Raw genomic sequence first — 144179 nt, 5'->3', positions numbered from 1 at the left:
TGTGGGCAAGCTATTGGAGAGGATTCTTAGGGACAGGATTTATGAGCATTGGAGAAGCATAGTCTTATTAGGGATAGTAAACATGGCTTTGTGAAGGGTAGGTCGTGCCTCACTAGCCTAATAGAGTTTTTCAAGGAAGTGACAAGACAAATTGATGAAGGTAGTGTGGTGGATGTGATGTGGTATATATGGATTTTAGCAAGCATTTGACAAGGTTCTCCACGGTAGGCTCATGCAGAAAGTCATGAGGTATGGGATCCGTGGAAAATTGGCTGTGGTATTGGTATTGGTTTATTATTGTCACTTGTACTGAGGTACAGTGAAAAGCTTGTCTTACAAACCAATCATACAGGTCAATTCATTACACAGTGCAGTTACATTGAGTCAGTACAGAGTGCATTGATGTAGTACAGGTAAAAACAATAACAGTACAGAGTAAAGTGTCACAGCTACAGAGAAAATGCAGTGCAGTAAGGTGCAAGGTCACAACAAGGTAGATCATGAGGTCATAGTCCATCTCATTGTATAAGGGAACTGTTTAATAGTCTTATCACAGTGGGGTAGAAGCTGTCCTTGAGTCTGGTGGTATGTGCCTTCAGGCTCCTGTATTGTTGAAATTGGCTTGCCTACAGAAGGCGGAGGGTGGTTGTAGAAAGGGAGTATTCAACCTAGAAATCGGTGACTAGTGATGTTCCACAGGGATCTGGTCTGGGACCCCTGCTCTTTGTGATTTTTATAAATGACTCAGATGAAGAAGTGGAAAGCTGGGTTAGTAAGTTTGCAGATGACACGAAGGTAGGTGGTGTAGTAGATAGTGCAGAAGGTTGTTGTAGGTTGCAACGGGATTTAGACGGGATGCAGAGCTGGGCAGAGAAGTGGCAGATTGAGTTCAATCCAGAGAAGTGTGAAGTGATACACTTTGGAAGATCAAACTTGAAGGCAGAGTACATGGTTAATGGCAGGATTCTTTGCAGTGTGGAGGTACAGAGATCTTGGGGTCCAAGTACATAGAACCCTCGGAATTGCTGCACAAGTTGATAGGGCAGTTAAGAAGGCATAGGGTGTGCTGGCCTTCATTAGCTGGGGGATTGAGTTCAAGAGCCGTGAGGTAATATTGCATCTCTATAAGACTCTGGTTAGACCATACTTGGAATATTGTGTTCAGTTCTGGTCACCACATTATAGGAAGGATGTGGAAGCTTTGGAGAGGGTGCTGAGGAGAGTTACAAGGATGCTGCATGGATTGGAGCACATGTCTTATGAGGAGAGGTTGAGCAAGTTGGGACTTTTCTCTGGAGTAACAGAGGATGAGAGGAGACTTGATAGAGGTATATAAGATTATGAGAGGTATAGACGGATTGGACAGCCAGCATCTTTTCCCCAGGGCGGTAATGGCCAATACTAGAGGTCACCCGTTTAATGTGCATGGAGGAAATTTCAGGGGAGATGTCGGGGGTAGGTTTTTTTTACGCAGAGAGTTGTGGGTGCCTGGAATGCACTGCCGGGGCTGGTGATAGGGGCCAATATGATAGGGTAATTTAAGAGACTCTTAGATAGGCACATGGATGAAAAAAAAATAGGGTTATGGGAGGTGAAGTAGAGAGGGGGATAGATTGAATGTGGATAAGGTTAATATAGGTCAGCTCAATATCATGGGCTGAAGGTCCTGTACTGTACTGTTCTATGTTCGATGAAACTGGCTCGGATTGAAAGTTGTGAGGAGGATGCAAGGATGTATCAAAGTGATTCAGACAAGTTGAGTGAGTGGGAAAATATATGGCAGCTGTGGTAAAATGTGGATGAATGTTATCCACTTTAGTTTGAAAATCAGAAAGGCGAAGTATTACTTTAATGGTATTAGATTGGGAAATGTTGATGTACAAATGGGATCTAGATATTCTTGAGCATCACTCATTGCACAGGGCTTTGTGAGACCACACCTGCAGTATTGTGTATGGCTGCCCTTAGGGGGATAGTAACAAAGGCACATCAGACTGACTCCAAGGATGGGAGGATTGTTGTAGGAGGAGAGATTGGGTTCCCTTGACCTGTGTTCACTAGAGTTCAGGAAAATGAGTGGAGATCTCATTGTAACACACAAAATCCGGACACAGCTTGACAGACTGCAGGGAAGATGTTTATGCAGGATGGGGAGTCTGGAACTCAGGGTCACTATTCAAGGATGCAGAGCAAGTAATTTAGCAATGAGGTCAGGGGAAAATTCTGCGCTCAATAGGTGGAGAACCTGTAGAATTCTGTTCCAAACCGAGATTTTGGAGACCAGGTCATTGAATATAATTAGGGGGGAGCTGGATTGATTTCTCAATACAAAAGGCATCAAAGGGTATGGGGAGAGTGTGGGGGGAAAAATGTATTGATACAGAGGATCAGCCATGTTCTTGATGAATGAAGGTGCAAGCTCTAAGGACCAAATAGCCTACTTCTGCTCCTATTTTTTTCATGTTTCCATGTACTAGTAATGAGTACCAGGGACATGCTTTGTTATAGTTGTACATAATTGAAAGCATGTGCTAAGCATTGAAATACTTGTATGATATTCAAGTAAACATTACACATTTTGTATTATAAAATTTCAGCATCATTGAGATTAAATGTGCAAAGACTATTTATTGAAAAATGAATGGCCTGACTTTGTGGGAAAATATTGACATTTCTCCAGACAACTGAGTGCATAAAATTGCAGCAATTCACCACCAGTGATAGTGGGGAGTCCATTTGAATATCCTGCGCTGACTTAAACCTTTACTGACTTCACTCAAGGGAATGGTTGTGAATAATCAGTACATTTTATTGTTGATTCATGAGTTTTCACCAGGAGTGTCAAGCTGAAACATTAAGCCTGTTGCTGTTGTTGTCTTGTTGTCTGCCTTACTGAAAACTTGCTGGTTTTATTCCGATCCTCACCTTAAATTATCTGCTGCTGAAACTCTTTGCCTGCCATTGATTCAATCATTCCTGGCTGGTCACCTTTCTTGCACCTTGTGCACCCTCTGCTGCTGTTGTAACTCGCCCCAGATCCTGTTCGCCCATCTCTGCTTGCCAACCCACATTGCCTCTCTGCCTAGCAATGCTCACACTAGTTTTCAGATTCCATCATGACTTTGCTCCACTCTATCTCTGCAAACTCCTAAAACTCTGAGTTCTCTACACTCCTGCATTTCGGGACTCATGCCCCATTTTTAACTGCTCCATTATCAGCAGTCACCTCTAAACTGACTTGGTCCTGATGCAAGGTTTCATCCCAAAACATCAACAGTTCCTTCCCATCCCCTGCCTCACAGATGCTGCTCAACCTGCTGAGATCTTCCAGCAGATTTTTTTGTTGCTCCAGATTCCAACGTCTGCAGTCTCTTGTGTCTCCCAGGTTCTAATTTCCCTCCCTGAAACTCCCCACTCACTGAGCTCCTCCTTAAAGACTCTTCTTAAAACCTACCTGTCTGACCACCTGTCTCCTTCATCTGCTCCTGTGAAGCACAATGAGTGCATTCGTTACATGGTGCAGTAGTTAGTCCTGCTGCCTCATAGCTCCAGGGAGCAGGTTTGTTCCTAATTTTGGGTGCTGTTTCTGTGGTGTTTATGCCTTTTTTCCTGTGACCATCAGGGTTTCCACCAGGTACACCTGTTTCATCCCACATCCCAAAAGTACTAGTAGGTGAATTAGAGTCAGAGAGTTATACTGCATACATAGAAATAGGCCCTTTGGTCCAACTCATCCATACCCACCAAGTTTTCTATCTGAGCTTGTCCCATTTGCCTGAATTTGGTCCATATCCCTCTAAAACTTTCCTGTGCATCTGTCCAAATGTCTTTTTAAACATTGTAATTGTACTTGCCCCTACCACTTCCTCTGGCAGCTCATACAATATACCCACCACCCTCTGTTTGAAAAAGTTGCCTCACAAGTCCCTTTTAAATCTTTCCCTCTCACCTTAAACCTGTGCCCCCTATCCTGGGGAAAAAGTCTGTGACCATTCACCTTATGTATGCCCCTTATGACTTTATCTACCTCTATAAGGTGACCCCTCAGCCTCCTACACTCTAGGGGGGAGAAAAAACCCCAGCCTTTTCAGTCCCTCCTTGTAACTCAAGCCCTTCAGTCCTGGTAACATCCTTGTGAATCTTTTCTGCACCCTTTTCCAGCTTAATGACATCCTTCCTATAGCTGGGTGACCAATACTCCAAGTGTGGTCTAGCCAACCACTTTTTTTTAAAATCTTATTTACAGCGTGGTAACAGACCCTTCCGGCCCACCGAGTCTGCGCCGCCCGTTTTAAACCCAGTTAACCTACCCGTACATCTTTGCAATGTGGGAGGAAACCCGAGCCCCCAGAGGAAACTCACGCAGACATGGGAGAACATACAAACTCCTTACAGACAGCGACGGGAATTGAACCCCAATCGCTGGCGCTGTAATAGCATCGCGCTAACCGCTACTTGTACAGTAGAATTGGTCACAATGAATTATCCCTTAGTGTAGGCAAAAAGAATCAATGGAGAGTTGGTGGCGTGTCAGGGAGAATTGGTTACAGGGACATAAGAAGAGGAATGGGATTGATGGAAGTGCTCTGCCATGAGCTTCGTGGACCCAATAGGCTATCGTGACATGGTAAGTAAATTATAGGTGCTACAACGAAATGCTGGTTGTGATAGATTATAAAAATTATGGTAAAACTGATTGTTTGTGACTCACTTAATGTTCCATCTCCTGCCTTCATGCCTGACTCTGTCTTGCAGGAGGACACACCTCGGAGATCCTCAGGCTGGTGGGCAGCCTCTCTGCCTCGTATGCCCCCAGGCATTACGTCATTGCTGAAACAGACAGGATGAGTGAAGACAAGGTCCGCACGCTTGAGGCTGCCAGAACTGAAGGAGGTTCTGAACCTCAGGTAGGTGTTAGCGTGGGTTGGAACTACAGCCTACAGCAGTGGTCCCTCTTTGTGTATTATATCTGTAGAGGAATTGTCATCACAATTTAAGCCCAGTGGTGATGTTGTCTGATGTGCACTGTATGAGCATACCCAGCAGAGGTCGCTGGTTAGCAATCAGTGGTGACAATCAGTGATTGATTTTTTTTGGAACACTAAGGCAACTGTAGCCAGGATCAGATAACTTCCAGTGAAATGTGGGGCTGGCCTAGATTCCTGCACTTACTTTTGAGGCAGCCACCTTCGCTGAAAAAATATACAGACCGGTAAGAAAATAGAATAGTATAGCGCAGGAACAGGCCTTTCGGCCCACAGTGTCTGCGCCAACCATGATGCCAAATTAAACTGATCCCATCTGCCTGCATGTGTTCCATATCCCTCCATTCCCTGTATGTTCATGTGCCTGTCTAAATGCCTCTTAAATAGAAACAGCCAATCGGGCACTGTTTGAGGAGAGGGACACGCAGAGTTGGTGTTACAGTGTAGGATATGCAGCAGCGAATTTGTGTTTGGTAGGGTCCCTCAGAGAGCATTGTGATAATGAGCAGATCATCACTTTTTAAATTCATATCAATTAGGGGAAAAGGATTAGCTGGGAAATCAAATTGAACATCCCTGTTCTGTTTTGAAATGGGAATCTATTACATCCCATTTGGAAGCAAAATGGAATACGCACGCCCAAAAGACAGTGTCGTTGATAATGCAGCACTCCCTTAGTACTGCATAGGGAATGTTACTCAAGCCTCTGAATGGGACTTGAACCAGCAACATCTGACCTTGATGCAAGAGTTCTGCCCACTGAATCACAGGCACTGAGCCACGGCATTAGAGAAACAAGAAGCAGATAGCCAGAAAAGCTGGATGCCCTGTGAGCGTGGAGCTCGGAAAAGTTTGGTTATGAATGAAGCTGAAGCAGATTCGTAAAAGAAGATATTGCTGAAGGTCAGGTATCTGAGGCTTTAGAAACTGCACTCAAGCCTGTCGTTTATCCAAGCACTAACTGCGTTTCCAGTACTTCCTCTTGTTTTATATTCCCAGCACTTGCAGTTTTACTGGAAAGTGACATTCATTTGCCACAGTGAGAAGCTTGGGGCTGTGCTCAAACACATTGTTGTTCTCCAGTTTGTAGCGTTTCACATGAATACTGCAGGATAATTATCTCTGAAGATAAAGGAAAAAATTGAGTTTGGCTCTACCACCATATGATGTTGAAACACGTTTGAGGCGGATGGGATTGTTATGTGTCAACCTGATGAACTCTGTAACAAATTTCTTGGATAGCTTTGGAATATGGTTGGGCATTGGCTTCCAGTTCGCAAAATAAGAACTGTACCCACGACTTAGTGTCCTGTGCAAGCATTGATATTCTGATAGTTATTTCTTTGCATCTGCTAGGCATTGCTGGCAAGGCTGGTATTTATTGCCCACTTCTATTTGCCCATGAACCAATTGGCTTGCCAGGCCATTGCTATGTAAAAGGATTTTGGTGTGCTGGTTCAGGAGATGCAGAAGGTACACAAAAGTTTGGAAGACACGCAGGTTTTTGACCTTTGTAACCTGAGGGCTGGAGTTCAAAAGTGAGGAAGTCTTGTGTAGTTACCACACCTGTGTGTTGAGACCACACCTGTTTTGGTCCTTAAGAAAGCAAGTGCTGACCTCAGGATCAAACAAGGACTGATACGGTCCCAGTTAGAGAATGGTGTGGGGTGTGACTTGTGTAAGGTATTCTGTGAGATGGTCAGTACTGGATGGTGGAATTGTACTTTATTCATTCAAGGGATGTGGGCTTGGCAGGCTGAGCTAGCATTTAATTACCTGTCCCTAGTTGCCCTTGAGAAGGTGGGGGTGAGCTGCCTTCTTGAGCAGCTGCAGTCCTTGAGGTGTGGGTATACCTCATGAAAAGATCCTTGAGGAATGGCAAATGGAGTTGAATTCAGATAAGTGGAAGGTGTTGCATTTTGGGAAGTCAAATCAGGGTAGGACTTACACAGTGAACAGTAGGGCCCCGGGCAGTGTTGTAGAACAGAGGGACCAAGGAGGGCAAGTACATGGTTCCCTGAAAGTGGCGTCACAGGTAGACAGGGTGGTGAAAAAGGCTTTTGGCACACTGGCCTTCATCAGTCAGTGCACTGAGTATAGGAGTTGGGCTGTTACGTTGCAGTTGTACAAGGTTTAGAGGGATATGGGTCAAATGCAGGCAAATGGGACTAGCTTAGATGGGCATCTTGGTCGGCATGGGCGAGTTGGGCCGAAGGGCCTGTTTCCTTGCAGTATTACTCTATAACATTTCAGGGATGATGGGGTTGTCCAATGAAGAGGGAATGCGTAAAATTGGATTAAACTCACTGGAGTTCAGAAGAATGAGAGGTGATCTCTTTAAGACAGGCAAAGTGAGGCAGATGTCTGAGCATAGATGGTATGCAATTGTTCTTCATGCTGGAAAATCCAAAACTAGGGCATAGTCAGGATAATGCTTGGCCATTTAGGACTAGGATGAGGAAAATGTACATCTTTGTAATTTTCTCTCATTGAGTATATGGAAGATTGATATCAATTGATTCTTGCACAGTGAGGGAAGCAAGGAATGAGCGGATCAGAGATAAGGGAATAAATGACAAGATTAAATGGGGGTAACAGAGGACAAATAAAGAAACAAAGTTCAAAATCACCAAGGATTCCCACCTACACTGTGCCCAAGCAGAAGATGAGGTGCTGTTTCTCAAACTTATATTGGGCACGTTGCAGCCATTAAGACTCAATATCAAATTCAACAATTTCAGCAAATTCACTTTTTCTGTTTGTATCAGAAACTGGTCAGTTCTGCTGTAAGATTATTGAGCAATACTATTAAATCAGTTTTTCTCTCCACAGATGTTCCCTGGGCATTTTTCCTTGGCCCTATCCTCCCCCCCACCCTCTCAGCAACTTGAAACTAATGTTTTTTTCACTCTCCCAGTTCCAACAACAGAGACCAGAATTAGAAGAGTATGGGTATCTTTGGAGGATTATAGGGCTGGAGGAGAGTGCAGAAATGGTGGGGGTGAGGCCGCAGAGGCATTTGGAAATGAGAGTGAATTTTGAAACTTGGGCATTTCTTGAAGTGGAGCCAGGGTGGTTCAGAGGGTCTTGAGTAGGCAGGACTTGGTGTGAGCACCACAGCTTTGGATGATGTCAGGTTTACACAGGGTAGAATGAAGCCCACCTAGTCAGTCAGTAACCTGCAGAAACACAGTCATGTTAGCACATGATTTATGTTGGAAATATATAGAAATACATAGTGAAGTAGATAGGAAATCATCCCTTGGAGATGTGAGGTGGCAGAGTTGTGTTGCAATCAAAATGAGTGTGTGAGCAACCTAGCTGTTTGATGTCAAAGTTACATTAAAGCAAAACGGTAAAAAGAACGAATCAGCACACAAAACGCTGGAGGAACTCAGTGATCACTTTGCACTAAAATGGACTTTTTTTGTTCTAAATGTGTTCTTTCTTGTAAAAATTGTGTTTTATTTATATTTCTCTTGTGAATGCTGCTTATATGATGCTGTGATGCTGCTACAATTAAGTTTTTCATTGCACCTGTGCACACATGTACTTGTGCCTATGATAATAAACTTGACTTTGGGTCAGGCAGCACCTATAGAGTCTATTTATGCTACCAGTCCAGATAAAGGGTCTATCTATACTTCCAGTCCAGATGAAGGGTCTTGACCCAAAACGTCGACTATCCATTTCCCTCCATGGATGCTGCCTGACCTGCTGAGTTCATCCAGCATTTTGTGTGTTGTTCCAGATTCCAGCATCTGCAGTTTCTTGTGTCTCCACTGAACAATAGTGAATGTTGTTCTTGGCTTGAGCGATCAAATTGATTGAATTATTAAGTTGATTGATAGCATAATTGTTTGCCTTCAAAGACAAAGGTTCTTGGCTCTTGTGTTATATAATCTGCTCTAGGTTCCCACTAGACCTGTACAATGGGTGTAAAATTTCCCATATCTCTTGTTTCTTTTTCGGTTTGCCAATTTCCAAATTGAGGTTGTGAGGAAGAGATCTGTGGGAAGCCTTAGCTGGATGTTATCAAATAATTAAAGGGAAACTTTAACATTTTTAAAATTATTTTAGTTTAACTGGTACAAATGTTGCACAGGATGGTTGGTTGCTGTTTTGATTTGTTTCTATTTAATCATTTTACTTGCAAATAAGTTTGATTCTGATTTCGTCTGTCGATGTTGGATAGTTGCCTTAGTGTTTTTCAATGTGAGCAGAATAATTTAAAAAGGAAAAGAAGTCTTCCGTGCAAATGCTTTGCGATAAGATTAAATATGAAGCTTGTTACACTGTATCCTGTTCCTGTCAGACAAGCTCTTCAATTAGAGATGGGCAATTTTGTTAAAAACAATTTGACATTCAAATAGGTAAGCTCGGTGGGGTGTGCTCTTGCCTTAGAGTTGCCTGTTATGAATTCTAGTCCCACTCTAGAAACTTGAGCACAAAGTTCTGGTTGACACTCTTACTCTGTGTCCTGACAGGGTGCTGTACTGTCAAAGCTGCTGCCTTCCTGATGAGGCATTCTCTCAGACCTCGTTTCCTCATGGACGCAAGAGATTCTGTGATACTAATCTGACAAAGAGCATGGGAGTTCTCACCAGTGTCACAATGAATATACATCAGAAAAAAAGCTAGACTCCAGTTATTGTTATATTGCTCTCTATGGATCTTGCTGTGCATAAATTTGCTGTCATGTTTCCAATTTAACAACTGTAATTACATTCTAAATGTGCCTCATTGATTGTAAAATTCCTTGGTCATCCTGAAAGTAATGGGAAAGGTACTCGTGAAATGTATGTCCTTATAAGTCTGTTAGAGAAGGATGCATGGAGAGGATGTAGTTTGTGGAAATTTCACGTAGATGCCACGGCCAAGAAAGCTCACCAGCACCTCTCCTTCCTCAGAAGGTAAAGGAAATCGGTTTGTCCCCTTTGACACTCACCAACTTTTATTGATGCACCATAGAAAGCATCCTATCCGGATGCATCACAGTTTGGCACGGCAACTGCTCTGCTCAGGACCACAAGAAACTGCAAAGAGTTGTGGACATAGCTCAGTGCGTCACGAAAACCAGCCTCCCCTCCTTGGACTCTGTCTTTACCTCTCACTGCCTTGGTGAAGCAGCCAGCATAATCAAAGACCCCACCCACCCGGGTCATTGTCTCTTGTCTTCTCTTCCATCAGGTAGAAGATACAGGAGCCTGAGGGCACGTACCACCAGGCTCAAGGACAGCTTCTATCCCACTGTGATAAGACTATTGAATGGTTCCCTTATACGATGAGATGGACTCTAACCTCACAACCTACCTTGTTGTGACCTTGCACCTTATTGTCTACCTTCAATGCACTTCCTCTGACACTTTACTCTGTACTGTTATTGTTTTTACCAGTACTACCTCAATGCACTCTGTACTAACTCAATGTAACTGCACTGCGTAATGAATTGACCTGTACAATCGGTTTGCAAGACAAGTTTTTCACTGTACCTCTGTACAAGTGACAATAATAAACCAATACCAATTTTCTATTGTGCACTCGGTTGAAGGGTGTTGATAGAGAGTCTGACTGAAGCAAGATACAGGTGACCCCCCCCCCCCCCCACACACATTATGGCCATTCAAGTTATGTAAATTCACCCTCACAAAATTAACAAAACACTACCCAAAAATTTGTTACAGAATAAAATTCACCAGCACGGAATTTATGTGGGGGAAAAATGTTAATAAATAAACACAATTTTTTTTTCAACACTCATTTCTTGATGCATGTCCAAATGGTGTGACTTCACATTACGGAAAACTGCAATACAGACCATCTTCTGGGAGCACGACCCTCCCCCGTAATGTGGGGGTTGCCTGTACTTGGGCCAGACCAGCATGACTGAAATCTTCAGCAAAACAAACAGTATATTAAGAGCTGTTTCTATTTAGAGATTGAAGGCTTCAGGCTTTCCGTGTATTTGGGTTCAGTTGAGGAGATGTCTGCTGGAGGAGAACAATGTGATGACTATACGGCAGCATAGACAAGGCGCCAAATAAGTTGGGTTGAAGGACATGGTCAGGGAAAGTGGAATTGAAAGCATGTTTTTTTGTGTCCTTTGCTCATGGCTGTGGCCGTGATTTTATTCATAAGACACCCAGCAGGAATCAAATCATTGTATTCCTTTTTCCTGTTTGGAGCAGGACAGGACAGAACGTAAACTTTATAACAAGGACTATGTGATCCAAGTCAGTTATCCTTGTGTTCTAATCTTTCTTCATCAAAAAACTGCTCTTGGCTTCAATTTCCTATGTATCAAAGAACAGAAGGTCAACTCTGTGTGTGTGTCTGTATATGTGTGTGTGTTGTTTCTTGGGCCAGTGTGCATTGTGAAGTTTCTTGAGGATGATTGCAATTACTTCAGCTAAAAGTAAAATGGTTTTGCATTTTTCCTATCCTAAACTCTCTTTGGTCAAATGGAATCAAATTGCCTTTCTTTTTCAATAGAGAAAAGAAGAGGAGGTTGAGGAGTTAACAATATTACTCCTGGAGTTCAGCAGTTTTCTTTGAACTGTGCCAAACATGCTTGGCTTCATGAACTTATCAACTGCTATGGAGTGGCTTTAAGTGCATGCGGGCTGCCTTACAGTCTTGTGGGTTTTAGTCTTTTAATATATTATTGGCATATTTATTTTATTGATTTTTCCAAGCCATGACACACAGATGTGCACACACAGTGTCAAGTAAGTATAAGTTTTCGTTGAGGAAGGATTAGAAGCAGGGATAATTGGATCAGAGCATGTGATGACATTACTCAATTTAAAATCGTACATTCTGTCCTTATTTACATTCCCTTAAGAAATTCTTAATTCCATGTTGATAATTGGAACAGTTTATAATCTTTTGCAGTAGTTCCTGATGGTGAAACAGCAATGTGTTTACTGATGGGGAGATTACAATCACTGTGTGAGAGGTTTAATCAGGTCTTATTGTAAATGTGGCTCCGCAGTGATTTTCACAATGGACAGACAGCCAGAATCTAGTAGTCAACATTTCTCCCAGGGTAGAAATGTCGAATACTAGAGGGCATAGGTTTAAGGTGAGAGGGGGAACGGTTTAAAGGGGATGTGCAGGGCAAGATTTTTACACAGAAAGTGGTATGTGCCTGGAACGTGCTGCCAGGGGTGGTAGCAGAAGCAGGTACAATTGCAGCATTCAAGAGGCTTTTAGATAGATACATGGATATGCAGGGAATGGAGGGATATGGATCATGTGAAGGGAGAAGGGATTAGATTAATTCAGCAACATGCTCAGCCCAGACATTGTGGACTGAAGGGCCTGTTCCTGTGCTGTCCTCTTCTGTGTTCTTCAAAAATAAAGTATGCTTTCTTTTTATTCAGGAAGGGGACACGTAATTGTTAAGAGGGATGGATGTAGAAACAGAAGAGTTTAAAGTGAGATCTCTGAAAGGTAGGACACAGGTAGCTGGCGGTGGATGAGGGTCCAAAGGCTGCAAATCCTCACATTACCTGGAGTGCGTTGTACTCTGTGCTCACAATGGAGAAACCAGAGGGAGGTTGGGGACTAATTAGTAGAGCACCTATGTTCAGCCTGAAGTGGTGACCCTGAACTTCCAGTTGCATCTCAATGTAAATGACCCATCAGAAGTGTGGCAGGGGGATAGACGTTTATCAGTAAGTAGAAGCAAAAGTCAGCAGGTAAATCTGCACCACCAGTATTTTGCCTCAGAATTTTAAGAAGTGTATGTGCTCACCGCTGCCAGCAAGTGCATTTTGTAGTGTTTCTGTCTTATTTTAATATTCTCTTCAACCTCCCCATCACACCTGGCACCAGGACTGGCCACTGGTTACCAGAGACTTGAGACATGTGTTTGCAGGAGAATATATTGGAAGCCATGTGCCAGCTCTCCTCTGTTCATTAGAAGGATCCTGTTTGGAGTATTGAAGGACAGAGAAATGGACCATTTGAGAAAGGAGTACGTTTTAGAAGCTGGGCAGAGTGAGGTCTCGTATGGATTTGTAGGTGTTAATGGAGGCTTTAAAGATCCTTTGCTGGTATTTGATATCACTCCATTTGAGAAAGGAGTACGTTTTAGAAGCTGGGCAGAGTGAGGTCTCGTATGGATTTGTAGGTGTTAATGGAGGCTTTAAAGATCCTTTGCTGGTATTTGATATCACTTAAGAAATTACATTCCACTTTCCTCTAATTGTGATCCTGAAGATGAATGAGTGGTGGTTTCTGAACTGAGGTGAAGCTTCTGCTTTCCTCAGCCTGAGACAGGAAGGTCTGTCATTCTTGCTAGGATGACTCTCCCCTACCACTGGCTGCTGTTTCTGAGAGATTAAGTTCAGTGAGCAACTTGTCTTCTGAGTTCAGTGAGCAACTTGTCTTCTGAGTACTTACATCATGTAAAAACTATTCCTTTCCAAAAATGGTGTTCATTTTGTTCATGGAAATATCACTGTCTTCCAGTGCATTGGGTTCATGCTGATCTAACGATGGAACCACTCTCTATTGCTTTACAGAATGAAAAGAACATATTGGAACAAAGTCAATTATTTTAACTGATGTTAGTGTTAGCCACAATGCTGTTGGGTTCATAACTCTTGCAACACTTTTAAAAGCAGAGGCATATGCTTCATTAAGTAGAACTTTAATACATTTGCATGGCTGGCCCCTAATGGGAAGAGGCAGGTTAATGACCTCTCAAGAACGTCAAGTATCTCTAAGTTGGTGCATCTGAAGAGCCCACCATTTCATGTCACTGTGTATGTAACTGTTCTTTGATCGGTCTCGTTTCGGGTCATGCAAATCTTTATTAGCTGTCTTTATTTTAGATAGTGCTGCTATCAGCTCTAGGAGATGTTGTTGGAGGCTGTTATCTGGGTGAGACTGCAATCTGTTGGTTGATACTGAATGGAGATGGGTGTGTGTGTAGGGTCAGTAAGTCCTTTGTGCACATCTTCAACCTTCATCAGATCTGGGTTGTTTGACTAAATAGCTTCAGACTGTGATCTGTTCATGTGTTTAATATTGCAACTGTGATAAGCGCTACGATCATTATCCTTCCTGGCTGCTGTAGGTTTTGAAACAAAGTACTTTTTTGGAATGTCTCACAATTTTTATTAATGGGACCGAGAGATATGGGGTTTGTGCAGGAAAGTGGCACTGAGGTCAAGGATCAGCCATGATCTTTTTGTAGGCCAAATGATCTTCTACTGCTTCTGTTCCATGTGTTTCTGTGTTCCTATTTATTTTATTGTGAATTGTGCAGGGAGTGAGTCACCTGACAGAAATGTATTGAAAAAAAAACATTTATTGTCCATGTGAAGCTTGGAAGAAGAAATAGTGATGGATCTGGAATCAGATACAGCCAGACAGGTGCTGAGCAACGTTCTTGAAGTGCTGGATTCCTTATAGTGAAGCTATTACTACAGTGCCGTCAGGAAGGAGGTTCCAACACTCTGACCCAGCTACACGGAGCACAGTATATTCCCGAGTCAGGATGGGGTGACTTGAATGGGAACCTCTGGACGTCGGTGATCCCATGTGCCTGCTATCTCTGTCCTTCTTGATGAGGTAAAGGGTTCAGGAGCTGCTGTCAGAGTAGCTTAGTTGAGCAACTATAGTGTATTTTGTAATGGTGCACACTGCAGCCTCTGTGTGCCAGTGATGGATGGAATAAATGTTCACGGTGGTGGCTGGGGTGCTGGTCAAGCAGGCTGCTGCGGCATTGATGGTGTTGAGCTCATTGAGAATTGTTGGAGCTGCATTCATCCAGGTAAGTGGATAGTATCCCATCTTGCTCCTGACTTTCACCTTGTGGATGGTGGAAGTGCTTTGGTATACTAGGAAATGAGTCATTTGCCACAGGGTACCCCATTCCTGATCTGCCCTTGCAGCCACGGTATTGTTATGGCTGGCCCAGTTGAGTTTTTCATCAATGGTTAACCCCAAGATATTGATAGTGGGAGATTCATTGATGATAATTCCATTAAGTGTCAAGGGTAAATGATTAGACTGTCTCTTGTTGGAGTTGGTCATTACCTAGTACTTTTGTGTCACAAGTGTTACTTGCCACTCACAGCTCCATGCCTGAATATTGTCTTGTCTGGATAGTCTGTCCTTTGTTGACCAATGACTTCAACTTTATCAGGGCTTCTTGAGCCCACCCTCTGCCAAATGCCACCTCTGGAATTCAGATCTTTGGTCCATGTTTGGACCAAGGCTCCTCATTTCTTGCCCTGCACCGCAGTGCTCAGAAGCAGAACTGTGGATCTTCTACTTGGCACTTCTGGCCGAACATAGTTGTGAATGCTTCAGCTATGTCTTTTGTACTCTTGTGCTGGGCCCATTTGTGGAGTCTCCTCCCATTCACTGTTTAATTGCCCACCAACGAGATGTGGTTGCTCTGCAGATCTTGGATCTGGTTCATTGATTGTGAGGTCACATAGCTCTGTCTTATGCATGCAGTTTTTGCTTTTTAGTACACATATAGTCCTGCGTTGCAGTTTTGCTTGGCTGACACCTCATCATATTTACATATGTCTGGCGGGGATTTTGTGATAATCCAGCAGTTCCAAGGTTCCTTTACCAATGCTTTTTTTTTGTTAATTCTGGAATTAATTGAAATCAAATTAGCAGCTGCCATGCTGGGATTTGAACTCTTGTCACTAAATCATTCGTCTAGTCCTTATGATTACTAGGCCAGTTACATAAACCACTACCCATTCCCGACAACCAAATCCTGCTTCTCTACCCCATTTCCTAGTACTTGCTTGCTTAACCAATGGAAGCATTGTAGAATAGTTTTTCATATTTTGCAAGACTTAAAAATTGTGTCCAGTGCTAGATTTGTAATCCAAAACCTTAATAATGGGGCAAAAAAAAAACAGGATTTGGTTGTCGGGAATGAGTAGTGGTTTATGTAACTGGCCTAGTAATCAAAAGGACTGGACAAATGATCTACTGACAAGAGTTCAAATCCCAACCTGGCAGCTGCTAATTTGAATTCACTGAATTCCAGGATGTTGCAGATGTTGGAATAAAAACACAAAATGCAAGAAATAGTCAGCTGGTCAGACAGCATATGTAGAAAGAGAAAAACATAGTTAGTGGACTGGAGCACACCTTTTCTCTATGGATTACCAGCTTCCACTTTTTTTTATTATTGCTATACTGTTTCTAACGACCTGGTGTCCTCACTACCATGGCCTCTGCCACTTGCATCAGACCACCAGCATTTTGTTGCTTTGTGCTCCAGTACATAGATGTAGAATTAAGGAGCACATGACATGGACTGGAGGTGGAGGGGAGACAGTTGTCTATGAAATCACCAGCTGTGATGGCAATGACGAGCAGTTCAGTCACCTACCCCTGGTAAGGAGGACAGTTGGATGCAATGGAAGGCATTGAATGATGGCCAGAGCCTTGAATGACCAATTATTAAGGCAGTTATATAGTTATGACTGGGCCCCATATCTGAGGAAGGATGTGCTGGCCCAGGAAAGCGCCCAGAGGAGGTTCACAAGAATGATCCTAGGAACGAAAGGTGTTTGATGTCTCTGGGCCTGTAATTGATAGAGTTCTGAAGGATTGCGGGGGGGCGGGGGAATCTCATTGAAACCTACCAGGTACTGAAAGGCCTAGATAGAGTGGATGTGGAGAGGATGTTTCCAGTAGTAGGCAAGTCTAGGATCCGAGGGCACAGCCTTAGAATAAAGGGATGTCCCTTTAAAACTGAGGCGAGGAGGAATTTCTTCAGCCAGAGGGTGGTGAATTGGTGGAATTCGTTGCCACGGAGGGCTGTGGAGGCCAAGTCATTGGGTGTATTTAAGGCAGAGATTGATAGGTTCTTGATCGGCAAAGGGGTTAAGGGTTATAGGGAGAAGGCGGAAGTATGGGGCTGAAAAAAATTCAGGCATGATTGAATGGTGGAGCAGGCTCGATGGGCCGAGTGGCCAAATTCTGCTCCTGTATCTTATGGTATTGTAGGGCAAGGATTTGCTTGCGCGATTGAAATTCAATTGATAGGGTATACTCAGCATTCACATGAATACACCAAAGTCATGTTTAGAGATACTGCTGCCTGAAGATTATATCACAAAGGATGCTGACACAAGAATTCTGCTCCCTAACCAGTTGGCAGCAAAGCAATGATGGTCCCTTATGCCTAGAAGAGCTGAGCAGAAGAAGATCTCGAGCTATTTCAAAGAAATGGAGTATGGTCAACTGCAGTAGTAGTTATGTCCAAGGCAGATTGAGCAGCATGATTGTATCATGATGACAGAGCAACTTTAAATCATTCATTCAATGATAAATGCAAACTTTTACCAACTTTCCAGGATCTGTCTGCACTGTTTGCAGAAATCCATGTATTTTTTATGAAACTAAATTTGGTACATGCTTATGGGCCACTGGATGTGAATGAGGAAGCAGAAGTACCTTGTAATCAATACTTGCAAAGGTTTGTGCTCCTACATTAAGTTTCTGTGTAGAATCAGATAGACCATATAACAGTACAGCACAGGAACAGGCCCTTTGGCTCATAATGTTGCACTGAACCAATTACATTAGTAATAAAATGCCCAACTAAACTAATCCCTTCTGCCTACACAATGTCCATATACTACCATTTCCCTTACATTCATGTGCCTACCTAAGAGCTTCCTGAACGCCCCTATCATATTTGCCTCCACCACCATTCCAGGCACCCACCACTCTCTGTGTAAAAAAAAACTTGCCTCGCACATTTCGTTTGAACTTTCCTCCTCTCACCTTAAATGCATGCCCTCTGCTATTAGACATTTCAACCCTGGGGAAAAGGTGCTGGCTGCCTACTCTGTCTGTGCCTCTCATAATCTTATAAACCTCTATAAGATCTCCCCTCGGCCTCTGCTGCTCCAGAGAAAACAACTCAAGTTTGTCCAACCTATCCTCATAGTACATGCCCTCTAATCCAGGCAGCGTCTTGGTAAACCTCTTCTGCACCCTCTCCAAAGCCTCGACATCCTTCTTATAATGGGGCGACCAGAACGGAATACAATACTCCAGATGCGGCCTAACTAAAGTTTTATAAAGCTGCAACGTAACTTCCTGACTCTTGAACTCAGTGCCTCAACTAATGAAGGCAAGCATGCTACATGCCTTCTTTACCACCCTATCAACCTGTGTAGCCACTTTCAGGGAGCTATGAACTTGGACCCCAAGATCTCTCTGCTCATCAACACTGTTAAGGATCTTGCCATTAACAGTGCAGTGTCTCTTTACATTTGATCTCCCAAGGTGCAACACTTCACATTTGGCCGGGTTGACCTCCATCTGCCATTTCTCCTCCCATATCTGCAACTGATCTATATCGCGCTGCAACCTTTGCAGGTCTTCTACCCTATTCACACCACCACCAATCTTCGTATCATCTGCAGGTTTACTAACCCACCCACGTACATTTTCACCCAGGTCATTTATATACATCACAAACAACAGAGGTCCCAGTACAGATCCCTGAGGAACACCACTAGTCACAAACCTCCAGCTAGAATAAGTCCCATCAACCACTACACTCCTGTCTTCTACAGGCAAGCCAGTTCTGAATCCAAATGGCTAATTCACCTTGGATCCCATGCATCTTAATCTTCTGCATGAGCCTCCCATGAGGCACCTTGTCAAACACCTTACTAAAATCCATGTAGACAACATCCACAGCTCTACCTTCACCAATCACCTTTGTCACCTCGTCAAAAAACTCAATCACGTTAGTAAGGCACAACTTGCCCTGCACAAAGCCATGCTGACTGTCCCGAATGAGGCTATGGTTTTCTAAATGCTCATAAATCCTATCCCTAAGTATCCTCTCCAGTAACTTCCCTACCACTGATATGAGAGTCATCGGCCTATAGTTACCAGGATTATCCCTGTTTCCCTTCTTGAATAATGGAACAACATTAGCTACTCGCCAGTCCTCCGGGACCTCGCCTGTGGCTAGAAAGGACACGAAGTTGTTGGTCAGGGCCCCAGCAATCTCATCTCTTGCCTCTCTCAATAACCTGGGCTATATCCCATCAGGCCCTGGGGACTTATCCACCTTAATGGTCTTTAAGAGACCTGACACTACCTCCTCCTTTGTCTCGAAATGCCCCAGCACATTAGCACGCTCCACACTGATCTCCCTAGTAAATACTGATGCAAAGTACTCATTAAAGATCTCGCCCACCTCCTCCACTTCCAATCACATGTTCCCTCCTTTATCCTTGAGTGGAGGACCACTCTCCCTAGTTTTCCTCATGCTCTTGACGTATGTATAGAATCCCTTGGGATTCTCTTTAGTCCTACTTGCCAAGGATTTTTCATGGCCCCTCCTGGCTTTCCTAATTCCCTTCTTGAGTTCCTTTCTGGCTTCTTTATAATCCTCCAGTTCTCTGTTTGATCCTAGCTTCCTGAGCTTTACATACTTTTCCCTTTCTTCTTGACTAAATTCACCACCTCTCTCGACATCCAAGGTTCTTTTACCTTGCCATCCTTGTCCTTCCTTCCTACTGGAACACACCTGTCCTGTACTCTGTGCAGTTGGTCTTTAAACACCCTCCGCATGTCAGATGTGGACTTGCCCAAAAACAGCTGTTCCCAATTAATTCTCCCTAGTTCCTGCCAAATGCTCCTGTAATTTGCCCTGCTCCAATTTAATACTCTCTCGCAAGATCCATACTTATCCTTAAGTTAAGTTGTGGTCACTGTTCCCTAACTGTTCTCCCACTGAAAGGTCAGTCACCTGGCCAGGCTCGTTACCCAACACCAGGTCCAGTACGGTCCCTCCTCTCATTGGACTATCGATATATTGATTTAAGAATCCCTCCTGGATGCACCTAACAAATTCTGCCCTGCCTAAACCTCATACACTAAGGAGGTCGCAGTTTATATAAGGGAAGTTGAAGTCACCCATGACAACAACCCTATTAGTTTTGCTTTTTGGGGGTGGGGGGGAGGGTGGGGGTTGTAGTATAATCCCATCAGAGTGATTGCATCTTTCTTATTTTTGAGTTCTACCCACATAGACTCTGTGGATGAGCACTCCATTATGTCCCCTCTGATTGCGGCTGTGATATTGTCTCTGATTAGTAGTGCAACTGCCCCCTCCCCCTTTTTACCTCTCTCTCTACCTTTTCTAAATCATCGAAACCCTGGAACATTAAGCATCCATTCCTGTCCCTCTCTCAACCAAGCCTCTGTTATGTACTGATCCATGGTCTGTTCATCACCCTTACCCATAATACTCCTTGCATTCAAATCCACAAACTTCAAGCTGTCCATCCCATCGTGTCTATTACTTTGCTCCTGCCTGTTTTCACTGTCCACCTTCCTCTCAATCCCTCCACTTTCTGACCCGGTGCTCTGATTCCCTACCCCCTGCCAAACTAGGTCCTCACCAAAGATCTTCCAGTCCATCATGGATGAAATTTTCAGGGCACTGACAATTGTCTGAGAAATTAAGATGATTCTCTAATTGTTAATTGTTACAACTAGTGCAATGAATAATCTGCACAGACAAAGAACTGAAGTGACTTCACAATCACAATGTGAAACTGAATTGGCCCAAGAGCAGATTTGCATAGCCAGAGGTAGTGTTTCTTGACAGACTCATTTGTGAGCTGAAACCCAATAAGACTGGTACAGAGCTTCATTCTTTTCTGTGAATCATTCAATATTAATCTAGATTTTTGTCTCCTAAAACAATGATGTTAACACCTTGCGCAAGCTTCTCAAGGACAAAGAGTGAAATTGGACTGGTGACCAACAGAAAATTTGTTCAATGGAAATACAGTTGAAGAAGCAATTTTTTTTTCCCACTGAATTGCTATGATATGTCAAGAACTTTCGCAGTAAATGGTGCTTCATATTATGGCTTAAGCACGATCAATAGCTATGTTATATACGATGAGCAGGAGCAACACGTAGCATTTGCTTAACATGCTCTTAACAAAAGTGAATGTGTGCAAATTGAGAAGGAAATGCTAAATGATTAAATATTATTTATTGAAACAAAATGTTATTGCTAATTGCTCTCAAGTTTAAGACATTGGCAATATTGATAGTGAAAGTTTAATTTTTTTGTGCTCTGCAACTTGTAAACAAGGATCTTACTATTATAGCCACTGAGATTGATAGTGAATTGACAAGATGAATTATGAAAGTGAGTTTACAAACACTCTGTAAGGATGGACCAGCCTGGTATTGTCCAATTGAAGATTTATTGCCATTCTGAGACCGAAGACTTGAATCATCAAGAATACGAGAATGTTTAAAATTAGGGACATCAAGCAATCATTTCAAATATTCTTTCAAATGGCAGTAAATGTACCACTGAATGTTGAGATGAATCTCTGCTACGCATGGAATACTGGATGAATTAGTGTTTGCCAGTGATCCTCAGTTTACTTCATATTTGGTTGAGAGTTTTATGAGATGTAATGGTGCCAATCATTTATTCACTGTTCTGTATCATCCTGCTTCCATAGGGGTAACAGAAAGTTGTGTACATGTGCTAAAAGAAGCCTTGAGGAAACAAATGTTTCATGGTTGCTGTAGCTTAACAATGAATCATCAATTGGCTAACTACTTGTTTAAATCCTTTGAGTGCACATCCTTCTACTGGTTTCACTCCAGCAGAGCTGTTAATACATCATTGTCTTTGTATGCAATTGAATTTGGTACAGCTTTCCTGAGAAGAAAGAGTAGAAGGGCAGTAATTAAAGCGGAAGGCAATGGCTAGAGGCAAAAAAAGGCGATTTTGACTAAGTGAAAGACTTGGAGTCAGCAGATCAGGTAGCAAGAAAAAGTCTCAGCAATGGGGCTTCAGTGAAGTAGTCCATTTTTTTTTGTTTGGAAAGGCATCTAATACTCGTTGGAAAGAACATCAGAAATGTCCATATTTATAAGGTGATAACAGCAAGAGATGTACCTGAAGATAATGAGATGTACATGTGACTAATAAAGGTATCTTGTCTCAAATGAGCATAGAATCAATTACTTTTGAAGTATTACAGAAAACGGAAGAGTCAAGACATTGCAATTCCTTTGGTTCAAGGAACTACTGTAACACATCAGAGAACGAATTAAGAAAGCCACTAATAGGCTGAATCTCTAATGATAATGAACACATGAAGAACTTCTACTTATTTTCAAAGAGAGAAAGCAGTGTGGTGCAAGTACAGTGTGTTATTGGGCCATATGATGACATCATCTTGTATGACATTAGTGCCAGGCATTAGTGTACCTTTCATTTAGATTAAAATAAAGCACACACAATTGTTTTGAAGCTCTTTTGTCCTGTAAACATTATTGTGGTTGGAGCTTATCACCACTACCAGTATAATCCAAAATACATTACTCTAATTTTTTTCTCCTCCCAGAGGATTTCAAGCATCTTTTCTCTTTCAAATTTGCAATATTTGACCATTTTTCATTTAATCAGTAGACTGTTGATAGTGATCCTATCTCTATAGTAGGCTTGTGAGACAAAGTGGGTTAGCATGTGCCTGAATATAATGAGTTTGGTGTAATTGTGATTCAGTGCAAAATTGCCAAGGGTGAGTAACTGAATTAAAGTTAAATATATTTAGCCTGGGTAATGTGTATGGCTCACAAGTGTACAGTCATTTAACACTTCTCACTGTATCTGGTGCCGAAAATTTCCATCAGCAGTCTTCCTTCTTTCCACTTGTTTTGCAGTATACCATTCATCGGATTCCACGTAGTCGTGAAGTTCGTCAGTCCTGGGCATCGTCAGTGGTCTCCACACTATATGCACTGTTGTATTCCATCCCACTGGTATTCCAGCTGAAACCAGACATGGTACGTATAACCATCCAACAGTGGAATCTATTTGCATCTACAAGATCTTTATGTGATTTACAGGCCATACAAGTATCTCTTCTACTTTCATATTTTTTAGGTGTGTGGAAATTTTAGCATCAAACATTTTAGTTGTAAGACCTTGCAGAGTTGGTCGATGGTACAATATATTGAACTAGATGTTGCTGACGTTAGTGTGTGGCTCTGATATTTTACTGATTTTTAGCTTAGTCCCTAGTCGGCAAATTCAGGGCTATAGGTTTCTCTTGTTCTACATGGCAACACTCAAATTTCTACATTCCACAGCATATAAAAATTTCATAATTACCCTGGTTATGGGCGTGAAACGGCTGTTTAATTGTGCAGAAAGCTCAGCAGCCAGTTGTGCAGCCAGTTATGCTTGACTCCTCAGTACTGTCAGCCTTCCTTTTAGAGCTTATTGCTTGAATCCAATGTTATTGTGCTTTCCCCTTGTAATGTATGTTTTCTTTAAATGGCTCTACTTCAATAGCCAGGGCATCCCACTTTTCAATGATCCTTTACTAAAACGTGCAAAGCTTTCCCTCATTTTATTAAATTATTTTGATGAGCTTTTTTTAAAAAAAATACAGAGCAGTTGATACTTTTATTTGTGTATATGAGTTTTACACCCACAAAATGAGCTGTTTCCAATTGCTCAGGCCAGCTTGATCTAATAAAACGATGAAATGCCACTACTTCTGTTTGCATGCACTTCGATTCAGTTCATTGACCAAACAATAAAAATGATGACTGTTGTAACTTGCAGTCAATAAAGTCCTGTGACTTACAATGTTCCAATGTTTATTTTCTCTTGCCTGGATTTCCAGACAAGGAGTTGCATTGATTGTCTGCTGCTGGGAAAAGAAAACTCATACAAAAGCCGCTGCAAAATCTGCAGAGTTGACGATGAAAGTTTGGGACTGACTAGCTCTAACCTCCTTGTTCAAATGATACCATTAGACTCCATTGTGGGTAATATGGTTTGCTTATTTTGATGGGATCACTGCCTTGTTGAAGTTTTACCATTTTTCCATCTGGTCACTACCTTTCCTTGTTTCTTAAAAAGAATGGTAGAAAATTTAACAGATGTTCCACTGGAGCCCCGGCTAGCAGGCCATTCCTGTTCTGTCTACACTTGGATATCCATTTCTGTATTCTTTCATCTGTATCCCATTTATTATGATACATAAAATGTTTAAACCCAGTGCGGTTCAATGGGAACAGCACTCGTTGGTCTCCTGAGAGTAATTTTTATGTCTTGCACTGTACTGCTGCTGCAAAACAACAAATTTCACGATGTATGTCAGTGATAACAAACCTGATTCTGATTCAGAGTTCCTTCTCGAGCCTGTCTTAAGTGGACAACCCCCTGTTCTGAATCTATGCCCTGTAGTTCTAGGTTCCCTAGAGAGGGGAAATATCCTTTCCACATGCACCCTGTCAAGCTCCCTCAAAAATGTATGTTTTGTTGAGATTGGCTCTCATTTTTATAAACTCCAATGTATATATCGGCCCAACCTGCTGAAACTTACCTCCTAAAACACTATAGGAATTATCTTGTTGAGTGTTCTCCGAATTACCTCCACTTCAACTATATCCTGCAACCGAATTGTGGGCATGCTATGTTTGCGCTGGACGAGTGGCGACACTTGTGGGCTGGCCCCAGCACATTCTCAGTAATGCAAAAAAACGCATTTCACTGTGTGTTTCGATGTACATGTGACTAATAAATAAACATCTTATCTTATCCTGACCTTAAATAGAGTATGGTTGAACACGGTCCCCCAGATGCAGTCTCACTAATCCACTGTGCAGCTGTAGCAAGATTTCCCTACTTTTACACTCCACACCCTTTACAATAAAGGCCAACATTCCATTGCTTTCTTAATTACTTTCTGTACCTGCTTTTGAACATTGTGTTTTATGTACAAGGATACTTGGATCCCTCTGTTGAATAGCATTCCATAATCTTTCTTAATTTCAGCAATCTTTGGCTTTTCTCTTCTTACCAACATGGCTAACTTTGCATTTTCCCCACATTATGCTTTTACTTGCAGAATCTTTTCCCTGCTCACTTAACTTTTCCATTTCCCACTGCAGACTCTTTGTGCCCTCCTCACAACGATCTTTCCCACCTATCTTTGTGCCATCAGAAAATTTGATGACAGCACATTCGATCCCTTCATCTTTGTCCTTTCAGAACCTTGAGTGAAAAACAAACTTCTGAGGGAGTGGTTCTGATGAGAGGTCTTGACCCAAAACGTCGACTGTCTATTTCCCTCTGTAGTTGCTGCCCAAACCACTGAGTTCCTCCAGCAGTTTTGTTTTTTGCTCCAGATTCCAGCATCTGTTGTGTTTCCTTCCAGAACCTTCCCAGTTCTGATGAAGGATCTTTGACCTGAAATGTTAATTCTGTTTCTCTTCCCACAGATGTGGCCTGACCTACTGAATATTTCCAATATTTTCTGTTTTTATTCTGTTTTCTGTTAGTTTGTCGATCCACTCACCATGCTAAAGTGTTATCCGCAGTGCCATGAGCTTTTACAATGGGCAGTAACCTTCTATGTGGCATTTTATCACATGCCTTTTGAATATCAACTGGCTCCCTTTCATCCACCTTACTCATTTCAGACTCAAAAAAGATGAACGAATTAGTTTCTCTTTTGTAAGACAATGTTGACTCTGTTTGATTTTTATAATGATTTTGCAAATGTCCTACGACTATTACCTTAATCATAGATTCCTGCAATTCAAAGCTACAGATGTTAGGCTAATTGGCTTATAGTTTCCTACTTTCTGTTTCTCTCTGCTTTCATTACATTTATGGTTTTCCAATCCACTGGGACCTTTCTGGAATCTAGAGAATTTTGGAAAATCGCTCCTAATATTTCTCCTGTCTCTGCAGCCATTTTTCTTCAAGACGCTGGGATGCAGGTCATCAGATCCTGGGGACTTGTCAACCATTTGTCCTATTAATTTGATTGTAACTTTTCTCTACTGATAGCAATTGTTCCAAGCTTGACTTTTCTTTTAACTATTATTGGGATGCTTTTGCTGTCTTCTACCACTAAGGCAAAATATTTGTTCAAAGTTGTTCTTATTTTTCATTATTAATTACCCTGCCTCATCCTCTAAGGGACCAATGCTTACTTTAGATACTGTCTTTTTATACTTACTTGATATATCTTATATATTACCTTTTTATATTTCCTGTTTATATATTTCTGGTCTGTTTACTATCATAATCTATTTTCTTCCCATTAATTATTTTGTTTAGTAATTAAAGGATTTAGAAACAAGTTACCTAACTTTACTTGATTTCCACTGACTTTAGCAAGTTGAAGGTGAACTGACTGAGTGCCTTGAACTGATGATTGCATTCAGTAAATTAGGTAGAAAGTAACTCTGTCTGCTGGTGGAGAATTCAGAAAGAGGCAGTTTAATCTCGAAATAAGAACAAGGCTATTTAACAGTGAAATTAGGAAGCTTTTTTTTTCACAACTGGTGGTGGAAATCTGGAGTTCTGGATACTGTGACAGTTGAAATTTTATTAAGAAAAAGGGCTAATTGCTTTGGTTAAGGAAGATTACCAAGATTCTGTGGATTTCTGTGGGTCTGTGGATTCTATGGATTAAAGTGAGTGAACGATATGGACCAACCACAATCAAATTGATTGGCAGATCAGTCTCAATTGGGCAAATAGCTACCAACTTTTCCAACATGCAGTTGATTTCAATGGAATGAAAATTAGCCATATTCCTACAACAGTGAGGTGATTCTCTCCACTAGATCACCAGTGATGTCTCCACTTTCTCTTCTGCAAACACTGAAGTTGTGACCTACACCCACAAGTACCAGTCATTAATGTAAATCAAAAGCATCATTGGTACTTGTACTGAACCTCGGATACTCCCACTATGTATCTGCCTCCGGTTCAAAAGTTATTCATTCCACCCAAAATTCTCTCCTTTCCATCCATTAGTCAATTTTCTGTCCATGCTGCCAGTGATCCAAATATCCACTTGCCATCTACTTGCTAACAAGCCTGCTATTTTGGACTTTATTAAGTACATATTTACAGAAAACTAACCCCACAGCCCTCATCAAAAAATCTTATTTTAGTTAACATGATTTTCCCTTAACAAGTACATGCTGGATCATCTTTATTATTCAATGCAAATCCAATTTTCTCTCAGATTGTCATTTCTGGAGTTTCCCCACTAAGTTTATAATTCCCAGGATGAACCTTCTTCCCTTTTTTGAACAATGATTACATCATTTGAAATCCTTCAGTTCCCTGACACCACCACAGAGGAAGGGATGGTTTATAGCCAGCACCTCTGTCATATGTAACCTTACTTCCCTCACATCCTTGAATCCATCCTGTCGTGTACATTTAAGTGTGGGTAGTCTTCTTACTACCTTCTCTGTATCTATTTTAATCTCGCCGAACATCCAAGAAACTTCCTTGTTCTGTAGCTTTTGTGAAGCCTGGTTCCTTGGCAAAGTGCACATTTAGTACCTTGGTCGTCTTTTGCCTCCACTAATAGTTCTCTATTTTGGTCAATAAATGGTGCCAGCACTCCCTTCATTGTTAGCTGCACCTATTAATGAGCCTGTACATCCTACACACTATATGAGAGACATAAAAGACATTTTTGGCACCTTTTGAAATGTGTAACTAGAGACCAGGTTTCTGGGACTTTTAATTTTCTTGTCTTGGACAGTATACTTCTTATAAAAATTGTGGGCAGTACATGGGAATTAATATGGAGCTGTAATTTTTTTTATATCATTTATATTTCAATTTTCCAATCTTGAAACAAATTCCAGATGAATGAAACGATACCTAATATAGTTTAGTCAGGATTGAGGAGCGTGTCAAGATATTTATTGTGTTAGAGGTGCTTTGTAAATGGAAGTTGTTAACATTATACATATTAATAATGTGATCCCAGTTCTTGCATGGTTTTAAGTGTACACTTGAGAATCATGTTACTATTAAAGATATGTGAAACTTAGTACTCATTGTAAAATATTAGTCTGGAAAATATCCCTTGAGTGCTTAGGCATTGCCTTCTCAGGAGTACGAATGGAATTGAGGACCACACATGTAACTATGGTCAGTTTAGATTGCAATTGCTGCGTTTCTCTCTTCCACGGATTCTATTGATTCTTGACTGAGGTCTGGATTTTGAGGCCTTACCAAATGGCTGTTATTTACATTGTAGGTCTTGGCAGGGGTATTGGCAAGTTATCTGACCACAGGAAGACCCTGTAGCCAAACATAATCCTTATTCTCATTTAACCTCCACACAGAGATTGAAGTAATTTTTGAAAGGGTGATATTGTAGCAATATTTTTTTCCCTCTCTTTGAGGAAGGCAGCTGATGACCCTTTGATGTTTTGTGAGTCCCACTTGATTAAGTGGCTCATGTTTGGGCTTCTGTGACGTTTTTGCATTTAGATGCAATCTCTTTCTAAGCAGAGGGACGTGTGGAAGATTTCAATACTGGATATGCTTAGTTAGCTCTGAATTTTGTGTTGCTGTATTTGTGAAGATTGAGGCAAAGAATTTGGCCATTGGGTTTAAGAGGAAAAGCTTGCACTTATGCAATGGGTCTAACATGTTGTTGAATGGCACATCCATGTAAGAGAGAGGGTTGTATTTACATGGCACTTCCTAGCTTCCTTTCAACACATCCCAAGGTGCTTCAGCTTTGATGTGTAACCACTGTTGTACTGTAGGAAATGCAATATCCATTTTGTGCAAAGCAGGCTCTCGCAACTTCATGTGATGAACAACCAGTCTGATTTTCTGCTGTTAGAAGAAGGATAAATATTGGGCAGGGCACTGGGAATAACTCAACTGCACCTCTTTTCAGTGGTGCCGGGAGATCTTTTACATCTACCCGTTGAAGCTGAGGTTTAACATTTCATCCAAAAATCAGCACATCTAACTGTGCGGCTCCCTCAGTACCACACCTCAGTGTCAGCCTAGATTTTGCTGCTCAAGTTTCTAGTGGGGGTCTTAAGCTCAAAAGCTTCTGCCTCCAAGGCAATTATACTACCCTCTGAACCAAAGTCAATTCATTGTAAACCTTAACTTTGGGTCTTTTGGTTGATTAATGTGATTTAATTCTTCCTTCACATGCTCATACATTGAACCTTGCAACTTTTATTCATCAGTTTCATACTGAATGTACTGTGGAATGAAACCAGCTGTTCATGACCTGCCAATATGTAAATGATGGTGAACGGAACACAGACCAGATTTTGATCTGTGGTATCCTGAGGGATTTTTTTTCCTCTCTGGCAAGTAATAGTTGTTTGCCACATTTACCTTGGCATGCTATTGGACAAGGAAGGGAATGTTTCCTCCCTCTTGATTGCTATTTCTTGAACCTGCAGGAAAATGTAGATGTTGAGAGGTGGGCAGGATTTGACTTGGGGGTGGTCTAACCTGCTGAAACTCACAAACGTATATATCAGTGTATGAATTAGGAGCAATCCTAGGCCACCCAGCTCCTCAAGTCTGCTCTGCTTATTGATAAGGTCATCGCTGGTCAAATTGTAACCTCAACTCTGCATTTATGTCCACGCATGGTAACCTTTCATCCCCTTGCTTATTAAGTATCTATCTATCTCTTCCTTTAAAAAAATCCTATACTGACCTTTGAGGAAGAGAATTCCAAAGACTTACAAACCATTGAAAGAAAAAAGATTCAATTCCTGTCTTTCTTCAGGGATGTATCCACTTTTTCCAGATTATCCCACAAGAGGAAACATCCTCTCCACATCCATCCTCTTAGGATGCCCCAGAAACATGTACGTTTCAATCAAGTCTCTCTCGCTTCTCCCCTCTCCCATTGGGCAGAAGATACAAAAGCCTGAAAGCACGTACCACTGGGCTCGAGGACAGCTTCTATTTCCACTATAAGACTATTGAATGGTTCCCCTGTACGATAAGATGGACTCTTGACCTCATGGTCTACCTTGTTATGACTTTGCACCTTATTGTCTACCTGCACTGCACTTTCTCTGTAACTGTAACACTTTATTCTGCATTCTGTACTGTTTTACCTTGTACTGCTTCCATGCACTGTCGTAATGAGATGATCTGTGCGAACGGTATGCAAGACAAGTCTTTCACTGTACCTTGGTACACGTGGCAATAATAAACCAATTCTAAGTCCACTCACTCTTCTAAACTCCAGTGAATACAAGCCTAGTGTGTCCAACCATTCCTTGTAAGTTGACCCCCTTATTCTGGATATTAATCTAGTCACCTTTTCTGAACTGTTTCCAAGTTATGAACATTCTGCCTTGCATTGACCTCCCTATACTTAAGATATGGTCTCACCAATACCCTCTATAACTGAAGTGAAACCTCCCTACTTGTGTATACATTTCTCATATAGAGTCATACGGGACAGAAACAGCCTCTTTGGCCTACCCCTTCTATGCCTACCATCAAATACCCATCTATACTAAACCCAGTTACCAGCACTTGGTCCATATCCACCTTTGCCTTGGCAGTTCTAGTGCTTGTTTAGATAAACGTGAGCGTCTCTGGCTCTACACCATCTCGGGCAGTGCGCCACCCAGTCACCCTCTGGGTGAAAAATTCTTCCTTCTATCCCCTCTAAACCTTTGACTCTTTACCTTAAACCTATGCCCTCCAGCTATAGAAACTTCTGCCATAGGAAAAAGTTTCCTGCAGTCTGCTCGATCTGTGTCCCTCAGAATTTTGTACACCTCTATCATGTCCCTCCTCAGCAAACAAACTCTTCTCGCAATAAATAATAATATGCTGTTACAGTTCCCACTTACAGGGCATAGGTGTGGGATCCCTGAAGGCAGCAGCACAGGTGGGTAAAGTGTTTAAGTAGGCATATTGGATACTTTCTTCATTAGCCGGGACTTAGAATAAAAGACCATGGAGGTTATGGTACGGTAATGTGAAACATTAATTAGGCCACAGTGGTGGACCTTGTGCAGCCCTGGTCACCACACTATAGGAAGGATACAGGGCATTGCTTTCCAAGGGCATAGGTTTGTGGTGAGAAGGGGAAAGGAAGGAGATGTGTGAGACAAGCTTTTTGCACAGAGAGTGGAGGGTGCCTGTAACACACTGCCAGGGGAGGTGGTACAAGCAGATACAATTGCAATGTTTAAGAGGCATTCAGACAGATGCATGAACAGGCAGGGAATAGAGGGATATGGATCATTGCAGGCAGATGGGATGAGTTAGATTAGTATCATGGTGGCCTGTTCCTGTACTATACTGTTCTATGTTCTGTGTTCTGCTCTAATTTGCTTGCTGTACCTACATAACAGCCTTTTGCTAATTATCTACCAGGATACCCAGCTCTCTCTGCATCTTGGAGCACACCATTCTCTCACCATTTAGATAATATGATTTTTTTTTTCCCTGCCACAATGGACAATTTCACATTTTCCCACTTTCTCACTTTATACCACATTTTCCAGATCTTTGCTGACTCACTTCACCTATCTGTATCCCTTTTTAGCCTCTTTATGGCCTCCTCACCACCTACTATCCTACCTATCTTTGTGTCATCAGTAAATCTCTGTGCCTTTGTCCGAGGTACAATGGTGATTGGCAGTCGCTGTGGATGCTTGCTCCAGCTGGAGTCTGTATCTGTTGGGAGAAAATGAACAGAAAACAACCATGGATAGTCTGAGGGTTCAAATCGATCATGGAACTGCAATTTTATACAGACGCCTACTCACCTTGGTTATGTTGGAACTTAATTTTTAACACTCCTGTTGTCCTCCAACGTAGCAGTAAAAATTAGTTCTTAAAAAAACAGGTCTTTGCAACACTTGGTTGATAACCCTTTTGAGAATCTAGCAATGGTGAGAGCAAATATTCTGATGTTGAGTATTGATTAAATTTACAAACAGGCCATAACTTCGTCACCTCACTCATAGAGTTACTCAGCAATGAGCTCAGTAGCCCACAGTATCTATGCTGGCCAGTAGGTACCTATGTAGACACAAGGGACTGCAGGTGCTGGAATCTGGAGCAAAAAACATGCTGCTAGAGAAACTCAGCAGGAAATGGATAACCAATGTTTCGCGTTGAGACCATTCATCTGGAGTCCAAGTACTTATGTACACTGTTCCCATTTTTCCAGCACTCAGCCCATAGCCTTCTATGCCATGGTGTTTCAAGTTCTCATTTAAATTTTCATTTTGGATGCAAAAAAAATCCTCAAATCCTCCCACCCCTTAGCTTAAACCCATGCTCTCTGTTTATAGACACCCCTCCTAATCTATCATATTTATGCCTCTCATAATTTGGTATACATCAATGAGGAAAAAGCCCCTCCGCCACCTTCACTGCAAAAAAAACACATCCAGCCGATCCACTCTCCTCATAACTGAAACCTTCCACCCCAGGCCACATCCTGGTGCAGCTCCTCCGCACTATCTCCAGTGCAAGCATATCCTTACTATCATGTGGTGACCAGAACCACACATGGTACACCCACTGTGGCCTAACTAATGTTTTACATAGTTGTACCATAACCTTGGTACTCTTGCTTTCTAAGTCCCGGCTAATGAAGGCAAGTATTCCATATGCCACCTTAACCATCTTCTCTATCTGTGCTGCTGTCTTCAGGGATCCTGCTGTTCTTCAGTGGTTCTTAGAGTCCTACCACGCATTGTGTAAACCCTAGTTTTGATAGTCTTCCCAAAATGCATCACCTCGCATTTAAATTACATTAACTTCCATCTCCTATGTCTCTGACCATCCTACCAACCCTTCAGTATTGTTCTGTAGCTGAAGGCTATCTTTTGCACAGAAACAAGAATCCTTTATTATGTTCTGCCTTGTATTACCAAGCCAATTTAAGATCCAATTTGCCAAATTGTTCTGGATCCCCGGGGCTCTTAAATTTTGATCCAGTGTCCCATGTGGGACTTTGTCAGAGGCCTTACAAAACTACAGATAGATGACATGGAAGTAACCTCATCATCTTCATTCAAAATAAAACCTACATAAGCAAATTTCCCTGGGTATACTCAATGAAGAAACTGCACAGCTTCAGAATTCGGCTCTTGGCAAAATGTCAACATCTCTAGTCGTCTCAGTTTTTTCTGATGGTTCACAGTTCTCGGCGCAGCCCCTCGGATAAAGAAGCAATCAGCATGCAGCAAGGCCTGGGCAGCATCCAGGATTTGACTGATAGAGGCCCAGCTAATCACTATCTAACCATGATGTTCAGTTGTATTAACATAATTGGATCCCACAGTATCAATGTCCTGAAATGTCCAGAAACTTAACCAGGCCAGCCTCATTCATACGGCAAGGGGAGCAGGTTAGTGGCCCTGTATTCCTCAGTGAATGATCAGATAAGATATCTTTATTAGTCACATGTACGTTGAAACACACAGTGAAATGCTTCTTTTTGCATCGAGTGTTCTGGGGGCAGCCCACAAGTGTCACCATGCTTCCGGCGCCAACGTGGCATGCCCACAACTTCCTAACTCGTACATCTTTGGAATGTGGGAGGAAACTGGAGCACCCGGAGGAAACCCACGCAGACATGGGGAGAACATACAAACTCCTTACAGACAGCGGTGGGAATTGAATCCCATGTCACTGGTGCTGTAATAGCGTTACACTAACCGTTACATTTCCACAAGGCTTTTCACAATCCACAGAGCACAAGGTTGGAGTGCGGGGGTGGATGTTCTTGACTTGCCTGAGTCTTATTCCACCTACAGGTCCTCTCCAGGTTACTATCGCCCAACTTGCGTACAGCCTATACATATGATCGAGCGTTTGGGAGACTAGCGGGATGGATTTGCGATCTGCTGCAGGACTGCAGGCATCTTCTGCCGTGTGGGAACTTAGTTTATGGCAGTATCTGGTAAAGTTAAGTGCCCTGATTTAACTAAACATTGCCCCTGGTTGGCTAGTGTTTTATTTAAATATACTGCCAGGTGGCCCCATTTTGACTTGCGACCTGTTCGGGGTCCTGTTGTAACCTGGGGACAACCTGTACACTCGAGAAGCTCCACTAGGACAAGTTGGCACCCCGTATCATGTGGTACACACATGATATGTATGTACCACACATATGATTCATTAGTACAGCTCAACAAATCTTCAGCAGTAGCTTCCAATCTTGCAACTTTCACTGTCTGGTAGAATAAGGGCAGCCTGTGCTTGGGAACGCCACCATCCTTGGGTTTCCTGTGCCATCCTGATTTGGAAATGTATTGCTCCTTCATTTTAGTGGGGTCAATGTCCTGGATATCCCTGCCAAACAGCACTGTGGGAACGCCTTCAACAGTTCACGACTAGCTTGTCACCAGCTTCTCAAATGCAGTCAGGATGGGAAAGAGTCTGTCTTTGTGAGCCAAGCCCAAATCCCATGGGAAAAGAGACATGGCACGCTGCAGTGGGAGCCACACTTGGGTGCAAGATTTCCCATTGGCAGGATTGCTGGTCTACGGTGATGGAATGATCAGAATCTGAACGTACTCCATGGGATCCCAGGATCTTTTACTGTTTTCATTAACATCGAGGTGTCTATTCACTCGTACTTGTGAGTGAACAAAAAAAGTAGAGGTGACCCCTGTGTTATAGTCATTTGTGTAATGGAAATTCGCCCTTACAGAATTCAGAAATCGCTTCCCAGAAATCTGAGAAATAAAATAAAATTCTCTCTCACAGAATTTATATAGGGAAAAATAAATAAATAAACACAGGTTGTTTTTTCAACTCTCATTTCTTGACACATGCACTGATGACATGGCTTTGTGATACGGAAAATCACAATAAGGACCCTCTTCCAGGAACCCAAGGCCCCTCCCCACCCCCCCACCCCCCTTAACACAAGAGTTGTCTGTACAGAAGGAGTTGCATTTATATACCTACCATGGTCCTAAGGTGCTTTGCAGCTAATTGATTGATATATGAAATGCCATACAGTCAAAGCAGGGCAGTCAATTTGCATGCAGCAAAGCCCCTGGAGTAGCGTAATCTGTATATTAACTTAGTGACGTCGGTTGAAGTGTTTAGCCAGGATGTTGGAGAGACACCTTCCCCAACAGAGTGCCAAGGAATCTATTACAGCCAGCTGAGAGAGAAGACAGGGCCTCGGGTTAACATCTCACCTGACATACGGTGCCTTTGATTCATCTGCTGGATTTGGGTCCACGTGAAGGGGAAAACCGTTCACCCACCAACTAATAGAGGTTGCAGCATTGCCTGTGGATCTTTAGAAATGAATGGGATCTGTGTGTGCGTGTGTGTGTGCGCGCGCGCGTGCTTTCATCATGGAATGGCCGCAAGTGAAGTATCTGCAGCCTATTAGAAGGAAGTTGCTAACCTCCACAGCCCTGACAACGAATTCGGGCTGTGGGGCTGGTGACATTCCCCGGTGATTTGCACTATTTAACCAGAACAGAAGTGCTGTGTTCACAGGCTGCTTTCACAGACCTCTTGGCCAGCTGCCAGTCTCAAGAATGTAATGGGACCAGGTTTTCTTCTTCTCAGTGGGAGGACGGTGGGCTGAGTCAAAAGACTGAACACGGAATTCTATTTTTTTCACTCAGCAGAGGTTAATATTTTGTTGAGGTCTTACCCAATTAGTGGGATGTTAGTTACAAGCAAATGGGTAAATTTAGCCGGTTCCTGTAAGATTAAGGGGGAAGCTCACAGTATCTTTATGTGTGACATTAAGACTGCCTATATTTTATTAAAATAAAGAAAGTAGTGAACTTGCAGTAAATTTAAGATTTTTTTTGGTCAATTTTGACTGCTAGCGCCCTGCTTCACACCAGTTTTGTCACTAATGAGTTCTTCTGTAAATAGACTATGGGAGTGTGTGAGGAGCATCCATTTCTGCTGCAGTGGGTTGACTGCAGTTTAAGCTCTTTGTTAGCTGTGAATTTATCAAGTTTTCTAAACCATTAGCAATGACACCTCATTCCCTTCTAGGTTGTTGCACTCCTGAGGCCTGGGGTCTGGGCTCGAGTGATCAGGAGTCTTAATTTAACGGCAGGTTTCTGTTTTCTTTGGTCTGCAGTCCACTGGTTTCCTGTGAGTGAGGTTGTTTATGTTTAAGAGTGGGAGCCAATCGCAGGAGAACCACACGTCTACAGTCGGCTGCATTCCTGTGGAGTAGAAACATCTTAAGTGCATTATAGCTAACTGGGGATGCAAACAATGAATTTATAACACAACAGAGCAAAGAATCCGCAGTGTTACAGTGTAAGCAGACACCGCTTCCTTTGGTGATATATCTGTTGAAGTCTACAAATGAAGATTTATTGGAATGGGGAACTTGTGTCTCGGATTTCTTCATACTTGGTTGACTTCGCTCTTGGGTTCGCTCTTTCTCTCTTTTTTTCTCTCTCTCTTGCTCTCTCTCTCTCTCCCCCTCTTTCTCCCTCTTTCTCTCTCTCATAATGAATCTTCTCAACAATTGACTTGCCACCTGTCTTGCTGTTCCCTTACCCTGTTGATAGTTCCCCCATCCTTTTCCTTCCAAATTCTTACCATTAATTTTTCCAAGTTGCTCTCACGTGTGTGTTGGTTCCAAGTTTGCTTACCATTTTACTTACTGTGCTCTTGGTTGGCACCTGGTCTGCTTTGTTTCCTGACTGCCCTCAAAGAAACTTGAATCAATAAAACACATGTACATAATAGTCCCCTTGTCATCTGCCATCTCATTCTGTGAGCACTGACCCATCATGATCAGTGGCACATTACCTCCTTTGCTACCCTCTACCACTCTGGGATGCTGAAATAAAAAGTCTCGCAGACTGAAGCTCCTGTGCAGCACCATTGCAGCCGTGGCCCTCTGCTCAGGAGTTCCCTTCCCAACTCTCTCCTCCACCCCACCTCTCTACCCTTCTTACCCCTTTTAGGACATTCCATAAAAAACAGTTTCACCAAACTTTTGGTCTTCTCTACTGAAACCTCTGTGCGTAGCTTAGCATTCGATTTTATTTTGATAACACTTTGGGACATTTTGTTAAAGGAACATGAAACTGCAACTTGCAATACAGAGGAGTGTTCTAGCATCAGTTTAGAACATAGAACAGTACAGCACAGGAACAACCTTAGGCCCATGGTGTCTATGCCAACCAACATGACAAATTAAACTAATCCCTTCTGCCTGAACATGATCCACACCCCTCCATTCCCTGCATGTTCATGTGTCTGTCTCAATGCCTCTTCAATGTTGCTATCATATTTGCTTCCACACACCCCTGGAAGCCTGTTCCAAGCACTTGCCACTCTCTGTGTAAAATAAAATTTGTCTCGCACGTCTACTTTAAACTATCCCCCCTCACCTTAAAGCTATGCCCTCTAGTACTTGACATTTCCACCCCGGGGAAATAGACTCTTACTATCCACGCTATCTGTGCCTCTCATAATTTTATAAACTTCTATCAGGTCTCCCCTCAGCCTTCAATACTTGAGAGAAAACAATCCACATTTGTGCAACCTCTCCTTGTAGCTAATACCGTCTAATTCAGGCAGCGTCCTGATGAACAAACAATCTGCTGGAGGAACTCAGCGGGTGGAGACAAGGAATTGCCGTTTCAGGTCGAAACCCTGCATCCCACAGATGCTGTTCAACCTGTTGAGTTCCTCCAGCAGATTGTTTGTTGCTTCAGATTCCAGCATCTGCAGTCTCTTGTGTCTCCAACATCCCGATGAACCTCTTCTGTACCCTCTCCAAAGCCTCCACATCCTTTCTGTAGTGTGACGACCAGAACTGCACACAGTACTCTAAATGTGGCCTAACCAAAGTTTCTTGCAAGTGACAGGTTGAACCATCTGCCCACTCAATGTTTCCCTAGCACTCTTTTGGAGACGAGCATGGAGTCCTGCTTAATGTTTATCTTTCTATCAGCATTACTAAAAGAGAATTTCTCATCAATATCCATTTGCTAACCTTGCTATGTACACATTGGCTGCTATGTTTCCCATAGTGCAACATTTCAAGAAGAATTTAATTGCCCATAAGTGTCCTGAAGTTGTGAAAGAAGCTATGTAGATGCATGTCAACAGCAACTATCACAGTACAGGTGTTGAGAAGTGCCTGAAGTAACAATGGCTTCTTGAGAAATATCTATTACCTGAATGTTTTAAGTGTAGTTTAATAACAGGGTGTGCCTGCCAACTACTTACCAAAGGACTATGTTTTTGAACACCTGATATTAGCTATTGGCAGTTCACACTCTGCAGGCAGCTAGAGGCAACCATTAATGGTTGTGGAGTTTTAAAGGATGTGATGGTGAATTGCAATGTGTGCCTATTCATTAAGCAGGCAGTAAAAACAATGCACTCAGGCATTCTCCACCCTATTCAACCCTCTGCCCTGACAAAACTGAAGAATTTAATTAGCCATAGAAACAAAAGATGGTAGAAATGCTCAGCATGTTGGGTAGCTTTTGTGGAGGAAGAGAGAGAGAGCTAATGTTACAGTTCAATGTTTCTCTATTCTCCTTACGGCCTTCTCCTGCTTTTCCTTCTGGTGTTCAGTCCCAGAGGTCTTTCCCCTCTATTTTGCTTTCTGTATAGAATTTTGCCATGAATTAATTATTCGAACTAACTTTCCCTTGTTTAGATCTCAAAAAAATTATGCAACATGAAAACAGGCCTTTCAGCCCATCAGGTCTATAAGAATTTTATCTACCCCACATTTCCATCAACCATCCTCGGATTCTACCACTCACCTACACAATTGCAGTGGCCAATTAACCTACCGACCCGCACGTCTTTGGGATGTAGGAAGAAGCTGGAGTACCTAAGAGGAAGCCTACATGATCACAGGGAGAAGAGGAATTATCCACAAACACAGTACCCGCAGTCAGGATCGAACCCGGGTCACTGGCACTGTGAGGCAGCAACTCTACTAGCTGTGCCACTGCGCCACCCCAGCTTATCTGCTGAGTGGTGGAAAACCTGTGCTCAGATTGTGATGTGCAATTACCCTTGCTCATTTGAGTTTGTTCTCTGATACCAGAGCACTGTGGTGCTCATGGAAAAGGGCTAAATCAGACCAAAAATGCCTGATTGCTGAGTTTTACTGTCTCACCTTATCTTTTTGCTGTCTGATTAATGGACAAGGACATATCAAAGTGTTAATCATATTGTGGTTTAGCCAGCAGCAATACTGGGGCACAATTACATGAGTGACTATTAAGGAATTCAACCCAGCTTGCATCTCGTAAAGAGGAGATACTTTGTGGTTATAAGAGGTCGTGGAAGTAACTCCAGAGGTTATTGCAGCAGCTTGCTAAAAGAGATAGCAGAACAAGATTGTGAGTGAGCTCGTCAGTTTTCTGCCACACAGCTGGAGCTCTTGGTCGATAATTCTCAGGGGTCATCTGGCCACAAAAGAGCAGATGGGAGGAGGCGGCTCTTCATGGGTCTGCAGGAAGCTCAGTGGTGTTGCAATCGTGGATAAAGTCTGACCCTATCAGGCACCAAGTTGCACGCAGACAGTACTGGGATCTGCACACAGTGAGTGACTGGGCATGAGAAGTGTACCGTGAAGGTAGGACACGAGGTAGCCTGGGTGTTTACTCCCCAAAGGGTGAAGACATGCATAACCTTGTTCTGCTGCAGGTGAGGACCTTGATGGGCCAGCCTGCAGAAGGTGGGTCATCACTATGCATGGTGAAATGTTTGGTTCAGCTATCTGGTGTACAAGTTGGACACTTGCTAATGTGCCTTTGAGGTCCAATTCGGTAGTCCTGCCTTCAGACAAATATTCCCCACTGATTGGTGCCACAATCCGCCAACACCTCTGTACCTCTCAGCTTGTAAGAGTAACGCACTCACTAACATCTTATCTGACGAATTGAACAGTGCAGCTCAAGTTACCAATGTGCCCACATGTTCACAAGCCAAGTTGAAAGCAAGTTGTCACCTGGCTGTCACAGGGCTGAATTTTTCAGCCTACGTGTCTCGGGTTGAATTCTTCACTCTGGTTGGTTTAAGGGCCACAGTTCCCCCGAGCCTCCTCTAGAGGGTGACACTCTGCACTGGCTGCACAATGTCACCGAGCTGCTCTCCCCAGGAATCCAGGAAATGTCTCTGACCAGCTTTGTAGTTTGCTCACAAACCTGAGGCTTGCCCCAGCCAATCAGCCCTCTGAGGCTCTGCCACTTTTACCAAGCCGTGGTGCTGTTATTTGGTCTTTGAGGATACTTCCACAAGGAACTGTGGATTGTTTCTCCTGTTGCTCTGGGCCCAAGAAACATTCAGTGATACTTCGTCTTGGAAGATTTTCAAGGCATGAACTTACAGGGTCTTAAATATCCAAAATATCACTTTCTTGGCCCTTTACTTCCACCTTAATGGCTTAAATAGCATCTTCCCTAACTCCCACCTGCCTCCAGATGTGCTTGTGCAGAGGTTCATGGGTGCAGAGCATCTACCTCCAGCCTGACTGCTTGGGGTTCTTTTGTTGCTCCTCCAGCTCAGAGGGAAGAAATGTTATTGGTAAACACACTGAGGCAAGAGCTCATGCTGGTTCTAAGAGATGTGGCGCAGAGGCTCACAAGAATTTAATGGCATAATGGGAAAATAAAGGAGAAAAAAAACACAATTGTTTAATGAATGAAATATGCGTTCCTTGACCTGTGCATATTTTCCACAAACTTCCATATAAGTAACACCCTAGCAAACTTGAGTGTCCATTAAACGTGAATGTTATTTACACCAATCTGTTCCAAACCAAAAGAGGGAAATATTTCATGGGATGTCCTGTCTCCTAAATTAGTATTTAAATGAAGTTTCTCATCCACCTACATCTCCCCCAGGAATGACGCAGGTGCTAACCTCACCTGTTGAATTCACAGTAGGATGTAGATTAGGCTCTAAAACGGATAGAGATCTGATGGGAGATATCTCCCCTATTTCCCACTGCTACCAGTCAGATCCTGCACCTAAATTGGGTGGGCTTCAGTGGAATGTGCTTTCTCTTGAACTTTCTAAATGAGGACACAAACAAGTTAGAGCTTGACAGCCCACAGAATTTTCAGTGTTGGTGTAAGAGGACACTGCTGCCATGGTGACAAACCTATTAAGAGTTCACCAATGAGATTCCGCAGGCCTGAGACTTTATAGATTGATTGATAGCTGCTTTAGTTAATGCTGTTGGGGAAATTGTCTTGCGTAGGCTGCTGAAGGTTTGGGTGAACAATGATGCTTTGATCTGCAACAAAGACCATTGTTTCCCCCTTCCAGTTTCTCTCCTCTCCACACCTAAAGCTGGTGGCTCGCTTTGGGATAGAGTTTCATCAGCAGTGAAAGCTATTCATACTTGTGCCAAAGTCAGCACTCAGCGTGTGGGAGTTATGATCCGAATGGTGGAAGATGATGAGCGGAAGTGGGTGTGTGGGATAAGCATTCCCAGTGGGTGCAGGATCTGAGGCAAAAATTTTGATTTGTGATGCTTTGGAGCCAATGTTTTGGGTGAGTCACTGGCAAATCTCCTTGAATCGGAGGACGGTGAGAGCGCAGCAGCAGAACATTCAGCCCATCACATCGGTGTGACTTTGAATCCATTTCCTCCATCTGCACACTTAGCCCTGAAAATTGATCACCCTCAATTGCTTGCTTAATTCATTGAAGGCCTTTACCATCGCCCTACAGTCAGTTTCAATTTACAACTATTCTGCATATATCTTTTTTTTAAACTCATCCTCTTTGCATATATGGCCAAGATTTGAATTCCATGCCCTTCATCTGCTAATGAGAACAGCTTCCCTCTGTTGATTCCCTCTAAACCACTTGTGATTCAATGACTCTTGGACAATAGCTCTGCAAAAAGAATCAGAATACGGTTTATTATCACTGGCTTACATGATGTGAAATTTGTTCTTTTGCGGCGGCAGAACAGTGCAAAGGCATAAAAATTACTGTAAGTTAAAATATAAATAAATAATGCCGGGGAAAAGGAACAACGAGGTAGTGTTCATAGACCGTTGAAAAATCTGATGGCAGAGGGGAAGAAGCTGTTCCTAAGCCATTGAGTGTGGGTCTTCAGGCTCCTGTACCTCCTCCCCGATGGTAGTAACGGGAAGAATCTTTCATTTATGTGGTACCTTTCAGGCACTTTGCAGCTAATTAAATACTTCTGCTGTTTTTGCCTCTGTTGCACTATAGAAAGTATAACAGCCAATTTGTGCATAGCACAATCCCATAAAGAGCAGGAAAGCAATGAACAGGTGATCTTACTTAGTGAGAAGAGTTGATAAACGTTACCTAGTACACCCAGCAGAACATCCCTTTTCTTCAAAGTGAGGTCATGTGATCTCCAGGAGTCATGGGGGAAGAGAAAGCAGGCCTCCGTTTGAAGTCCCATCCAGAAGTAGCAACGTCCACCAGTACTGGACTCCCGTAACGTTGCACTGGTGGTGTCAGCGTCTGCTCATTTCTCTCGAATGGGACTGGAGCCCACATATTGTGACTCCAAGGCTAGGATGGTGCCCAGACAAATAATTCTTCTCTGCTTCAGGCAATGACCCATCAAAACAAGTGGTCAAAGTCGAGTTTATTGTCATTTGCACAAGTACATGTGTGCACAGGTGCAATGAAAAACTTATTGCTGCAGCATCACAGGTACATAGGATCAGATAAGCAGCATTCACAAGAAAAGCATAAATTATACACAATTTTTACAAGAAAGAACTCAATTAGAATTTTAAAATGTTAATTGTAGTGCAAAGTGGTTAAAGTAGTCATAATGTTGCTTCACTGAGGTAGTGATTAGGGTTATGCTGTTTGGTTCAGGAACCGAATGGTTAAAGGGAAGTAGCTGCTCTTGAACCTGGTGGTGTGGGACTTCAGGCTTCTGTACCTCCTGCCTGATGGTAGCTGCGAGAAGATGGCATGGCCCGGATGGTGGCAATCTTAAGTGATAGAAGCGGCTCCTCTGGGTTAAATGGAAGCAATCATAGAGTCGTACAGCACAGAAACAGGCCCTTTGGCCCACCACACCCATACCAACTCCTGCACCCATCTATTCTAATCCCATTTACAGTACCTGCATTAGGGGCATAGCCTTATAACATTTTGATGCAGTTTTGGACCAAGCCAGTTATATTGCTGTTTATTCCCAGTGATACAAATGATTAAATTGATCGCCAGGTGTCCTCTTGCTGTGTATGATGTTGGATTGTCCTTGGGGCTGGACTCTCCCAGCTTCCCTTGGTCTTGAAGGTGTGCCAATTTTATGTAGCAAGTTCCTGCAGTGTGATAATGAGCAAATAATCTACTGTGAGGATGTTGATTGAAGGATAAATATTGGCCAGGAAAGATGAGGAGAACTCATGAGAGATGAGGAGAGCATGAGATCATCTGCCCCCATCAGACAGAGCAGACTGGGACTTGGTTTGATGTCTCATCAGAAAGACACCACATCCAATAAACAGTGCAGCACTCCCAGTACTGCAATGACAGCATAGATTTCTGTAGTCCAGCCTCTGAGTCTACTGGCTCAGTGATGTGAGCTCCTCCCACTGATACACAGCTGACCCAGTCTTACTGACTGAATGAAACTAAATTGTGTGGCTTCTGTGGGCCTGGTTGGTGTTGCGGGGTTGGGATTCTCTATACATGTATTTTTGCTGTAAAGTCCAAATCACTGGATGCTATTTTTACTTCTACTTTTTTTTATCTCGTCCTTTTTAAAAGCAGGGTGCACAAGGAGGTTGGAGAAGATGCTGCATAGATGGAGGAAGTTGCCTGTTATCTCAGAGCACTTTGGGCAATCTGGATCGGAGAGGGTTATTTAATAGCTAGGACCTACACATCGACAGAACTAGGATGAAGCATTCTGGAATAGGACCCAGTCTCAGAGAAGGTGCAGTGCAAGAAATGGCTCTTGAATTTATTAACACAAAGGTGTCTGGGCCTGATGTTAGGCAGTAGTGAAGTGAAGGTCTTAAGATTTGGATGTGATGGAGAGGAGTTTGAGATTTACAACAAGGAATGGAGGTGGGGCAGTGGTTCTAAGTACCTACCATCAGAGGATTACCAACAGTTCAAGTTCAAGATATTTTGTTTCTTCAGTTATCGGATGCATGTATGGCTAAAGGCCAGTGTCCTTGCCCTGTTGTGAACCACTTTGAACTGCTGCCATCCCAGTGAACGTATTTCCACTGTGGTGTTCGGTAGGGAGTTCCAGGATTTACGCCCAGTGACGATGAAGGAATAGTGATACATTTCTAACTAAGGAAGGTGAGTAACATGCAGATAAGACCATAAGATATAGGAGCAGAATAAGGCCATTCAGCCCATCGAGTCTGCTCCGCCACTCAATCATGGCTGATTTTTTTTCAACCCCACTCTCTTGCCTTCTCCAGTAACCTTTACCCCCTTACCAATCAAGAACCTATCAATATCTACCTTAAATACACCCAGTGACTTGGCCTCCACAGCCCTCCGTGGCAACAAATTCCACAGATTCACCACCCTCCAGCGGAAGAAATTCCTCCTCATTTCATTTCTAAAGGGATGTCACTTTATTCTGAGGCTGTGCCCTCAGATCCTAGACTCTCCCACTGATTGAACAATCCTCTCCACATTCACTCTCTCCAGGCCTTTCAGTATCCGGTAGTTTTCAATGAGATTCCCCCCTCGTCCTCCTGAACTCCATCGAGTACAAGCCCAGAAACATCAAATGCTCTTCTGGTGATGCTGGTGTTTCCTTGCACCTACTTCTCTCATCCTCCCTAAGGCAAGTAGGTGTGGAGACAAGTAGGTCTGGAGGCAGTGGCTTTGAGTACAAGTAGAAATCAGAGGATGTGCTGCTTTGGATGGAGAGGTAGTGAGAGTTTGGAGGTGCTTGGGAGTACTGGAGTTTGGAATTACTACTGGAAGACTCTTAAGGTTAGGAACTATTGTGGGTTTATCTTCACCCACATGGAGACCTGGTATTTTGTGGTGTATCTGGCCATTGGTTGGAACACAGGATTTTTATGGATTCTGGAAGTACTGATTATGGGATCTGCATTTAACTATTGCTTGTTAAGTGAGGTTGTGCATGATTTCCAACTAATCTGAATATGCAAAAGGTGAAGTATCAGCCAGAGAGCAGCTACAAGGCAGAGTGCAAAATTAGATCCCCAAAACCGCTCCTAAAATCGCTAGAAATACCAGCTCTTTGGTTACCAATTCTGTTTGGATATATTAAAGAGGGGGTTTATTGCCCAGCCCAATTGAAGACTCTATTTTCCGCCACATGTGCTGAATTTATAGATAAAAGCATTCAAAGAAAATGGGCTACTCCGTGACTGCCTTGATTAATCTTTCATTCTTGTGGATTCCCAAGACAACCCTAATCTGGGCTAAAGTTGACCAACTTTGGCAATCAGTGGAATAAGCAGATTTGCGGCAACTAACTTGAAAATTTGATGGATTAAGTTACAGGCAGTGCGATGAGTAGAAAAGTGCAAGCTTGATGGAAACCAACATGACAGTTTAATATATCAGATCTCCCTGGACATTACTCATTGAGCTGGGAAATGTGCTGTTTTATAACAACAAAGTCCTTTGCCAAGCAATAGGTCATTTTGATTTAGGTAATGAGTTAAATATCCTTTTTTAAAAAATTACTCTTGGATTTTAGCCAGTGTTTCAAGGAAGGAAGGGGGTGAATATCTGGCATATATCGATGATCTTTCATAATCTTTGGATGTTCCAAGGTGTTTCACAGCTAGTGACATGTGGTTACTGCAGAGATAGGCTTCAGCTAACCTGTTTCATTCAGATTGATTGAAGACTAATGTTTGGCTTGGCTACTGCCCTTCCTCAAAACCCTGTTGAAAAGTCAGCACCTCAGACACTTCAGCACTCCCTCAGTACTGCACTGAGGTGCCAACCCAGGTTGTATACTTCAGAAGAGGGACAAGTTTATGGGCATCGAGCAGTGGCTGACACTTCCATAATTACTCATCTGCAACTTCCCACCCACTCATGATTTCTGTGTTTTCTTTATTTTAATTCAGAGATTCTTCCATATGAATCAGTGGTACAAAAAATAAAAACAGAAAATGCTGGAAAAATTTAGCAAGTCAGTCAGCATCTGTGGAAAGAGAAACATTTCAGGTCAAAGATCCTTCATCAGATCTGAATGGGTAACTGATTTTCTTTCCACAGATGCTGCCTACCTTCTGAGTTTTTACAACATTTCTGTTTTTATTTCTGACTTCCTCAGTGTGAGAGCAGAAATTTGAGAAGCAGGAAGCCAGTGCTGGATGCAGGACCTTTAATACTAATAGGTCAATTGATGTTGCCGCATGTGTCATATCTGAGGAGAAAAAAAATACCCCACGAATGATCATCTGTACATAATGTAGTAATTCATAGAAAAGGTGATAAGAGTAGGAATCCATATTCAAACAAAATAATAAAAAAGATATCCATTTGTAGTGTTGTTTTAAACATTAGGGATTGTTGTACATTGTTACTGATAGGGCACTTATGCTCGTAAATCATTATTGAGACTTGTAAAAGCTCCAGGAGCTAAAATGCTTTAATTAATAATAATAATAATAAAAAAAAGTCTAATACTAGAAGGCTGTGGCAACTCACCTTACTGGTATTGAGCCGGCTCCCAAGATCGCGAGCGTCGTCGGAGGCCCCAACCCAAGATGGCGCGGGGCCCTCCTTCTTCTACATCATTGGGCTAGGAAAGCCTGCGCGCAGGAAGGTCAGGTGACACGTGCGTGACGTCAGTGCGGGAACTGAAGCGCGAGAAGAGTTTCGGTATTAAAAGGCGCCCCGCACCCCTGTTGAGCAATCGACTTCTGACTCCAAGCAACAGACTCCGTGTCTTTACTCTATAGTAGTGTAGCTAGCCGCTACAAGGCATACATTTAAGGTCAGGGGGGTAAGTTCAAAGGAGATGTGCAGGGCAAGTTTTTTTTTACACAGAGAGTGCTGGGTGCCTGGAATTTACTACCGAGGTGGTAATGAAGGCAAATACGATAAGAGGTGTTTAAGAGGCTCTTAGATAGGCACATGAATATGAAGAGAATGGAGGTATATGGACATTGTGTAGATAGAAGGGATTAGTTTAGTTAGTCGTTTAATTACTAGTTTAATTAGTTTGGCACAACATCGTGGGCCGAAGGGCCTATTCCTGTGCTGTACTGTTCTATGTCCTAAAACAAGTTATATTCTTCAAATCACACCTGCATAATTCTACAGTTAAATTGCTGAGTGTGAACACCTCTGAGTTTCCCCTTAATGCTCAGCATGTCAACTGAATATCTCAATATCTGTTCCAAGTTACTGTACTTCCAAAAGCGAGTCTCTAGACGTTTTATATTTTTCACTCCATAGTTTCCCGAAAACATTTCTAAAGCTGTATGCTTTCCTGTACAGAATTTGTATGTTTTTTGTTGGGGGTCATGGCACTATCTAGCATTTCAAAATGATGAGATCACAGGACTGCACACATAAACATCTTTAAAGAGGTCATGTCAGAGGTTTAAAAAAAACTGTAAGCTTTCAGTGGAACCTACTCAAACCAGTACAATTGCCCCTATTCCTGTTTCTTGCACTGTTCTTTATTGCTGTGTATACTTCAATATATTTAATGAGCTCAGGCCAGAATTTTCAATGCACCATGCCTTCTACCCAGTCACTCCCCACCCCACCCCACCCCCAACCCCTTAATCTACTGGAGCTTTTAATTCTGGTGGATCTGGATTGTTTAAACTTCTGTACAAAGTAGAGGTCGTTTCTGCTTATATACTGTCTAAGCTATAAATCGAGTAGGACAGTTTGTTGGAAGACTCTCATCTGAAGATTCCTCCCTTTTTTAATGAACATAGTTTTGGAAACAATAATTTTTTTTTCTTGAAAGGAAAATGATCAAACAGCCACAGATATCAGAACTATGAATCAAACACATACTGGAAAGCCTGGTCTATATGCATCTGCAAAAAGAAGTGACAGATTGACATTGTTGGATAGGGAGTGGAACCATTAATGGAAGAACCATCTGTGATTTGACCGACTAAAACAAAAGGAGACACTCACAAGCGTAGTGGTTAGCGTGACGCTGTTACAGCGCCAGCGACCCGGGTTCAATTCATGTCGCTGTCAGGAGTTTGTACGTTCTTCCCACGTCTGCGTGGGTTTCCTCTGGGTGCTCCGGTTTCCTCCCACATTCCAAAGGTATACGGGTTAGTAGGTTAACATGGGTGTAATTGGGCAGCGCGGACCGTTGGGCCGGAAGGGCCTGTTACTGTGCTGTATAAATAAAGTTTTTAAAAAAAAATGCAAACTCATGAACCAAATAAAACAGTTCACTGCTCCACCACTGAACTTAATCACTAAGATCTGATCTGTCTCTCCTACTTCTTGCCAGTTTCTCCTCCACACATTCCGTGCCACTGTTTGGCCCTCCTTTTGTCTTTCTGCCACCTTTTCACAGTGTGACTTGGTTGTAGACCATTAAGTATTTTCTGACATCCTTTTATGTGAAGCCTTTGCCTGCCTCTTTGTTGCAGTTAGCATTATCTGTGCTTCATCGGATCACTTCTTAGATATAGATATTTATTTATTAGTCACATGTACACCGAAACGCACAGTGAAATACATCCTTTTGCGTTGCTAAGAATGTGCTGGGGGCAGCCCGCAAGTGTCACCACTCTTCCGGCGCCAACATAGCATGCCCACAGCTCCTAACCTGTACGTCTTTGGAATGTGGGAGGAAACCGGAGCACCCGGAGGAAACCCACGCAGACTTCTTGCCTCTGAATCAGAAGAGTGTATGTTCAAATCTTAGTCCAGAGTATTAAAGATGAGATCAAGTGACATTTCACTACAGTACAGAGGGAGTGTTGCACGACTGGAGATGCTGTCTTTCAGATGAAATAATTGCAGGCCCCATTACCCCTCTCAGACGAACACTTTGTGGTGTCATTTTGGAAAAGAGCAGCAATGTGTATGTTTACTTATAAATAAAAGGAGTTAACATTTCAGAGTTTGCAGGTGCCATAACCACTGCATAACTTCAACTCTAATCAAACACCTCATTAGAGGAATTCCAAACTCTAAAGTTTGCAGAAATATTTTGGGCTGTTGATAGGTGCACAGTGAGTAGTGTTCTGACACATTAGTCAGGGCCTTAGTTGCTTATTTCATGTTTGTTTTGAGTTATTCATGTACAAATATAATTTCAACACTTCTTCAGAACAAGGTCACTGAAGTTTATATTTGAGGAAAATGGCCAAAGTATGATTAACATAACTATACTAATTAGCTGGACCTCAATACGTCCTGAGTGTTTCACAATTAATCACATACTTTCGCAAATGCAACAGCATGTAAGAAGCTCCCACAAACAGCAGTCAGTTAATGGCAACATAATCCCTTTCAGTCACGTTAATTGAGGGCTAATTATTGATCACAGCACTTATAAACTCTGACGATTATGTTTGTATTTGAACGCACACATGGCTGATCATTGTTTCCCTTTCTTTGCTGCACGCGCTCAAACCTGTATACAAGTTATTTAAGAACACTATATATTTCCCCTTTGAGAGAAGTCAATAACATTACAACACAACCCCACCAGGGAGCTTTTTTCTTGCTCTCCAAAATGATGCCAAAGGATTTATTGTGACTAAACGACAGTGAGCGAGTAGTCACAGCTTCAGTTTAACATCTCATCTCACAGACAGCAACTCAGACTGTGCAGCATTCTCTTGGCAAGAGTTGTACTTTAATTTTTATGCACATCCCTGGAGTAAACTGGCCCCAGGTTAGCTTTAACATTCAGCTGTGGCCACTTGGCAGCACAGGGCCACAGCTCAGTGTTAAAGCAAAACGGGGGCCAGATCGCCAAATCTGAAAAAAGAATACACTTATATTGATTTTGCAGCACTTAATTATACAATCAAGTAAGTGAATGTGATACCATCTAATCAGCAGGTCTATTCCCACTCAAGGAACTGTCATACCATTGAGACCAAGCCAGGAACCCAGTAAACTTAGACAAGCAAGTATCACATCATTGGCTCTTTGAAGTATTTCAAGCCACTAGAAAGAAAGAGCTTGCATTTATATGGTCTCCTTCATCATCACAAAACACCCTAAAAAAGCTAATAGATGGTTAAGTACCCTTGAAGTATGGCTATAACACAGGAAGCACCAAACCACGTAAATCTCCATGACTTGCCCCTTTCTTGTCTCCTGCAGCGATAAAATCTCTTGAATTGGCCATTCCTTTGAACCCAACTTCTTGTGATTATCACTTCCTTCTGCCCACTGTTAGTGGCCGCATTGTCAGCTCTGGAATTGGGCCACAAGCCTTTTCACTACATTGCTCTCCTCTAAGACCCTACTTAAGTCACCTTCCTTTCGCCACCCATTCTAACAGTTCCTTCAGTTTGGCATCTATTTACTTTCCTTTGTGTTCCTTTGAAGTGGTTCAGCTACGGGATGCAATTAATACTGTCCATGGCTGTGCTGGTGCCTCCACACTGCTTGTCAACATTGCAAAGGCTTTTCACAGTCTGTGCTTTTTTGACATAAAGAGGAAATCATCCAGTGCAGAGATCAGGTATCTGAGCTCCCTTGTCCAACCTGCCAGTCTCATTGATAGACAACGTTGATCAGGTCATAGATGTGACTTACTTTTAGCAGACTTGCAGCATGATTTGAACTGGCAGCTTGTCCTTGCCTGCCACCTTTACCATTTTTGAATAGAAATGGGATTTTATCTCAAAAATAATTCATTTCTGAAAGTTGCAGTGATTAGGATTGTACAGGGTCTTTACACAATAGCAACCTTCTGCCCTTGAGCTGGTGAAGGCAGAATATAAAGCTTCCTTGTGACTGTGATCATAAGATGGATCACGAAAAGATTGATTAGAACAGGATGCAGACCATCTATCTGCTTGTGTGGATCTGGCCTGGTTTAAGATGGCTTGTGTGCTACTTTGAAACTTGTCACTGCAATGAGACAGTACAAATCTGAGCCTTTTCAGCTTCATGACACAGCAATGTCTGCAACCCGCTGCCTCACTGAGCTGGTACATGCATGGAGTGATTGGAACACAGGGAGATTGAGCTCAGGAACGTAGGAGTCAGCAATTTGGCACAGGAGGATGGTCAGGACACCCGGATGGGATGTGATATTGGAACCAGGATTGTGACTCTGGCGGAATAGGACAGAGGCATTGGGATGGGGTGAGATGGGAGGGGGGAGGGCGTGGGGACACGGGGAACAAAGCAGCACATCATAGTGGCTGTGCCTCTGTGAAGATTTGGAGCAGAACTATGCACCCCGATATTGGCAACCTTGCTTCCTTTTTGACAACTCCCACACCTCTTCCTTCCCAAGAAATGGCGAAATACACACCTATTTCCTCCCCAGTATCTCCAAACATCTTTTGCTGAATGTGGCAACATTGCTCTTGTCTCCTCCAGACCAGAAAGAACGGATGTATATACATGTAGGATATTTGAAAAGTTGTTTTGTTTTCCCACAGGAATGGAGGTGTTTAGGGAAATCTAATGGAAATTTCTAAAATTAGGAAATGTTTTTTTTCAAAGGTAACTAGTAGAATGCACGGATTGGTATGTGTGTGACAAGGGAGAGTTAAATGAAGACTCTCAGTAGAAATAAGGAAGGGGAAGTAGAGATTATTTTTCATGCTCTGAGTTATTTTTGCTTTATGAGTAGGGATTGAGGCAGAGACTAATTATGTTTTGCATGCGGACTTAAAATGAAAGAATATAAAAATATACAGGGAATGGGATTAGAGCATATAGCTATAACTGAAGAGATTTTTACCCACACAGAAGCCAAGTGGTTATCTTCTCTCCTGTTATTTGCATTATTCTGCAGGAAATACTTCTAAATAGGATTATCAAATGACAGCAATTAAAACCAATCCATTTTAACCTCTAATTTTCATTGATCAAAGTTTACTGGGCAACCAGTCACAAAATTAACAGGTCAGAAATAAACAGGTGGTCATTCTTTGGTGACCCCGCTTTTCCTGCCAGTTTCTCAGCAAAACTGATTGGAATTTATGTTGAATAGACTGAGGTTAAAACCAGAAAAGCAGGTTTTTTTTGGACATCCAGTTTCTAACCCCAGTTTATAATTAACACAAATATAAGAGATAGGGAGGCGATAAGATGACTGTTTTGTCTGACTTGTCGAGACACCATGGACTGACCTGAGTGCATCAATGGGTCAGCCAAGCCCTTTCTTATTTTAGAGTTCTGCCAGGAGACCTCATAAATCACTCCAGCTCATCTCCTCACCTGTTCCTTAAGAACTTTTTCTGCCACTTCCAGTGACACTTTTGGACCAGTCCCAAACAGGTCCCACATTAAATTACACGTTGTATGATACTACGCATCTTTGCTGCAATGTTTGTTCCTAAGTGTTAGGGAGAGCATTCGTTTACCTAAAAGGGGCTGCTGGTTTCTGCCATCTGTAAAGAGTCAGGATACAAGCTCCAGCCCTAACCTCCATCTCCAGTGACTCTGCTACCTCCTATCAGAGGGGGGAATTGATGAATATCTCTTCCTCAGTTTATTCACCCAAACCAAATGGGTGGTTTGGGTGAATGAACTGAATGAACAACCCGAATACTGAAGTGGTGTCTGATTATGGTGGGTTACTACCAACCAAGTCTCAAGTCAAGTTTATTGTCTTATGCACAAGTACAAGTCTACACAGGTGCAGTGAAAAATTTGCTTGCAGCAGCATCACAGGCTTATAGCATGAGAGACACAACATCCACAAGAAAAACATATATTAAACCTAAATTATGCAACCATATCATTGACTGGAGCAAAATACTTGGAGGCTTAATCATACTGTTGTGAAGGTTGTATCAATTAACGTGGGTAGCCTTGGCTTTGGACAGTCTGCTATACTGAATCAAAATTTGGAGGCTCAAGAGATAGCAGATGCTGCTGGGTGAGTCCAGGACAAGAGGGCACAGTCTTAGAATTAGAGGGTACCCATTTAGAACAGAGATGCGGAGAAATTTCTTTAGCCAGAGGGTTGTGGATTTATGGAACTTGTTGCCACGTACAGCTGTGGAGGCCTGATCATTGGGGGTGTTTAAGGCAGAGATTGATAGGTATCTCATTAGTCAGGGTATCAAGGGATATGGGGAAAAGACCAGGAATTGGGGCTAAATGGGAGAATAGTTTAGCTCACGATGAAGTGGCAGAGCAGACTCGATGGGCAGAATGGCCTACTTCTGCTCCTTTGTCTTGTGATCTTGTGAATACGGAGCTAAAGATAAACTGCTGGAAGATCTCAGCGGGACAAGCAACATCTGCAGAGACAAAAGAATGGTCGACATGAGTTCTTCCAGCAGTGTGCCATTCACTCCTGAATCAAAGTTTGTTTACAGAAAGCCGTATGCATTCCCAACATCTTCTGTTACACCTGCTTTGGCAGGAGTGCAGATCTTTCAATTCTGTTCACCATTAATGAGTCTGTTTACTTTTTATGAAGTGGAATAAGACTATGTGCCTGCATCCAGCAACTTTGAATTTTAAAGTTTGATGGTGGACGTGTCTGGAAGCTCTTCAATCTCAGGGCAAGCAGTCTCTGAAAGCTTCATTCAGGATGTACTGCGTGAGATTTTGTTTGTTGACGTGGTTTAATGATGTAAATGTTCTATTGAAAATCCACACCTGTTCTAAGGTTAGTCGAGCAGAAAGTTGAGCGAGAACTTATATGAGGGGTGGTTTGTGCTTTCTGCAGCTTCCATTCATTGTAGTGAGTGTGAAAGTTTGGGAGTGGGATTTATGGAGCACGTTCACACACTACATAGAACGTAGAACAATACAGCACAGAACAGGCCCTTCGGCCCACAATGTTGTGCCGACATAGCTATTCCCTCCTACCTACAGAATGCCCATATCCCTCTATTTTCCTCTCATTCATGTGCCCATCCAAGGCCCTCTTAAAAGCCCCCAATGAATTTGCCTCCACCAATCTATCAGGCAATGCATTCCAGGCATCCACCTCTCTCAGTAAAAAACTTACCCCTCACCTCTGTTCTGAACCTACCCCTTCTCACCTTAACTGCATGCCCTCTGGTATTGGATCGCTCAATAATGGGAAAAAGATATTGCTTGTCCACGCTATCTATGCCCCTCATAATTTTATACACTTCCAACAGATCACCCCTCAGCCTCTGCCTCTCCAGAGAAAAGAGCCCAAGTTTGTCCAGCCTCTCCTGATAGCACATGCCCTCTAATCCAGGCAGTTTCGGAGTAAACCTGCTCTGCACCCCCTCTAAAGGCTCGACATCCTTCCTGTAGTGAGGTGACCGGAATTGCATGGAATACTCTAAATGCGGCCTAACCAGAATTCTATAGAGGTGCATCATAACTTCTTGACTCCTATACATAGGTATGTTGAAAGATTCAGGTCTTTCAGAAATGTTTTTTCATAAGTTGGAGCTGAGATGTGACAGCCCTGAGTATAAATATCAATTGTCCAAAGTTCAAATATAATGGCACTCATGGCAGCTGAGGGAGATGCTCCTATTCCCTCGGCATGAATGCAGCAGCCACAAACTGTGCACTGGGACCAACCCTTCTGCAGAACACCTTGGTGACCCCAGTCAGCTCACATCAAAGTCAAAACCCAGTTTATTGTCAAAACCAAGTTTATTGTCATATGCACAAGTACATGTACGCACAGGTGCAATGAAAAACTTGCTTGCAGCAGCATCACAGGCATGTAACATCATATAAGCACCATTCACAAGAAAAACATAAATTGAACACAATTTTTACAAGAAAGAACACAATTGGAACAAAAAAAAAGTCACTTTTAGTGCAGAGTGATTGAAGTGGTCATAGTGTTGCTCAACTCTAGTGATTTTGTGCCGGTTGGTTCAAGAACCGAATGGTTAAAGGGAAGGAGCTGTTCTTGAACCTGGTGGTGGGACTTCAGGCTTCTGTACCTCCTGCCCAATGGTAGCTGTGAAAAGATGGCATGGCCCGGATGGTGGGGATCTTTGATGATAGATGTTGCCCAAAGTCAAAGTCAAGTTTATTGTCATATGCACAAGTATATGTATTCACAGGTGCAATGAAAAACTTACTTGCAGCAGCATCACAGACACATAGCATCAGACACACAACAGTCACAAGGAAATCATAAATTAAACATTAAATTATACAAGAAAGAAGACAATTAGAACAAAAACAAAGTCCACTGTAGTGCAAAGTGGTCATGGTGTTGAAATACTGAGGTTATGATTAGGCTTGTGCAAGTTGGTTCAAGAACCGAATGGTCGAAGGGATGTAGCTGTTCTCGAACCTGGTGGTGTGGGACTTCAGGCTTCTGTACCTCCTGCCCAGTTGTCGCTGCGAGAAGCTGGCATGGCCTGGATGGTGGGGATCTTTGATGATAGATGTTGCCGCCTTGAGCATCGTGCAGATGGCTAAAGATTATCCCAAGTGGTTGGAGGGTTGCCATGGAGAGCAAGTAGCTGATAATTGGAGAGTGGGGAGGGGCCGTGGTGAAGGGTTTACATGTGGGAGGAGATGGAGAGGGAGGGTGATGAAAGAAGGAACTAAGAGGTAGGGGGATGAGTAAAGGGAAAGGTAGGGAAATGCTCAGTGTGAAGCAGGGAGAGAGACTCGAGTGGGGGGAGAGCTGAGGGGAGAGCCTAGTGGCAGAAGCATGGAAGAGGGTTAAGACAAGAGCCTTTCTGTGCACACGCGTGTGGGTGTGCATGTGCCCTCAACATCTGGGCCCATGTACATGTGAATCTGCAGCTGAGGTCTGGGTCCATATATGGGTGTGCACCTGAAGCTTGGGTGCACATACTTGTCTACATGTGACCTGGTTTTGATCCTGACCTCAGGTGCTATCTGTGTGGAGCTTGCATGCTCTCCCTGTGACCATGTGGGTTTCGTCCCACATGCTGGTTGGGAGGTTAATTGCCCACTGTAAATTGCCCCTAGTGTATGTAAGATAAGATTATAAGATTTCTTTATTAGTCACATGTACATCGAAACACACAGTGAAATGCATCTTTTGCGTAGAGTGTTCTGGGGGCAGCCCGTAAGTGTCGCCACACTTCCGGCACCAACATAGCATGCCCACAACTTCCTAACCCGTACGTCTTTGGAACGTGGGAGGAAACTGGAGCACCCGGAGGAAACCCACGCAGACACGGGGAGAACGTACAAACTCCTTACGGACAGCGACCGGATTTGAACCCAGGTCGCTGGCACTGTAAAGCATTATGCTAACCACTATGCTACTGTGAAGGAGAATGGGAGGGGGGTGTTGAAAGGGTTAATAAGCATGTGAGAGAGAATAGGTTATGGGAAATAAGTGGGGGAATGGGCTCAAAGTTGCCTCAGGCACGATGGGTTGTCTGACCTTCTTCTCTGACATAAGGAAATGTGAACCATCACTGACGTTGACAGAATTCATGCACTGACATCTTCCACTTTTCAGAACTGGAGTGGAAGCAAATTATCCTTGATCCCAAGGGACAGAAGAAGAAGAAGAGAATTGAGTTTATTAATATGTCGACACTATGAAAACAAGATTATAATACTTCCATTTGAAAGTAATATATAACATCAAATTACAAACTGGTGTATTTATAGATCCAGCTTTTTATGAGCGTTCTGAACTGCATTCTGCAGCATTATGTATCTGAGACGTTCTTGCTCTTACTTCCCATGGGATTCCAGTCATGGAAAGCTGGACCATCCAGATGAATGCTTTCTCTCCTGGCATCTTGACAGAGAGTGGATTATCGGAGGAGCAATTTATCTTTGAAAAGCAGTAGGCGGATTGTACAGGTCACGGAGTTGTGGGGAGATATAGCAAAGAAACAGGCTCTTTGGCCTACCGAGTCCACACCAACTATCAAGCATCCATTTTTACACTAATCCTACCCCAACTTAATTTATTCACCCCACACTCCGGGTGTGCTGAACCTCCTTGTCTCCAGAGTCAGTCTGGACTGGATTGGCCAAGAACATGCCCCAGAGCTGCCTGAAAGCGTGCAACGTACCTGCTGGCTCCTGGACAACCTTGGATCAGATCCCAGGCTAGTCTAAAATTTTGTCCTATTATTTCTGTATCTTCGGAAGTAACTGAGATGCTCTGGAACACATCAGTTCCTCATATCATCAGAGCATATCTGGAGAGAGGAGGACCTAAAATGGTCAGCTTTCCAACAGCTCGTGAGGTGGAACATTTCGGAAATCAGAGTCATACAGGCACTTCGGCCCACTGAATCTTGTGCAGCTCGTCAAGCATGTACTTGTGTGTGGACTTGCTGACTTTTTTCCTTGCTTGCTGTTCAGGCAGTGGCTTTCAAAGAAGACTCAGTGAACTCGAGCAAAAAACAATCTGCTGGAGGAACTCAGCGGGTTGAGCAGCATCTGTGGGTGAAAGGAATTGTCGACGTTTCGGGTCAAAACCCTGCATCAGGACTTTTCTCTCAGACTCAGTGAACTGTTTACCCTTCCAGTACTGCTCTGAGAGCCTGCTGACTTCTGGAATTCTTTCCTGTAAATCATTTTCTTCATTTTTAATATGTTTGCATGGCTCTGGGAGCACAGTGACTGTGTCACTAGACTAGTCCTCAGAGAGCTGGTCAATGACCAGGGCACAAGATCCAACTGTGCCATAGCAGCTGAGGAATTTAAGAAATTAAATATTATGAAATATGTGCTTATTTCTTTACTCAAGAAATTAAATAAATCTGGAGTAAATTGTCAGGACTAGTGATCATGAAACTACTGGGGACCCCTGCACTACAGGTGTTTGGATAATGGAACTTCACCCTTAAAGAATCCACAAATTTGAAATATGGAATAAAATTTACTCTCATGGAATTTGTGTGGGGAAATAAAAGTAAAGAAATAAACACAAGATTTTTTCTTATAACTCACGTTTCTTCACGATTCCGCAGATGATACAGCTTCGCGTTACGGAAAATGGTGATATGGACCGTTTTCTAGGGACGCAACCCTCCCTGTAACATGGGGGTAACCTGTAATGCATTGTGTAAACCCCCATTTGATTCACCAATGACATTCAGAGAAGGAAGCTGCCGTCCTTATCCAGTCTGGATTTTATGTGATCCCGCCCAGATCCATAGCAACGTGGTTAAGTCCCAACGGCTCTCTGAAGTGACTCAGCAAACCAGTTCAAGGGCAATTCAGAAAGAACAACAGAAATGTTAGAAATAATCAGCAGATCAGGCAGCATCTTTGGAAGAAAAACAGTTAACGTTTCAGATCTGAGACCCTCAGAATTGAGAAAGAAAAAACAACTTATTTTTCAGTAGCAGTGGAAGTGGAGGAGGGATGAGTAAAACAAAAGGAAAGGGTGAAGCAAAATGGGTTAATGTAACAGTTAAATTACACCAGGAGGTTGGAAGCTGTGGTGGGCAGATCTCCTGAGGAAATGATGTCCAAGGGCAGTTCAGCTTGGCTGTAAATGGTGACCAGTCAGCAACACTTGATCCAGCAAGTGAATGAAAATGCAATTTTTTTTTCATTTTAATGGTTCTAAAATGATTTCATTAGACAGTTGATTTTGCTTGCAGGAAACAGGGTGACTGAACTTTTCAAGCTTGCATTGGCTGCCGTTGCAGTATGTACCCTAAGTAAGACAGTAGAAAGATGCAATAAACATAGGAGCAGGGGTATGCCTGTTGGACTGTCGAGCCTGATGCATCATTCGGTAAGATCATGGCTGATCCAGACTTGACATTCCTTACTTATTAGATTCCAGCATCTGTGGCCTCTTATGTCTCCACTTATCGTCTTCCAACCTCCACCCTCCCTTCCGCCTATCTGGCTTTATCTGTAGGTTTTGTTCTTCTCTCCTATCTGTCTTTGTCTATCACCCATCAGTCGCTGTCTCCCAACTCCACCCCTCCCCCACCTGGCTCCATCTGCCCATAATCTCCCTCCTCACCTGGTTCCACCTATCACCTGCCAGCCCTTACCTCACCCGTCCCCCTCACCTCTGTATACTGGCTATCTCCCTCCTACACTCACAGTCCTGACGCAGGGTCTCGATCCAAAACATCAACCATCCCTCCACTGATACTGCCTGATCCACTGAGTTTCTTTCAACAGTGTATTTCTTTTACCTCAACACCACTTTCCTGCTCACACCATGTATCCTTTCTTCAGCACTAGACATCACACAGGTCTTCATCCTTAGAGAAGAGAGACCGTATATGAACAAGGATACTGATTAGTTCAACACAGAGTGAACCGAGACTTTTTTTTACATCATCTGACAGGACCACAACAAAGAATATCCCAGTTGAGAGGTGTACATTGAGGTCGGGGCAAGGAAATATTTCTTCCCACAGAATGGGGTCAGCACTTGGAATGGGTTGTGATGATTGGCGATAGTCTCAAATAAACTTAGGTTCACCTTCATCCGAACCGATCTTGTGAAACCTTATTCCTTTGTCAAGTGCTGTGTCTGGATAAGATGTTGTGTTGGTGCCATTTCCTACTTGGCTTCACTTTTTTGAAAAACTAGTCTGCTTGGATCAAATTTTTTTTAGAAAGAGTGGTCAATATCTGGAATGCACTACCAGTGGAGATGGTGGATTCAGATACGATTATTACATTCAAGAGGCATTTAGACAGATACTTAAATACACAAGGTATGGAAGGATATGGTCCTAATGTGGATAAATGAGATAGGTGTAGATAGGCGAGAGGGTCGGCATGGATGTGGTGGGCTGAAGGGCCTGTTTCTGTGCTTTACAACTCTATGACTCTGCATGTTGCTCCTGTGGTGGTATTGGGCTCTGTTCTGATTTGGGCCCACTAGATATTTATAACCAATACTTCACACAATGGGCTGTTTCTCCAGGCAAACACATACTTCCTGACAACTGAAAGTTAACATAAACATTTAGAACAACCATCCCCAGGGTTTAGTGATCTCCCTCTGAAATTGGCAGAAAAGTACTAATTATGAAGAAAGCTAATAAACCAATTAGTAGAGTCAGCATGATAACACAATGCTTGTTTTATTATCAATTCTTGTAAAATATATCAAAACAAAAGTCCTGAAGCCATATTAATTGTTCTTTTCTTTGATTATGCGTCTGCAAAGGAACGTTTGTGTGAAAAAAGTGACACTTTGCAGTCTCTGTTTGACTCTGGCCCACACAAACAACAAGAAAGACAATGGAGCCTATATCAGGGCATAAAGCAGACTTCCCTTTTAATATCAGGTAACATAAAAAGGAAGGCAGAATCAACAAATAATCTGCTGGAGGAACTCAGCTACCTCCAGTATATTGTTTGTTGCTCCAGATTCCAGCATCAGCAGTCTCTTGAGTCTCCAAGGTAAAAGGGTAACTTCAGAATTTGAACTGGAACTTTACTCAAACGTAAATCAATTTTTAAACCAGGGTGGCCTTTCATTGGTATTGGTATTGGTTTATGATTATCACTTGTACCGAGGTACAGTGAAAAATTTGTCTTGCATACCATTCGTACAGATCAATTCAATACACAGTGCATTGAGGTAGTACAGGGTAAAAACAATAACAGAATGCAGAGTAAATTGTCACAGCTACAAAGGAAGTGCAGTGTAGGTAGACAATAAGGTGCAAGGTCATAACAAGGTAGATTGTGAAGTCAAGAGTCCATCTCATTGTATAAGGAAACCATTCAATAGCCTTATAATGGTGGGATAGAAGCTGTCCTTGAGCCTGGTGGTATGTGCCCTCAGGTTCCTGTATCTTCTGCCTGATGGGAGAGGGGTGAAGAGACAATGACCCAGGTGGGTGGGGTCTTTGATTATGCTGGCTGCGTCACCAAGGCAGTGAGAGGTATAGACAGAGTCAGTGGAAGGGAGGCTGGTGTCTGTGATGTGCTAGGCTGTCTCCACAACTAATCTAAATGAATAGTCATAATCTAAATGAATAGTCTGCACACCTTCAAATCAAAGGAAACGTGAGAGTCATGAGGGTGCAGGTTCAAGTTGCCCTCCAGAGACTTGAGCACATAATCTGGACTGCCATTGCAGTGCAGCACTGAGGGAACTCCACTATTCAGGTGCTTTCTCTCAAATGAGGCATTGTGCAGGCTGTTTCTTTCCTCCTCATTGTGTTTTAGATATTTATCCCTCAGACCTGGCCAGTGTGACTGATTTTCATGGGAGCTTGCTGTGTGCAAATTGGCTTTAATACTTTCTGCATTACAACTGTGACAATATTTCGGAATGTCTGGAAATTGCCCTTGTGTGTCCAGAGGCTGCAAAAAGTGCAGTATTAAAGCAAGAGGGTTCACATGGGATGGTCTCAGCAGAGGTCGTGAATAAGGGAATGAATAGACCAGGAGAGGAATAGAGGGCTGTACTTCTAATGAGAGATTGGATAGACTGGGTTTATTCTTGCTGGAACATAGAAGGGGTGACCTTACAGAGGCTTATAAAATGATAAGGGGTATAGATAGGGGAGATAGTCAGAGTCTTTTTTTTAGATTGGGAGAGCCTAAAGCTAAACAGCATAGGTTTAAGGTGAGAGGAGAGAAATTTGAAGATCTGAGGGGCAAGTTTTTCACAGGGAAGTTGGTAGGTGTATGGAACGAGCTGTGAAGGAAGTGGTAGAGGCTGATCCAATCAGCGTTTAAAAGGCATCAGGACAGTTAAAATAAGAAAAGATATCTTTATCAGTCACATGTACATCAAAACACCTAGTGAAACGCATCTTTTCCGTAGAGTGTTCTGGGCAGTCCACAAGTGTTGCCACGCTTCCAGTGCCAACATAACATGCCCACAACTTCCTAACCTATACTTCTTTGGAATGTGGGAGGAAACTGGAGCACCCGGAGGAAACCCACGCAGACACGGGGAGAACGTACAACCTCCTTACAGACAGTGGCTGGAATTGAACGCGGGTCGCTGGTGCTGTTAAGCGTCACACTAGCTGCTACACTACCGTGCCTGGACAGGAAAGCAATAGTGGGATACGAACCTAATGTGGACAAATGGAATTAGCATAGATAGGCATCACAGTCGGCATGGATGAGTTGGGTCAAAGGGCCCGTTTCTGTGCTGTGTGGTCTCTTCTACACCCTCTGACTTGATTGAAATGGTTTCGCTGCATTATCCCGTGCCAGCAGATTCTGGAAAATCCACACTGGTAGCCTGCTGAGTGCTGATTATTTATTACAATCTTGGTCCTCCAATCCAATCCACTCACAAATAGAAGGATAAGGACCTAATTCAGGCACTTGGGATTAGTGTAGACAGGCAAAAAAGGTCAGCACAGACCAAGTGGGTCAAAGGACTTGTTTCTGTGCTGTACGACACTGTGACTATCACTAAGAGATGAGATGAGATATCTTAGTCAGATGTACATCGAAACACAGTGAAATGCAAGTTTTTGCATAGCATTTTGGGGGCAGCCCGCAAGTGTCGCCACTCTTCCGACGCCAACATAGCATGCCCACAACTTCCTAACCTTTACGTCTTTGGAATGTGGGAGGAAACTGGAGCACCCGGAGGAAACCCACGCAGACACAGGGAGAACGAGGATAGAGGAGCTTTGAACAGTCTGAGATGGGTAGAACCTGGGTAGAGGATTGAAGGGTTTTGAGGTAAATGATAAGGCAAGGGAAGAATAGCAGATGAGATCGTAGACATGGGGATAGAGGAACAGAAAAGTGATAGAGCTGGAATGGAGCCCAGGCAGAGGGTTGCACTACTGCACTTCATAAGGAAAACCAGACACATGGGAGCTTGGGAAAAGGAGAGGGATTTTAAGGCTTTTCATATTTTCTATCTGAGATCCAGCATTAGTTCTGTGGGTTTGGAGCAACTGTGTATAAGTGGGTGGAGAGCCATCTGAGGACAGTAAAGGGAAAGGGGGAAAATGACAATTTCAGTAGTGTAAGGTTTTGGAATTAATAAACGAGTCTTTTGTTGTTGAAGTTCCTGCTCTTCACATTGATGGTGACAGGCTGTGGCAAAATGAGCCATTGATGATGAGGGTTTAATTTCAACATATTACTTCATCTAACACGTTAATAAAATCGGACCATTCTTTGGCACCATGGCGTTTATCATTTACAGTGTGCTCGTGGAATTTAACAATGCTTTCCTTGGTCAGTGATTCATTAACTGAATTAGATCGTGACCCAGGATCTAGAGCGGGGCTGTTAACCTTGAAAAATTAAGCAATTTTAAATACTTCTTGGATCTACTCTCTCTGGCTCTTTGCGTCCTGCAATTCACAACTCCTGTTTGGCCACGGCTCTCTGCAGCTGGCAGCTTTCAAGGACTTTGCCAAGTGTGAGTTCTCTTTCCCCTCTCTGAAGTGGAAATTTTAGTCAAGCGGTAGGAGAGCATCACAGTCAGGCTAATTTTGTATTATCTAGACATTCACGTATGTGAACCTTGCATCAGATATCATAGGAGTGGGAGTCCTGGAAAAAGAATTCCCCTTCCTAAAGCCCCTTCAGACCAGGGATTGAACCAACTGCCCTTGTGGTCTGTATGACTCAGTATCACACCATGCATTGTCATGGTGAATCTAATCATCTCAGTACAGCTGTCTGATAAAACTGTGTACTAGTCAAATTTTGGCAGAGGACTTAGAGATGGATATTTCAAAAATTAAAGCTGTTTTGAAAAATCAATGCTTCTCACGCTCTCTTATGTCCACATCCTCTTCCCCCGCCCTGCCATAGTGCGAGACCTCTTCCTCCCTGTCTGTAGCACTAGCCCTCTTCTCCTTCCTCTGATTCTTACCCTCTTCCCATCTTCCTCTCTATCCTCTCTCCCTCTCTATCCCCTCCCCAGAAGTATTTCTGAAATTATGCTTCGGTCGGACTAAGACAGTAAAGACCCTGCATCCAACTTTAGAACAGGACCAAACTGATGACACGGCTTGACTTGACTTCTCAAACCATGCAAATTTCCCCTTGTGTTTCCTTGCAGGTTCTGTGTAACGGACCAGGGACATGTGTGCCCCCCTGTATATCTGCTCTGTTGCTCCGAATACTTGGAATGAAGAAGGTGCTGATTATCTACATCGAGAGCATCTGCCGTGTGGAAACCTTGTCCCTTTCTGGGAAGATACTGTACAGTCTGTCAGATTACTTTTTTGTTCAGTGGCCCACACTGAAGAAGAAGTATCCTAAAGCAGTGTTCCTTGGTCGACTGGTTTGAACATAGCTTTGGAGACCAGGGCAGTGATTGTAGAGATAATGTTTGCTTACAGATGGCAGGAAGCAGCTGCAATACAGAATAAGTAATGTTCTAGACTCTAAGGAGGAAAACGGGTATTGAAAAGTTCAGTGTAAATTTATGATTTTGTGGATTCATCCACTAGATTGGCATTTGCGATCTCAAGACTGTTACCGGGCCAGAGAACGAAGTATTAGCCACGAACATCAGAGTGTGAGGGAGTCAACCTCTAAATAAGTGACCTTATAACGTTCAAAACACTGACTGCTTCAAGTACATAGATTCCTTTGTTCCTCCCACTATTAATGATTACGAAACAAACTGTGTTCATCATTCCTCACTTTCGTTATGAGAGTTTTTTCCATGCACAAATCTCCCATTTTCTTACCCCAATGAATTTATGTTGGGGCATGTGGTTGTTTGGAGTATTTAATGATGGGTAAAGCCTGTTACACCAAACAAGCCCAATGATTTTAACGGATTCACCCCAGCTAGTCTTCTAACAGTTCACTGCATCAGTGACTATTTAAGCACAAAGCAACAGAACATAGAGCTATGCGGAACAGATTGCACACTTCGTCCACCTACTCCATCTGCCCCTCACCCACACACACCTCCCACTGGGTTCCCTCCCCCCCCCCCAACCCCCCCACCATTCCTATCTGCCCACCCCACCTCCCTTATTTAGTTCCATGCTCCACCTTCCTTTCCTGTCAAACTCCATCATCTGCAGCTCTTTGTTGCCTCCACCTGTCACCTCCCACCCTTTATCCCTATTTCCACTCTTCCCTTCTCCATCTGCCAATCACCCCTCCTCGCCTGCATCCACCTCTCACATACCTCCACTTCTCTCCCTCACTGGCTATCTCCCCTCTGCTCCTTCAGTCTAAATGAGGGGTCTAGGGTCTTGACCCGAAATGTCAACTGTTCATTTCCCTTCACGGATGCTACCTGACCTGCTGAGTTCCTCCAGCAGTTCTTTTTTTGCAATTTTCTAAGATTGGAATATTGTATTCACCCTGATTCAAACTGGCTCTTTGTAACCCAGGTCACACTCATTACATCATGCAAAAACATCCACACAAGTGAGCACTTCAAGGAAGATGAGCACTCTGTTAACCACCCGAAACATTCATTCCCTCCGCCGTTGGCACACAGCGGCTGCAGTGTGTGTCATCCGCAAAAGGCATTGCAGTTACTTGTTCAAGCCAGTCCGACAGCATCTCCCAAATCCTTAACTCCTGCCATCAAGAAGGACGGGAGCAACAGGTACAGCAAAGTACCACCATCTGCAGACTCCCCTGAAGTTGCACAGTGTCCCAACTTGGAAATATATTGCTGTTTTTCCATAATTGCTGGGTCTCAATCCTGGAACTCCCTTCCCAACAGCACTGTGAAAGTACCTTCGCCACAAGCACTGCAGCAGCTCAAAACTCTTCCTTCTCAAGGGCAATTAGGGATAGGCGATAAATGCTGGCCTTGCCGGCAATGCCTATAGATCTTGAAAACAAATGTATAAAGAAGACAATAATTTTTTTTAAAAAGCAACAAAAAGTAAAATCTGGCTTTGTTATTGATGTCCTGCATGTGCGTTGGTTGAAAAATCTGTCTTAAGCTTGGCAGAGATTCAATGTGTACAGAATGCAACAATAATTCATAGGCAACAGCCAGTTTCTTTCCTTTCAGTGTTGCCGAGTTATGGTAATTGTATTCTAAATGAATTGGTGTGCAGATTCCTACCCTGACCTCAATGTGTCATGTTTATTTTATGTCAAATGTAAATTCTATTTGTCTGCATTCTGAACTGACACCAGCACGGACCGGAGGTTAAAGAGTGGCCTCTTTTCTGCAGAAACTCCACAAAAGGAGATCTGTCTTGCAGACCTCAATTCATGCCGGCTGCAGCTGCAGGCTACAAATCACTTCAGGGTTTAAACGGGAACGTATTTATATTTATGCTACTGTACTCCTTATTGATGGACTCGCTTTGATTTCATTAAGTTCCAAAACAGTCCACTTGATTAACGAGGGCCACGAGGAAAAAAGACCACAATCGGAAATGGCAAATCGAAGTCAAATGAACTGAAAGATATCAAGAAGCTTTGCTAAAGTATTGAGCATTCATTGTCACGTGCTAAACAGAAAATTAAGGAGAAGAATTGTAACCATTCAATATTTCAGCTCAGTGCGAAAGGTTTGAAGATGGAAGTGGAGCACTATGGAGCATCATCATCCAGTTAGGCTAGTTTGGATGTTATGGTCAAAATGGGAAGAGGTTTGCAGAACAGTTACTATTTTGATGTGTTAAAATCCTGCAAAGAAGAATACAATTTTTGACCAGGTTTTGGTTAATGAATTGGATGGGATAAGTAAATGGTTTGTATGAAATCCAGTCCTAAAACCCCCATCCAAAACTGTTCATCCTCAACTTTAATCATTCCATCATTGGCTGTTGTGGTTTTAACTGCTTAGGCTTTAGATATTTGAATTTTTAAGCTTCTTTAACTTGTCTCTTTACCACATTGTTTCTTGTATTTATTTAAACCCACCTCTGTGACCAAGCTTTTGGTTACCTGCCTTAATATCCGTGTATGTGTTTATCAAAATTAGTTTGATGACCTTTCTGTTGAACACTTCCCTAAACTACATGTTAAAGGTAGGAGAAAACTTAAGGATTAATGTTCATTGTCAAATAATGTTGAGTCAGAATTCAAGAGAAAAAAATCCCTGCAAACAAGGTGAATGGGAAAGCACCAGTGGGCTGAAAGGAACTATAAATCAAATTCATTGGGTGGAGAATTTTACACAAATCAACATTACAGCAGCTTGATGAAAGGAAGATGAGGGGGAAAAGAGAATCTATATTAATGTAACATTTTGTTCCCTACACTTGGCACAGCCCAGATTCTTCACAACCACAAAAGATAGTCAGCACTTTGCAAATAACAAATAATGATGTTTATCCCACCTAGTACACCTCCAATAGCAGCAAGATGGGAAAAGTCTATGATCTGCTTTGGAACAAAAGTAAAATCCAGGGCATCTTTATGTCTGCCCTAGTAGGTAATGGATAAATAAGGAACAGAAGTGAACCATTCAACCTCTACGTCTGTTGATTAACGTCTTATTCAAAGGGCAATGCAGCACTCACAGTCATTTAGCACAGAAACAGGCCCTTCATCCCATCAAATTCACACTGACCATCAAGCACCCATTTACACTAACCCTACACTAATCACATTTAATTCTCTCCACATTCCCATCAACTCCTGCCAGATTCTACCACTCACCCACACACTAGGGACAATTTACAACGGCTGATTAACCTACATACCCAGAAGTCTGGGATGTGGGAGAAAACTGGAGTGCCTGGAGGAAACACACAGGAGAATGTACAAGCTCCACACAGACAGCACTGGAGGTCAGGACTGAACCATTCCCTTAGTTCTAAACTGATCTGGAATATGCGGCCAAATCCCAGCATGGAACTGAAACCCAAATCTTTTGATAATGAGAGAAGATTTGGACCACTGAATAACAGGAATAGGAGGGAGGCGAAACATAATCTGAGTAGGAATGAAGTTTGGCAAAGTCCAGAGCTCCGTGGGTGATGACAGAAATCAAAGGAAATATGAAGTCTGAGTCTAAGAAGGAGGCACTGCATAAAGGCAAGGCTGCTGGTACAGAAGAAGTGCCAAAAATATAGAAACTTCAGAGTGTTGTGTACAGGTTGGGCACCCAATTACAGGCAGGTTGCAAAAGTCATAGGGAAAGAGTGACATGGATTAACTAGAAGAATACCAAGCGAAGACAAGTTATGATACTCAAAAAAAATCAGGTCAAAATGCAGGTGAACAGAAAGTATCAAGGAGACAAATTCTGAAAGCGTTTTTGGTGGGTAAATAATCAAGGTTCATTCATTGGTAAATCAGTAACTAATTAAATAAAAAGACCAAAGATAATCTTCAAACAAAAGGTTATTAAGATACTGAGTCAGGCAGGTATATGTTCAAGATATGTCTTGAAGATTTGAACCAATAATCTTCTTTGTTACTCAACTGAGGGTGTGTTAGAGGAATTGTGCTTTGGAGAGGATATTAAACCAAAGCCCTATCTGGACTCTTAAGAACCCAAGCTACTTTTTCAAAGGTGACCAGGATGGTGCAGGCATTGAAACAACATTGCTAAAACATTACCTGTGCACTCTGTGGGACTGTCCTGAAGATAGGTTGGTTGCAGTGTTTCCTATGTTGAAGCACTCTGATGCATTTTAAAGGTATTTTTTTGGCTGTAATATGCTTTGGATGTCCTGAAGTTTGAAAGGTGTTCCATAAATACAACTTTGTTGTTTATGTAAATCATAGAATTTAAGTGAGAGCTAGATAATAATGGAAAAGATAGCAAATGGGACAGGAAAGAGCAGACTATTATTGGAATAACTAGTTCCAATCTGAAGCCAGCATATATAATAGTATGAATCGTCATCCTTGCTAATTGGTGATTCTAAGATTAATCATTGCTTTTTAGTAGCTTATAAATTCCTTTCATATTCACGTGACAGACAAGCGTGAAGGAAGGAACAGCAGAATGGAAATATATTGTATCATGTGAGCAACTGTTGCAATGATAATTCTGTTGGATGTAATTATGAAGATGATATTGACAGATGAATATATATCACAATTGGAGAAGTTTCTGTACTTAATACTCAAACGCTAAATTCTTCCCATGTACATTAATGCCATGCTAAAAGTAACAGAGTGGAGTGAAATATGAGCACATGAAGCAATTGTGTGTGGAGGTTGCTGATTGGAAGGTGCTCCCTTTCATGGCATGGTTTCATGAAATATTACTTGACTACTTCCCTGGTCCCATGCTCAAAGGTGTGCACTTCACACAGCCTGTACCAGAATGGCAATAGGGTGCAAAAATACCAAAGAGTGTCAAGACTTTGTCAGATATCAAGTAAATACATTCTGAGTTTGGGCTTTTTAAAATTAACAGAAAATGATGATTGTAAAGTACCACTCCTTGAGTAAGGATTATTAAGGTTGCCATTAAATGCATATTTCCTAATTCTTTTCAAAACAATGAAGAAAATAGTTGTGAAAAAAATGACTCCAGGTGCATTTAGAAAAATTAGTAAAATGGAAGTTTTTGAATTGGAATTGGTTTATTATTGTCACATGTACCAAGGTATAGTGAAGAACTTGTCTTGCATACTGTCCATACATATCAATTCATTACACAGTGCATCGAGGTAGAACAACGTAAAACAATAACAGAATGCAGAATAAAGTGTAACAGCTACAGAGAAAGTGCAGTGCAGGCAGACAATAAGGTGCAAGGTCATAACGAGGTAGATTATGAGGTCAAGAGTCCATTTTATCATACTAGGGAACCAACCGTTCAATAGTCTTATAACAGTGGGATAGAAGCTGTCCTTGAGCCTGGTGGTGCATGCTTTCAGGCTTTTGTATCTTGTGCCCGATGGGAGAGAGGAGAAGAGAGAATGTGAATATTGATGTAACAAAATAATCAAGCACCCTAATTAAACAGAATTTAAGGAGCCACTGAAGCATACAGCATGGAAACAGATCCTTCAACCTACCAAGTCCAAGACTAATATTTACACAAATCCCACACTAGTCATATTTTATTCATCCTACATTCACATCAACTGCTCCCAGAGTCTACCACTCACCTACAGTGTAGGGGCAATTTACTGTCGCCAATTAACCTACTAACCTGCACGTCCTTGGGATGTGGAAGGAAACCAGAGCACTCTGAGAAAGCTCATGCGGTCACAGGGATATTGTGAAAACTCCACACTGACGGGATTGAACCTGGTTCACTGGACTGTGGGTTAACAGCTCTACTAGCTGTGTCTAAGTGTTGTGAATTTTTTGAGTTCTGTATCCTGATGGGCTGTGAATACAGTGTGATTAACTATATTAAAGGCTGACAGATTTTTGGGCTTTAGTGGAATCAAAGGTAATGGGGATTGGGCAGGAAAATGGAGTTGGGGCCAAAGATCAACTCAGCCATTATCAGGTTTGGGGGTCCAAATGGCCTCCCCCTAACCCTATTTATTATGCTTTCACATTGATTAAGAATCTTAATCTGCGGGATGTTGGACAAGGATAGATTCTAATTTTCTAATTCTGCATTACAGAAAACAAACTAACATGAGTTATAAAACAATTTACACTGCTACACACTAAATTAATTAAATTTTGTGTATGGATTTAATGTTTCACTTCAAATGCATTATGTAACAAAATGTATGAATATTTGCACTGGGAAACTACTTTAAATGGTATCAGTTAAAACAGGCATATATAACTACTTTTGCATTTGTCAATTGTTCTACAATACATTAGCACACATACAGTATATACTATTAAGTTCATTGCTACTCCCCCTATGGTTGTTTGCAGTACATTTATAACTTACACATTTATAAAACAGGAATTTATTAACTTTTTAAAGAAGTTAGTTAATGTAAATGACCAATTATTTACACCTTTCAAAGGCACCTTACTTCTAGATTGTGCTAATTAAACTGGAAAAAAAATGAGAAAGCAGACTATTTGCTGTGGTGGAACTGTGGTGATGTAAAATTTCCATCCACCACTAAGGACTTTATGGATCCAATTCCCAAATCATGGGAATGGAGTAATTAGAATAGTGGTATGGATTTTCCCAAAGAATATCAGCATTTATTTGGGTTTTGTTGACAATGCTCCATTAGTGAACCTGCTTCAAAATGCTACCATTTAATCTGAACAATCTGCTTTCTGAATGCATATCAAGTTAAATGTAGCATGGGTTCAGTGACTCATTCATTTCAATGGAGAAGGCAAGCTGTGAGAGAGAAAGGTAAGTTTCTGAAAATGCTGGAAACATTCAGCAAGCCAGTCTGAGGAACATATTCACATTTCAGGTCAAAGACTCTTCATCCTATCTCTGTGTATGCTGCCTGACTTGCTGAGCATTTCCAGCATTTTCTGTATCTATTTCACATTTCCAGCATCCGTAGTTTTTTTTTCATTTCCAAGGAAGTCTCAGATAATTAGCATTTTCAATTAATTACTTAAATATTTTAAATTGTTTTCCAGTAGTCATCTACTGAAGGGCTTCAACCCAAAATGTCGACCGTCCGTTTCCCTCCACAGATACTGCCTGACCTGCTGAGTTCCTCCAGCATTTTGTTTGACCAAGAAACTCCTGGCCGATCACTCTGAAGCAACTGAGGAGGAAATCAACTGGGGGATATAGAAAGTGAACCATGTATCTTGTTTGACCTTTGGAATGGGACAGATTTGCTGAAATGTTTCTCTAGTCCTTTGCATTTCTACATTTCCCGTGACCAGTGTTCATTTGTTACAGCCTTTCCTCTGAGTAAAATGACTCAGGGAAACTATAGATAAGTGACTGCATAGCTATTTGAAATACAATCAAATGCTACACAATTATCACTCCTGTATCTCTGGTGAAGGACCTCCCACACACAAAGACACTTTGCCTTCCTTTGCCACTGTTTTTTTTAAACAGGCAGTTCTCGTAATTCATTCTAGTGGCAATGATTTATACAAGGCAAGTGTCTATTGTTTGTCATATCACAATTGATGGGACTTACAATCTTTTCTGCATTGATGTAACTCTTTCTGGATAGACACTTCTTTAAAGAAACAGAGTTGCACAGGACAATATTTCTTGTGTATGCACTTAAATGGTTAATAAAACTTTACCAATTTAGTCATAAAAGTTTACAACAGGGTAGAAAGCTATTTGGCCCATCATGTCTATATTGAATTCTTCCACGTAATTCAAAATTAATTATATAGCCCAGTTTCCTTGTCTGCACAGTGTGTTTAAGCTTCCATTCAAATGGGTGTTTTCCAGTTGGTCTTTGACCTTGTAAATCAGCTCCATTTCTCTTCCCACAGTTGTGGCATAACCTGCTGAATAATTCCAGCATTTTCTATTTTTATTTTAGATTTCCAGCATTTGCAGTTTTTTTTGATTTTCAAATATTTTTGAAGTATAGTTTTGTGATAACCAATTTCCATGCAAAGAGGAAATAACTAGATTATTTGAAATAAAAACAGACAGTGCTGGAAACAGAAAGAGAAACAGTTAACATTTCAGATTGAAGAAATGTCATCAGATTATCTGCTTTTGCAGAGGAATAATTATTGAACAAGCCGCTAGGAGAACTCTTATTATTAAAATGATACAATGGAACTACAACATCTTGGAGGAATTTATTTTTGCTCAGTCATCCTGCTGTCAGTCTGTGCTGAAAGCTTGCTGCTCCTGTCTTTGAAGCAGTACCAAATTGGTCTACACATGGGTTTACACGTTCAATAGTGGAGTATCATGGAAATGGTAACTGTGAATGCAAACTGTTCCTGATTCAAGCTATTCAGTGAAAGAATCTCTGTTTCAGGTATAATTCTACATTAATGTTTTGCTAGCAAATGCAAATTTAAAAAAATGGAAGCCTGTGTATTTTAGTAACTAAAATTTGGATTTGTTCAGCCGATTTGTGGGTAATCCAACTATTGATGATTGATGTTGGCACTATGATGTTAGAGATTATTATATTGTAATCAATCAGATATTACCCCCTGAATTTCTAGGACTCGATTCTAATCAAGAAAGGAAGTCTCGCCTTTGTCTACATTATGAACTTCATTCTGGATGACTTCAATACAATGGACTAATTCTTTGGATTTGTTGGGAGTCAATCCAGAGTAACACAACTCGTACAGTAATTTAAGTAATAAATATGGCTGTATGCTCTAGATGGTGAAGATCAAGCAACTCTGCAATGGCTTAAAAGCCAGTTCAAAGTGCCATTTTCCATTCATGTGAATGAAACAGTTCTTGCAAACATGAGGGCCATCAATTACTCCTAGTGTTGGATATCACTGGAAGCACCAGTTGTTTATACATATCCTAGCATGGTTTTATACCATATAAATAAGATTCATGGTTCACGCTGATGTACATAGTTTTCATACTTGTAGATTAATGAAATAGTGTAACAGAACATTCTTGGCTCTGTTACAGGACAATACACATTAGCTAATGTTTACTATGAGGTCTTTTCACATCGGGCCCTTCTGATCACTCTTTAGCCCTGGTTTTGCTATGCAATGAGCTGTGCTTACTCAAAGGACTACTGTACACTGTGTCCTGCTGCCTGATAATGAAATAGCCAGGAACAGTATTTATGAAGATTGCCAGCTGCTGAAATACACGGCCTGTTGGTGTTGGCAGCTCCACAGAATACTTCCATAAATTCCAGTCACTGAAGCTGTGCATTTTCAGGGTAATTAAATACAGCTGGATAAAACAGAGAATTATTGACTTTGATCTGGCAAAATTCCATAGTAAGGTAAGACACTAATATTAAAGATTATAAGGGACACTGACATGGGTTTGAAATCCTCTTGAGGAAAGACATGATAACAAATTAGCTTAATGGCCTGTACCAGTTCAGTCCCAATGCAAGATATCCCTATGATAGTTACTAAGTCTTTGAAGGCAAGTGCAAAATAGGCTAGTGTAAGCTGTTTAAATAATATGTGAACATTTATGAAGGTATTATTTTCATTCATTTTTACACCTTGCAGCAAAAGTACATATTTTATTGCACATTATGGGAGGGCCAGCCAAGGCTGTGGATTAATTTGCCCTATATCCACACACTCAGTATCTCAGGTGTACTTTGTATGTTTACACTGGATTCCAGATTTGGCTTCCTTTCACTTTAAAATCAGACCCAGCTACCACTTGAAATCTAAGTTCACTTCAGTACTAATTAAAAACATGAAGAAAATGAGCCTCCCAGTTTAGAAATCCTTTGCATTCTCCCAGTCTTGATTAATGTCTGTCTCCCTATTCCATCTTATTCACCAGTAGGAAGCAAGGGAAGAAATTTCTTGGGTTCTGGCATAGATTTTTCTATCTTCTTTAGCCACAGGTGAGCTATTGAAAGACTGGAGGGTGGGTAATGTTGTGCCTTTATTTAATAAGGGCTGCAAGGAAAAGCCAGGGAACTACAGACCAGTAAGCTGAATATCATTGATGGGTGAGTTCCTGGAAGGAATTCTGAGAGACGGGATCTATCTGTATTTGGAAAGGCAAGATCTGATTAGGGATAGTCAGCATGGCTTTGTGTGTGGGAAATCATGTCATCTGAATTTGAGTTTTTGGAAGAGGTGACCAAGAAGGTTGACAAGAATAGGGCGATAGCAGTTGTTTACATGGACTTCAGCAAGGCTTTTGACCGCTTGGTAGACTGGTCCTGAAGATGAGATCACATGGGATCCAGGGTGAGCTAGCCAATTGCATACAACATTGGCTTGGTGGAAGGAGTCAGAGTGTGGTAGTGGAGGGTCGTTTTTACAGATTGGAGGCCTGTGATCAGTGGTGTGCAGCGGGGATCAGTGCTGGGTCCCCCATTTGCCATATAAACGATTTAGATGAAAACTAAGGTGGAATGTTTAGTAACTTTGAGGATAACACCAAAATTGGTGGTGTAGTGGACAGTGAAAGAAAATGGTCTAAAGTTACAACAGGATCTAAATCAACTGGGAAAGTGGACCAAGGAATGGCAGATGGAATTTAACTCAGACAAGTGCAAAGTGATGCATTTTAGGAAGTTAAACCAGGGCAGGACTTACACAGTAAATGGTAGGTTCCTGGAGAGTGTTGTAGAACAGAGAGACATAGGTGTACAAGTACATAGTTCCCTGAGAATGGCAACACAAGTATACAGGATGGTGAAGAAAGTGTTTGGCACCCTTGCCTTCACTGGATGGGGCATTGAATACAGGAGTTGGGACGCCATGTTACGGCTGTATAGGACATTGATGAGACCAGACCTGCAATATTGTTGCAGTTCTGGTCACTGTACAATCAGAAGGATGTGATTAAGCTGGAGAGGTTGTAGATTCACAAGAATATTGCCAGGACTGGAGAGGCTGGGATTGTTTTCTCTGGAGCAAGGGAAGCTGAAAGATTAATTTAAAGAGGTTTATAAAATCATGATGGGCTTAGATAAGGTCACAGTCTTTTACCCAGCATAGGGAAATGTAAAACTAGAGAGCACAGGTTTAAGGTGAAAGGAGAAAGATTTAAAGGGGACTTGAGGGTCAAGTTTTTCACACAGATGGTAGTTGGTATAGGAAATGAGTTGCCAGAGGAACTGGTAGGGGTGGGTACAATTACAATGTTTAAACGACATTTAGACAGATTCATGGATAGGAAAGGCTGAAGGCAAATGGAACTAGCTCAGCAATGGTCGGCATGGACAAGTTGGGCCAAAGGGCCTGTTTCCGTGCTGTATAACTCTATGAATCTATGACACTCTGGTTGGTATACTCCCTCCCATTTCTCCTTACTGGAGGCATTGTTGTCTTGGGAATCGATGTGTTCATTCATTTATCACCCTGCCTTTTGGCTGCTGCCTCTTGCATTTTTCCATGCAGTATCTATTCATCATAGAAATTACAGCACAGAGCAAAATCAATGCTCACCAGTGTACACTTTTTATCCTGTAATTTTTCAATCCAGTTCCCTCACTTCTCGTATATTTTCTTACCGCATTAAAGGAGGCCATTCAGTCCATTGAGTCAATGCTGGCACTCAGCACAATCTCATCAACCCACACCCTCACTTATTTTCCAGTAACCTATTCTCTCACATATGCCCATTAACAGCCCCGAATTCCCCTGTCACACTCGTTCACGAGGGGTAATTTACAGTAACCATTTAACCTACCAACCAGCACATCTTTGGAGCATGGGAGGAAATTGGAGCCCCCAAGAAAAACCCATGCAAACTCAACAGAGACAGCACCAGATGTCAGAATTGAACCGGGGTCCCTGGAGCTGTGAGGTAGTGGCACTTCCTGCTGCACCATTATGCTGCCCTAGCAACACCCATGCTTCCTTGTATCCTGTTATACAGTCATAGAGTAATACAACACAGAAACAGGCCCTCCGGCCCAACTTATCCATGCCAACCAAGATGTCCATCTAAGTTAGACCCCTTTGTCCACGTTTGGCCCATATCCATTTAAAACTTTCTTATCCATGTACCTGCCCAAGTGTCTCTTAAATGTTGTTATCATACTTGCCTCAACCACTTCCTCTGGCAACTTGTCCAATATATGCTTCACCCTCTGCTTGAAGAAATTACCCCATAAGATCCTTTTTAAATCTTTCTCCTCTCACCTTATATCTATGCCCTCTGGTTTTTGATCCCATTTCCCTGGGAAAAAGACCATGTGCATTCACCCTAACCATGCCCCTCATGATTTTATACACCTCTATAAGGTCACCCCTCAGTCTACTATGCTCCAAGGAAGTTCTAGCCTTCCAACTTCACCCTATAACTTGGGCCCTTGACTCCTGGCAACATTCTCGTAAATCTTCTTCGCACTCTTTCCATCTTAGTGACAAGGTAACTAAAACAGTACACAATACTCCAGGTGCGGCCTCACCGTCTTGTATTACTGCAATATAATGTCCCAACTCCTATATTCAGTGACCCGACTGATGGCTAGCATGCCAAATGCCTTATTCACCACCTTGTCTACCTGCGATGCTACTTTCAGGGAATTACGTAGTTGTACTCATAGGTCCCTCTGTTCTACAACACTCCCCAGGGCCCCACCATTCACTCTGCAAGTCCTACCCTGTTTTGACATCTCAAAATGAAACATCACATTTATCTGGATTGAATGTTGTTTGCCATTTCTTGGCCCACTTACCCAGCTGATCAAGATCCCCCTGTAATTTTTGACAACCTTCTTCACTGTCCACTATACCACCTATGTTAGTGTCATCTGCCAACTTACTAACCATATCTTGCACATTCTCATTCAAATCATTTAGGTGTCATACTCCTTTTAGAATACTTATCCAATTCTGTCTTCTTATGGTATTCACCTTTTCAAACACTCTTGTTCAGGATCCCAAACACCTTATGTGAAACACAATTTAGGCACTTTTCCTTGTAATCTAATATACTAAGACAGTTAGGCCTTTGGACAACAGGAGAGTTGAGGGTAATAGGGATCAAGTAAACAAGTACTGAGGCCGATGATTAGATAGGCTATGATCTCACTGAATGGCTGAGCAGGTTCAAGGCTTAATAAGGCTGCTCCTGCTGACATTTCTTACGTCCTTACACCATATTTTCTGCTTATATTGTGGTTACCTCTACCGTGGTGGAATATTTTCCTGAATATCCCCCTTTTTCTTCTGTAAATATGGTCTTTGCATCCCTGTGGCCTGCAGTCTTAATGAGCAAGCTCAATTCAGCTATCAAAGATGCAACACTGGCCAATATTTATCACCCATTCAATTTTTAGGAGCTTGCTGTGTACAAATTGGCTGACATATTTCCTACATTGTAATAGTGACTACACTACATTTTGTGTCTTTTTCTTGTGCAGATTTCATTGCATTTCTTCATTTTATTTAATGTTTCCTAATTGCTTTAGCAGGGTGATCTTTGTAAAGCAATCAACAGTTTTCACATTTTCCTGGTTCTCCGAAAATTACTTTTGCTCTTCAATAAACTCTGCATAAATATAAAACTCGACCATGAAAATATTGACTATTTACATTTAAAAATATGGTCCTTGTAAATTGTGAGATCTCCCCAGCAGCTCTGATCTACAGTCTAGTCATGAAATAAAGAAAAGAGAGATCTCTTACACATGAGCCGTTAACTTCTGTCTAGCAGAGTCCACGATTGGGAACTCATGCCCAACTCAGATGACAACATACAAGCTTATGGTTTCTTAATTTTGTTTTTACATAAAAATGGTATCCAGCATAATTAATCTTACTCAGTTTGTACTTCTTCCTTTCTGATGGTGTTGGATAACAATTAGAATTAGTGGAGGATTCTACATGGAGGTCACTTACCTTGGGCCTCTGCTGGTTTCTTGCATAGCAATCAAAAATCATTGCTAGCCCCAGATTTTCCACATTTTGGTCGAGATTTCAATCCACTGCAGATTGCAGCACAACAAGTACATGGTTCCAGGAGTGAACGTGAGCCAGTTTGACATTTAAGCTTAACCAAAAGCTATCTGTACTTCTACAATTTGTTAGCAACCAGCAGAATTCAACTGAGGTGAAATCATTTTAGAAACTGGAGCCTCATACCACTTTTCAAGACTCATCTCATTAGACTCAGTTCTTTCTCTTAACTCTTGGATTTTTTGAAGTATGCAATTCCTTTTTGAAAGATCTTTTAAATCTACTGCCCCAACTCTTTCAAACAATATTTACCAAGGTATTTAAAAATAAAGAAAAACTGCAGATGCTGGAAATCAGAATTAAATACAGTAAACGTTGGAAGCACTCAGCAGGTCAAGTAGTATCTGTGGAAAGAGAAACAGAGTTAATGTTTCTGATCGAAGGGCCTTCTTCAGAATTGGGAAAGATCAGTTCAGGGATCTTTGATCTGAAATATTAATTTTGTTTCTCTTTCCACAAATGCTGCCTGACCTGCCAAGAGTTTCCAGTATTTTCTCTCTTGATAATGTTTTCCAAACCTTGCTTTGAGTTCTTTTGCCAATGACCATAATTCTGTAGTCCTCTGGGTACCAACAGTTCCTTCCTATATACTTCGTCTAAACGCCGTGATTAAATCTAATTGAAATCATCAGTGCCAGTGTATCCCATTCTACTGCTCAGGTGAAATACCTTTACATTGTTGTACTTAAGTCCTTGTTAGCTGAAAGCTAACAAAATCTCCTTGAACTAATCTAAGCAGATGGAAATGGCAGGAAGCCTATAAGCCAATCCATAGTCCAACATATGGAGCTGATGGCTGGTGGCAATTGTTGAAATTGGAACAGATACGCTTTGGTTTGATAAATGGAACAATGAAATCTTGACATTTTTCCTTACTAATCAAATACCATGGAAACCTTTTAAAACAGATTGCATTTGCCAGAAATGCCTTTGGATGTGTTATCGTACAATGGAATTAATGCTGTTGTGTTAAATATATTGATGAACAGATAATTAATATTTCTTATAAAGTTAAATAAATGGTTTTAAAAACTCAATAAAGAAATCTATCAAAAAGCACACAATACTAAACTATTAAAGATTCAACTGTTTGAAAGAGTTATGGATTACTTGACTGCTATTTACTCCTAGTATTGCTGTTTAAATTAGCACAGAATTCCACTATCAGCCTGGCTGCCACATTCTGTTGATTCCAGAGATGTAAGAATTGAATTAACAGTGACTGATTAAGTTGATGGGCAGCACATGGAAACATTTTAATTCACTTAACTTATAGTTTGGGGATTGGATAGTATATCTAAACCTTTCCCTAAGATGTTATATTCAATGTTCAAACAAATAAAAGTAGAATGTAAATCAAAGAAATCTTAAAATAATTTCCAATCATTTAGAATTGAAACAAAATGCTGCAAACACTCAACATGACGGTTAAAATTTGTGATAAGAGAAACAGAAGTATCTTTTCAGCTAATAACCTTCCCTCAGAAGAATCTTTTATAACTATGAAGCAGACGAAGTAATTTCATACAGTAAATGATGTTAAAGTTGATATAAGCCTATTTCCTTGTTGCAGATTTTAATTGTTCAGTCTTTCCTCTCGGTGCCAATCTGACCATTTCTTTTTTCTTTAGCAGAGAGTAGAAATTAAATCAATTCCTTTTTGAAAGGTCCAAAAATGTAATGTTATATGGGTAGCGTGCTCCTGGCCTGAAGAAATTATTTTTAGTTCATGTTTTTGATTCATTTTCTCAGCTGGACAGAAAATTTCTTTTTTATCACACTTTCAGTTCTCTTCAACATTTTCAAAACTTGCATCATGCTCACCTTTCCAATTTTCTTATTTTTCCATTGAGAATAAACTTTATTTCCAAAACCGCCTTTTATAGGTCTGTAATCATACTTTCCATTGCATGGTTTTTTTGCGTAACTGTGGAAACAATGGGGCCTAATTAGCATTGATCCAACCTTTATTGCATTTTCCTTACAATGGTAGATGAACGATTTAATTTTTTACACAGGTATTATTTTATTCAGTTGAACAATTAGGATCTTTGGGAATTAAATTATTATTGAATTAATGTAGACTTCAATGTGTGAAGATTTAATTTTTTTTGACAATGTTTTATACTGAGGTCAGTTTCAGAGGAATGCAGATTCTGGTATGGGGAGTGGGTGAATGGTGGCATTGCTCATTCAACCAACACTCGCAACATGATCCTTTCATTCTTCTGACTGCTAATTTTGGTATGCTGCCTTGCCTGAAAAAGCTGCCATTTAATACTGCATGAGAATTTAGAGATGTTTTAAAATTACATATTGTTCTAGTGCTTATTGTATCTTTTCTATTTTTTTTGCAATATCCTATCTCTAACATCATCATCCTAATATATTTTAAAGTAAAACTTAATGGAATGGAATGGAATTGGTTTATTTGTCACATGTACTGAGGTACAGAGAAAAACTTGTCTTGCATACCATTCATACAGATCAATTCATTACACAGTTCATTGAGGTAGTACAAGGTAAAACAATAACAGAAGGCAGAATAAAGTGTAACAGCTACAGAGAACTTTCAAACCAATTATACTTTACCCTCAGTTTTCTTGATTCTAAATGAATATCTTATACTTTTCTTGCTCATAAACTCTTTCTTGTTGGTGTTTAATACATTCCCCTTGGCAAAGGTTATTGTCTCTTGTCTCCTCCAAACTTAAAATACTTTACCTTAGGCAAAAATCAACTCTGGACATGGTGCTGTCTAACCAAAGCACTGTTTAGCAGGACACTAATCGAAAAGTACACTTGCTGGAAATCTGACATAACAACAGAAAATACTGGAAATAATCGCAGGTCAGACATATCTGTAGAGAGGGAAGCCATGTTAATATTTTCGCTTGATGATCTTCCATCGTCATTCTGTTTAAAGCCCAGTGCCAAGTGAAGGGCATCCCATTGGAGCTGAAGAGGAACTTGAAGTGGGAGGAGAAAGACCAAGTGTAATCCATTCAGATTCAATATCCGTGGTAGGGATAATGCTGGAATCTATAATGACGTAATAACCTAACACTTTGAAAAGAATAATGGGATTGAGCTCAGTTAATATTGATTTGTGAAGGGAAAATCATGTTTGACTAATGTTGGTGTTCTTTGAAGATGTGAAACGAAGAAGAGATAGGGGGAACCAGAACATAGAACTGTACAGCACAGGAACAGGCCCTTCAGCCCACGATGTCTGTGCCGAGCATGATGCCAAATTAAACTAACCCTTCTGCCTGCACATGATCCATATCCCTCCATTCCCTGCATATTCATGTGCCTATCTAACAGCCTCTTCAATGCCGCTGTCGTATCTGCAGTAGGTGTGGTGTATTTTGATTTCCAGAAGGTTTTCGATGAAGTTGTGCAAAGGAGGTTGTTTAACAAAGTGAGAACATAAGGAATTAGGAATAATATACTGATGTGGGCTGAGAATTTGTTATTCAACAGAAAACAAAGATTGGGAATAAACAGATCGTTCTTGGTTGGCAGGCTGTGACTAATGGCGTATCACAGGGATTGGTTTGTGAGTCCCAGCTATCTCAACAAGGACAAAATGTTGTATTTCCAAGTTTGCTAATGATTCTGAACGAGGTGGGATTGTGAGTACAGAGGAGAATGTAAAGAGGTTTCAAAGGGATATTGGCAAGCTGAGTGAATGGTGAAAATACAGCAAATGGATTTTCAAATAAAAGGTCATCCACTTTAGGACCTCTATTTATAAAGAGCAGCAGGAATAAGCTCGTTAATTAATTATGGACCACTGAGTCTAACATCAGGTAAATTATTGGAAAATATTCCGAGGGACAAGATTAATCTGTGTGTGGAGAAGCAGGGAATAATCAATGATAGCATGGCATTGTTAGGGGGAGATCCTATCTGAAAAAACTTGCTTTATTTTTTGAAGAGGTAAGTAAGTATGTTGATGAAGATAGTGTACATGGACTTCAGTAAGGCCCTGAAAAGGGTTCCACATGGGTGACTGGACCAGCCGTCAGCTATGGCAGAGCTCCCAGACCAGCCATCAGCTATGGCAGGGCTTACATGCCATAACAGGCTACAAGACAAAGTCGGGCTGCATAGTTAACAACAGCACATCTCTTCCTCATGAACTTAACGCATTCTATGCGCGTTTTGAACAGAAGGGGCGTGGATTGTCACCACCCACCCTGGCAGCCTCAAATGCAACTGAACCTGTGATCACTGTTGAGGACGTAAGATCAGTCTTCCGGAGAGTGAACACGAGGAAAGCATCTGGCCCAGATGGTGTCCCTGGCCGTGTGCTCAGATCTTGTGCTGATCAGCTGGCAGAAGTATTTGCGGATATATTCAACCTCTCCCTGCTTCAATCTCAGGTTCCCACCCGTTTTAAGAAGACAACTATCATCCCGGTACCAAAGAAAAGCAAGGTAACATGCCTCAATGACTACCGACCAGTGGCTCTGACGTCCACCACCATGAAGTGCTTTGAGAGGTTGGTCATGGCACGCATCAACTCCAGCCTACCAGACAATCTTGACCCACTGCAACCCGCCTATCAACGAAACAGGTCCACAACGGACGCCATCTCCCTGGCCCTACACTCAGCTCTGGAGCATCTGGACAGTAAAGACACCTATGTTAGACTATTGTTTATTGACTACAGCTCTGCCTTCAATACTATAATCCCAAGCAAACTTGTTACCAAACTCCGAGACCTAGGACTCAACACCTCCCTCTGTAACTGGATCCTTGACTTTCTAACCAACAGACCGCAATCAGTGAGGATAGGCAGCAATACCTCCGGCACGATTATTCTCAACACTGGTGCCCCACAAGGCTGTGTCCTCAGCCCTCTACTCTACTCCCTATACGCTCATGACTGTGTGGCCAGATTCTGCTCTAACTCCATTTACAGTTTGCAGATGATACCACCGTTGTAGGCCGTATCTCAAACAGTGATGAGTCGGAGTACAGGAAGGAGATAGAGAGCTTAGTGGAATGGTGTCATGACAACAACCTTTCCCTCAATGTCAACAAAACAAAAGAGCTGGTCATTGACTTCAGGAAAGGGGGTGGTGTACATGCACCTATCTACATCAACGGTGCTGAGGTCAAGACAGTTGAGAGCTTCAAGTTCCTAGGAGTGAACATCACCAACAGCCTCTCCTGGTCAAATCACGTAGATGCCACGGCCAAGAAAGCTCACCAGCACCTCTACTTCCTCAGGAGGTTAAAGAAATTTGGTTTGTCCCCTTTGCCTCTCACCAACTTCTATCGATGCACGATAGAAAGCATCCTATCTGGATGTATCATGGCTTGGTACAGTAACTGCTCTGCCCAGGACCTCAAGAAACTGCAGAGAGTGGTGGGCACAGCCCAGCGCATCACAGACACCAGCCTCCCCTCCTTGGACTCTGTCTTTACCTCTCGTTGTCTTGGTGAAGCAGCCAGCATAATCAAAGACCCCACCCACCTGGGTCATTCTCTCTTCTCTCCTCTTCCATCAGGTAGAAGATACAGGAACCTGAGGGCATGTACCACCAGACTTAAGGACAGCTTCTACCCCACTGTAATAAGACCATTGAACGGTTCCCTTGTACAATAAGATGGACTCTGACCTCACGATCTACCTTGTTGTGACCTTGCACTTTATTAAACTGCACTTTCTCTGTAGCTGTGATGCTTTACTCTGTACTGTTATTGTTTTTACCTGTACTACCTCAATGCACTCTGTACTAACTCAATATAACTGCACTGTGTAATGAATTGACCTGTACGATCGGTATGCAAGACAAGTTTTTCACTGTACCTCGGTACAAGTGGCAATAATAAACCAATACCAAACCAATACCAATAGGCGAATTGGATCTGAAATTAGCTTGATGATAGGAAGCAGAAGGAGATGGTGAGGATAAGGTGGTTAAGGAGGTATACAGGATACTTGTCTTTATTAGCTGTCTGGGACATAGAATAAGAGCAGGGAGCTTGTGGCACAACTAAGTACATCATTAGTTTGGCCACATCTGGAGTACAGTGGACATTTCTAGTCATCACATCATCAGAGGAAGGACATGATTGCACTGGCAAAGGTGCAGGAGAGATTCTTCAGGTTGCTGCCTGAGATGGAGCATTTAACCTTTGAGGAGATACTAGATAGGCTAGATTTTGATTTGTTTACCTTGGAGCAGAGGAGGGTGGGGTTTGGAGGTTGCTGATAGAGGTATACAAAATTATGAGGGCATAGATACGACTAATAGTGGGAAAATATTCCTCATTGCAGAGATATCTCAAACAAGAAGGCATAGCTTTAGGGTAACGGATAAGAGAATTGGAGGGGATTTGATGAAGAATTTGGCATAACGTTATAAGATGAAAGAGTGGCTCAAGATTGGCATGGGATAAATGGGCTTCATTTCTTGGTGCAGGTGAAAAGGAAATCATGTTTAGCAAATCTGTTGGAGGTTGTGATTGGCAGTATAGTTCGGGCCAAAACTGTTCATGTGCTTATTTCAGAATCAGAATCAGGTTTATTATCACTGTCTTATATGACGTGAAATTTGTTGTTTTGCAGCAGCAGTACAGTGCAAAGACATAAAATTACTATAAATTACAAAATAAATAAATAGTGCAAAAGAAAGGAATAATGAGGTAGTGTTCACGGATCATTCAGAAGTCTGATGGCGGGGGGGGGGGGGGGCGGTAGAAGCTGTTGCTGAACCATTGAGTGTGGATCTTCAGGCTCCCGTACCTGCTCCCTGATGGAAGTAACGAGAAGAGGCCATGTCCCGGATGGTGAGAGTCTTTAGTGATGGATGCTGCCATCTTGAGGCACCTCCTCTTGAAGATGTCCACAGTGGTGGGGAGGGTTGTGCCTGTGATGGAGCCGGCTGAGTCTACAACCCCTTGCAGCCTCTAGTGATCCTGTGCATTCGAGCCTCCACACCAGATGGTTCTGCAACCAGTCAGAATGCTCTCCACTGTACATCCCTTTAGCCCTACCATATCAGATGCTGGCCTGCAGAATGTTTCCTGCATTTTCAATTTTTATTTCCGATTTCCAGCATTTGCAGCATTACTTTAAATTTCAGGTCAATTGCATGCTGTTTTTGTTTAGCACACAAGTCATTCCATGTTGCAGCTTCCTACAAGTGCTCCCGTCTCCTCCCATGTCCCAAGGTCATGCAAATTGGTGGGTTAATTGGCCACTCCAGATTGCCCCTGGGGTGTAGATGAGTGGTAGAACCTGGGGTGGGGGGGGGGGGGTGAATTGATGGAAATGTGGCAAGAAAAGCTGGAGAGAGATGCTCAATAGTCTATTTCTGTACTATAACACTCTATGAAGACACTCCCTGACTTCCACACTACACTCACTGAGATCAGCTATCTATTTTCAGCACATTAATTTCCGATTCAGATTCCTAAGTGTATTCTTCAATGGAAATTATTTGCTTTATTTAGGAATATTAGAAGCAGTGACATTTAAACACATGAAACTGAGAAGGCTTGTTCCAAAGTATTGGCAAGTAGAGAAATAAGATTCTCTGACAATGAACTTTTTTTCCCTCTTGGAATATCCTGATTTACAAGGGGAAAAAATATTTCCCATTCTCTTTCCAGAGGGGGCTGTCACCATCATAGAGCGCTTTGGAGAGGGGGACTTGGTTCCTTTTGTTCCTGGGGTGGTGGTGCCCCTCTTATATGTTGCCCACCACCCTGAAGCTCACTACCCAGATCCTGGACTGCTCCCCCCTAAAACCAAGCAGCCCTTCTTCAGTGTTCCCCACCCCAGGGGCTCGGTGGGAGGGGCAGGCTGGCGGCGGGCGGGGTTCCAGGGTGAAACAAAGGCTGCAGAGCCGATTGGCCCGGCGGCTCTGCCAATCGTGCGGGCGGGTCTGTGTGAGCCGGCTTTGCATTGTGAGCGCCCGAGGAGGCGGTGTTTCGTCTCTCGCTCCGCACGGCAGAGGCTGCAGTTTGTGAGTCCGAGTGAAGCGCCTGGGGGTCCCCGCCGTTCCATCCACCCCTAGATCTGGGCTTCGCGCCGCCGCCACCACCACCACCAGCAGCCGCTGCCGCCCGCCTTCGCGAAGCTCCTGCATCCGCCGGCTTTCGACCACCCTATTCAGACCTGAGCCACTCTCCCTCCCTCTCTCGATACACATACACACACACACACACACACACACACACACAATGGCTCACTTTAACAGAGGTCCCGCGTACGGTCTGACCGCCGAAGTACGAAACAAGGTAAAGTCAACCTGCAAAAGAAGCATTGCAAACAATCCAAGTTTCCTTATTTCTTTTGTATTGGGGGTGGGGTGGGGGGTTTGAAGGTTTTATGAAGTGAGCTTCATGCGTGACGTGGAAAGAATTGTTCAGAGTGGGGTTTGCGTGCGAAAGATAACGGTGGCATCAGCGCTTTTTTTTCCCCTCCTGTATTTTTTTTTGTAAAGTAATTGCTGTGTGTTGATGTTAAAATGCTGAGTGAACGCTGTGGGTTCATGGGCGGAGGCGCTTTTCAGGGTCGTCTCATTTCCAGCTCCATTGTCTGAGGGGGCTGGGGTGCTTTGATGTTGCAGCGAAGTCCTTGGGGAAGGGAGACCGATTTGGTCGACGTGAGGGTTTTTTTTCCCCTTATTCAGCAGAATCCCAGAGGAAGGAATTGAGAGGGGGGGATGGTGGAGAGGGAGCTCTTCTGTAGCGTTGACGAAGACTGCAATTTGAATGAAGAGCTCTGCCTTGGTGGTGTTGGTGGAATTTGCCCTTGCACGGATTCTGCCGGCACTTATCAGCTAGAGACCAAACGTCAACATTTCTTTCAAGTTTGGGTTATGCAGTTCGTGGCTTTTGTTAGCCATTCCAGAAGTTGATGCAGACAGATAAAATGCAGCGATCCTGCTCTTGCTCACCACGGGTCTGGTGTTACCCATTGCATTTGAGATAGTTGATTTAAATTATGCCTGGGTTAGCCAGATCTACAAGCTGGTTGGAGATGTTCGTCTATTTTATTGTGCTATGAGTAACTACACACTGCGCAGTTGGTGTTGGAAGATCTTTTATTGCTTCAAATAACTTTTCTCGTACTTTTATTTTACACAACGTGGCAAAACAAAGTCAGCAAGTAAGAATGAAAATCCTATATCCTCACTCTTTTAACGTCTAGGTAATTTCTACTTTTGAATCGCAACAGTTTTCAGGATATCTCCCAATCAGTTCATACCTCCCAGCAAGAGATATTCGTTTAACCTGAGACAGGACAGCAGTCGCTATTGATTGGTTGCTTTGCTGCTTCACGCATTTAATGAAAATCGTGTATAGAGTTTCGTGTTTTGTATGTACATGAGGTGCAGAGGGTATTGGCAAATCCATATTTTTTTTAAACGGCCCTTAATGTCCCAAGCAATTCGCAAAAAATCAAGTTCTGATACCCCTTTTATGATTAAGTTCAGCAAATTTGACTTAACTGGTCTAGTATCCAGTTGATCTGGTCTAAAATGGAAAATGCTGGAAAAACTCCGGTCAGGTAGCGTGTGATAAGAGAATCAGTCAACATTTCTGGTCTGTGCCCCTTCAGCAGTACCTTTTTTGATTTAAAAAAAAATCACTTGCAATTGATTTGGTCGATTGTTCCAAATATGTACTCTGCAATGTTTTCTGGTATTTGCATCACATTTTATTTTGTGAACTCTGAAATTAGGAAATACTTTACAGACAAGCCAGAGTCTGAGGAGGCAGCTCTTTGTTTCAGTTCCGTGACCTTGCATCACACAGTAGTCTTCTTCGTTCTATTAGTGATAAGGTTGGAAGATTTTGACCATTTTCCCAAGGTGTGCATATACTATTCAACTGCATTTTGCCCCACCGAGCCAATTTCCTTCGGCATACTCCCTCGTCCTACATTGCAGAGCTGTGTTGCCTTTTAAAATCTGAGTAGATCTTGCAATAGCATGTGACATCATTATTTAAAATAAAAAGTTACAAGTCCTTTGAATCCACTCCATTGAAGTAGATTATGTAGGTATCTTGGTCTGTTTTTGTTTTGTTGCAATTTTGCGGGGTTATGTACCAATGAAGGAACAAAATTGAGAAAGATAACTTGGACTCTTTGTATCAAGAGTCTCATTTTTGAGCTTGATGGCCTGACTCCTTCCTTTGAGTAATCAAGAAAAGCACAAGGGTGTCAAGTCATCCAGCTGAGGTGTTAATATGCTGTGCATGTTTGCCTCAAATGTTGATGAGCTTAAAAATTACATTGTTAAATTTAGTGCCTTCATAGGAATTTGAAACCAGTTTTAACTGTTTTGAAATCATAGAAGTATAATGTTACTTTGACATTGAATGCAATATTTAACTTTTGAATTCAGTTGGTGGTTTCTGGGGGTGTATCCTGCATTTTGGGTTTCCTCCTGACTCTCATAGGGTTCAGCAGTAGAACTGTACAAGGATGGGCCAATCCAATAAGATGACATGTACAGGCTAGGAGAGAAACTTGGGGAGTAAAGAGCACTGAGAATGGCACATTGGGATCAAACCATAAAGTGCTCTAAGAAGAATAATACACTAGCTAGTTGGGTAGGGATTTGGGTGTAAAATAGGGGGAGTATTACCCAGCTGAGATATTTTGGGAGCTTTCTATTTCTAAGGAAATAGGGAGTTTACTGCTTTGTCACCATAAATGTACTGCTACTTCAATCCTATACAAAAGAGTTGAAATTGGTACAAAATCTCTAGGATTTATTTGTATAATCTGGCTGCTTCTAACGAGCACCCAATCTGGGTTGCATAATTTCAGCTCAGCTGTTTTTTGTGTGGTGTTTTGCATTCCTTCTTTTTTTTGTAATTTGAAGAATGTTGGATTCCTCAGTGGGACAAAGTGCAGGTTTGAAGGATTAGATTTTAAGAGGCTGTGATACTTCGCAAGGCTCTCAATTATGTTATGTTGTGCCAGTATTTCTCTTGTAGCTGCTACATCCAGCTGGTATAGAATGCTATCCCACTTCAAGATAGTGTTCAATATTTTCAGTTCAATTCAGTTGTTAAATGTGGGCTCCAAGTTGTTTGGCCTCTTACACTTCTTAATAAAAGCTGTTTTGGATGTGGATTGAGACAAAATTAAATTTTTTACACCAAAGAATATAGTAAAATGCAAATTTCTGTGATGGTACCCATGTGCTGATCTAAACCTTGATGTAAACTTTTGTCTTTTTGGGTGTGTGTGTTGGTGTTTCTAGATGATTTCAGATATGGAATATTCATTATGCTGAAAATAAAGATGATTGGAAATGAAAATGAAAGCATTTTAATATAATGTCCAGGTAGGCTGGAAGAAGTGGGAGCGCTGGATTTGCGTGCTCATTATCAAACTAGTGATTACCATGTAGTAAAACTAAATTGCCCTTGTTCACAACAGCAGCCTTCATTTGCCGATACCTGCTATTTCATTCCTTATTGAAGATCAGAGCACGTGAGAAACCACAATGAACTTCAGTGGAAAGAGATTCTGCTAAAATTCCAGTTGCCTATTGAGTATTTTATTCTTGTAGCAAAGGATGTATTGAATTTAACACTGATTCTATGCAGTATCTAAGATGGCTGATTTGCAATATTATAGTTTGTCTTTCAAAAAAGCTTTGAACTAAAATTTCACTCATTCACATCTTTCTACGTGTACATTGAGACATTAACTATTGGATGTCTCAGATGTTGTTTAAGGAATGAAAATTGTCCTGAATTTTTTTAAAGAAAATCAATAGTAGTTAATAATTTCTGTGAAATTAGAAAGCAAGTCGAACCATTTCATTCAATTAAGAACACATAATTAGCTCATCTTTTAGTTACTGTACCTGTTGCTGTTGTGGTTATTTCTCTAATGCCATGTAACCAGCTGTATTTTTTACATCTGAGAAGGGGGGTGGGGGAGAAGAGAGAATGCCGTAAACAAGCAGAGTTTGTATTTGGTTGCGAGCTCTGGAAACTTGGCTCAGTGCAGCAGCTGGTGAAGGTCTCACCTAACTGCTACGTTGCCACAGTTAAATTTACCAGTTGAATGTTTACATCAAGGAATAAGTCCTTAGATTGTTCTTCCATTGTGATTTCTCTACCCTTGCACCATCAAAAAAAACATAATGGGGGTGGGGTCACAGAAGTAGATGGTGGTTATGAGAGTACTCCAACTCTGACCGGTTGAGGCAGGCTCTGTTTTTGTAAGCACTTTCATTACTAGTTACTTGAGTGAGGGTGCAGTGTAGAGTAAAACCACATCTAATATTTCAACCCAAAAGGTGGAATACATTTAAATTCTCTTTTTAAGAGTTCAAGGTGAATGCAGTGATGGGCATTAAATAATATTTTGGAGGTAAAACTTTCAATGACTTTTTGGAGAACAACAGTGCAGTTCAATTTGATTGTGAAATGTAATTTTTAAGAGTGGTCTATATTCATCAATGGGAATTTCTGTGATGAAGTGTCCTTCTAATGCCCAGGTGTTATGAAGAGCAAATTCACCTCCAAGCAAGCTGCATGATTCTAGAGTATTCATGGTTTTAGAACAAATAATGTGAATGGCTGAACTTGGAGCCACACACAAATGATTGCAGGGCAAAGGTGCTTGCCCAGTGTACAAAATCAGTTGCCTACAAAAGACATTTAGTTGTGGGAGAAACCATATGCAGGTTGGGTGACTGCTTTGCAGAGCACTTCCATTCCACAGTGGTGACTTGAATATTCAGTTGCCTGTCACTTTAATGCTCCATCCCACTCCACTCTAACCCTTGTTTTCAGCCGCCTACACTTTTCCAATGAAACCAAATGTAAACTGGAGGAACAGCATGTCATTTGTCTAGGCATGCAATCTCGGGATCCAATTTTTGTCTGCAATAATATCAGAAAACCAGCCTTTCCTGTTTTGTGAACTGGCTAGTTTTCATGCAAAGTCATCCACCTTAACTCTGCTTTTGTCTCCGTAGATGCTGCTTTATCTATCAGCATTCATTTTTGTTCAGACTTTTAGCAACTGCTGTGCTCTGTCTCTTGAAGTTCCAGCTTGTTTTTTTTTATTTTTTTCTAACTGTCCTCTTCCATCATTTAACTGGATGGCTCTGAAAGCATTGTATCACATTAATCTCCACAGACATTTCCCTTGTTCTCTCCACTCCTTTCCGCTCTCTACAACTTAAAACGTGTTTCTGTTCTCAATTTTCCAGGTGTGATGAAGGATATTGACCTGAAAAGTTAACCCTGTTTCTCCCTGCACAGATACTGCCTGACCTGTGTGTTTCCAGCATTCTGTTTTCAATGTACATTTCCAGCATTTGCAGTTCTGATAGTCAATGGAATGTATTTCATTCTAATACCTACACACGTTCTGTGGTATCCCATTTTAATAGTTTGATATCTGCTCCTAAAAATAGACAAAATTCAAATGACACCTGAAAGTATACCACAAGTTATTTTTTTGAAGAACAAAAAAATTGACAGAGCAAAATTAAGAAAAAAACACTGTTACTGGTGTCTTTGTTATCACATTTTGGGCATCTACCTCGTAGAAATAATGGACTAGAGGATGATGGTAGCACTTAGGCACAGTGTATGTTATAAGTCAACCTAGTGCAACCAATCTTCCCAGTTTTATGGTTAGAATGTTAATTGTAAACCACCTTCCCCTTCCATTTGACAAACAGGCTGTTGTGATGTGCATTAAAGACCTGAAATTCAGCTAGCAGAGCAACAATTGACTAAGAGTTCTGGGATGCAGTGACTGTATAGGAAGTGCATCTGTGGCACATTTTTTAAACTTAAAAGAAAATAGTTTTCTTTGCATGTTGCTTTTCTCTTCCATTCTTGGCTGTTCATTAGTATGCACCCTTTACTGCAAGGGTGGGACTGGGGCTTTTACTCACAACCTTTTGACCCTGACACATTGGCTTAAAACTTGCTGCAAATGTTGGTAAGACACCGTCCACTTCTGGCATTTTGGTTAAACTCCCGATAGAGCATAAGGTTATGCTATCGACGGTAAAGGAAGCTGTTCTGCCTCTGGGTGCCTGCTTTGACTAGCTCATTGTAAAGTAACAATCTGTTTTACTGGGAGAGGTGAAGGATGTGAGTTGTTCGCTAGAGCTGTTTGTGTGCAGGACTATGCGTGTTGTCTTCTTGCAGCATCTTTAAACAAAACTTTGAAGCTTTGATATTGTTTGTTAATAAGCTATTTTGAAGTCCAGAATAAAAATTTTTAAATGCCACAAAATGGTGGTAGGCATATTGAAATTATGTCAAAGTACTGACGTTCGTATGGACCAGTGGGGGGGGGGGGGGGAACATGGAACTTGCAGTGGATTCTGTCATCAGCAGATTAGAAGAATACCATATGGCACAAATAATTCAAGATGTCGCTAAGAAACACTATTCCCTTGAATTTGCCGTCCATATAAAAGTGATTGGCATGTCAGGAGTAAATGTCCTAACCAGGCCGAGGAGAGGGAGAAAAACAAGCTCAAGTTCTTGAAATAAGCATTTAATTGAGTAACAAAACCAATAAAATGAATGATTTAAGCAAAATACAGCAATGTTACCACCACTAGCAGAGAGGAATGCCAGTGTTTTGACTGTTGAATTGAAGTTAAGAACACAAAATAGGAGTAGGGTAAGGCCATTAGGCCTCTTGAACCTACTCCACCATTCAATATGATCATAGAACAGTACAGAAAAATACAGGCTCTTCGGCCCACAATGTTGTGCCAACCTTTAAACCTCCCCTAAGACTATCTAACCCCTTCCTCCCTCGCATCTCTCTATTTTAAATTGCTCCATATGCTTATCTGGTAATCTCTTGAATTTGACCAATGTACCTGCCTCCACCACCACCCCAGGCAGCGCATTCCATGTCCCAACCACTCTCTGGGTAAAAAAACCTTCCTCTGATATCTCCCTTGAACTTACCACCCATTACTTCAAAGCCATGCCCTCTTGTATTGAGCATTGGTGCCCTGGGAAAGAGGTGCTGGCTGTCTACTCTATCTATTCCTCTTAATATTTTGTATATCTCTATAATGTCTCCTCTCATCTTCCTTCTCTCCAAAGAGTAAAGCCCTAGCTCCCTTAGTCTCTTCTTATAATGCGTACTCTCTAAACCAGGCAGCATCCTGGTAAACCTCCTCTGCACCCTTTCCAACGCTTCCACATCATGGCTGATCTATGCTGGCCTCCAACTCCACTTCTGTGCCAGTTCCTCATGAACTTTTATCCAACTAGTTCCTCCTCTGCCAACACTCATCTGCCTGGCAGAGCTTGTTGTTGCCCTGAACAACTTCTCTCTTTATTCCTCCTCGGTTCCCACAAATCAAAGGTGTAGTCGTGTCTTCTCATTGGCTACGTAGAACAGACCTTGTTCCAAATCTTTTCTGGTACCACTTCCCAACTTTCTCCTTTCCATCAGCTGCATTGGTACTGCTTCCTGCACCTGTGTGGAACTTGTCAATTTTCCCACCTTCACTACTAACATCCACCCTGTCCTCAAATTCACTGGGACTGTTTCTGCCACTTGTCTCCCTTTTTTGGATCTGTGTCTCTATCTCAGGACACAAACTATTCACTGACATTTACTGTAAACCCACTGACTCCCATAAATACCCACACTACATCTCTTCCCATCTTGTCTCTTGTAAGGTAAATTGGTTTATTATTGTCACATGTACTGAGGTACAGCGAAGAGCTTGTCTTACATACTGTTCATAGTGATCAATTCATTACAACAGTGCATTGATGTAGTACAAGTAAAACAATACAGAATGCAGAATAAAATGTTAGAGTGTGCAGTGCAGGTAGACAATTAAGTGCTGGCCATAACGAGGTAGGTGTGAGGTCAAGAGTCCATCTTGCCATACTAGGGAACCATTTAATAGTCTTATAACAGTGTGATAGAAGCTGTCCTTGAGCCTGGTGGTAGGTACGTGCTTTCAGGCATTTGTATCTTCTGCCTGATGGGAGGGGGAGAAGAGAGAATGTCCAGAGTGGGTGAGGTCTTTGATTATGCTAGTTGTTTTACCGAGGCAGCGAGAACTGTGGATGGAGTCCATGGAGGGGAGGCTGGTTTCCGTGATGTGCTGAGCTGTGTCCACAACTCTGCAGTTTCTAGCTGACACAGGCCGAGCAGTTGCCATACCAAGCCATAATGCATCCAGCTAGGATGCTTTCTATGGTGCCTTGATTTTTAAAAAGAAAATTGAGCATCAAAGGGAACATGCCAAATCCCCCTTTCTCCTAATTTTTCCATCTCCACTGCATCTGCCCTCAAGATAAGGCATTCCATTCCAGGACATCTGAAATGTCCTCCTTTATCAGGAAACATGGCCTCCCTTCTACTGTGGTTGATGGAGCCTTATCTTGCATTTCCTCCTGACTTCTGTTCTCGCTCCTCTCCATCCAAAAAGAGTTCTCCTCATCCACACCTTTCACCCGACTAGGCTCGGTGTCTAGCACATCATTCTCTGCCAGCTGTAATGGGATCCCTTCACCCCTTTCTGCCTTTCGCAGGGACCATTCTCTGTGATCTGCTCATCCTTCCATGACCCCTGGCACTTACCCCTGCTATAGGAGGGGAAACACTTGCTCCTCACTCACCACCATCCAGGGACCTAAACTGTCCTTCCGGCTGAGGCAAAGATTCAAGCTCACCCCCTCCAATCTTGGCTATTGCATTCAGTGCTTCCAATATGGTCTCCTCTATGTCGGTGAAACCAAGGGCAGACTAGGCGACCAGTTTGCAGAGCACCTGTGCTCTGTCCGCAGTGGCCATCTCAGGCTCCCAGTTGGATGCCATTTCAGCTCTCCTTCCCAGTCCCACGCTGACCTGTCCGTCCTCTGCTTTCTCTACTGCCAAGGTGAGGACCAATGCAAACTGGAACAACATCTCCTTTTCTGCCTGGGTAGTCTACAACCAAATAGTAGGAACATTGAATTTTCCAGTTTCAGGTTACCCTTGCTTCATGTGTTCCCCTCTCTGTCCTTCTCTACCTCTGGTCCTCCCACTTTTGTTCCCTTTCCCATATCCCCATCCCCCTTCCATGGGTGAAGTATGTAGGTAGTAGGTGGATGATACTGTCCATATACTTAACCCACCATAACACCTTCCCCCTCTGGTTCCATCTGCCCTTCACCTCTCCCTTAATGGTTCCCATTATCACCTTCCTTACTTATCAGGTTCTAGCACTAGTGCCCGTTGTGTCTCCAGTTATCACCCTCCAGCTTCTGTCTCCACCTTCACTCTCCCACTTCTTCCCCACTTACCCCCCCCCCCCCCCCAAAAAAAATCTGGTTCCATCTGCCTCTTTTTTTTTCTTGTCTCTGCCACCTATCTTCCACCCACCTGCCTGTCTCTCTCAGCATCACTCCTCCCCCTCCCTCACCAGGCTCCTCTTGCCTATCATCCCTTGCCTCTTCAGGTTACCCAAGGGCCCCTATCTCACTCTTTCTCCTCACCTTATATCGGTTATGTTTGCTCTCTGCTCTCAGGCCTGATGCAGGGTCTCAACTAGAAACATTGACAATTCCTTTCCTTCCACAGATGCTGCTTGACCTGCTGAGTTCCTCCAGCAGTTTGCTTTTGCTTCAGATTCCAGCATCTGCAGTCTCTTGTGTCTCTAACTTTTACCCTTTTCTGTTGTAAGCATGGCATTAGACTTGTTTCAGTACTCCAGAGGAGCTTTATGTAGGAGCTTTACATTTGAGCAAAGTGGTGCTTGGGATTCATGGGATCCGTCTGCTTTGAGGTACTTTTTTTTGGATTGTTTGAGGTAACAGCCTGGCTTTAGTTGAAGAAGTCTGTGGCCACCTCTGCAGTTGATATATTAAAGAGAAAATTGAAAGAACAAAATGGACCATTGTTGAAGTTGCAGGATTTGATGCAATGCCTGTTACTGGCATCAAGGGTAAATTGCCCAATGGAAAACACACTGCCAACTGATTTTCTTCTGAATCTGGAGTGCATGCATTGATGAAAGCTGATTTGTGGACCCCCTATCGTAATTGAGGGAAAAAAATGAGAGCTTGACACCCATTCTAATTGTGCAATTGTTAAGGTGATAACGTCAAAAATTGGGGTTTGCAAGCCTGCTGGTGTCCATGTCTTAAGCATGAACACTCTTTACTTGGCTAATGGAGAACAGAGAGAACAATGAGTGTTGCACTAAGAGGCTGTTACTGGTATGTTGCCATCTTTACTCAACATTACTTTTGTGTCCCTTTGTGAAGTATTCTAAAAGACTGATGGTGTTGCATGTGCTGTTGGGACACAATCTCACAAGAGTATCATGGCAATCAGATGTGATTCAAGATGGTCCCAGAGGAGAGCAATTGCCATTACAAAGGCATTCACTGGGTGTCTTTTATATTCTTCCTTGGTCACTTATCCAAGTTTCTGGTAGAATTCTATCATTTCCCTGGCAATGTGTGGCTGCCCTTTACCGACATTAACTGTTGAAATTCCTCCAGTGCAGCCTCTGACTGTTCCTGTCCCAGTGAAATGATCCTAGCCATAATTATGGGTAGCGGTCTTTTGCTTTCATGTTGATTTTTTTCCTCTCTCTCTCTCTCCATGGAATTGCACTGGCCTGATTCCATCCCTCTATAAAAGAACAGCCAGTGTGTGTGCAGTCATGATCCATCTTCGCTTTCCACACAGACATCTGTCAAATTCCCTGAGGATTTATCCACTCTGTCCTTTAGCTGTCTCCTGTGACAGTCTGACACTGTTGCCAGGTGGGCCAGCTTTCAGACACTGTATATGCCAGTGCTGTCCAGCGCCAACTCTCTTGGTGTTGTACTTGCTGACTGCTGCCAAGTCATGGATCAGTCGGAACTTTCGCCAACTAAATGTGGTGAAGACTGAAATGAATGTCTGGAACTCTTGCTTCAAAATCCTTGTTTTATTGTGGGATAGAGGAGAGTGTGAAGGAAAATGAAATTTACTCTTTTAAAGATGAAATGAGGTCCAACAACATTCAGCCATTCATTCGGAGCAGGAAGGTTGACAAATCCTAACATGTATTTTTGATCATTAGGTCCATGAGCCTTAGGTCCTCTTTTTGGAGATAATATAATTTTTCCTAAACCAAATTCGACTTGTGATGTAGTGCTATTTCACAGAATACTAAGTTGGTATCCCTGGTGCCCTGACCAATATTTATCCTTCATTCAGTATCATGCTGTTGCTTGTGGCACTTGCAATTCATCTTTTGGGTTCCTTGCATTACAGTGGTGACCACACTTCAGAATGTACTTTGGATGAGAGTTTTTTTTTGAAGGAATCTGAGGCTGTGTAGGATGCTTCATAAATGCAAGGCTACCTTGGCATTGGTTTGAACGCCTTGGGCTTTTATTTGGTTTTCCTTTAAAACCCACGTCTGACTTTATGATAAGGTAAAGACACATGATAAATTACTACAAAGGATTATTGTCAAATCTATAATAAAAGATCAGTTTAGCTTTCTGTATTTGATATTATAAAAGAAGGACGAGCTGCAAAATTAGGGTTTCATGTTGCAGTCCCAAATCAGGATTCTAGATGGTCAAATTTTTACCCTGGTTTTGAATTATAATGCAAATAAATTTGAATCAGGCACTTCCACATATTTCCCTTTAACAACAGTTCTTGTGTATCTGTGGGGTTCTTGAATTTTCCAGTAAAAGTTGGCTTTGAGTTGGATGCCAGAAGCAGATCAAGAACATAAAAGATTGCTGTTCATATTCTTGTACAATCTAAAATGGTGTGTTGAGTAGCTTCTATTTGTTTATGGTTGTGGAGTGCTTTAACCATGCTTGACTATTCAATAAATTTCCACGATTGTGAAAATTATTTCTTTGTATTTGGTATTCTTCTTGGTAGCATTTCTTCCCAAAATACTTGTCACTTTCAAAGAAACCTTTTCGGACCCTATCACTTCGACCAAGTTTTAGAATTGCTTCTTAACCTCTGCTTTCCTAGGTCATTTACCACAGGCCAAACACCTCAGTAAGTTTTCAAACTTCTATTTATTTGATCTGTCCTATTTGATTTTTTTTTTCTTTATTTTGATTTGTTGAGGTAATGCAGAAAAAGCATGATCCTCAACCTACTGCAAGAAAGATGAAGACAGAATTTTGGTTTGTGTAGCATCACCAAATCAAAAACTAGAGGGCATGGGCTTAAGGTGAGAGGGGAAAGATTCAAAAGGGACCTGAGGGGCAATTTCTTCATGAAGAGGGTGGTGCATATATGGAATGATCTGCCGGAGAAAGTAGTTGAGGCGGGTACAATAACATCATCTAAAAGATATTTGGATAAGTACATAGATAGGAGGGGTATAGAGATGTGGGCAAATGGGACTAGTGTAGATGGGAACCTTGGTCGAAATTGTGCTGAAGGGCCTGTTTCCATGCTGTATTACTCTAACTACATGACTTATTATTAGCACCTTGAAAAATTCTTTAAAAATGTATGGGAGAATTTATGTAAAGTCAGTTTTCCATAAGTCCAGTTATCCAGGAGCACCTTATTTTGTTTCTGAAGTAAAGTTCTGATATCAGCTTGAGGGTAAACTGAGTGATTAAGCAGTGAATAGTTTTTATTTTATGCATGTACCATGACGGTGAAAATTTACAATAACATTGATTGGAACTTGTATTTATTGCTGTTTAGTGTCAAGTTAACAGTTCAGTCCTTCAGCCTCACCAGCCCGTTTGGTTCACTTTGCAATGAAATTGCACAGCTGGTGTACACTTGGCACATACTTGAGGCACAGAAACAGGCCCTTCAGCCCATCATGTCCATGTTGACCTTTTTGCCCACCTACACTAATTCCATTTGCCTGCATTAGGTCCTTATCTTTCTGTGCCTTGCCTATTCAAGTGCCTAAGTACCTCTTAAACATAGTCATATCCGATTCATCACCTCTGACAGTGTATTCCAGATGTCAACCACCATGTATATTTTTTTTAATTCCCCTCGGATCCCCTTTAAAGCTTGTTCCCCTTGCCTTGAAGCTATGCTCTCTTGTTTTTGATACCCCTTCCATCCGAGGAAAAGATTCCAATTTTCTACAATTTTGTGTGCTTTCATTGGGACACTGCTCAGCCTCCACCTTTGAGTACAACCATGCTGGGTTTCCTTTGTACATTGTGTTATTTTGTAGATGAGTTGAAAAAATAATTGAATGGTCCCATGGTCAGGATTTTGCTGTTGCACTCTTACTAACATATCCACATTCTGACATCTCAAACGTACATGTGTTGGATGTTTTGGATGCAGTGGCGCATTTGTTAATTTCCATTGAGTATTAATTACTTTGTTGGCTCAAATCTGTTCTGCAGCTTTGAGTCGAGGAACTGCTTTTGCACCTTAGATTTGCATTTCCTGGTATGGGACATAGAGATTAACATTGATAATGTGGTTTCCTTTGTCCTTTGCTATCTGACGGACAGTTGCCCAAACTTATTATTTTGATACTTTTGATCTTCAAATGAACAGTGCCCTTTTAACCTTTTGGGTGAGGTGAGCAGCAGCTATGAACAATGCCGTGACTATTGATGGCTTCTTCAGCACAAATAAAAACAATTGTATGTTAGTCCATTGCTAATCAGGACAGCTGGTAACAGGCTCTTTGCCTTGGATGTGTACCAGCTTTTCTGCAAGAAACCATTCTAACAGCATGTCTGAAGAACTCAAGAGTGGAAAAACTTACTTCAGCTGTCAGTATAGCCTACAAAGGTAACACTGTCTGGAGATTGTCTTTCTGTGCTAGATTTTTAAACCTGCATAGTCTGGCAACACTGAAAGGTGGATAATTTATCTGGTGACACTTCAAAAGGGCATGTGGCCATTTAGGAGGCTATTGGAAATGCATTAAACTTCACTGTAGTAGATTGTGTTTGTTTGTAAACTTGCAGGATGGAAGCAGTGTGGCTCAGTGCAGTATATAACACAGCTTGCAATGTTAAAGGGCAATTTACTTTTTACAGGATTTTGTGTAAAAGGATGTGAAATTCAGCTTAATTGCTTTGCTTTCTCTGAGATATTTCTAATGGGCACCTCCACAATTGTTGAGCACCTTTGGTGTGTTTCTTAAAGGGCTACCATTTAGATCTGGACTTTGGTTGTGAATCTCATTGGGCTGTTTGAAATCATAGTGCCATAACTGATCCAATTTGTTCTCAAACCTTCATATTTTTTAATGGAGGGTATGGATGCAAAACATAGCTGGAGTTCAAGTTTTAATTCTTCAACTAAAAGGCACAGGTGAGAGATTGACATCCAGTGACCAGATGAGTGCAGATGGTGCATCATTTTGGGAGATGAGGTTATTCATTTTAATAGAAAGTAGCAGTAAACAGTGTTTGGAAAGTGAGAATCTATCGAATGTTGAGGGTTTTTCGTACATTGGAAGGCAGGTGATTTTGTTGGTGTTTTGTTGACAGGGAATATTGGGGTTGGAGCACAAAGGCTTTTGTGAGGCCACATTTGGAATGTGGTTTTGTTCTCCTTACCCAAAGGAGGATATGTTAGCCTTGGATATAGTACAACAAAGATTCACTGGATTTATTCAGTACAGCATGGAAATGGACCTTTCAGTCCACTGAGTCTGCACTGATAATTAACCATTCATTTATTCTAATCCTACACTAAACCCATTTATTCTTCCCATATTCCTATCAGTCCCATTTTTTGTTCTACCACCTACACACTAAAGGCAATTCTTGGGCAAATTAAGATGCCAACCCACATGTCTTTGGGATGTGGGAGGAAAGCTATGCAGTTGCAGGGAGAGTGTGCGATTTCCAGACGGACAGCACCTGAGGTCAGGATTGACCACTGGTTGGTCTGTTATAGCTGTGCTGCCCTTCCTGTGATGACGATGTTGTCTTACAAGGAATGATTGAGTCGAAAGGCTCTGTATCCTTCCAGGTTTAGAAGAAAAAGGTGTTCACAGTATGAAATTTGGAGGGGCTTGCCAGTATAGATGCCGATTGGAAGTTTCCTCTGGCTGTAGAATCTAGAACAAAGGAATATTGGCCCTGGTTACTGGGTCACTATTTAGGACCCCTCAGTGAAATAGTTCAAGTGATTTCTCAGCAATCAGAGTATATTCAAGGCTGAGAATAATTTGTGGATTCTAAGGGAATTGAGGGAGTATAGGAATCTGGTAGGAAAGTGGATCAGCCTCAATGTTAGGGCAGGATTGAAGGGCTGTCACTATCTACACTGTTGTTGATAGCACTTTTGTATGAGCTTATAGATTGTTGGCTTCAGATCCAATTCCTAGATTCGTGAACGTAAAAAGCTAGACTGGTATTCCAAACGGCTTCTGAGGTGCATTGTGTGGTCAGGGCAACTCCTTTTGGATGAGACTTCAAGCTGTGGCCCCACTTCAGCCTTGAAATCATGTGAGGTGCATGAGTTTTTCCCCAATATTTTGCTTGATATTTATCCCTCATCAACTGCGCATGGAAAAATAACCACCCATTACCTGGCCACTTTCATATTCAATCTGAAAGTTTGCTTTGCACTTTTCCTATATTGAAATGGTGATCATGTTTTAGAAGTATTACATGAGCTGTAAGCCACTTTGAAACCATCTGGGGTTGTAAAAGGCACAATGTAACTGCATGTATCTGTTTCCTGCATGGATTCCTCCATGTGTGCAAGATTTCTGATCTGCCTAACATTTCCACGTCTTGACTTTTCACTCAAGTCCTTTCATTAAAGCTGGCTTCCATTTTGATTCCTCTGTGGGACATTTTTGGCTTGTCTCTGACTGAAACACTGTCTTTCTTAAAATACAGCCTCCCAATACACTTTTAAAGGATAAGTGACATACTGTGGTAATGCTGTAACTGCAAAGTATGAAAAATTGAGGTTTACTGGGTATTGGTGAAAACAAAAATGCTAAGATATGAAATGCACCCTCACTTAACTTGAATGTATCCATTTTATAAGAATTTAGTAATATCCAAGATGTCTGCAAAGTACAAGGGTAGAAATTCAAACACTTGAGATTGACCATTATCAGCAAAGTACCTCTGGGTGGAATCAAGACCAGTAAAATGGAGGAAGATGGAGAGGGCAGTGGAGTCAGCTGCAGAAGTGCCTGGGGACAGCAAACCACGCAGCACTTGGAGAGAACCAGTTAATATTTCGGGTTGATGGCCTTAATTCAAAACTGGCCCCACTCCATTTTGAAGGCAATGTATATATCTTTTGAATAAGTACCACATGGATTTATTAATGCAGACTTGGCTTTCTCACATTTAAGTTTTTAATTGACTTGATAAGATCTGGGTAGAGTAGCACTGAACTTGTGGAAAAGACTTGCAGTACTCGAGGTAGACATGACAACGCACTAGAATTGCAATTGATGGCAGAGCATCCTCTGACCACATGACTTGTGTGGGCTTCCTGGATTGTGCTGGAAAAATCTGCGGATTTTACCAGGAATAGAGAAGTTTGTTTATGAAGAAAGATTGGTCAGACTGGGGTTGCTTTCCTTGGAATAGAGGAGGCTGTGGGAAGATTTGTATTGTACCACATTGCATAAAATTGATAGGGTGAATAGAAGGGCCCTCTTCCCTCAACAAAGGAAAGAGGTGGAATGGTTAGAGGGGGGAGGCATTCTTTTTGCCCAGAGTGGTGCATGGGTTCTGGAGTTTACAGCCTAAGCAAGTGGTAGAGACCTAAATCCTCATCATTTTGTTTTAGGGGACTTTTGTGTTGAAAAGATTGTGTCGAAAATGGGACCTGTCTCTAAATCCCATTTTGATTAGAATGGATTTAATGGCCTGAATGGCTGCTTTCTGTGCTATAATTATCCCTATCATAAATGGCTGCATTTCAGGAGAAGAAACTTGTAGAAGATGCTGCCCTTCCCATTGTCGTTTGCTGTATGTCTTTTGTCTGGAGCCAGAAGAAATCTTCGAGACTTGTCCCTTTTCTGAGTGACCTTGTTAAACCTTTACTATCAAAGTCCTTGCCGTGGATTTTGGCTAAAAGCATTTCAAATAAAATGGTCAGATTTGTGGAACTTAACCCTTGCCTACCTGGTAAGTGTTTCCATATATTAGTGGGCTAAAGTTGACATTTATGAATAACCTTTCTCAACAAATATCTCAATTAAAAACTGCTGGAGTTCACAGGTCCATGTGAGGTTTGCTATTCTGATTTGTTTCACAATTGTGTTGGGGAAAGTCAACTTTTTTAATCACCGTCTCAGACAGCTGAAAGGGAAAATAGATGGAATAAAATGGGCCCAAATCCAGAACTCCCAGGGTAAAGCAGACTAAATTTTTCCATTGTGAGCTCATGTGAAAAAATCTTTTTCTGCTCAATTTCCGCTATTTAAATATTAACATTGTTGATGTGACGTGTTACCAGTGCCATTTTGTCCTTTGGCTATTGTCAAAGAGAAAAGAAGCTACTGTGTGAAAAGTCACATATGGAAAATATAGTCTTGGAAAGGTTCATGTTCATATTCCAGAGGCATTAGTCATTGAGATGCGAATACAAGCGTTTATTACCCAAAAAATCTGGCAAGCGTAAATTATAAATTCTTCACTGAGCTGCATGACACTTCCATTATACAACTCTCAATAGTTTCAAGTATCACTGACTTTAATTAAAGGTCATCTTGAATTTTAATTATTCAAGTGCCATTTTAAAAATGAAGTTCAAACAAAATTTGACAATTTCAAAACCTTTTTAAATTTTCTTGTTAAACTTCCTGAATCTCTACCTCCTGACTTTTTGGTTAATTGATTAGATTGCAGAAGGAGTCCCAGTTTTTTGAAATTGCAGAGAAAAATCCCTTTCATCTGTCAAATATTTCAAATTTCGTTTACGTGTGCTCAGGATCAGAATGAATTTAAAGTGCATTATACAGATTTTGCTTGACCTGAAATCCAGTTGGAGTATAATTAATGTTTAGTGATTTATAATATTAAAAAAAATTGGGGTGGGAAGGGAATATGAAAGGTACAGACTTCCAGTTCTTGGTGTCTAACAACACTTCTTGAACTATTATTTTTCATTGTAACCGAGGGGCAAAGGAAATGTAGAAAAAGAGCACATCTATTAGAATTTGCTTTCAAATAAACCTGTATAATAATTACATCTCAAACTCAGAGCTGCTGGGCTCTTATTCTTTGATTTCAGCACCTGCTCTGCATCCTGCTTTCTACTGTATTGTCAACCTCTCTTTGTCACTTCTCATACATCAAGAGCAACCCCTGGCTCCCTTCTGTTACCTTGTGCTGACTTGATAATCTAAAAGGCATATGTGGTGGAAAAATAACTCTGGGAAAAGTCTTAGTATTCCAGAGGTGTTAGTAATGGGGATACAATACAAGATGTTTATTGCCCAGAAATCTGTTGTTCGCCAGCATGGGGCTAGGAAAGGGATGCTTTGTTGAAGCATAATGAGGGAAATTGATCGGCAGTGAATTCTGGGTCTGAGGGACAGATGAGGCTTGGTGTTGCATATCTTTATGGGACATCTGGCTTTCTCATTACAATTTGAGATTATCTGTAGTTAAAACACTTCTGCTGTGGAGGAGAGAAAATGCTCAAATATGTACAGAGGAGTGAAAGGTAGAAGAACTACAGGTTTGACCAGAGATGGGAAATAAGTGGTCCCAGGTGACCAAGAGCTTGCTGATGTGTGATTGTGGCTGGATCAGGAAAGACGTTGGCTGGAAGGATGGAACACTAAACTGTGATCTTTTTCTCTCCACTGATACTGACTGAGTTGCTAAATATTTCCATTATTATTTGTATTTCAGGTTTCCATCATGTATTTTAGTTTGTTTTCTGCAGCCTCTGCCTGGGCTTGGGGGGAACTTGGGTTGGGTGGCAGGAGAGATGGAATTACTTTTAGAAAATCACTACGAATTCTCATTTTAGTAGTTAACAAATGGTTTTATGATTTCCCTCACATTCACATAGGTGGCTCCCCAGGCCAATATATAAAATGCATTGACAACTTATCTGCCACCTGATTATGGGGTGGAGTGAATTTAATTAAAAAGCTTCAGCCCTGTTGGAATGAAGTAATATGAACTTCAAATTGATTGATAGCAGTTACATGACCCCCAATCATTGTCAGAGCTGTTGTTAGTGGAAGGGCAAAGATTAGTGTGTAATACTGCTTGTAGGGCTGAGAGTGCAAGAATTGTCAATATACTGATTCATTGTGGAATACACATCAAGACTTGGGTGTGACTAAAACTTGGGTTAAGTACTAAAGATGCAGTTTTAAAATGCTTCATTTTTTTTATTGTGCTTCTAACCATTAGGAAATCCCGAGCAACCTACGCAGGTGATTTAGACATAGTGTCCATTCTGCTTTAAGAACTGCTTTAATTTTGTTTTACCCTAAAATTCATCTTGTTTTCCACTGACTATTGGCTAAGTAGAAAATGTTAATCTTTTACTTGGGTATGGTATGACAGATTTTTAAGGTGTCATTATTTTGAGAATCTTAACTAGATGTGTTCAAAGTTTATAATAACATTGTGATTAAATTTGTTCCGTTATTTCTCTTGGATGAGGTTTACTTTAAAAGATGTTATGTATCATTGACAAAAAGAACCTTGCTGTTGGATTCCAGATAGCATTAGTCAGTGTATTGTTCGAAGTGGAGCAAACTCCAGCTGCTGCTCAAATTCTCAACCGTTTCCTCTGGGTATTGATTAGCCATGGTCACATCCTGGTTTATTCTTTTAATATCTATTACAGGATGTGGATGAAGAAAGATCTGCATCATTTATACTGGCAAGTGATGTCATTCCTTTCAGACCTGGGCCCCTGAATGCCATTCTTTTGACATTGGTCAAGTAAATTATTGTAAAAACACATTGATCTTCCTTAGCACCAGGTTCTGATGTAAAAACATGAATTGGATAAATTGAGAGTCTTGAGCAGGATATCCAACCCAGAATCTCTGCAAAACTGGCACAAATCAGACTTTTAAAGGCACTTGAATATAATCATGGACTTTTGATAATAACACATGGCGTTGAGGTGTGTAAATTGGTTTATTATTGTCACATGTACCAAGGTACAGTGAAAAACTTGCTTGTGTACTGTTCATACAGATCAATTCATTACAACAGTGCATTGAGATAGTACAAGGTAAAACAATAACAGAATGCAGAATAAAGTGTTAGAGTTACAGAGAAAGTGCAGGTAGACAAGAAGGTGCAAGGTCATAACAAGGTAGATTGAGGTCGAGAGGCCATCTTATACTAGGGAACTGTTCAATAGTCTTATAACAGTGGGATAGAAGCCGCCTTTGAGCTTGGTGGGTACATACTTTTCAGCTTTTGTATCTTCTGCCTGATGGGAGGGGGGAGAACAGGGAATGTCTGGGGTGGGTGGGGTCTTTGATTATGCTGGCTGCACTACTAAGTCAGTGAGAAGTGTAGACAGTCCTTGGAGGGGAGGCTGGTTTCCGTGATGTGCTGGGCTGTGTCCATGACTCTGTAGTTCCTTGCAATTATGGGCAGAGCAGTTGCCATACCAAGCCGTGGTGCATCTGGATTGGATGCTTCCTATGGTGCATTGGTTAAAACTTGTTGAGGGTCAAAGGGGACACATACCAAATTTCTTTAGCCTCCTGAGGCAGTAGAGACACTGGTGAGCTTTCTTGGCCATGGCATCTATGTGGTTGGACCAGTTCAGGCTATTGATGTTCACCCCTAGGAACTTGAAGCTCTCAACCCTCTTAACCACAGCACCATGTATGGCTTATTTATGATCAAGAGTTGGAAATTATTTGATGTATGCAGTTCTGAGTGTGTACCAGCTTTCAATTACATATTGTATTTACCTGAGCAGATACACCACTACCCTAACAGAGGAGGAGAGATGGTTTTGAGGGGCTTTTCAACAGGTGACATTTCAGGGAGAGGGATGTTAGCAGAGCCACAGTATCTGAGGGACGGGAGAGGGTGAAAAGGTCTCGAGTTTGCCAAGTAGTAGCAAATGGGATAGGAGCCATTTGTCAGCATGAGAGTAACATTTCACTTTTGCCATGTCATTGGGTCCACGTTACCCAACATAATCTAAGTGCTACTGTTTAAAATCCACGGTGAATATTTTGACTGGTGACGTGCTAATTTTTGAATAATTTGAGAAGTTGTGCAACTGCTTGAGTGAATTGCACTATTTCTGGTCAAAAGCAGTTTTGGCTCCATCCTTCAGATTATCTGATTGGAAACCAGCCAGAGCATATCTCTGTGACATTTACATCCAATCAATTTTGATTCCAGTTTGTTTGTTCACATTATACTTGAATTAGAAGTATTATAAGCAAGAAAACAGTTTCATTTTTGGGAACACCTGTTCAACATTGATTAGCCCATGCTTCTTCCTCTTAAAATCTTGCATTTATAAAGTGCGTTTCAAAATTCCCAAAGTGCTTAGGTGCCATATTGAAGTGTAGTTGCAATTGCAATGTGGGGAAAGGTAGTAGCCAATTAAAGCACAGTGACATCCCACAATGCCCAATTTTGTAACAATGAGATTATCTATATTTAATGTTGAGGGGGAAATATTGTCCAGGACCCCAAGGATTAATCCCTTCTCAGAATAATGATGCAAAATTATTTGCGTTTTGTATGGCTGACTTAAAGTAGATCTCCAGTGGAGGTGGGGGAGTGTATCTCTGTAACATTGCTGTCAGATTTCTGTGGTGGGTTGAATGTGATGCAAGGTTTGATCCGGACTGTTACAGTAACATTCTGTGAAACTCCACCTACCATTTCGCACCCCCCCCCCCCCCCCCCCCCCCATGTTGTGGTTAATTCAGACCTTCGAGTTTGCACTTGTTTTGGTGCTTAAATGCAGAATCAAAACAAAAGATGCTGTTTATGGTTTTAGTTAAGCTAATTTGTTATAAACTAGATTGACCTTTTATCAGATTTTATTTTTGAAACACTTCCACATACAAAGAAAGGCCTTTTCCACTTAAAATGTCCTTGCCTTTAGAACAGTGAGCCTTAATTGGCATACGTGCAGACTCTTTAAACCCAGGCTTGAAGTAAATTCCTTCACATCATTGAATGCATATGGAGTTACTGGGACTTTAATGAGTCTCTGCATCAAAGGTTCAGCATTTTCAAGGAATACTGATTGTAAGATTCTTCCTTAGAAGATGAAATGTTGATTTTTGGGGTGTGGGGATGGGGTGGCCAAGAGGAGGAATACCAAAAAGGAACTCCCTTTGATCTATTAAACACGAGGCTTGCACATCAATTACAAACTGAAATCCTGATTCAACGTCCTGGAGGATGGCCCATATGAAGAGTCAAATGGTGGTGTGATTTGGTGCAGTGCAGACTTAATTCATCATGCCCAATTCACTGCTGTTTTCATCATCATAGACACAGAAATGAGCCCCTCAACTCACCGAGTCTGATGATCATGATGTACCAATTTATATGAATCCTGCATTAATCCCATTTTTATTCCACCCAGTCCCACTGCAAGCTTCTATCACACACTCGGGACAACTTACAGAGGCCAATTACACTACCGACCTGTGCGTCTGTAGGATGTCACAGGAAATGGGGTGCCTGCTTAAAACCCACAAGGTCGTGGGGAGAACATGTAGACTCCACACAGCACCATAGATTGGGATTGAACCCAGGTCGCTGGAGCTGAGACAGCAGCTTTATTAGCTGGACCACTGCTGCCCATTTCAATGAGCATTGATTAAAGTAATAAAAATTGTGGTGCTGCTGGGGTGTAAGGTTATGGTTTTGATCTGTTGAGCACACTGAATTCTGGCAGGTCATCGAAGAACATGTCAAGAAGGTGCTGTGTAGAGTTTGATATGGCTGCAATATAACTGCAAGCAGTGCTGATGGTATTTAATTTTTCTTTGTCTTCTGGACTTTTAATCTGGCACTCTTCTGATATGAATTTCATCATAGTTGGAAGACCAGCACACCAATGAGTGAAACCAACATTCACTCGAAATGGAATAACCATCTAATGGTCCCTGGTGTATACTGTGACTGTTGAATAATGAGCTGAGGTTTGAGCAAAGGAATTCTTCAGTCCTGTGATAATTTCCTCAGCAGAATCTTGTTCTGATTTAAAGGTATGTGATGAGAACATTCAGCGGCTATTTATGAGATGAGTTCCTAACCACTGCAATACTTCCCACCCAATGTTTCTGCTACCTTTTCAGATTGCCCCTACAGCCCCCTGCCAGATCACATCCTGCTCCTTGTTGGTTTGGGTGGAATTTACAGCCATTTGGCCCAGTTGATCTATGCTATCTGAGCAGATATTCCACTATCTCAACAGAGAAGGACTGAGATGCTGGCTCTTTGTTACTAGAAAGGGCCAAAAGCAGCAAATAGGATATGAGTTATTAGTCAGCATGAGAGTAACAGTTCACTTTTGCCATGTCATTGGGACCACATTATCTGACATAATCTAAATGATACTGTTTAAAATCCATGGTGAGTATTTTGACATGACAGATGCTAATTTTTGAATAATTTGAAGTTTATATCAGTATGCCATTCTAATACTATCCCATTTATGTTTGTCTAGCTTCCCCTTAAATCCATGCATGCTATTTGCTTCAAACACATTCATGCCATAACAAGTTCCTCTTCCCAGGTAAAGCAGTTTCTCCTTGATTCTGTATTGGGGTTTGTGTGTTATCAATTTGTCTTCTGAAATAATGCAGAAATAATGAGAATCATCACTTGCTGCTTCTCACCTGGCAATATATAAGTTGTCCCCTCTTAAACAATCTCCATGTCTTAGCCTCTTGAATGACTTAAGGCAGTGTTCACTATTGATTGTGTGCAGATTGCAAGGAGAAGGGCTTCTGAACACCAATCCCAAGCCTTGGGGAACAAGGAATTCTTTAAATACCTTTAATTCAGCATCATCCTGTATCTAAATCCAGTGCTGTCCTAGCCTGCACCAAGCTAGTTTTCACCTGATGTAGCACAGCCTTGGATTTCTAGCTCAGTTGGGTAAGTTGTAACAGGACATGTTAACCACTTAACACTGACTTAGCACCTCTGAAATTGGTTAGTTATAGAATAAGGTCTAATGAGCCTCTTTTGTTTTCATTGGGATTTCACTGTGGCCACACTGGGAACTGGGCCAGGGTTTCATTTTCTGATGTTCATTTCGTATCCTGTGTTGGGAAGATGTGTGTGGTTATCACCCAAGACCAGCTTTAGGTCAACTATGATACCAGGATTACATTGTCCGTTCTCTCTGTCTGCACAAAGAATTTTCACTTGAACAATTATTGAGCTGCAGTTTATTCAGCACTGACCCATTCTTATTTCTCTGGGTTGGGGCACATAGTAGGGGTGGAGAGGAAGGGAGGATGAGGGAAAAAAGAGAAGATAGTTTACTGCCTTGAAGAAAAGCACTTTTTAAAGATTGAAGTCAGTTTGAAGGAGATGATGAGTTGGTTTGTTAATGGTTTTATGTTTAGTTTTGTTGGTTGTTTGCAATCTCATTATTGCTAGCGTGAGACAGCAAATCAGTGATTCTTGCTTATCAGGGCAGCACAGTAGTGTAGCGGTTAGCATAACGCTATTACAGTGCCAGCGACCTGGGTTCAATTCTGGCTGTTGTCTGTGAGGAGTTTGTTCTCCCTGTGTCTGCACGGGTTTCCTCCGGGTGCTCCAGTTTCCTCCCACATTCCAAAGATGTACGGGTTAGGAAGTTGTGGGCATGCTATGTTGGCGCTGGAAGCGTGGCGACACTTGCAGGCTGCCCCTAGAACACTCTACGCAAAAGATGTATTTCACTGTGTGTTTTGATGTACATTTGATGTACATGTGACTAATAAAGATCATCTTATCCTGGGATGGAATGCATCATCTTGAGAGCAGATGTAGTGGAGATGGAAAAATTGGGAGAAAGGGTGATTTGGCATGTCCCCTTTGACCCTCCCCAACTTTTTTTTAATGTGATTTAATAAAGATATCTTATCTCTTATAACATGAAACTTCAAATAAACGAGTGATTTCTGTTGAGCTTTGTTCGTAGCTCCTCCTATTGACAAATGCCACCCTTGCCTTTTACTCTTTCCACTCTTCGAACAATGCAGATTTTGGAGTTGAGTTACTTTTGACCTTTTTACTCGGTGTTGTGAAGGTAAACAGGACAAAGTACCTAATACTGAGCAAAGTCCGACAAACACCAATTGCCATTTTGTGGTTAAAGAGTAAAGACATTCCATAAGGCTTGAGAGCTTCCCTATTGTTAACTTGAACATTTTTAAACAAAAGCTGTTGGATGTTATTATCTAATATTGTGGTTTAGGACTTGCAACGCTTCATTCACTACCTGACTGAAACCACAACATTGTGCTGCATCACCATTAATTCCACCACCACTGGACTTTGAATGGGTAGGAGTATTGAGGCAAGGTCTGTTTTGCATGAGGGAACTTTCACTGGAATGACACAGATGGACACTGGAATTTACTCAAAGGGTATTGGAGAAAATTGCATTCTTCAGCAGCAGAATGAAGGCTGTATGGAACAATGCTCCCCCTGTGATTCTGGAGCCAGAAGATGTGAGGCAAGGCTGTACTGCTGTGTGCTTTGAAAAACGTGAATGGGGAATCCTTTCACTATATCCTGATTACCACCCCATCAACAAAGTGTGTCTGAGGTAACAATCACTGCCCTTGACATCAAAGCAGCATTTGATCAAGTGTAGCTTCAAGGAGCCATGGTAAAACCTGAAGTCGGGGGAATGGAGAGGAAAACTCACCACCAGCAAAAGTTGTATCAAGCACTTCGAAGGTTTTGGTTATTGGAGGTTGGTCATCTCAATACATGATATTACTGCAGGAGTTCCTTGGACTGGAAACTAAGACTCAACGACCTGTAGGTGCTGCATCAATGATAACATAAGATCAGAAATGGAGATGTTTGTTTATGATTAGTTTCCAGTGGCATTTGTGCTAACTTAATAATAAAGCCAACTATACCTGTATGCAACAAAACCTAAGTGTTTGGACATGGTTGATAAATGGCAAGAAATGTCCATGCCACACAAATGGAGATCAGTGAACATCTCCAGCAAGGGAGCCCTTGAGATTCAACAACCTTACCAAAGCCAAGTCCCATGATATCGACACTGAACATAATCTGAATTGAACCAACGACACAAATACTGTGGCTATGACAGAAGGTCAGAGCCTGTGTATGCTGCAGTGAGTGGCTTGCTTCCTGACTCCCTGAAGCTTTTCCATCATCTACAAGGCACAGTCTTGATGGAAGACTCCTTACTTGCCTGGATGAGTGCAACTCTGATGGTATTGAAGGAACTTGGAGTTCCAGGACAAAGCAGCCTGCTTGACTGGCATATTGGTCACCTGATTAATCCCCCTAGGCAACACACTCTGTCTGCAGTGTGTGTCATCTATAAAATGCACTGCTGTTACTCACCAAATCCACTCCTGATGTCCATGACCTCTACACGAAGGATGAAGGCAGCAGTGGCATACAAGTTCTCCTCCAAGTTGCACACTATCATAACCTGGAAATGTGTTGGTGTTTCTTCACATTGTCTATTAAGCTTGGAAATGTCTTCACCAGAAGGATTGCAGTGGTTCAGAAGAATTGCTCTTGCTATCACCTTTCAGGACAATAAGAAGTGTGCAATAAATGCTTTGTTCTGTTACACCATATCACCAAAAAAAATGGACAGAGACTAGTTTCAGCTTGTCTTGCCTGTGGTCTGCAAGTTAAGTTATGGATTTGGATTCTCTTTCAGTACAGAATGCAGATGCTCAGTTTATTAACTAAATACCAATATTAAACTGCAAAAATTAATTTACTACCTGCATTTATTCATGTTTTCTGTTGGAATACAAGAATGTGGTTATTTCTTCATTGTCAGCCCACTGTGGCCTGGATCTATCAGCAACAAAGAAATCTGTTCGTCACTTGCCTTGCAGTTGTGTACACACACAATTTCAGTGCTGAGTTTGTTTATGAGGACTTTTGTATGCCCTGTGGAGGAACAGATCTTGATCTCCAGTTTCCTACTTAAATACATTAGAAGTTGCCGTCCAATTTACTTAAAGGTGAGTGCCCACAGTTGTGCATTTTATTAATAATTCCTGGCTGTAGTTGTTGCTGTTAGCCTTGCAAGTGGTTATAAATGTTCAAAGGTGAATCTTGCAATCCTTTTCCAGTAAGATCACAAGACAAGGGAGCAGAAGTAGGCCATTTGGCCCATCGAGTCTGCTCCAAAGAGAAAAGAGGGAAAAAGAAATGAGAAATGGAGGTATGTCCATGAGCAGAAGAAGAAAAACTATTCCTTTCTAGCCCCAATTTCCGGCCTTATCCCCATATCCCCCCCCTTAAACACCTCCAATGATTGGGCCTCCACTGCTGTACGTGGCAAAGAATTCTATAAATTCACAACCCTCTGGCTAAAGAAACTTCTCCTCAACTCTGTTTTAAATCTGTACCCTCTAATTCTAAGATTGTGCCCTCTGGTCCTGGACTCACCCACCGAGGGAAACAGCTTGGCCACATCTACTCTGTCCAGTCCTTTCGACATTCTAAATGTCTCTGAGGTCCCCTCTCATTCTTCTGTACTCCAGTGAGTACAGTCCAAGAGTCGACAAGCGCTCATCATATGTAAGCCCTTTCGTTCTGGGAATCATCCTCGTAAATCTCCTCTGAACCGTCTCCAACATCAGCACATCCTTCCTAAGAAATGGGGCTCAAAACTGCACACAGTATTCCAAATGAGGCCTCACTAGTGCCCCCTAGAGCCTCATCAACACCTCCCTATTTTTATACACTATACCTCTTGAAGTGAATGCCAGCATAGCATTCACTTTCCTTACTGCCGATCCGACCTGGTGGTTAACCTTTAGGATATCCTGCACGAGTACCCCCAAGTCCCTTTGTGCTTCTGTACTTTGAATTTTCTCCCCTTCTAGATAGTAATCTGCCCGTTTATTTCTGTTTCCAAAGTGAACAACGGCACATTTCTCAACATTGAATCTCATCTGCCATTTCCTTGCCCATTCTCCTTAAACTATCTAGGTCTCTGCAACCTTCCTGTCTCCTCAATGCTCCCTACTCCTCCACCTATCTTGGTGTTGTCTGCAAACTTAGCCACAAAACCATTTACTCCATCATCCAAATCGTTAATGTACAAAGCAAAAAGAAGCGGCCCCAACACTGACTCTTGCGGAACACCACTAGTAACCGGTAGCCAACTAGAACAGGATCCTTTTATTCCCATCCTTTGCTTTCTGCCTACCAGCCAATGCTCCACCCATTCCAATATCCTACCCGTAATTCCATGAGCTCTCATCTTATTAATCAGCCTCTTGTGCGGCACCTTGTCGAAGGCCTTTAGAAAGTCTAAATACACAACATCTCCAGCTTCTCCCTTATCCACTCTACCTGAGATTTCCTCAAAAAACTCCAATAGGTTGGTCAGGCAGGATCTTCCCTTCACAAAACCATGTTGGCTTGGACCTATCTTGCCTTGCACGTCTAGGTATTCCATAACCTCATCCTTGAGGATCGATTCTAATAACTTTCCCACCACTAATGTCAGACTAATAGGTCTGTAATTTCCTTTATGCTGCCTCCCACCTGTAAGCAGCAAGTGGGATATGATTTGGGTTTTATTTTGTACATTGGGGATATTGAGTGTCAAGAGATTCAGTTTAAAACTGGCATTTTCTATTCACATTTGAACTGAACTTTAGAACTGGCTGAAGAATGAAGATGCAGCTGGTAGCAAGAGAGTACTTTGCGACAGTTGTGTTTGTATGAGTGTCGAGCCTTGTGGGTTAATCTTTCCAGTTGGCAATGGGAAAAATCACTTGAGCTAAAGAGAAACCTTGCATGCCTTTGAGCACTGATCTTATTTATTTGGTATGTGGGCGTCACTGGCAAGGCCAAGATTTATTGCCCATATCTAAATGCCCTTCAAATGGGTGGCTCGCTAAGGCGTTTGAGAGCAGTTGTAATTCAATAACATTGCTGTGGGTCTGGAGTTGCACATAGGCCAGACTGGATAAAGATGACAAAATTAATCTCTTGAAAGACTCGTGAATCAATTGGGTTTTTATGACAATCCAATGTCTCAGTGGTTGCAAACCATAAGCCACAATATTAAATAAGAACATCCAATATAAACCTAAAGTATGAATTGGATTTTAAATTCCATGGCTGCCACAATGGGATTTGAGCTCTGGTCTCTGGATTGTTAGTACAGGTCTCTGGATTAGTAATCTGGTAATTTAACAAATGCCCTTGATGTATTTACAATTTTTAATACTATATTCCCATTGTTAATGTATACACTTGGTGCCCATTCTTATTAGATATATTTGATATTGTTTTCCTTGAGTATTTCCAAATCCACAAGTCCTAATACTTAAGAGATTCAACCTTGTAATGCATCTATGTGTCTCCCTATTTGATGCTGCATTCTTTTCAGAAAGAATTTAAATTTTGTTCACCATACTGGTTTACAGTTTCCTTCGTTTGTGTGAAATCTTAATCGGTTGGTCATATTATATCAAATCTTGAATATCTACTTTTTGGATCTTTCCGAACGGAACCCATTGTCTTTTAAGGTTATGCTGACAAGCTGCCAGTACTATTTATTGGTTCAAGTACTCTGTTTATCCTTTTATAATAGCAACAACTTGCCTAAGGCAGTGTTTCTTCCTCTTTATAAATGAGAAATGGAGCAGTGGTAACCAACTACATGTTTAAGGGATTCTGGTTTCTGATGCTTAAAAACTTCAATTTCCACAGGCACTAATGCACACTGAGATGCACTGAAAATAAAAGTCTTGATTCATGATGTTTGGACAGAGTATTCAAAACTAAACTCTGATTTTGTTTTCTCACTTTAAAATTTCATATCTTAAGTGAACTTTTTGAGCAAGTGCGAATTGAAATGAAATTTAGCTGAATACCCAGTTTGCTGCCATTTTGGTTTTTAAGTATTGGTTTATTATTGTCACTTGTACCGAGGTAGAGTGGAAAAACTTGTCTTGCATACTGCTCATACAGGTCAATTCATTACACAGTGCAGTTACATTGAGTTAGTAGTGCCTCAATTTGTGAAGTTCCTTCTGGAATGTAGTGTTCTATCTAATATTTTTGTCAGGTCTAGACCAAATGACTGATCATAACAGTTTGTGGTCTCTGCTTCTTTAGTTCTTATAGACTCTGGGAAAAAGAATTATTGCTTCAGCAAATTCCTTTGTATTCTACTTGCAAAGATCAGCTGAGTGAATCTGATGTATTGTGGGTCTAACTGAATGGTTCTACACTAAATTGCAGTGTATAAAGCAGCATAATAAATCAGTATTTTCTGTTTTGTTTTCAGCTGAAAAGCTTTTAAACTGGAGGGCTTGAGGTGAAGCTGTGATACTACAGTGGTTAAAGGGTTAAAAAAAACTAGAAAGTGGTGTTGAATTTGGGTCTTGCTATATACTGAGAAAGATTAAGGAATTTTATGTGGTGCATGAAATGCATTTTGTGGGTTTAGTATCTGAATATGCATTTAAATGCCCATTTGCTCACAGCAAAGAGGATGAATCTGTTTGAATCTTAATTTTGGTATTGCACTGATCTGTGGTAGTGAGAAAATAGGGAAATTGTACACTATGCAGCGAATACTTAATGGACAATAAACTTTCCTTTATCCTTAGTAGAACTACTTTAGATCTAGTCGCTATAATCCTGTGTTTGGACTTGGTTTGGGATAGTATTAGGCATAGAATGGAAGTGATTATTTTAAAAAAACTGAAGCCAATTTTGGAAAATTTAGGCAAAGAGACAAGTATTTGAGATCAAAAAAGATGAAGATGAAAATGTTAATCCATTTTATGCTTATGGGAGCCACTGAGTATATGGCCTGATACCTTGCAGTGTTTGTGAAGAAAACTCAAATGCAAGGCACAAGTTACTGCCCGCATGTGGATCGAGGCGGTGATCCAGGTGTAGTTATTTTACTTGTGATGATGCTTCATTATAACGGGAAAAGTACAGGTTGTTTTTTTTAAATTTACATCGAAGGATCAGCAAAGATATGGTTGGATGACAGGCATAGGATGATTAATAGGAAGTTCAAAGAACTTGGGAGAACTGCTAAGTTAGTGATAGAAGAGGTGAGCCATTAACATGCAGTTCTGGAGCATTTCAGGAGGAGATCAGATGGTTGTGGGAAATACAAAGAGCCATACCTGTCCTTGAATATTTAGGAAGTGTTGACTGACCTGGGAGTTCTTGGGAACTGCAAGACCAAAGCTTTTAAAGGTCATAGTCACTCGGCATGGAAATGGGCCCTTTGGCCCACTGGCCATTTGCACTAATAGCATTTTATTCTCCCCACGTTCCCATCAACTTGACTCAGCATCTGCACACTAGGAGTCATTTACAGTAGTCATTTAACCTATCAAACTGCATGTCTCTGGGATGTGAGAGGAAACTGGATCTGAAACTCCAGAGGAAGCTCATATAGTCAAAGGGAGAATATGCACACTCCACACAGACAGCAACGGGGGCCAGGATTGAACCTGGACCGCTGGAATTGAGGCTGCAGTGCTACGAGTTGTACCATTGTGCTGCTGCTCTAAGATTGTCAGGGGACCAGACATTGTGAAGAGCATAAGGGAATTGTGGTTTGAAGAATGAAACTTGCAACTGGAAACCCAGATTTGCCTTTGACAGTGAAGTTCTATTTTGCTTGCATTGTAAATTGACTCTAGTCAATTGCTCTACTTATTGCTTAAGTATCCAAATGTTCACTATTAATGTCTGTCTTTCCCTCCCCTCTTTAAAACCTCCACCTTGACAATGGGAACATTTGGCATATTCCTTCAGTTGCATGAAACTCGTGGAATATTTCTTTCCTTAATAATTCTGGTTTGGGGAAGACAGCTGTTTAATCATTTTCAACACCAGGCTGTCAAAAGACTGTATTTTTGCTGTCTATATATAATTCTGGAATGACTGCTATCAAAAGGAAATTTGGAGTGCTTGTCACCATTGTTAACTGTTCTCTGGCCACATACAAAGATTTCTCCTCTTCAACAAATATGTGGAAGTTAAAACTAAAATATGCTTCATGGGAACTAGTAGTTATCAACATGAGCATCATTTTCACATGTACTCCTAATTAGTTTGCAGTCCTGTATGATCCACTCCCGTGCTTCCCTTTTAAGTTCGCATCATCCAACGTAAGTGGCATTTGTCCAAATAATTTGCTCCATTGTTAAAGTTCATATCAAGTTGCACAGTGTTCAGTGCACATTGGTTTTACTATGACACCAAAAAATTCTGCAGATGCTGAAATCTGGAGCAATACACAAAGTGCTGGTCAGCAGGTCAGGCAGCATCCATGGAGGGAAATAAACAGTCGACGTTTCGGGCAGAGACCCTTCATCAGGACTGGAAAGGGAGAGGGCAGAAACAAGAATAAGAAGGGAGGGGGAGGAGCGCACACAGGCAGGTGACGGATGATTTCAGGTGAAGGGGGAAGGTTGGTGGGGGGGTGAGGAAGATGTAATAAGTTGAGAGGTGATAGGTTGAAGAGGCAAAGGACTGAAGAAGGGGGGGAATCCAGTAGGAAAGGACAGTGGACCATGGAATAAAGGATGGAGGAGGGGAGGAGAGAAGATGGGCAGGTCATCAAGGCAGGGGAAGTGAGCCACAAGAATGGGGGAAGACAAAAGAGTTGGGGGAGGGGGGAGGGAGAAAAAGAAGGGGTAGGGTTACCGGAAGTGAGAGAAATCGATATTGAGGCCATCAGGTTGGAGACTCCCAAGGCAGAATGTGACCTGTGTCTGGCCTCAACGTGGCAGCAGAGAAGGCCATGGATAGACACGTCAGTATGGGAGTGGGATGTGGAATTGAAGTGGGTTGATTGTGATTTGGTTTTACTATGATTGTTTTTAGATCAAGAATATAAGCAGATATGGTTCCTTTGCCAGTGAATGGTACAGGGGTCCCTGGGTTAAGAGTGGCCTGATGTATGGAAATCTGAATCCATGCAAATTCTTGCATACATTTTTTTTTAAAAAGCATTTTTCAAGCTAGTTGTAATAATGTTTCATGGTATTCATTAATGACAGCATATATTTCATCAGTTATAGGGAGTGTTAGACTGATTATTCAATGAAATGAAGCTACTATAGCAAGTGTACGTAGAGTGATGTGACGTGGGTTACAACAGAAAACAAATGCTTCTGACTTGCAGAGGAATCAGCTTAAGGACAGTTCTTGGGAACAGAACCCTTGCATAACCCGGGGACTGCAGGTATCTGTTTTCACTCCAATATCTACGTGCATTTCTTGACGCTCTCTATGCTCTCAAAGCACTGCAGTATCAAATGTATAATTATTTAGTTGTTCAATGATCTGTGTCCTCTTTACAGATGTTTTGTGTCACTTCAGCTAAGGCAAAATTCAAAAGCAGCTGAAAGTTGAGAGAAGTTGGGGTCTACGTATTAAATATCAGTTGTGTTTAATTAATGCAAATAAAATTCAATTATAAAAATAAATGGAGTGGCCTTGTTTAGTGAGGGAGCTGTCTGTTGAACAGTATCGTGACATGCCCAAGACTAAACTTGGGGTACAACACAACAAATTTGCTTTCCCTCAGACTGCCTTGTCTATTGTTTCTTTGCATTCGTGGCTTTTACAGTTTTATGTTGTATTGACTGTATCACTTATTGTCCTTCCCTGTGCTTTTACACCTGCTGTCTCTTGTATACACTTGATTTTGAGAATCATCTGGTGTGCAGCACATAGTGGAGGTCTTCTAATGGGCACAGGGTGGCAACAGGGTTATACATGAATAAAGAATTGAACAAGCTGACTAAATGGTTTCTCTCTTCACAGATGCTTCCTGATCTGGGAACTTCCACAATATCCTGTTTTTTTTAAATATTTTGACAAGAAAGTTCTGTTTTTTTAAAAAAAAACCCTCAAGGCTGGGGGATAACTTTGCTCTGGATAATATCTGCTCCTTGTATTATAAACATGAAAACCAACATCCACAAGGACTAGTTAAGCCCACATCACTTGTGTTATTCATGGGCTGCACTACTATGAGAGCAGGGTTTAGACACTGATCTAGTGAATTAAGGACAGGAAAGATTGTCAAAATGGAGTAGTCACATCAATTTTTTTGGAATTTAATCCACAAAATTTGTTTTGTATTATTTTTAACAATGGTTTGAAAATGTAAGTTTTCAGTAATCTGTTAAGATCATTAATGCCAAGGTTCCTCAGACACGATCTAACCTTGTCTGTAGAGCTTTGGAGTCTTTTCAGAGCTTTAATCATCAAACCTAGACCAATTATATCCCATGAAATCGCTTTGCAAGTTGGTCTTGACATTCTTTCACCATGAGTTAAGGAATGAAGGTAATAAAATGCAATCCTCTGTAGGATGAGGTCTGAAGTATTGCGGAAAGCTCATTTTTCAGGATGTAGGATGACAGAATCGTCATTCTCGGTGCACTTAAGAAGTAGATTTGATTATGTGAAAATGTGTGTAAATCATATTTTGGTTTCCTTCCAGATTCTTCAAAAGTACGACCCTCAGAAAGAGGAGGAATTGCGAGTCTGGATTGAAGAAGTTACAGGCAGACGCTTGGGTGAGAACTTTCAAATCAGCCTTAAGGATGGTGTCATTCTTTGCATGTAAGTAGTTGATTGCTTTGCAAGTCCTGAGGACTAGATCCTGCTGTTATATTGAGATTTGGGGATTGGTACTCCCTATAGTTTTCTGTTCCATAAATCTTGTTAATAATTTTCAGTCAACCCTTCCCTCAAATTAACACTACAGTTTCCAAGGGAATCTTGCTTTCAATGGACTTGCTCTTATACAATGTCCTTTTATGACCTCTGTCCTCAAGTCCTTTCTGGTCATAAATACTTTCTGAAGTGCAGCTACTGTTATAGGTGTGGCTTTAGTTGACTTGCCTCCATTTGCTTTTCATGTCCACCTTTTCTGTTCTGATAAAGCTGATTGTCTGCCAGCTTATAAAACGGCACAGTTGTGGACCAATCTATTACTTTGTCTGCAAAACAATAAGAACTAAACATGATAGTAAATCATTGTGAAGCTCTTGGGATGCAAGAGGATGCAAACAGTGCCTATGGTCTCCAGACTGGAAGGCAAAGGGTTGAAGATGTAAAGCAGGGTGTCATGACAGAATCTAGGCTAGTTCCAGTTAATAAAGACAATGATGATACTAGTGCTGATGGACAGATGAAGAGTTGAAATTTGGAGTGCACCTTGCAGGACAGAAAATTGGTAGTGTCACTAGGGATAGTAAAATAGGTGAAGTGATCCAATATGTTTTGATCAATAATCAAAAAATGAAAAGATGGGAATGTGGATGATGAAGTTGAGAGCTGGCAGACAAAAAAAAGTCTGCAGCAAGGGATTAGGGCAAGAGAGAGCTGAAATCCCTTAATGATAAAGACGTGTGAAGGTTGAGATATCTCGGTGGGAAAAATCTCTTGAGCATGGGAGGATAACAGAAATTTGAGAGGAGTGGATGCAGGATGTACATGGGTACCCAGGCAAGGGAGAACTTTGAGTCAAAATTGGAATCCTGAGCTTTCACCCATGGTGCATGTTCTAGTCCAGTCGGCCCTCATATAAGAGGATTCATCTTAATGGGAATAGGAGGAGGTTACATTCTTCATCTAGTCAAAGTAAAGCTATATTCAACCATCCATTTTAAATGCATGCAATTGGTTGGTTGAGATCATCTTCATAAATCCTCTGTCTAAAGCAGATATTGAGATTGAACTTGGGTAACGTGGAGAGTGAAGGCCTTTTGTATTGCCTTTCTTTTTGAGGTCTTTAATGTGGTGTCCAGTCTGCATTCATGGATTGTAGTTTATCACCTGTTTTGGGTATTGGTTGAGGGATAAATAACTTGCACATCTTCCTGGAATCTTTTTAAGTCAAACCATGGCTTAGACAGGACCTCTATTTGATGAATTGTTCAAAAGTCTGCTCCAACAGGGGTGTACTGAAGTAACAGCTAACATTGTGCTGAGGTCTCTGGAGTGGAACTTGAGCCCATATATTTGCAACCTGAGATGCACGATCCATCTTTCAACAGGTTCCTGAAATCCCCACCATTGCAGAAGCCAATCTTCAGCCAATTCTGTTTGCTGTGTGATTACAAGAAATGGACGAGAGCATTGGATATGGCAAAGCCTATGAGACCAGACATCATCCCAGCTGCAGTCTTGCAGACCTGTAGTCCAGAACTAGCCATGCCTCTGGCCAAGTTGTTCCAATATAGTCCCAGTTCTGGAAGTGAGCTGGAAAAGACTGCCCTCTACGTAGGAGCAGTAGTTGACCAAGTGTGGCAGAAAGGAGCCCTGGTTTGAAAATGAAGCCATTGGACATCAAAGGAATACATTCAATGTCGTACTGCCACACAAAGGAGCTCTCCCAGCCCCAGGCATCACTGTGGGAGTTCTTCAGGGCAGTACGCCCAACCATCTTCAGCTGTTTCATCAATAACCAACCTTCCATCACAAATTGTCATAAGTGGGAATTTTCTGTGGGAATTGTACAATGTTCAGTTCCATTCACAACTCCACAGCAAATGAAGCAGCCCGTGCTTGCATGCAGCAAGACCTGGAGAACCATTCAGGCATAGGCTTGACCTTATCCAACAAGATTCTATCCACCTACCTTTCGATGCTCGAAGGAGATTTTGCCATGGAGTCTCCTACCTTCAACGTCCTTGGGATTGTCATTGACCAGAAGACCAAATGGGCCAGCCACACATACTGTGGGTATGAGCAGGTTAGAGGCTGGATATCTTGCAGCAAGTAATTTGCTTCCAGACACCCCAAGGAACAGTATGCAAGACAAATTTTTCACTGTACCTCAGTTCAAGTGACAATAATAAACCAATATCATCTGCAAGGCACTATTGAAGACTTTGATGGAATACTCCCTGCTTGCCTGGATAAGTGTCTGTCAAACAGGTTGAGCCTGACACCATTCAGGACACAGCAGCTTGTTTGTTTGGCACTGGACATTTATTCCCTCCATTACTGGCACACAGTGGCTGCATCGTGTACTGTCTACCTCAGCCACTCTAATAGCACCTCCCAAACCCATGACCTCTACAACCAAGAAAAGAACCCCATTACCTGCCAATTTGCACACAGTGTTGACTTGGAAATTATAGTGCCATCTCTTCTTCACTGGATCCAAACCCTAGAACTACCTATCTAACAGCACTGTTGGAAGTGCATGTTTCAGGAGGTCTGCAGGGGTTTACTAAGGATCATCATCGCCACCATCACCTCCAGATAATTGGAGATGGGCAGTATACAAGCCAAGGCTGTGCCTCAGGAAGATTTGTGCTAGTTTGTCCACATGGGAACACGTACTCAATTGCATCCAACTTGTCCTAATAAGCAAATGACATTTGAAGCAAGAGGGGGACTTTATTCAAGTTCTGTTGTGTGCAGTTCTGGTCGCCCCATTACAGGAAATATGTGGAGGCTTTGGAGAGAGTATAAAAGGTTCACTAGGATGCTGCCTGGATTAGAGAGTATTAGCTATAAGGAGAGGTTGAACAAACTTGGGCTGTTTTCTCAGCAGTGTTGGATGTTGACGGGAGACCTGATAGAAGTTTATAAAAATTATGAGAGGCAAAGATAGGGTAGACACTCAGTCTATGTTCCCCAGGGTGGAAATGTCAAATACTAGAGGACGTAGCTTTAAGGTGAGGGGGCAAATGTGTTTTTTTTTGGAAAGAATGGTAGTGCCTGGAACACACTGCCAAGGATGGTGGTGGAAGCAGACATGATAATGGCATTTAAGAGGCATTTAGACAGGCACATGAACATGCAGGGAGTGGAGGGATATGGATCATGTTAAGGCAGATAGTTTTAGTTTAATTTGGCATCATGGTCAACACAGACATGGGCTGACAGGCCTGTTCCAGTGCTGTACTGTTCTATGTTCTAATATTCTAGTATTAAAAATGGAAAATCATGCCAGTATTCAAACTAAAATAACATCAGGCAGCATCTGCCTTGCTTAAAGTTCCTGTTTGGTATCTAGCTGTTTAAATTCTGACCAAATATAATCCATTTGAAACATCATGACCTATTTGCATCTCTACTAATTCTGACTGGTATACTGAGGCTAGCTGTGGTTAATTGCATGTCGAGGGTTCATGTGCAAAGGAAATTGTATGTTAGTTTTTGAATTTGTTTTGCAACATGTAGATTGTTGTCTTGGGTTAAGTAGGAAGCCAACATTGACAAAAGAACTCTTAATTGTATGTTGACAAAGTACCTCACAATAGCACAGTTCTGTACATTTAAACAGTTGGGGTGGGGTGGGGTGGGGGTGAGGGGTGGGAAATGAAATTTGACTTTATTCCTAACCTAATTAACTTAAATTTCACTTCTCTAAACTTGAGATTCCAAAGCCCTCTTGTGGTTACCCTTGACCATGCATCTCTGAACATCAATCAGCATTTCATCCATAAATCTTTTATCATATGTAGTGGTAACTCGCATTTCTGATGCAGCATAGGATTTGCATAAGGCTTTTAATGGCATTCCTTTGTCAGTTGTCCTTCTGATTTGTGTGGTAAAGTTAATTACACCTCTAGGGATTTGGTTATTTCCTGTCATAAAAGACATACTTGAATGTCAGCTATGGCTTCATTGGGAGTACTCTTGCCTTTTGAGTTGGTGAGTTCAAATTTTGTTCAAGCGTGAAGAGCAAATTTAGTCTGACACAACTATATAGCAAAGTACTAAGAAACTGCTGCACAGTTGGAGGTGTCAACTTTTTGATGAGATGTTACAGTGACCAATCTGTTCTCTCTGATGGAAGTGAAGGATCTTATGGCATCGTTTCATCCTGGCCAATTTTTAATCTGTACTTAACATTACCAAGACAAGATTATATGTAGATTTTACACTTTGTTCTTCATGGGACCACCTTGTGCAAAAAGGTTGTTGCACTTCCTGAATTAAGATGTTTCTAAGAAAAATTCCATTGGCTGTAAAGTGCCCTAGGATGTTGTGAAAAAGATGGGGAAGAATTGGGCCAAATGCCGTCTTAGAAGTTCAGATGGAAAACTTTAAAGGCTTAAAGATCTTCTCCCACAAAGGATTTTGTGCGGATATTGCCCTAAGCTGCTGTCTCAATTGGATTTTTGCCAGGAAGTCCACAGCTGGTTACTGTAAGAGTTTATTGTCTGCGCAGTTGGCTTGGCCTATGTTCAGTGTGCCCAAAGAAGCCATAACGGCATTCAAATTTACTGATGATTCAGTTCCCCTGGTTGAAACTCTATGAATCTGTATGTGTTTTATGAGCAAATAAAAATTCAGGATGATATTTTAATACTTTAAAACAAAACAACTGCTTGCAAATTGAGTAATCTTGCTCTTGGAGGTTGGAATGGTAACTTTTTCAGTGGCTGCTTTCAGCTATTTTCCCTGCAGTGTGTTTGTTAACTGAACGAGCAAGTTGCACAAGCAGGAACATTGACTGATGAGATTTGGAGCCTTCATGTTCCATAGGGACCTAATGTAAGCAGGGACTGAATGGCTACTCTTTTTCTGCAAACATCTGAGATTCCGATTGGTCCAGCTCCAACTTTCAAAAGTTGCCTGAAGGTTGCAGCCACAAGTTGGGGCGGGGGTAAAGGTCTGATGTAATTGACATGGCATCTTGTATCAAACAGGAAACTGAACCAATTCAGAGATGTCAAAGAATGTGTAAAGATATCTACCAGCTTCTGAAGTTGATTCCTGCCAATATTTAACCTAATGGATGTGTTCTATTGAAGGATGTGATTTATTGAAGGATGTGATTACCTGTGGGGTTTAGTTTCCTACAGAACAGTGTTTTGGAACGTAACAAGTAATGTTCAGTTGATAGAAATGTTAATACTTCAATGTGTAAAATGGCTTAATGGACCTTTTTGAAGTTTTCTTTAAAAAGTCTTGGGGCAAATTGTGCATCAGAAGCCATACTAAATCACTTGTTAATTTTCTTTTCAGACTCATGAACAAGCTACAACCTGATTCTATCAAGAAAATTAACGAATCCAAATTAAACTGGCACCAGGTAAGAAGACCTGCTTTTTCCCATGGTAGGGGTAATGAAAATGAGGACATGGGTTTAAGGTGAGAGGAAGGAGGAATTGAGGGGGAAGTTTTATTTTACAGAGTAGCTGATATCTGGAATGCACTGCCAGAGGAGGTGGAGGAGTTGGAGACACTTGCTACTTTTGAGAGACATTTATACAAGTGCTTGAATGGGCCAGGCAGAAAAAGATGTGGACCTAATGTGGGTAAATGGGATAGTGTAAATGGGCAAGAAGTCAGCATGGATGTGGTGTGCCAGATGGCCTGCAAGAGTCTATGACTTAAGTTGGATTGGTTTTCTTTAAACAGGTTTTAGCTGGTGTTCTGACTAATGAATAAATAAAATAAAATGCAGATGTTGGAAATGTGCCGTGGGTTCAGGCAACATCTGTGGAGAGAGAAAACATAGTTAACATTTCAGGTTGAAGACTGTCTAACCTATATTCTCCCTTTTTCAGTTTTGACAACGGGACTCCAGCTTGAAACATTTTCCCCTCTCCACAGATACTGCCCGACCTGCTGAGTGTTACCAGCATTTTCTGTATTGGCTAATGCAGGGGCTTGAGCCTTCAGGTGCATTTAGTGTCTTGCCTATTACCCATCTTTAAAGCTGAGCAATGTGTATGTCTTAATGTGCCTTGGAAGGTATCCACTTGAGGCCACAGCACATTCACATTGCTGTCACATTGGATTGGCTGTGATTATTGTCGATGGTTCAATAGACTGCTAGTAATTGTGGTAACACTGCCTCCTGGGCAGATTCATAATGAAAAGTTGCTACTTTCATTACACAGCTGCTTGACTAATTTTAGCTATAGGCTCATGAAGCAAGTTTGGCTCAATATTTTAGTTCTGGATGTTAGTCCAGTGCTGCTGGTTTGTAAGTTGTTATTTTCTGAAGTTGGGTGACTTTGAGGTTCTGCCCAAGTAAGAACTTCAATGTTTATATAAAGACCCTGCTCATTTGGTATAGTTCACTGTCTCGTTTAAAGGGCAAGGAAGAGGAATTGGACTCTAAATAATAAACTGCAGTTCATTCAGATGTGTGCTACTTATTGTACATTATTTAACTGCTTGGTTTGTCTGTCTTCAGCTGGAGAATATTGGTAACTTTATTAAGGCCATGCAGTGTTATGGGATGAGGCCACATGACATTTTTGAAGCAAATGACCTTTTTGAAAATGGGAACTTGACCCAAGTACAGACGACACTTTTGGCCCTTGCAAGCCTGGTAAGTGTGAATTTCATCTCCATAATTGTTCATGGTTGCCGATAATAAATTCCAGGTCCTATCAGTACCCCTGTTCTCTTGCACTTCTATTTTGCGTCTAGAGACACGCTTAAGCATATTTTGTTTGAGTTGGCAATGGCATTCTTGTCTCTTGTGTCAGAAGGTTGAGAGTTGAAACCCTGCTCCAGGATTTCAGTAGATTCTGCATTGTCAAAGGTGGCGTCTGCTGGACGTGCCATTAAATTACACCTGCCTGTTCAGGTTGGTGTTTTCTGTTGGGGAGTGATCATCGGTGTGTAAGAGTCAAATTCTTCTGGCCACTGCTTATCCCTCACCAACATGAAAAATGAGTGTGCTCTTTTGGTTTCTGCTTTTATTAACTATGCTTCCAAAAAATGTAATTTATTTCTTAGCCTTGGGGGGGATAATGTGAGTGATGATCCTGTGTAGTTATACAAGATGCAGAAGAAAGTGCTATGCAGCCTATCGCATATTATTGACTGCTCTGCAAAAACCTTTGCAGCCTTAGTAGTTTGAGCCTCCTACACAGGAGGCCAGAAGATGCATTGATGTTAATACTGTACATTTTCTGCCACAATGTTTTACATGCCAGTTGTTTCGTTGGTAAAACTGGTACTTATTTCCTTCCAATACTCTCTTCGACGTCGTGTCTATCCCTCGAGGTCGAGGATGATGGTCTTCGTTCTGTTGACCTATTTATGGGCTCTCAAGTGGCTCTATTACCAAGGGACACAAGTTTTAGTTGTAACCAATTCAGCCCCTCCCCACTGAAAAAGAGAATGCTATGGGGAGTATTCTTCTATAGTCTTCTATTTATGGACAGTAATCATTGCCACATTTGGAGCTCCTGTTATACAGGATAAACTTGCAAAACATATTTCAGAACATTGGAGGTTCCTACTATGAATGCTGCTGTTTGGCAGAATTTGGCCCAGTCTTAAAAGATTGGAATGAATGGAAGTTGTCTCTTACTGTTGTGAAACTCTCACTGTCACAAATCAATCACTTTGGTCAAGGATAGACTGAATTTTATGGAACGTCGGTTCTTTGCACAGCAATGAGAATTCACTCTGGTCCATCTGTTTACTTTGTTCTGCTTCTGATTCCTCTCTTCCTCCATTTGGCTGCTTATTTTCCAATCGTATGACCATTTTACATCATTTAATAGAATTTTAATATAAAGTCAGATACTGGAAGTGGTCTTGGAACAGAGGGTGCCTGTTCATTGGAATAGTAGCATAGCAACACAACAAAAAACACTTGCTTCCTTTTGGGGTGGATAAAAGTTTGATGCTTCCCATTATTTCTTCTTTCATCCTGCCCTTACAATTGACAGTGGCTTCACGTTGTACATCTGTTTGACATCTTATTCTTTTGGGAGCTAGGTATCCAAGGATACTCAATATTTGTGAAGGACGGAGGTGGGATGGCATTGCTAGTGAAGGATGTTAGTGCAATAATGAGAGAGGATATTAGTTCAGAAAATGAAAATGTGGAATCAGTTTGTATGGAACTGAGAAACACCAAAGGTGTGTTAATTATCCATAGGCCTCTATACGGTAGTAATGTTGGGGTCAGCAGCAAATACTAAATTTAAGATGTAGCAAGGGTATTATAGTAATCATAGATGTCTTTATCTTGTATTTCCTTACAATATGGAAGGAGGCCAATCAGCCCATCTCGACTTTACTGATTCTCAGATCAATTCCATTCACCCTTCCGTCCCCATCAGCTCCAGCATTCTACAAGTATAGTTTAAAAAAAAATTAGTAAAGTCAAGTGTGGGTCTTCAGAGTCAAAAATGGGAGAATTAGCAGTGAGGAACAGGGAGTTGGCAAGGCAATTGAACAATTACTTTGGTTCTGCCTTCATAGAGGACACAAATAGGGCTTTCCAGAAATGCGAGGGAACATTAGAACTAGAGAAAGTGAGGCAAGGAAATTAGTGCTAGTAAGAAGATAGTGCTAGAGAAATTACCAATATTGAAAGGCAATACATTTGCCGGACTTGATAAGTTGGTTCCTAGAGTACTATTAGAGCTAGCCATGGAAACAGTAGGTACATATATCGATTTCCAGAATTGTATGGATTATGGAGCAGTACCTGCAGATTGGAGGGATTGCAAATACAACCCCATTATTTAAAAAAGAGAAAATGAGAAACTTGCAAACCAGTTAGCCTAACACTGGTATTGGGGGAAATTCTAGAGGCTATGAAGGATAACAGGGCACTTGAAATATGTCAATGGAAAGAGACAATCAAGTTAGTTGACAAATGGGGTGGGGGGGGTGGGAGTGGGGAAACATGTTGGCGTAAAAATGGATCTGCTAGGATTCTACAAGGATCAGTGCTTGGGCCTCAGCTATTCATGGTATATATCAATGACTTGAATGAGGGAACAAAACTGGGTGGAATTGTGAATTGAGAAGGATATAAGGAGGCTTCAAGGTGACTTGGGCAAACTGAATGAGTGGCAGATGCAGTATGACGGGGAAAGGGAATCAGAAATTAGAGGGTGTAGGCTTAAGGTTAGGGGGAAAGATTTAAAAGGGACCTGAGGGGCAACCTCACGCAGAGGGTGGTGTGTATATGAAACTAGCTGCCAGAGGAAGTAGTTGAGGCAGGTATAATAGCAACATTTAAAAAGGATTTGGACAGGCACATGGATAGAAAAGGTTGAGAGGGATTATCGGTCAAATGTGGGCAAAAGGGACCAATTTAGATGGCATCTTGGTAGGCATGGGCGAGTTGGGTTAAAGGGCTGTTTCCATACTATATTGGTAATTGGTTTATTATTGTCATATATCAAGTATGGTGGGAAAACTTTGCATGCCATCCATACAGATCATTTCACAACATCATTGCATCGAGGTAGTACAAGGGAAAAGCAATAACAATGCAGAATATAGTGTTACAGTTACAGAGAACAGTGCAGGCAGACAAGGCCATGAGAAGGGAGGTTGAGGTCAAGAATCCATCTTATTGTGCAGGAGATCCTCGTATTGTGCAAGAGAGCTATGTAGGAGGGAAGGGTTAGATAGATCTTGGAACAGGATAAAATGTCCGCACAACATCGTGGGCCGAAGGGCCTGTACTGTGCTGTAATGTTCTATGTAGACCCGGTCAATAGTCCGTTAAAAGCAAGATAGATGCTGTCCTCGAGTCTGCTTTCAGGCTTTTGTATCTTTATCCTATGACTCCATAAAATGAATAAATGTGAAGTTATCACTTTGTTAGGGCAAACAGCAAGGAGGCATACTATTTAAATGATTGGGAAATGTTGATTTCCAAAGGGTGATGTCCAAGGGTCCAAAGAGTGTTCTTGTACACTGGTCACTGAAAGCAAACATGCAGGTGCAGCAAGCAGTTGAAGGCGATCTGGCTTTTGTAGCAAGAGGATACAAATACTGGAGCGAGGATGCATTGCTGCAATTACGCAGGGCTACCTAGAGGGTTTTGTGCAGTCTCGGTCTTGGCTAAGGAAGGAGAGTGAGTGCCATGAAGATTCACCCGACTGATTCCTGGGATAGTGAGACTTGCATAAGGAGAGAGGGGTCGATCAAGTTTCAGTTCACTGGAGTTTGGAAGAATGAGTGGTAAGTGCAATGAAACTATTCTAATGGGGCTAAATATAATGGATTCAAGGATGATGATTTCCACTGGATGAACTGTCTAGAATGAGAGGTCGCAGTATTGAGATGAGAATAAATCTCGGTGGGAAACCTGTGGAATTTGCTACTGTAGAAGGCTGTCGTGGTCAAGTCACTGAATTGTATTTAAAATTACTAGGTCCAAAAGGATCAAGGGGTAAGGGGAGAGAACGGGAATATGGTTTGAGCCACATCCTATTGTGGAGTCAGTCAAGTAGCCTATTTCTGTTTCTCTTCTGTTGCCTTAAAGACTTTTTTTTATGCACAGTTTTGACCTTGTGTGCAAATCTTTCCATTGCTGAACCAGTGTTTATGCTTGCGTGTAGCTTCAGATAAAATGGATACAAAACAATTCCCTTGTAGATGTAGATGATCAGTAGCTGTTGTACTGTAAATAAATGTTAACTAAATGTTGACAAAATACAACAGGTTATACAGGAAGCCATTTTGAGGCCCAAAAACTTGATCTCTTTGAAGGATTTATGAGCCATGACAAGCTGAAAACTTTTAAGATAGTACCTGGAAGTTAGATTGGCAAAAGGTGGAGAACTGATGCTTCACAAGGATCAGTGTGGGGGGCCACTGTTTGTCATTTAAATAAAATTCTTTAGAACAGGGAACAGAAATGGTTTCAAGACTTGTAGATTCCAAATTTTGGGGTGCTATTAATAACAATGAAGATGACGAATGTCATTAAATGATAGGTAGACATTTTTAAATATACAGAAAGGGCACTTTGAAAACAAAGAGCAAATGAGTTTCATTTATAGTGAAACTGTTCACTTTGGTTGTAAAGCATGAGGTGTCTAAATACTCCTGTGAATAGAGTAAATATTGCGGGTAATTTATGGATGCACCTTAATTAAAAGCAACATGTTCATAACCAGGGTTCATTGCTAGATGAAGGGAATTAAAAGGCAGGGTTAAACTTGGACTGGAAATTTTTCAGATCATGTTTGCCGTACCATCTTTTATTCTGGTCTCCTTGTAATAAGTATATGGAGGCTTTGGAAAAGAAATTTAAAAAGTTACTAGAATGTTTTTTTTTCCGTTGAGCATACCAAACCCAAGTGGTATGCTCAACAAGGGGGGGGGGGGGGGCGAGAAAAGATCAGGCTGGGCTTCTTTAGAAGGATAACACTGAGTGCTAACTTGATAAGGGAAAGTATTTTAATTGAGTGGATGTAGGTCATAAATATATTAACAATTTAGAAGAGAATTTGGGGGAAACTTCTTTCCCTAATGTTTAAAATGTGAAACTTCCTATCATGTGCAGTAATTGTGGCAGGTACTAATCTGTCTTTGAGTGGAGGCTAGATGTGCATGAAGGAGAGAAGGATGTCTAGGTCGGGTGAGATGGAGGGGATGAGGGGGAGGCACAGAGGTGAGGCTTGTCTCAAATATAAATGTCTAGAGACTGTTAGACTAAATGTCTGGTTTCATTAGTATAGTTATTGGCAGAATGGAAGAGGCAACTAAACACATTCACTTCATCAAAAAGCCACAAGATTCCTGCTTTCCTAATTTAAATGGGAAGAGGTGAATTAAGTGATTTGTATAAACATTTTTTCCGGATAATTATCAAAGGTAATAATTCTGTGGCTCGGAGTTGAAAATTGAAAAGGGAATGTGGCGAGGCTGAAAAGTGCACCTGGACATTAAGTTTGATCAAACCAACATGAGGTAGGTTTGCTCTGTTTACCAGGAGTGCTTTTCATGGTCGACTTTCAGTTACTGAGGCAGTTCCTTAGGGAACTAATTTCTGATTTTTCAGATGCATTTCATTTTTCCCTTTCCATTTTTGGTTAAATGTAACTTATTATAAATCTTTGCAAATTGCTTTTTGTTATTTGGACAGAAACTGCTGTCTGAATTGGTTTGTCAGTGTGGTAGAATTCCAGTGTTGATGTACTCGATTTCTTTTGGCCAGGCAAAAACTAAAGGCTTTCACACAAGAATGGATATTGGAGTTAAATATGCAGATAAGCAAGAGAGGCACTTCAAGGAAGAAAAACTGAAGGCTGGACAAAGTGTAATTGGACTTCAGGTACTCAATAATGATGTTTCATTATTTCATAAATGATTACAAAATGTAAACTTTTCTTCACTTCCTGCCTTGATTTAAATTGGGACGTGTCGTTCTGCATTTTGAGATGTACATTTTGGAAAAAGGTAAAATTGGAAAAAAGAAAAATCCTGCATTATTTACGGTTTTCCCAAATTGCTTTGTCTTGATTACAAGGAATAAGCTCCTAATTTTCCCAAGAATGATACAATCTTAAACTGGTGGAGAATAAATGTTGGCTGTGAATGAGTATTGACGTAACATAGTGTCAAACAGGAACACCATTGGCTTCCTAACTAAATGGGCACCAAGTTCCTGTCACTTCATGGTACTGTATTTCTAATGTGCGTCTGCATTGATTCCTGAGGTTAGGTGTGAGACCTTGCAATGCATCTTGCCTGTTCCTTTTCTGTTACTCTGCTGAGTAACGATCAGTGACACATCATAGTGTGGCTAGTGAGAGAGATTTTTGGTGGTAAATGCCTAAAGTTGGTCATGGGAAGGAGGAGAATTGGAACCAAATCGCCAGCATTTTTAAAAAAATTTTCCAAAAGTAAACAGATCTGCTTGTTTGTCTAACTTTCCAAAAATATTGGGGTTTTTTTTGTAAGTTGTTTGAGATTTTGTTTCATATGTCACCCTGACATTTTGCCATTTCTCTCCTGAACCCTGACTTGAAACTATCTGCATTTTAATTCCATAGAACACTACAGCACCGAAAACAGGCTATTTGGCCCTTCTAGTCTGTGCTGAAACTTTATTCCACTAGTCCCATTTACCTGCACCCAGTCCATAACCCTCCAGACCTCTCCCGTCCATGTATCTATCCAATTTATTCTTAAAACTTAAGAGTGAGCCCGCATTTACTACATCAGATGGCAGCTCGTTCCACACTCCCACCACTCTTTGAGTGAAGACTTTCCCCCTAATGTTCCCCCTAAATCTTCCCCTTTCACCCTAAAGCCATGTCCTCTCGTACTTAGGGCACATTCCCTTGACTGTCCCCACCTCTTCTCCTCTGGTACATAGCTCTATGAGTGCTGGTCATCTTTGCACATTTTACAAGTGTGCTTTTACTAAAAATGAGTCTCTGATGCAAGTGTTGGTAATCTTTGGCCATGTTTACACTGATTTTGTGCAACTTGAAAATTGATAGGACTTATTTGTACTGAAGTGTGTGGCCTCAGGGCCCCAGTTTTACAATTGATGGTTATGTTTTAAAAAAAAAATCCTTTTATTTCAGATGGGAACCAACAAATGTGCCAGCCAAGCAGGTATGACTGCCTATGGCACTAGAAGACACCTTTATGATCCAAAGACTCATACTGAGAAGCCATATGATCAAACAACCATAAGTCTTCAGATGGGAACAAACAAAGGTGCAAGTCAGGTAATCAAAGCAATTTTCTTTCATATTTTAATGCATTACAGTAAGAAGTGTGTGTGATCTCTCCCCTCCCCAAGAAATCTTTCTCAGATCTGCAGTTTTTGCAGTTGCAACAGCCAGAGCAGCAGAGGGGAGGACCCAGCAGTTTTTTAACAAAATGTTGCTTCTGATTGGCTAAGTGCGTGGCAGCTCAGCAAATAAAAGGCAGGTAGGGTAAAGTGGAGTGGCCATTCTGTGAGTGGGCCAGTGTAGGATTGAGAGCTGAGGCTTTGGCTCGAGGCTTAGGTGTGAAGAGGTGGAGGCTAAGGTGAGGTTCTGTTAAGTTCTCTTTCTTTATTATTGCACAGGTACAGCAGTGGGAATGACACCCAGTGCTGTGGTGTGCTCCTCTTGCATGATGTGGGAAGTCAGGGAGACCTTTAGTGTCCCTGATGACTACATCTGTGAGAAGTGCATCTGGCTGCAGCTTCTTACAGACCATGTTAGGGAACTGGAACTGGATGATCTTTGGATCATTTGGGAGACTGAGGGGTTGGTAGATAGGAGTTAAGGGAAGCAGTCACACCTAGGTTGCAGGAGGCAGGGTCGGTGGGTGACCGTCAGGAGAGAGAAAGGGAATAGGCAGTCAGTGCAGGGTACCCCTGTGGCCATTCCCCTCAATAACAAGTATAGTTTTAGATACTGGTGGGGGGGTGGGAAACAGCCTACTAGGGGAAAGCCACAGCGGTCACGTCTCAGATACTGAGTCTAGCACTTTGGCTCAGAAGGGAAGAGGGGGAGAAGAGGCAAGCGAGACTCTCGGATGGTATGTTGCCTCCCAGGTGCCAGGGTCAGAGATGTCTCTGATCATGTCCATGGCTTTAAGGGGGAGGGTGAGTAGCCAGAGGTTGTGGTACAAGTTGGTACCGATGACATAGGCAGGAAAAGTGACGAGGTCCTGCAAGGTGAATTAAGGGCGTTAGGTGCTAAGTTTAAAAAAACAGGACCTCCAGGGTGGTGATCTCAGGATTGCTACCCATGCCACATGCTAGTGGGGCAAGAAAGAGGAAGATAGTGCAGTTTAACATGTGGCTAAGCAGATGGTGCAGGAGGGAGGGCTTCAGATTTTTAGATCATTGGGCTCTCTTCCAGGGCAAGTGGGATCTGTACAAATGGGATGGTTTGCACCTGAACTGGAGGGGGACCAATATCCTTGCGGGAAGGTTTGCTAGTGCTGCTCGGGGTTTAAACTAGAGTTGCAGAGGGGTGGAAACCAGAGTGGCAGGGCAGCAAGCGGAGAGGCTGACGAGGTGTCCCCTTGGACTTTGTTGGGAGGCTAGTGCAGAAATTGCAGAGGCCCTGACAGATTTTAAAATGTCCTTGGCCACAGGTGAGGTGCTGGAGGACTGGAGGATAGCTAATGTTCCGTTGTTTAAGAAAGGCTCTAAGAATAAGTCAGGAAATTATAGGCCGGTGAGCCTGACATCAGTCGTGGGTAAATTATTAGAAGTTATTCTGAAGGACAGGATATATCAAGTATTTGGATAGACAGAGCCTGATTAGGGATAGTCAACATGGCTTTGTGAGTGGCAGGTCCTGTCTAACCAATCTAATAGTTGTTTGAGAGGTTACCAGGAAGGTTGATGAAGGGAAGGCAGTGGACGTTGTCTACCTGGACTTTGGGAAATCTTTTGACAAAGTCCCACGTGGGAGGATGCTCCAGAAGGTTAAGTCGCTTGGCATTCAGGATGAAGTAGTCAATTGGATTCAGCGTTGGCTTAGCAGGATAAGCCAGAGAGGGGTAGTAGATGGTTGTCTCTCTGATTGGAGGCCTGTGCCACAGGGATTGGTGCTGGGCCCGTTGTTGTTTATCATCTATATTAATGATTTAGGTGATAATATGGTAAACTGGATCTGCAAATTTGCAAATGACACCAAGATTGGGGGCGTAGTGGACAGTGAAGAAGGCTATCAAAGCTTGCAAAGTGATCTGGACCAGCTGGGAAAATGAGCTGAAAAATGGCAGATGGAATTTAATGCAGACAAATATGAGGTGATGCACTTTGGGAGGACAAACCAAGGTAAGACTTGCACAGTGAATCGTAGGGCTCTGAGGTGTGAGGTAGAACAAAGGGAATACAGGTCCTTAAGTTCCTTGAAAGTGGCATTGCAGGTAGATAGTGTTGTAAAGAGAGCTTTTGGCACAGTAGCCTTCATAAATCAGAGCATTGAGTACAGGAGTTGGGATATTAAGTTGAAGTTATAGAAGGCCAAATTTATTGTGTGCAGTTCTGGTCATCTACCTACAGGGAAGATATCAATAAGCTTGAAAGAGTGCAGAGAAAATTTACACGGATGTTGCTGGGACTTGAGAACCTGAGTTACAAGGATAGGTTGCATAGGTTAGGACTTTATTGCCTGGAGTGCAGGAGAATGAGGGGAGATCTTAGAGAAGTATACAAAACTATGAAGGGTATAGACAGGGTGAATGCATGCAGGCTTTTTCCCCCTCAAGTTGGGTGAGTAGAATGAGGTCATAGGTTTAGGGTGAGATATTTAAGGGGAACCTGAGGGGATCTACTTCATTCAAAGAGGGTGGTGTGAGTGTGGAATGAGCTGCCAGCGGAAGTGGTGGATGCGGGTTCAATTGTAACATTTAAGGGAAGTTTGGATAGGTATGTGAATGAGAGAGGTATGGAGGGCTATGGTCTGGGTGCAGGTAGGTGGCAGAAAATCAGGCTGGCATGGACTAGATGGGCCGAAGGGCCAGTTTCTGTGCTGTAGTGCTCTATGACTCTGACTATTAATGATCTGCACCAGTATGGCTCATGTAATCACCTTTGTTTACTGTCTTTGTCATCATCTTTGTTTACTACTTACTATTTTGCTAAAAAGTACATAAATGGAAGCAAAAGCCATTTGACCCCTCTGTACCATAAACCTGTGCTGTTTGGTTATAGACACCTCAGATATGGGGAAAAGTTTACTATTGTCTACACATATATATCCCTCCATAATTTTGTATATCGCTATCAGGTCCCCCCCACCCCCCCCTCCCCCCCCCCCCCGGCCTTCTCTGCTCCAAGGAAAATAAACCCAGTCTATCCAATCTTTCCTCTTAAATGAAATGCTTCATCCCAAGCAAAATCCTGGTGAATCTCCTCTGTATCCTCTCCAGTGCAATCATTGCAATTGATCTACATTACCTTAATATCTTCATTAAAAAAAATCTGTCATATTGAGCCTCCACAACCCTCGGGCGGTGACTTCCAGAGAAACATTGTGAATGACGACCCTTTTATTTTAAGACTGACGTATTCCATCTGTCAAGCTCTAAGAATTATGTGCTCTGCTCTCTTGCAGTCTTTGCATCCTGTCCCTTCAAAACAAAAAGTGTTGTCGCAGTTTCTACAGCCAAGCAGAACCCAGCTGCCTTAGATTTGTTCACTAAACCAGTCTTGTAGAAAGTTTGTGGACTGCTGAGTCCTGACAATTGCAGAGATCCCACCACCTAAATGATCTAATAGGATGTTGTGACTGACTAAACTGAGCCCCACAGAAGCTGTAACTGGGAGATATAGAAGTCTTTATTCACACAGCAGATCTTCAGGAGAGAGAGACTAAGAGAATCTCACTCTTCTGACACAATGTTTTATACTGTTTAAACACAAAGATAACAATAAATGATTACAGTTTCAATGGCTATAATCACCTACTTTAACATTTGAATATAGTTGGGTAAATTTGCAGAATTACATATTTACAATGAGAAATAAAGGACTGCAGATGCTGGAATCTAGATGAAAAACACTATAATGCTGGAAGAACTCAACTGTAGCACATTCTAACTAGCAGAACTGATTGATTAACTGACACCACTGGTCACCGACCTCCTGGCAGAATACGCTCCATTTACCACCACCCTCTTACCACATACCACCACCCTACCATGTACTTTCTACAAGACTGCTTTAGTGAACGGATCCAAGGCAGCTGGGTTCTGCTTGGCTGTAGAAACTGCGACAAAACTACTTTTTGTTTTGAAGGGACAGGATACAAAGAATGCAAGAGCAGAGTACATAATTCTTAGAGCTTGACAGATGGAACACGTCAGTCTTAAAATAAGAGGGTCGCCATTCACAATGTTTCTTTGGGAACATTTCACCAATTAACATGAACATTCATCTATTGTTTTCCCCTGTGTAGTTTCAGTGATACAGAATCGGAATGTCCCACACAATAATTGGTTTCAATAGCCTTAAAGTATCAGCTGAAGTTAAATTGTAAACAGGTATTATTTCCTGAAGAGTGGTTCTCAATTTGATTTCATAATTATGTTATCCATAATTTAATAACTCCATAACTACATAACTTTGAAAAACATTAGGATAGATAAGTCACCAGGGCTGGACAGGATATATCCAAGGTTATTATGGGAAGTGAGGGAAGAGATTGCTGCGCCTTTGATGATGATCTTTGTGTCCTCACTGGCCACAGGAGTCGTGCCAGATGATTGGAGGGTGGCGAATGTTGGTCCTTTGTTTAAGAGGGTAGGGATAACCCTGGGATTTACAGACCATTGAGTCTTACTTCAGTGGTAGGCAAATTACTGGAGAACATTCTTAGAGACAGGATTTATGGGCATTTAGAGAAGCATAGGCTGATTAGAGACCGTCAGTATGGCTTTGTGAGGGGCAGGTCTTGCCTCACGAGCCTGATTGAACTCTTTGAAGATGTGGCAAAGCACATTGATGAAGATAGAGCAGTGGATGTGGTGTACATGGATTTTAGCAAGGTGTTTGATAAGGTTCCTCATGGAAGGCTCACCTTGAAAGTCCAGAGGCATGGGATCCAGGGAAACTTGGCTGTGTGGATTCAGAATTGGCTCACCCATAGAAGACAGAGGGCGGTGGTAGATGGGGTGTATTCTGCCTGGAGGTCGATGACCAGTGGTGTTCCGCGGGGATCTGCTCTGGGTCCCCTTCTCTTTGTGATTTTTATAAATGACTTGGATGAGGATGTGGAAGGGTCGATTAGTAAGTTTGCTGATGACACGAAGGTTAGTGGAAGGTTGCTGTAGGTTATAGCAGGACATTGATAGGATGCAGAGCTGGGCTGAGAAGTGGCAGATGGAGTTCAACCTGGAAAAGTGTGAAGTGATGCACCTTGGAAGATTGAATTTGAAGGCAGAATACAAGGTTAATGGCAGGACTCAGCAGTGTGGAGGAACAGAGGGATCTTGGGGTCCATGTCCATGGATCCCTCAAGGTTGCCGCGCAGGTTGATAGGGTTGTTAAGAAGGCATATGGTGTTGGCATTCATTAATTGAGTTCGAGAGCTGCGAGGTAATGTTGCAGCTCAATAAATGTCTGGTTAGACCACACTTGGAGTTTTGTGTTCTGTTCTGGTTGCCTCATTATAGGAAGGATGTGGAAGCTTTAGAGAGGATGCAGAGGAGACTTACCAGGATGCTGCCTGGATTGGAGAGCATGTCTTAGGGTAGGTTGAGTGAGCTAGGGCTTTCTCTTTGGAGAGGAGGAGGATGAGAGGTGACTTGATAGAGGTGTACAACATGATAAGAGGCATAGATCGAGTGGACAGTCAGACTTTTTCCCAGGGCGAAAATGGCTCAGGTGGGGTGGGGGGGTACATAATTTTAAGCTGATTGGAGGAAGGTAAGGAGGGGATGTCAGAGTTAAGTTTAAATACAGAATGGTGGGTGTGTGGAACACACTGCTGGCAGAGGTGGTGGAGGCAGATACATTATGGACATTTAAGAGACACTTAGATAGGCAAATGAATGATAGAGAAATAGGGGGCTATGTGGGAGGGAAGGGTGAGATAGATTTTAGAGCAGGATAAAATGTCGGCACAACATTGTGGGCCGAAGGGCCTGTACTGTGCTGTAATGTTCTATGTTCCAGAATAATCCTTAACAAGGAAGTTTTGAGCTAATACCACAAATACGTGGTTTTACAACCTTAGCTTTGCTTACTGGCATTCAAATTTGGTATTCTTTTTGAGCAGTTTGGGTCAGTGGAGTGGAACACATCTGGATGCTTAACACTAATAGAGAGTCTGAGCACAGCACTTCATGTGTTGTGCATGATTACAGCCTAAATTGTTGAGTTGCAGAAACCTTCAGAGGAAGCAGGGTTTGACCAGTCAGGCAGCTAAAAGTGACATAAAGGCTATTTGTTAAATGAAATGGTTTCAATATTCAGTGATTCTTGGAATTCTAGTCTAGGGTTTTTTTTACCCTACAGAAGAAGCCATTCTTAATGTATGCTTCTCTGTATACATGTGATCCATGTGTGATTCTTGCAAAAAGAAAAATTCCTGATCCACATGTAAACATATGTCTTAAGTTAGCAATCGGGGTGGAATTAATTCCACTTTTCACACTTAAGTCAAAGCTCCTGAAGTTCAAGATGTGCAGTACATAAGTCACACCAGCTGCTGAGAATGGTATGGATTGGATATTTGATGAATGCTTTTTTAAAAAGAAAACCTTGTGTTTGTAGATATTTTTATTTTTAAGGAAATCCTTACAATCGATGTGCTTATTTTAGTGGCAGACATAATGTGGAAGGGACTTGCCTAGAACTTTTAGTTGAAGTCCTTTTGGCTCAATCAGCCTCCAGCTGCTGAGCATCTGTACTTGAGTAAACAGCTGTTCAGTCTCGGTGGCTGGTGGTCCTGGTCAGGATGTTGCCGTCTTCATTTTGGCATTCCTTCCTCGCATTTCTTACTCCCTAACCTTCTCTGGCCCCTTTGATAAATTCAGATTCCAAGAGATGGTCTGTTTAGATTAGAGAATTTTTTAATAAACTGTTTGGTTCCTTGAAACATCAACAAATCCAGATTTCCTAGGCTCTGCAGAGTTGACCTCAAGGGTCATCACACTTAACACTTCCGTGACATTTACACCTTCTGATTTGAACAGATGTGACAAACTCTAGTACTTGTGTTGCACCTACCCCAAAGCCTAAATGTATATTACATCTGTGCATACAAGACCCCTCTACCCAGAGTAGAGTGAGATGGCGGACTGCTTTTGTTAAATCCGGTGTTATGACAAAAGCAGGTTTGGCAATTATCTTTGAATGCTGTGTTACCAATATGGGAATTTTAGCCAAGTATTTCATTGCATCATTGAAGTCCTGATCATCTGAATTACTCTTTGCTCATTTTTCTCTCTCTGCTCTTTCTAGGCTGGCATGACAGCCCCAGGTACCAGAAGACACATCTATGACCAAAAGGTGTCAACAGAGAAGTGTGACACCTCCACAATATCGTTGCAGATGGGCACCAATAAAGGGGCTTCCCAAACAGGTATGACTGTATACGGTCTGGGGCGACAGGTGTATGACTCCAAATATTGCGCCACCCCGACTGAGCCTGTCATTCACAATGGAAGCCAGGGAACAAATGGCTCTGAGTATAGCGATGGAGATTACCAAGGTGACTATGCAGGTGAATATCCAGACGAGTATCCTGTGGAGTATCAGGATGAGTACCAAGGAGATTACCGTGGTGATTACTCTGATCACGGTGTTGATTATTAATGATCAGTATTATGACCCATTACGCCTTCATGAACTAGCTAGACGGCTTTGATTTTGCTACAGTCTTCCATGAATTTAAAGGCCCTAAAGATTGGATTCCTGGCTTTTCTGTGCACAGCTAATCCATAAATCAGTATTTTGCTGTCTTGCTTTCCTAGTTTTTATTGCCACGTGCTGGTAACAGTAATTACCACTTTAAGTACTGGAGATAATTGATTTTCACTCACTTGAAGGAAGATTCCTAAAAAATCAACATTCATAAATCATACCTAGCACCTTCCCACGTTCTAAAATTTGGTGAATTGATTTTATTTACCACCTTCATACACATTTTATTGAATTCTGAGAACATCTGAAATGTTACTAAATGAGGATGTCCTTTAAATAAATGCAACACATTTGTTGCACAAAGTTGCTGCCTGTTATGACACCATGGCAAATGTGAAGTGCTAAAATCAGTGTAAATGTGCATTTACCGCTAGTCAGTTGTCATATCCTTTAGTCTTATAATTTTTCTAATCTTCATAACCTAAATTAATGGGACCAATGCCTTTTCAAATACACAACCTTAAGTGAACACAAAGCCAAGATGAAAATCTTGTTCATTAAGATGGACAATGGCCCTTATAAGATTCAAAATGAAAATGGATCATTACATCTTAAGATTTTTTTTAGAAAGTCCATTCAACACACACTGATTAAAGGGCTCAAAGCTTAAGTACTGGACAGCTATCTTAACCATGCCTTAAACCTTTACATCCTGGATGCTAAACAACAAAACTAGTTATGCAATAATGTAGGACCATAAAATTTTACATCTTTATGTAATGCATTGTTGGGGTCATTGGGGCATTGTGTGTATGAAGAGACTAAAGCTCGTGACTGAAAACTGAAATTGTTCCTTTCACTACGTTAACCAAATGGGCAAAACAATTTGCAAATTTAGGTGACTGAATAAATGTCTGTACTAAAAAGGGACTTCGCAAATGCTGTATGCTTTTCATTTTTGCTATAGATTAAATGTATTTTACGTATGTGCCATATTTTATCCATTTAGGAATTCTCTCCTCATTTTTGTATTTATTGCCATTTTCTTTGGCATAAGTCTTTGTGTATGGTCCATTTTTGTGAATAAAAAATTACTATAGAAACAACTTATCCACACAAATAATTGTCCATTCCTTTGTCTTTTGTACCTCCTGAAAACCCCTTGGAACACATCTGAATGGTCCATAGCACAAGTTATCTTAGATTTGATGCACACAAATGAATGATCTATTTTGGTACAAATTTCGGCTTCCTTAACTATGTAAGTGATTCCCACTGTACTTTTATGCTCCACTTTATAATGCACATCTTCCAATGGAACAGATTCAAGATTGTTAATTACTGTGGCTCTACTTTCCCCAGCATGGGGAAAATTCACAATTCAGTGATAATTGTTTGGATTGCCAGAGTGCATTTCTGAATTTATATCACCAATTGAAATATTAACAAGCAAAATATTTACTGTTTTGAAACTACGTACTTTAGAATCACTTGCATGATTTGCCAGTTGATACTAGAAATCAAACCAGAGATGATCACACACCTGGGACACAAGAAATTGGTATTGGTTTATTATTGTCACTTGTACTGAGGTACAGTGGAAACACTTGTCTTGCGTACTGATCATACAGGTCAATTCATTATACAGTGCAGTTACATTGAGTTAGTACAGAGTGCATTGAGGTAGTACAGGTATAAACAATAACCATACAGAGTAAAGTGTCACAGCTACAGAGTGCAGTGCAATAAGGTGCAAGGTCACAACAAGGTAGATTGTGAGGTCATAGTTCATCTCATCGTATAAGGGAACTGTTCAATAGTCTTATCACTGTGGGTAGAAGCTGTCCTTAAG

At 41.7% G+C, this 144179-nt stretch overlaps 2 protein-coding genes across 3 annotated transcripts in view; both read left to right on the top strand.

Moving 5' to 3' along the window:
- alg14 (ALG14 UDP-N-acetylglucosaminyltransferase subunit) overlaps window positions 1–70278 on the top strand; it is a 74507-nt gene extending 4229 nt beyond the window's left edge. The window contains exons 2-4 of one of the 2 annotated variants that reach the window (XM_052013017.1): window positions 4756–4907; window positions 22716–22838; window positions 63851–70278. In XM_052013017.1, coding sequence (XP_051868977.1) covers window positions 4756–4907; window positions 22716–22838; window positions 63851–64081 — 506 coding nt within the window. In that variant the 3' untranslated portion in view covers window positions 64082–70278. The remainder of the gene's footprint in view (window positions 1–4755; window positions 4908–22715; window positions 22839–63850) is intronic. The other variant, XM_052013018.1, reaches the window with a different exon arrangement.
- Window positions 70279–85917: 15639 nt separating this feature from the next.
- Window positions 85918–143450, top strand: LOC127568730 (calponin-3-like). Its single transcript, XM_052012806.1, has 7 exons — window positions 85918–86439; window positions 120797–120918; window positions 126292–126358; window positions 127472–127609; window positions 133211–133327; window positions 134589–134735; window positions 141926–143450. Exons 1-7 carry the CDS (start codon window positions 86383–86385, stop codon window positions 142277–142279), a joined length of 1002 nt encoding a protein of 333 aa, XP_051868766.1. The 5' UTR covers window positions 85918–86382; the 3' UTR covers window positions 142280–143450.
- The last annotated feature ends 729 nt before the right edge of the window (window positions 143451–144179 follow it).

This window comes from Pristis pectinata, chromosome 3 (assembly GCF_009764475.1).
Source record: "Pristis pectinata isolate sPriPec2 chromosome 3, sPriPec2.1.pri, whole genome shotgun sequence".
In the NCBI taxonomy this organism is placed as follows: Eukaryota; Metazoa; Chordata; class Chondrichthyes; order Rhinopristiformes; family Pristidae; genus Pristis; species Pristis pectinata.
Note: the sequence above shows the minus strand (reverse complement) of the source record. Positions and strands in the feature narration are given on the sequence as shown.

Excerpts from the sequence above, each read along its gene's own strand:
- LOC127568730 (XM_052012806.1), top strand. The coding sequence starts at position 86,383 with ATGGCTCACTTTAACAGAGGTCCCGCGTACGGTCTGACCGCCGAAGTA. Across the intron at positions 127,610-133,210 it reads TTTTGGCCCTTGCAAGCCTG|GCAAAAACTAAAGGCTTTCA; the intron begins GTAAGTGTGAAT and ends TCTTTTGGCCAG. Across the intron at positions 133,328-134,588 it reads AAAGTGTAATTGGACTTCAG|ATGGGAACCAACAAATGTGC; the intron begins GTACTCAATAAT and ends CTTTTATTTCAG.